The sequence below is a fragment of the Neopsephotus bourkii genome, unplaced genomic scaffold (assembly GCF_033783945.1).
Source record: "Neopsephotus bourkii isolate Nb327-2 ecotype Australia unplaced genomic scaffold, CSIRO-AGI_Nbou_v1 NB_1663, whole genome shotgun sequence".
Taxonomy (NCBI): Eukaryota; Metazoa; Chordata; class Aves; order Psittaciformes; family Psittacidae; genus Neopsephotus; species Neopsephotus bourkii.
In genome coordinates this window covers 3,349,107-3,493,285 of record NW_026902137.1, presented here as the reverse complement: position 1 = coordinate 3,493,285, position 144,179 = coordinate 3,349,107, and the positions used below count along the sequence as shown (strand labels likewise).

Here is a 144,179-nt window from a genome sequence, read left to right as displayed (position 1 = left end):
AGTGCGAGCCGTAACAAAGAAGCATGGATAAACTACATCCAAAACATGTCAACTTGGAAAGTTCTGGAAGACCTATTTTCCACTTATTTGCATGTGAACCCTTAATGATAAAACTTAAGCTCCACCAAAAAAAATTCCAGCATCTCACAGTTCAGACTGAGAGGCTGATTGGGCAAAACTGAGATGGACAGCTTTGAGGAGCTTCCATTTGATTTTTATCTACTTCCAGAGCAATATGGCTTCATGTTCTGTTTAATAATCCTTACAACAACGTGGGTTTTTTTCCCTGTGGTCTAAAAATGAATTTGCATTGAAATCATTTGACTTTTCAAACTTCTCAGATTTTTCATGGGAAAATAGCACCATCTGTAGGAGAAAGTGGACCCAATTTTGTGAAAACATGTTTTAGTTTCAAGCCATTAAGCAGAAGTTCCTACTTCCTAAGAGAGTAAATGTATTAATTGTCAAATAGGCTCATGCTTTATACACAAAGCAAGCCAAATGGACTTCTGCTGGTCTCAATGTCATTCCCATCTCACAATGAGAGAAGGTTCTAAGACAAAAACCTTGCTACTGTCATCACCTCTAACACAGTTCAGAGATGCAGTAGCTGTAGCCTACAAACCCCAAATCCTCTCGTGCAGATTCAACATTCATCTACAGCTGCAACTATAACCTTGCTGTTGTAAAGAAGGTGACAACATTCCATGCCTGACAGTAGCACTACTGCACATTTTTGGTACTTCCAACCTTCCTGTGCATCGCAAACAGAGAAGAAACTATTTGAAAAAAAGTTCCAGGAGTGAACTCTGAGTGGGGGCCTTGCAGATCACAGACTCACAAAACAGCCCAAGTTGAACTTTGAAAGATCATCTGGTCCAAGTTTTCATGGGAAAGGAAGCCTAGATGGGATTATCTTGCAGTGTTTCCTATTCCTCTCCAACTGTCACTAAAATGTTAACTTTGCTGCAAAATACCACCCATGGTGGATAACAGCATTCCTAACTTAACTCTCAGGATGTATTTTGTGTACTTTATGAGCACACACATTCAGTACAATTCACATACTTTCCTCTGTTCATAAAAGCACAGAATTCATACATGCCCTCAAAGAAAGGACAACATATGAACAGCTATTTACCAACTGTGCTAGAGTACTTTGCAAGGAGGTGACAGTGAATTCCATGCAGATCGCACACTAACGCTGTAGAAACACGGCACTGAGCTTGAGCTCTTAAGCACTGGTGAGACACATGTCTATTATTTTACATGTGTTCACACAGCTTCTGGCTCTGAAAGTAAAGCAGCTACTGTAACATAGAGTGCAGATCCACCATAAGTCTCTGTATACATCCATACAGAATAGATGTAAAACTGAATCAACAAACATAACCTCACATTCCTATGTAAGTATGAGACAAGCAGAGGAAATTGAATATTTTTAGTTATCAGCATTATCACACAGAGCAGGATATAGGGGCAGCCATCAATTGTACAACAGTCTGAAATGTCCTGTTACACAGGAGAAGTAACAAATTAGAGGCAGGAGGATAAGAACTGAAGTAATTCATAACTGCTGCAAAAGAGTTATTGGGTATCTGAATGTAGCCGACAAAAAAAGAAAGGGGGGGGGGAGATAAGAAGCATATAGAGACAAATCAATTCAAGCTTAATCCAGTGTTCACTGAAACAGTGAGTTGAGCCTTTAAGGTCCTGTACCACCATGAGGGCAAACTTCTATCAAGCTATTGTCAGAAATATTTTTCCATTATTGCTAGGAAAAAAGAATTAGCCCCTTCAGTAAAGTTCCCTAACTGCTGGCCAAAGTTAGGTCTAACATATGCATCCACTACAGCATGCATATGCACTAGAGAATTTAGCTGCTTGTTGTGAATGAGTAAGATGTTCAACAAAAGGAGCTGCATAAACATTTAAAAGATTATTAGTTCCATGTTCTTATTCAATCAGAAGATGAAACATCTCAATTGACAGGAATACATTAACAGTGATAGTAACTATTCTGTAAGCCATTTGCTCTCTAGAGAAGAAAAGAGCTCCCATTGCTAAATACTCCCTAGGAAAAAAGTCACCACTCTGGGACCTAGTCCTACTTCTACTCTCATCTTGCTGGGCAACACTGTAAAGTCATTAAAAGATTCTGTTTAAAATAAAAAGGAATTCTGTTGGCTTTGGAAACATTTATAGTTTATTTCATGCTGTTTGAAATGTTTATATATATACACCACACCTGATTTCCTAGCAAGAATGTCTTGCAATTGTTTGAAAGGCTTTCAGTATATATCGTGACACTGGTTGCTTTTAAATGTACAAGTAGAATTTCAATTAGCCTAATAATGGTTTCCTAGGAGAACAGAAGATTCACTCAGAGGCACTGCACAGAGCAGAACAGCAAGTCTTCAAGCTAATGGGTGCATGTAGGCATGCTTCTATCTTTCTTCATCACATAGTCAAAATAGTGTTATTTGCCCATGGACATTTCTTAATTTAGCCTTCACGTTACTCCACTTTCTATACTGACCTTTATTTCTTCATGGAAGTTAGACTGCGTCTGAATGCAAAATTTAAGGCCCATCCTTGTTCACAAAGCCTACAGAAAATCCTTGTGGGTTTTTATTTGTTTGTTTTTTTTAAACAGTAGCTGCAACACAGCTGCACAAACTGATAATTAAAGAGATATTTCCCTTGTTCAACTGCTATGTTTCATCAAATAACATTATAGTGCCATTTTTTTCATCCGGCCTTCAGGTGAGATGTGGGAGAGAGCAGCTATTATCAAAAAAACATCAGCTTATCCAACTTATGTAACTGCTGTTACATGTGATAACACAAAAAGATGACCCAGATGAACACATTAGACTGGCCACCCAGCTAAGGCGGCAGTCATATAGTCTTGGGGGGGGGGGGGGGGGGAATAAATAAAAAATCATCTAACATCCAAAGAGCATAAATAGCACGATTTGAAGAAGCATAGGCAATGTGTTTTACCCCAGTACTAGCTGCTATCTCAAGAAAAGAGAATTTCTGGAGAATACACCCATCTGGTAATTCAAAAGGTGAACACAGTTCTCCTCAGAACTACACCAGCTCCTCCCTGGAGTCAGAAGGGCCTGTGAAACCATTCTCTCCCAAATGCTGGTTTGGAAGTTACGGAACAAGATGTGAAGAGTCAAAGAAAAACCTCTAGGTTCCACTCCTTCTAAGATCCTACTGGGGGCTAGTCTCACATGAAATGCCATCCGGTTTCTTTGGGGCGTGGGGGGGCAGGAAGTGGGGGAAAGAGGTACTTAAAGCAGCAGCTGCAAACTCAAGTCTTGAACAAACTGAGGAAAAGCTCCAGTACAGCATCTATGCCAGGTGGCATTAGTTTCCATTGAGATCTGGGCATAAGGAAGATACATGCTGTTCTCATCAATGGAGCACAGGGAGTTGTATTTAGTAAAAGTTGTAGAATTGTTTGAACAGCCCAGGAGATATTAATCAAAGACTGATTTGTAGCATCTGCCATTCCCTCATCTGTCTTACATAACTGGCTTTGAAGATGGAGAGGGAGTTTGAGTCTCTGATATTACTTTCCATTTTATGGCATAACACCACCAGCTGTTGCTACCTTCTGGGCTAACACAGATGAGGTAAATCTCACCCATGTGGAGGCAACTAGCTAAACAGAGCCTCCACTTCATTTACATGCTCCTTCAAGTACACTGATATATTCCACAGGATGTCTGCTCCAGGATTAATTTCATTCAACAAGCTCTTTTCATATCTAATGACCTTCTTACACAAACAGTGAGAGTCCAGTAAGCTTTTTCATGTATTCAGAAATTTTCATGATACTTAAGATTATCAGGTTTTATTAAAACGTTTAAATAAAACAACGTTATGTTTATTGCACTCGATTTCCAGCTTCTCAATAGCCACAAAGGCTAGAAAGATAATTTAAAAGGTAAACTGAAATTTCTACCACATGAATTCAGGAGGTTAAGATATGAGCAGAACCTCAAGTATACAAGAAGTGTAGTGTAATAGTGACATCACCACAGTATGTTGATATCACCTTCATATTAAAGTAGAAAAATATAGCTGAGACTTGTCCATATCAGAACTTGTAACCAAGTCTGAATCCAGAAACTGGCACAGTCAGTTTTCTATAATGCTACACTTAATGTTCTGAAATGGTTCCACAGAATATAGCCAAAAATAACCAGTCAGTTGTGCCAATGGCCAAAGTAAATTACTGAAAACAAGAGCTGGCACTCGTGTTTGTGAGGCATCTAGGACAATACAATCCTAGGGGTTCCCAAACATTACTACAACATCAGTAAAAATTAACTTTTAAAATGCTTATGAAAAGTCAAGAGTGCAGACAACACACAGCTTTTTCATAGAAGAGGAGCTTACATTTATTCATGGAGGCTGCGTATATACAACTGTTCAGATTTAACAATGAAATATAAAGCAGCATCAGAAAGGCCAGGGGCAAAAGAGAATCAGTTTTAAAACTCAGTATGGTTTTAGGACCTATTTTAATTTTCATTAAGAACTCTCTGCTTCATTCCAGCACCACAGAGCAGATACATAAAAGTGAGAATTTTGTTCTTACTGCTTTCTCTCACATTCTTCTCAAACTCATCATTTGCAGCTCCCTGCAAATTGTACTCGATCAGAAAATTTCCAGTTTGTAGGGCAACTTCCCCTCACTCCAGTGAAAATTCATGACTGTTATGTTTTCCTCTAGCTTATCCCTGTGCAGACTACACTTAGCTGTGAACCTAGCCTCCTCACCAAAATGTGATGAGTAGGAATGGAATAAATGGGTCAGGTTTCAAGAGATGTCTAGCTTGCAGTGATATTTGAAGCTCAGGAATGTAAACTGGCAGACAAGCTGTCATGGGAGAAACACAGGAAGATCTCTTAGCATATTAAGTAAAAGTCTCCTTAACCACAACTCTTTCTGCTGTCTTCCCTTGCCTCACCTGCAGCTAAGGAGATACAGTGAATTACAATAACCTTCAGCAGTTTCATGACTGTAATTAAACTTCCAAGTTAGGTGACAAACTCAGAGTAAAAAGATTTCACTAAATTCCACTGAGCTTTGTGTAAGTGTATTACTTGGGCCTACTTAAGTGAATTTCAAGGCCTTACAGTTTTGTGCTGAGTCTGTAAAGTTCCTGCGTACATGCCTTTCGTGCAATATCAGATGGAAACTTAACTTCTCCAGTTGCATTTTAATTTTAGCCTGAGTCTATTGGAAACTACAAATGATAATAAAATTTGGTGGAAAAATACTGATGCAAAAGGAATTTACATAATACAGAAACTTAAGGCAACATTTGCACAAGTTCCTCTAAAGCTCAAATCCCAAGCATCACAGACCAACAGTCAGCATGTGTTGAGAAACACAAAATATTAATGACACTATGACAAGGCTTATATATTTCATCTTAGGAACAGGACTCCTACTGTTTGTGTTTATACTTGATTTCTAAAAAGTAAGAACACGCATCACAAATGTTGGAATTTCTCCTACTCTGATTTGACTTGGAAAGGCATGATACAAACTGATAGATGAATACCCAGAGACTGATTGTCCCACAGAGACATTTGCATCTTTCAAGACCTATCACACTTCATGGTATTGCACTGTGTAGCATAACAATGTGATGTGTCTGAATAACAAATCTCTGGGTTCCTGCTGAACGTATAAAGAAATAATAAACATACTTTGCCTTCCTTTTTCTTTGGTACATATTCTTGTGAGTGAAAATTATACGACACTGTCTGAAGTCAAAGGACTCACAAATAAGGCTTCTCTGCCAGCATTCAGATTACCAAGGATGCAAATGTTTCATTTGTCTCTGTTCAAACAATGCGGGCTGTTTTTATTTTTCAATGTTAACATAGACCTATTTCCCTGCAACTCTCTCACATCGCTCATCAGATGCATGCTCTACTGAGAAAACTCCCTTCTGATGTTTAATATTGATGTCTCTGCAGACTGCTTTCATTGCACCAATTGGAAAAGGAACAACAAAGCAACCCTCAAATTAGGAGTCTTAAAGTGTATGTAAAGGCAGTCTTGTGAAATGAGATATTGTAAATATAAGCAGAGTCCTCAGAATATCAGAAAATAGTAGATTATAAAGTATACAGGCACATATGTACACAGAACTGGAAACAAATTCAGAAATTGACAATATTGACCCATGCCAGTATTATTTCTTCAGTCCACAATCACTTGCTCCGTATGGCATTATGCCAATCAATGTGGGTGTCAAGCCAAACCTCTAAGCTCTACTTGCCTTCCAAGCCTGTCTTCAATAGGTTATCTGCCTAAAATATATTATATGGCATCATCCCAGCATCTTATGAGAGATTCATCTCTTAACTGAGCTACTTGCCTCCCCCCCCCAATTTTTGTTTTAAATGAGAACCAGAGAATCACCCAATTAATGTCCACAGAAAAATCACCAGGGAGGCTTCTTATTGCCATTGTAAGGGACAATTATTGTCATTATAGAGATAAGCGATCTATGTGAAAAGTCTAGATGTAACTGCAATACAGTTCCTTACTACTTCACAAGGAAATCCAAAGACTACATTTTCAAAAAGCAGCGTACAGTCAAACTGACTCTGTTTTATCTGGCCCAGTTTCTAATGGCTACAACCAGCCTTTATAAGCACTAGTAATTATACAAGTGATTTATTTTATGCAGTGGGAACAGGATTAAAGGCATTCAAACAAAATTGCAAAAGCAGTCAACATAAAATCTTTAAATTCTTATTTTTTACACCAACCACTGCTTTAAAGAATCACCAGTCTTCACCATCTGACACCACATTGTACATTAGGATTCTGTTACTATGCTCAAGTATTCTCTTCCAAAGAAAAATACACTGGTTGCAAAGAACGCTTTGGAAAAGACCCTAATCAGGAGGAGCATGTAAGTGTCAAGAATGTGCCATTTACAGTATCATCTATGATAATTTTCTAGTCATATGACCTTCATTAAAAATGTTTCTACCCAGTCAAGTGATTAAAGTGATGAAAGGTCATTTAGCACTTTCTATTCCTTGAAGGCACTCAGTCACACTTTATGCTGCAGAGTATTTGTCTTCTCTTAGAGCGTTTAGAACTACAGAGATGGCAACCAACATTGCCATGATGAGAGAGTTGTTCATTTGTCTTAAATCAATTACATTTTATTACTAACACCTTCTATTATCTGACACTCTTCATTTGCTTGTTGATTGCAGCAGAGGACAAATCTTATTCATATTAATGATGAAAGATTTCTTCAAAGGTATGGTCAGTCTGGCCCTCTTTATTCTTCCACTATCAGCTTACGTAAGCTGCGACAGGGCATTTCCAGTTATGGTACCTGTGGTTTAATATACTTTTACAAATATTGATTCAAACTAAGTTTATCTTGCACTTCTTGTTGGTGTCAATTCTCAAAGCTATTACAAACAATTTTAGACTATAGCTACTGTGCTGTTTAAAAGAAACCCTCATTTCCTATGACAGAAAAATAAAAGGCCCTGCTCAGCATGATTTCCCTGCCTATAGCTTCCTCAACTTCACACTGCAGACAGCCACTTTGAACATAACATAAGCCATCCAAATAATTTAGTCATTATGTCCAGATAAAACTTCAATATCAAATAGAGAACACTCTCTTCTTTCTAGACGTGCTCTTTTCTTTCCAGATTACAGAGAATAATTGCTGTCTGAGAGACTAAATTGAGACTAATTCTATCATATAGAATCATAGAATTAGAATTGGAAAGGATCTTAAGATCATCCAGTTCCAACTCCCCTGCTGTGGGCAGGGACACCTTACACTAAACCATGTCACCCAAGGCTCTGTCCAGCCTGGCCTTGAACACCGCCAGGGATGGCACATTCACAGCTTCCTTGGGCAACCCATTCCAGTGCCTCACCACCCTTACAGTAAAGAACTTCCTCCTTATATCCAATCTAAACTTCCCCTGTTTAAGTTTTAAATATATTTGAAACAAGATTTTTCCCTCAATCTTTCCTGGTTTAAAATTGACTTTTTTTTTTTTTTTTAAGATTACTTCTTATGCTTTAATTCTTGAATCATATATTACTTTAAAGCTAGATTAAGCTATTTACAGAAAGAGTGGTCTATATATGGGGCATAATCTTACCCACTTTAAACTCAGTTTTGCCAAGTCATTATTTCAATGGGTTTGTTAAGTAACTGGAGGTTTCTGGGACCGCAAGAGCTGGTGGTTATGTTTGCTCACTGACCTTTTCTTTTTCTGTACAAATTGTTCTATTCCTTGGAAAAAAATAATAAACAGATTACAAAAAAAAAAAAATCTAAATCCATGCTTGAGTACAAACAGTTTCTTAACAACCACCACCAACATATGCACACATACACTGACACAGAATCACAATCTCTCGGAAGTTTCCTACAATTTTAATGCAACCTCTCTTTATACGGGACACAGGTAGAGGAAAAGGAAAAAACATGCAAAGAAGTTCTGATGGTCAGAACACCCAACAATCATTATTGCCAGTATAAAAATACCTTCATGATTTCTATTTTTTACAGAACATTCAATTTTAACTTTCCTTTTTGAAGAATTAACAGCATTGAGCACAACAGCTTGCAGGCATTCACATGTCATGCTTGTAGGTTCCAAACAAGACAACTTAGAGTTACGTGGCAGCCACCTGTATTCTATGCAGTTTTTAACTCCATCTTTCTTAGCCTAGTCATCAAATGTGTACATTCCATACTTCGCTTGTACAATGTGAGTCATATTTTAAAACTAGGATATCCCTCAATAATGGATAAATTCTTTTCTCTGGACAGAATTCATTTCAGCTACACAGCAGAAAGTTACAGTTGATTCACACTACAAGATGCAGAAGATACTAATTTATCACCACAAAGTCTGATTGACTTCCATGGATGATAGAATGAAACAGAAAAATTCCAAGTTCTGTAATGTCTTCACTCCATAGCATCTATTTGGAAGTTGCTCACCAAAAGTTTAATCAAAAACAGGAGAGATCAAAATGGTAAGTGCCTATGAAGACAGTCCTGTGCAGTAATCAGCACCGCAACTGTTACTGTAACCAGAGTTGGTCACAGCTAGCTTGGTAGGGAATGGCTTTTGAGTGATCATTGCCTTTAAGGAAGAGGCACATTTTAACTCTTCCTACTGCCAGTGTCAACTGCTACCTAGCATTGGTCAGGAAAAGAAAACAAAATTAAAAAAAAAAATTTAAAAAGCTACAAAAATCCCTGAGCTTGCGATGCACTTGCAAGTTGGAATATTTTGGAGAGGTATAATGTACATGCCATTCAAGAGGTACCTAAAATGTTCACCTATAGTTAATAGCGCTGTGATAAGCACACGAAGAATACAGTTAGCATGATATGAACCCCGGAGTACCATGTTCAGCCATAATAGGGTTCCATGTGTTGAGAAAATTTTTTAGTTTTAAATGAATGGTATTAGTGCATGTCTTCCCACATATAGTAAAGCGTGTAAGTGCTTTGGAATCATCCAGTTTATTAACTGGCTCAAATCCTAGAGTATGTAATTTTCATTACTGCATTTCATGGTGATCTCCTTCAGCGAAGATTTTAAAGTGTTTTATAAGATGATCTTAAAAAGGAAAAAAAAATTAAACCTGCAAGCACAACAGAATCCCCCCTCCCAAAAAAAAAAAAAAACAACAAAACAAACAAACCACAAACCACCAAAACCAAACAAAAACCACAAACCACGTAGTTATTAAAAGAAAAATACCTATCAGAAAACTTGAAGGAAAAAATTAGGAAGGAAAAAACTCCTTCAAGTGAGGGGATTTTCATGTTTTCAGGGATTTTAATGTTTTCAGGTATTTACATCCTTTTCTACTTGTTGGCCGACTTGAGCTGCAACATTAAAAACTTTGGCAGAAGAGGGCAGTGCAAGAGAAATGTCACTTTTCTTATTACTGCTTGTACCCTGTGGGCCACACCTCACAAGCATGAAGATCCCATCCAGATGAAGTACTGTCACCATAGTCAGTGACAAAAAAGCCACATCACTCTTGCAAATGAAATTTGGCTGGAGTAGTAGCAAAGAACAGAATGCCAAGCATATTTTTGTTTGGCAAAATTAAAGGACGTTCTATCATTTCAGCTAGAACCCATATGTCATTCATACCAAGAGATATCAGTAACACATTTTCTTCTGAAGGAAGAACACAATGAACTGATTAATCAAACCTTAAAACTGCGAATAAAACTATTGCAGCCATTTGCTAAAATACAAAAGGGCATTAAGAAAACAGAGTCCTGCTGATATTTGCTATGGTTAATGCAATGATGTTTTCAGAAACCTAGCTTTACAGAAAATAAGCACCTTCTTTCTGGGACTTGAGTGCTTCTGAAGAAAGAAGTTTCTCAGCACTTTTCTCTGAGTCACTAAAAATTAACAGATTTATTTTGTTTGTATCTACTTGAATCAGGATAAGACTACTGAGATAAGTATGCTTGATCCTACACTGGCTCAAGTCTTTCCTTATAACTGTGCGCATCTCCAAGAATAAGTTTACTTTAAAATATATCCAAATAATGTAACAGTCTCAAAACAGGTCTGCATCATCAAGACAAGAGTGCTATAGAGATGAAAGAAGATGGAAGAAGGCAGACAAGGCAGGTGTACAGCCATAAGGTTTCACCTCTGTCATGTGATCAGAGTTCATATTTTATCAGGAAGCACTATGGTTTTTCTGCCCTTTTCATTGTAATTTCAATTTTTTTCACTATGTCACACAATATCTGTGCTAATTTCATTAGCAATCCTTCAATCTTCTTTCTCAGCAGTAGTAAGGGAAAGCTGAAGTGCTTAACAGCAACAAAAAGCATGGTGCTGCTAAAGCAAGTACTGGACGGATCACAGCCCACTACAGATTGATTTCATTTTATCACAATAGTTTTGTTTAGAAACAGAAAGAGGAGCCCTTCCATATCCTAGCAAGCACTTAGCTGTAGTGTTACTGCAACCTGCTGGATAGCTGTCATGATTAAGTACTGATACGGCCCTTGGACAGTACTTCCCTTAGAAGAGGGTCTTTCTTATACAGATACCTGCAAGAGCAGATAGAAGCAGAAGTAAAATGAGCCTATAATTCAGTCCACTCCGGTGCATGACTGAGGCATTTAACCAACAGTCTTGAGGACCTTTGCACAAGTAGTCATATCAGAGGTTTCAGTAGAAAGTCCAGGTGAGTGCTAAGGATTCCACTCCAAAATAAAGAAATTCAAATGAAGGCCCTTATTCCAAACAGTTAAAACAGTTAAGCATTTGCATGCCTGCTTCAATGAACAGTACAAGTGACTAAATGAGATTGCTAAACCTGAAATTATACATGAGCAGAACCTTCACAAGAGCTAACAAAAAAAGTAAAATTACCAAATTGGAAATGAAATGCTCAGTCATTTAAAAGACAAAAGGACAAAACACTAGTGGTCACTGGTTTTCTTTTAATTGCTGTTTCCTCAAAGCAATTAATGAACAGAACTCTGAGATCACATATAATGCTGTCTGGATAGAATTTCTGTTTCCACACCATACACACATGAAATTCAAAGTGAAAGACTGAAAAGCCTAATGCAGTGAAGATAGAAAATATCAAACTTTTCAAACCCTTCTTTCTGTGGCCTTTTCCTCACCCCAGTCTCTTATCACTTTTTTTTTTCCCTTAAAAGACATTATGTGTTAGGAGAGCAAAGCAGCCTGGGGAGGTGATATTTTACCATTGTCTGTGCCATTAATGCAGTTAAAAAATCCTCAGACTGGAAAAATCAGACAGATGCATCTTCCAGGTTCACATGTGCCAACTCCATCTGTTAAATCATTAACACACAGGCTTGGCAGATTCTGGAGAAAAACACATTTGTTTTCACTATAAAGAGGAAGAGTAAACTTTCTTTCTCTTCTTATAATTCTCCCCTCCCCCATAATTACTTTAATGTGAAAGACTGCATGAATGGATACAGATTAGCATGCTACTGAAAAAGGTTTTCATTTAATTGGGATACATGTGTGTTAAATTATACATCATAACCCAGGTTAGCTAAAGACATGGACAGTGGGATTGAGCGCACCCTCAGCAAGTTTGCTGACACCACCAAACTGTGTGGGACAGTCAACACAATGGAGGGAAGGAATGGGATCCAGAGGGACCTTACAGGCTTGAGAGGTGGGAACCTCATAATTTCAAGAAGACCAAGTGCAAGATCCTGCACTCGGGTTCAGGCAATCCCACACAAATACAGACTGGGTGGAGAATGGATTGAGAACAGCCCTGAGGAGGAGTTGGGGTGTTGGTTGATAGGAAGCTCATTATGACCCAGCAATATGCTCTTGCAGCAACCTTGTCTAGGGGAAGGTGTCCCTGTCCATGGCAGGGGAGTTGGTAGTGTCCTTAAAGATCATCTAATTCCAACCCAACTCATTCTATGAATCTTTAATCCCTTAAACCAAAGTTTATAGCTACATTAGGATGTTTCATCATTTGCCTTTTTATTGCATATAAATTGTTACAGCACCTAGTTAAACACTTATTTTCCTTACAGGAAAGAACATATTCAGCACATGTTTAAAGGTGCAGTTTATATAAGGAACAGCAAATCTGATCACAGAAAGCTAACAAGCATAAATAAAGTAATTGACAACAGCCTTTTCCCAAATTTCAAGAAAAAAAAAAATACCTTTTACTTTCAGGGTAAACAAAAGCAGCAAAATCCTAAATTCAACACCGATATCCTGTATTTTTCCAATATCAATACTAAATTGATTTATGCATTATTTTTTCCACTGCAGTCACTGTACAACCATTTTTCACTGTGGCAACATTACCTATAGAGCATATGTCTAAAAACTGAGCATTCTGAATGCAACTAAATATGTCTAAGTTCATTCTACATTGTAAGTAGGACAGTGTAAATAGTTTAGATCCCATGACCTCCCACAGCTACTATTAAAAAACAGATTGCTGCTGAATGCATTTCTTTCTGTATTCTACAGGGAAACAGAATTTCAGTCTCCAGACAGGGCTTTGTATTCTACTGAGGAACAGAATTTCATTCTCCAGGCAGGGGCTTATCACAAGAGTCTTCCAGACATTAATATTGAGAACATTCTACTTTTTTTCTTTAAAAGAAGTCTTTCACAGCACATCATTCCAAAAATGATCACAGACCAGACTACAGTTTCTCTCAGCATTAAGGTACAGAGCTAACAATAATTGCTAAAATCACCCTCGACTTTGCACAATGCAGAAGCATGACAGCATTTTTTGACATGTACATGGCCATTTCACATAGCCAGAAAGGGCCTTTTCGTTTCTTTGAGTAATGATAAATAAAATCATCATGATCTTGGAGGAAACCTCTTTGCACAAGACTACAGTTTGTCTGGACAATAAGGTTTAAAAGTACATAGTGAAGAAGTCATTATTTCTGTGAGCAACTATCTCCCTAATATGAGTATTTACCCATACATTAGCAGTGGATCCCTTCAAGCTTAGTAGAGAGATTTAGGCACAGCTGTAATGGTTAGAGGTGAAAACAGAAGATTTCTGGGACCCAACCTTGGAGATCCAAGTTGTGGCTAGCTGTGAGAAAAGGGCTTGGACATTTTTGCCATGAGAGGGAAAACATTTTCCTTAGGCACAGAGGAAATCACCTTTCAGTATCTGGGTCCAAAACAGTACAAAAATTTACTGCTTCCTCAGCATAAGACTTCTCTCTTGGAAGATCTCCCAGCACAGGGACAACTGACCCTTTTCCAAGGGAATTTAAAAATCATTGTTTCCAGTGCTTTCTTTTGGGAGATTAAACTGAGCCTGCTATACTCAACAACTTTTCCCCATAATGATTTACCTATTTTCAAAAGAAAGCTGCTCAAACTATGCCCCACTTCCAGACCAAAAGAAGAGGAATCAGTAGGTTTATTAGTGGATAGATGAAGAAACACTATTTCATAAGTGTGTACGTTGTGAAATTTAAATTTACTAAAGGTAATAAAAATCCCATCAGCCCAGCAGAAGAGGTTAAGGCGTACTGAAACAAACCAGATACCAGCTTGGCTTCTTGAAGCTACACTCTGGCTTAATCTGATGAGGAGGCGGTAAAGACAGACAACTCAATACAGCAGGATACAGGCAATTCCTACTCCTGCATCACACACACTGCTACATTTGGTTCCATGGTTTCTTTTTAGTAGTTCAGAGGCCCTCTGGAGGTTACATTGAAAATTTAGACAACAGACTACAGCTTTTTAATTCCATAGGATGAAACATCTCCTCTCACAGGCAGTTCCACAAACAGCAATATACAGCGTTAGATTTTGTCTTCTGCTGTCTGCAAAGGTTAGCTCAAGGCCAGAAGGCTGCTTAGTCATACATAAATCAAGCTGAACTCAAGCAGTATGGAGGTCTCATATAGGCACTCTCCCCAGGATAAATATTTGCTTGTTAAGGACTGTAGAAGTTTACTTGCTGCAGGTGATTATGTTTGCATTTTCTACATGGGGCTTTTTATGTGTGTACAATAAAAACATAGCAAAAGACTGGCTACCCAAATTTATATTGTAAAAAATACTGAAAATTATGGTAATTTAAAATAATGCTTTAGAGATTTAGAGGCTAGAGCAAGTGTTTTAATTTCATAAATTAAAATAAGCTCAATGACTTCTTACTAGAGAAATTACTCTCAATTAGTCTACCACATCTATGGTATTTTTAATTCCTATAAGAGGTGTATTTTTTAAAGAACTACTACATTCCCAAAAAATTAAAACAGGATAGATTAGGTGTTTGCCAAATGGCCAATGAGCATGTATCAACATGAGATTTGGACCCACTATAAGACTGCAGCCTAATGTCAAAACTAGACCCTTCCTGTCTGCACACAGCTTTCACAGCAGGGAAGCAATTTTATATCCTGCCCCAGAAACCAAGATGTGTTAACACAGTTGTGGGCATACCCAAACCTCTGTCCTTCAGACAACATTACTAGCTGACTCCATTTTTAATAAATTCCACAAAGAATGAAGCACTCTGCATAGATGCTTACTTTGCCACAATGCATTAACAGATCCAGAAACCCAAGCCTTCACCATTCTCAGCCAACAGCTCAGTAAATACAGTGTGTCATTCCAACTTAAACACTGCACACATTTCACTGCTTGAACACAGAATCAAGTTCACTGCAATAAATGACTCCTTGCTCTGCTGTTACATCAGTGTAACTCCATAGCTATCAGAGTGGGCTGGTAAGAAAGAAATACAGCCAGTATAAAATGCAGCTATTGTAGTTGTTAATAGAAAAACAGCATAAAATGCTCCTACAAATAACTGAGCTTTCCTCACACTTGCAATGTATTAATTGTATTCATAATACATAGACATGTATAGGAAAAGCATTATTATCAAGAGTCTTCAGATTCTTCTGAATGCCAAGATATTCTTTTAATACTTTCCTATTGGAAATGCTGAGTATACACCCAGTTGGTGGTTTACTTTCCAATTACAGTTTCCTAATTACTTTTGATTTAAATAACATCAGTAATTATAAGCATGCTTTGTTGATAGCTTAAAAATTATTTATTGAGAGGTCATTAAGAAAGAGAAAAACATTCCAATGTTTGCCATTTTCCACTTCTTACTACTTGTTTGGTTTGGGGTTCTTTGGAATTTTTTAATAACTATCTCCTTGTCTTGAGAGAAATAATTTAAGGAATTCTGAGAATTTTTATAGACTTCATTGACATAAGGGGAAAAAAAAAAAAAAAGGAAAATATTTAAAGAGAAGTATGTTCACATTTCTGTAGAAGTATTTACTATATATCCAGAAGTCCCTGTACTTTTTTCATTCCCATTTAAGCTGTACATGTCTGTTCAACCACACAAAGAAAAAAAAATAAATAAAATCACATAGACAAAAGATGAAGTAAATGTGACCAAGAGACAAATCTATATATCCAGAAGTCCCTGTATGTTTTTCATTCCCATTTAAGCTGTACATGTCTGTTCAACCACACAAAGAAAAAAAATAAATAAAATCACATAAGCAAAAGATGAAATAAATGTGACCAAGAGACAAATCTATTAACCATTATAAAGTGAACCCAGAGTGAGTGATACGTACTTTTATTGTCATTAATACACACTTAAGCCAACCTGCTACCAGAGTAGGTAAATTATTGTGTTCCTTGTTCCTTAAAAATGCAAAAGAATAATTTCATATTTGTCCATCTAGAGCACATCTCTATTAATATTTGAATACATGTCAAAACTTCACATTTACTAGTTCAAAAAAAAAAAAAAAGCATCAGTAGTTTGAAAAATTCAGCAGTAGGATTATATAAATTACACTTGAATTGGATTTTTATTCATTTTTAACTTCCAATAATATACTATTTCAACTCAGCAGTCGTATTTGGAAATTTTGTTTGACTTTTTTGTGGTTTCTTGCATTTTTACAGCTATTTCATATCATCATTTTCCCTTTAGCATTCTTAACAGCAAAGCAGAGAAATGAACAGCTACTTCACATAAAGATACCTGCTTTTACAAAAGAAAGGATATTCCACTGTACTATCTTCAAGTTCCAGTAAGTCATCACTACCTGCTATTTTGTGCATCAAGGCCCATAAAACAGACTTTAGCCTTGAAACCAAGATCTTGCTTTATGTGTTACATGACTGCAGCCTTCGTTCCTCTCAACAGCCATCACAAAAAGGCTGTGGGAACTGCAGTTCTTTCCAAAAAGGGGTTGGAATACTTCTTTGGAACTGGAAATTATTCTACCTTTTTTAAAATGCATGAACTACAGTCCCACTTTTCACTCCCATCCTCCTCCAAAAATTCCCTGAAAAATCTGATGGTATTTATTCTAACCGGTATCTTCACATAGATCTGATGATGAACTATGTTCTTCATCATCAACAGCTGTATTATTCTTGTATTTACACAGTCCTAGAAGATTCCTTAGAACCTTGGAAAATTGCAGAACCATTGCTTTGAGTCACAGTATCACAGAATGGTTAAACTTCACTGTTAAAGCTTTACTCAAGTAAGACTAAGCAAGTAAGGTACAACACAAGTGTACCAAGTAGAAAAATAAAACACAGGCGTATCATAGAACACAAAACAGAAAGTACTTTAAATATTAAAAAAAAAAAACTAACCCACAAACCAAAAACCCAAACACCCCCACCCAAAAAAAAAAAAAAAAAAAAAAAGACAAAAGCCTTATTGTAAGTATGTATTTTCTTGGAAGTATTTTAATGCATTTGCTGAGAGAATGCACAGGGAAATGTATCTGAAAGAGGCAGTAATTTCATCATGTTATGGTTGCAAATAGGGAAATCTGAACTAATAACAAATACTCTCCTAAAGTAGAGTACATTTAGATGCTGATATCCATCATTGCCTACGATCACCCTCAAGAGAATCAAAATTACATGGGACTAACAAAACATTCACTTGTTTTAAAATTTACAGGCGGCTCAGAGAAGTTTCACATGCATTTTACCTCAGAAACAATGTGCTACTTATTATTCCTAGTGATGGTATTTTATATAGCATTCCAGGATCAAAATGTAATTTCAACAATAACATTTTCTGACATTCTCCAAGGAAAAATTACTGGTTTCTTCCCTCTAAAAGGATTTCGATGGAATAACATCTGTGTTGAGATTATTGTGAATATGTTAAACTGACAGCAAGTCTCTAAGGGGCATTGCTCATTAATGTTTGTGCATAAAATTAAAACTTGAAATATATTTTTCAATCCATTTTGAATCATTTAAGCAATTCTCATGCAAAGAAACTATTCTGCTGCAATAATATATTTGCAGAGTAGGATATGAAAGCTATTAAAATGTCCTAGACCCCCTGCCTTTCACACAAAAGGAAAAAGGCACTCTTTCTGGTAGAAACATGCACCTGTATTGAAACAAATACTGTCAGACCATGAAGAGTTTAATTTCAGTTTATACAATGTAACAAAATTCAAAATTAGGTCTTTTTCCTTCATCTTTAATTCATCTTGTGCCTAGGTACTCCAGATTTATCATCAGGAGAATTCTGGTAACTGTTGCACATTGGCATTTACAAGGAATTTTCAGCCTGAGCAGGCTGTAAGGGGTGCCCCAGTCCCCTGATCTTTGACATTGCAATGAGGTGGCATTCTGCAAGGTCTCTGCAGCCAGAGCTGCGAAGCAGTGCTCAGAGACAATGCCGGTTAATGAAGAACTTTGATGAAAACTTGTCCTCCAACTTAAAAGTGACAAACCTCTCCATAGCAGTAGCAGAAACGTAATTGTTTGGAGAGCAGATACACTTCACAGGGTACAATACAAGTATATCCACCAGGTGTTATGTAAAGAAGTGTCTCATAAATCCTTAATTTGAACAAAAAGCAATGAATTCTCTCAAAACCAAATGAAACTCCAGGAATTATTGAATGGTATCTAAATTTGATTAAGATTGTTCATGCCCTCCAAGCACAGATATCTGCATAATGCTGTTGCTGTAAATGCCATTTTATGGAAAGAAAAAGAAAACATATTATTGTTGGGAAAACAGACATACCACTTGCTGTTCAAAAGTCACTGGACAATTACAGCCACACTAAGATGACAGTTCTAAGTTTTGCTACAATATGCAATGGTTCTATCTAGCCAGACCATTGAGTTCCTTTTGTAAATGGAAATTCAGGAACTCCAATTAACATACTCTGCATGTGACAGACTTTAGCAGGGGCTTTTGGAATGAAGCCAGTCTATAGTGTCAGTTGGACTTTGTTTACTTAAATCACAGCAATCATAACAAAGCAGTCTACCTTTCAGGCTGCCTATATCTGAAATATTATTTAAAAACATTAGCAAAAGACACTAAAGTTACATTTACAATATCCTCTATTAGACTTCCACACCTAATATTACAAACCACAGAGCAGCAAGCACAGAACTGCCAGTACTAATTAATATTTTTTTTTGGCAAGCATTTTCAATGCAGGAGCCTAAGCAGATACACAATTGGCTGTGTAAACGCCTCAGCAAACAGCTTCATTTTCAGAGGTTCGAATTGCTGACATTGGAGGGGAACAAGCTCAGTGTAGCTGGAAAAATATTGAAGCTGCTTTGTGAGTTTTTAGATGTGAAGATGGCAGTGGTTAGAGTGTGAAGTGCAGGCCTTCACAAAGCAAACCAGAGAGCATGGACTGATGTAAGCCACTGTGGGTTTCCTTACGAACATCAGCATTCTCCCCTCCCTCACTGCTATTATCTCCCATCAGTGCAGTGCATTTGTTCTGCTTCTCCAGCCATCAAACAACCTGGTCAGAGCCCTGACAGTTGCCTCTACGGAGCTGCCAGACATCCTGCAAAAGCTGTAGCACAACAGGAACATATAAGACTTACTGGTCACATACGAGTTTGCAACACAGCTCTGGGACAATTCCCTAAATCACTAGCATGTGCTATTCATGGCACATGTATTACATTGCACTGTCTGAACCTCTCTGATAGAATACAGCATTTACAAACATCTATCCCAGCAGGACACACAGATCTAGAAGCTGCTGGCCCCCTGTGCTGTAGCTGTTCCTATGAAGAAACAATCACTATAATGCTTGTATCCACAAGAAGATATATTTCTGTTAGACCAGATCTTTACAGGGGCTAGTGTGCTGCAAAAGCATTTAGAAAACAAGTATACAATTCAAAACTTGATTTAGCGACAAATACTTCTCATCTTGGAAGCTTTTAGCTCCCAAAGTTGAAAAACACTCATACTTTTTTATTTGCATTGGTGTTTTCCCATTGACTATGGCAGCTACTACAATTCAAGATACAGTACAGTTATAATGTGGGGTAAGGACAGAACTGGATGAAGAGTCTCCCAAGCACTTCTATGCTGCTACACACCTAAGTCTACCAAAAGCCAAGACAGTCCTTAGCCAAAACATGTCTAGGACCTCCTCTAAGCCCAGCCAAGATTAGATGCTCAGGGACTGTCCCACCCAACCACAGCATTATGTGATGCAGTGGCCAAGCCAGCCCTGCCTTCACTTACCTTCTATATATACAGGGCAGTAAAATAGCAATAGTTTTTTTTTATATCACTCTGTACTTCTCATAGACTATTCTCACTTATCTTTGGTGGCTGGGTGTGTGTATGTATGTGCAAATGTCCAATCTGAACAACACAGGGCTCTTCCTGAAGAGATAAAGGATTTAGATCCAACTGTCATTCTGTGATGAAGAATATAAAATAACAACTTATTGCCTAAGAACTAGAAAATATAAAAAACACTAAAAATTCTCGTTACAACAAAAAATAAGCTTTTCCTTTAGCTTTCCTACCCATTCTCTGATGAAAGGCAGAAAATTCTGGTTTCCAATTGACAACAGCATTGAGTGCAATAAACCTGCATAGTTGATAGCGTAATGCCAGAATCTAGGACAGGATCTAGGTCTGGCCTTGTAACTAAAAATTACAGATTGCTAAAAACTAGAGATGCTCATAAACAGCACTTACAAATACTTACACAGAGCCAAAAGAGAACAGATTTTTTTTCCTTTCAAGTAACTTCAGAGATTATCACACAGAAAGCTATTGTGTGCTAATATGGACATTTTTCTCCACAAATAAGCAATATAAAAAGCCTTAACATTTTCAGATCAAGGTAGACACGAGAGATTTCCAGAAACCAAAAATTAACTGAAACCTTGAAGACCATGAATGACCCTAACAAAAGCATCATTGCATGATACAAAGTCTTTTGCAGCAGTAGAGGTTTAAAATATCCGCCTATCCTGGGTTGTTCACTTCAGCTCACGCATCACCTTTTCCTGTCTCCATTCTGTCTGCTGTCTTGATCGCAGAAGCACAACTGCTTCTGGAGTGTTCTGTGAAACAGATTAAATCAGTGAGCTGACTTTCTCTTTCTGCAGAGTCTATTTAAGTCACTTTGGTTCTCTGACTTATTTTGCAGAGACACCTGTACTTGTGTCAGCACAACATCCTAAGTTTGTAGCTTTGTAAACACTAGGACTTTGCATTATCTTCCAGAAGTGCCCTCTGCCAAACCCTCATGCACTGCTCTGCCATGTGCTGGTAGAGGCATTTGTACAACTATACATAAAACTGTATTTAGGTTAAAGCAGCTTGTTTTCCACAGGGTTAGTTTTAATCTCTATCAGTACCTTAGCCTCCATCTGAACATAGCACTGCAAGCACTTCTACTATCTGCTGGGAGAAGGGAGTACAAGGTCTGTGAAAAATCAAGACTGAAACCACTTCCCCAGTGGCAGGGTGATGTCCTGTGCAAGTGAAAGGATATCTGAAACTCAAGATACTAATCTGCAGCTCTCAAGATGTAAACAGGTTGTAAATTCCTGAAAACCAGTTGTGAGTTCTTGAAGAACAGCCACTTGATCAACAGCAGCGCTGCTGAGCATATATATTGGTTATTGAATAATTGGATAATTCCTAATTGGAAGAGGACGGGAAGTACTGACGTTTCAGCGTTTATGGCCATATCCAGGTTAGGATTTACCCATCTTAGAAGACCTGAAGCATCAAGTGTTTAAACTTGATTCTGTTTAAACATGTGTCTTGAGTGATGTAGTATCTACTTCAATATTTGTCATGTGATGACAAATGCTGGTGTAGGTAAGCTACAAGATCCAGACTTTCAGCAAATGACTTCTGAATCAAAATGGACCTCTATTACCAAGTCATTCAATATAGTTATTAGCTCATTAAAATCCTATTTCACTTTTTCTCAGAGTGAAAGTGCAATTCTAATATTGTCCTATGCTCATAAGAGCCTAATAAGACCTACAACTAAATACTGATTTACTGCATCCTACAACTAACTGCTCATTTACTGTGTTATCTTAACTGAAAAATAATTCAGTTAAGGACAAAAAAGAGAAAGACTGAACATTATAAAGCACTATTTTCACAATGTTAGTGTAAGAAGTTTCATTCTCTCGACACATACTAAATCCTGACACATACTAAACTATGGATTTCACTGTTTTCATTAATGAACTTCTTTCTTTTTTTTTCCCACAGAAAGCATCAGGGCTGTAGTAAGAGGACTCCTGATACAAGTGTGACTAAGCGGCAGGAGTTAATTAAGTAGGACAATGAGTAAGCAGTTCTGGGTGTGAGAGGAGACCCAGCTGATTTAATTGCCAGTCTAATTATCAATTACAGCATCAAGAAATGGCATGTGAGTGAAATATTTTATCTGTTGATAGTTTAATGATGTTGAGAGACCCAGAAGCATAGCATTAATGGCTATTTTGAGACTAGAGGAGTTTTTTCTCCTTACTCAAATAGAAGTCCTTAGCACTTTAAAAGTGACTAATAAATGTATATACAGCCTTCTCCTACTCAAATATTTAAGGTCTTTAGATCCTTTGCTCTATAAAAAATACAAATAAAAAGCTAGCAATTAAGCATTCCAACACACCACCTATAAAACACTCAGCTTAGGTCAAAACCTTTCTGCATTTATTTTATAATAAGGATAATAACTGTCCAGTGGTGTGAAAGAGTCACATTAACTATTTACAGTGTGTTTGCACAAGCCAGTTTCCAGACAAAAAGAAAGGAAAGGGTCAGGGAACTATTTAAACCCATAAGGGCAAAGAGCCAGCTGGCTACATTGATTGTTGGAATGTTTTATAAAGCAACTGCAAGAAAATAGAATAACAAAAAGAAAAAATAAAGAAAAGATGGAGAGCCAAAAATATTAATATATTGGAACACAGACAACTTACTACAAACTCTTAAGTATTTTTGGGGTTCTCACATGTAACCCATGAAGTATGTTGAGGTCTTTCCCAGAACTTCTAATATTAGCATGGAGTTGATGAAGGACAACATCTGCCAGAAAAAGGAGATCACAAAGACTCTGTATGTCACAATACTGATGGTATTTCCCACTACAATTACCAAAAGGTAATTTTGGTGTATACTGAGAGAAACTAGGGAGTGGAGATAGGAGGGTAAAAAAGTAGGGAACAGAAACAAACACCCGCCATAGCACATGGGGTCTGAGCTTTGGACATCTTAACAAGCAGATCCCTACAAAGATAAAAATTCATCATCCTTCAACCATTTCTCATGTCCATTACAAACAATTAAATACACTACTAGTTTTCGGCTGTAGCACTGGCCCTTGTCCAGGTTTAAAAAAAGACTCCTAACAACTCAGTATCCCAAAAGGTGTCCAAATACTTGCTTTCTGCTAAGGGGAGCCTGGCTAATCCAAGTAAGTTGTGGAGTTTAGACATCTCTCCCTCGAAACACAGCTAACTCCTCAAGCAAGGTACCAGCTTTTCATCTGCTTACTCACTGAATCGTAAGATCAGCTGGGTTGGAAAAGACCTTTAACATCATCCAGTCCAACCACTCCCCAGTTCTGCCGAGGCCACCACTAACGGGTGTCACTGCGGACCTCATCTACACATTTGTGAGCCCTTGCAGAGACGATGACTCCAAACGCGGTTTCCTACTGAAAACCATTTTGAAACCAAGCACACCACAGAGAGCATTGACTGATTTCCTACGGGACACCAGAAAACCCTGAGGGGCGGGTTCAGTCGCTCACCTGAGAGCCGCGGCTCCGGGCCGACACCGCGTCAAACGGCAGGGGCAGCTGGGGTAAACCATAGCCTCAGAGCATCAACGGCCCTTCCCGCCCTTTTGCAACGGCCGCCGGCACGAGCACTGCCCCCTGCTGCGTCGCCCAGCAATGCCCGAGCCGCAGAGCCCGGCCAGGCCCCTCCCCGCCGCGGGTATGGCGCAGAGCCGCAGCCACCTGGCGAAGTCGTGCAACATGGTAGAGCAGGACAACTGCTGGTAATGGGGCTCCGCTCCCCTCCCGCCCGGGGGAGATGCCGCTGTCGGGGGGACGGAGGCTGAGGGAATTTGCACACACTTGGCGTGTGCCCGTCCGCACAGTGCGTGTGCTCACCCGGAGTATGCCAGGTGCACAACGCCCGGGGGTTTAGCCCCCTGAATGGCGTAGCCCGGGTTGAACCGGCGAAGCAAGTGATGGCCGCGGGCTTGCAGTGCTTCCCGGCGGGTGAGGAGGGACAGCGGGGCTGGCAAGGGGCCCTTCATCGGTCAGTAAACCGAGAGGATGTATGGAGGGGCGTTGGGACTCCGTGTGTCACAGTGCGTTTGACCTCCTCCACTTCCCAACAGGAACATAATTTGCAAGTGCTTTCACACCTACTGTTTAATTTCCTTGTTACCTCCAAGTCAGAAAGTTGTTAACTCATGCATAGACTTGATGATTTTGAGGGAAAGGTCTCAAGCTTCATGCTAAAGTGCTGTGCCTTGCGACAGTAGTAGCTGGGTTTGCGTTTTTCCTTTTAGTTTAATGGAAGTTTTCAAAGTAATTTAAATATTTCTCTGTTTCAGGAAAAAATACATTGAAACTGAACTAGAGGCTGCAAAAACATGGTCTCATAAATGGGGATTCTTGAAAACACCTCTTGACGAGGTAAAAATGAACGGCCTACAAGAAACATGTGAAATTGCACACAAATTGACATAGACGTAAATTATGACAGCACAAAAGACTAGGAAAGTACTGAGTGTGCTTTACTAAGCCAAGTTCCAAGGTAACAAATGCACTGCTTTTAAGATGGGTTCAAAGTCTCACTTTTCCTCTGAATAAAATAGGTAATTTATATGCTGTGCGTATTCTGGTATATTTCTCTTGAGAAGCATGACTTTCAATAGTGTTAACGAGGACTAGATGCACACTGACAGGAAAATATTTCCCCTTTGTCTATCCATATGGTAGCTTAAAAGTCTAAGGGAGAAGGTTCTAGCTAATGAAATTTTCAGTGGGGGAATTTACAAGAAAATACTTGGAGAGATGTCTATTCTCAGTGCTGTTTAGATACTAGAATATAGTAGCACATAATGTACGTTTGGAATCCCAGTATTTCATTGCTAAGGAACAGGGTTCATGCAGCCCCTGAGTAGTTATAAATGTGTTTTCCATGGTGCTAGAAGTACTTAATCTGTCCTAGGAGTGTTTGAAAATTCCTATAGGCATCCAGGTTAACACCTTGGAAAACTTTGGTCCTCTAGGCTTCAACATCCATCATGCACATCTCCTTTGCACAGGCTGAAAAGCTGACAAACTACGCATTGTTGCTGTTGGTGAACATGTATATTTATCATTTGTCAATCTTTGTTTTGTGGTCATACAAGATACATGCCAAAATACATTTCTAGCCCTTTTGGGGCAGTGATGTGGTTAAGAGAGTTGGAATCACTCAGCAATATTTAGCCTTTCATCTGAAATTCAGAATTATATCACTTTCTGAAACAAAAATAAATAAATATTATTATTCCAAAGCACTACAATAAGTAGCCCTGTTTTACATGGAAAGAACAGGAACTTGAGATGCAACAGTGAGGAGAATGGTGTCAATATCTCATATTACAGCATATTTCAAAAGTCAGAGTCCAACATTTAACATTGATGTTTTGGTTTTAGTTGATTCACGATAAGGAAGAAAACACAAGCCCCAAGATAGAGCTTCCAGAACATCTGCAGGTTCGACCTGTGACGCCTGTGGAGAAATACATTAAGGTTAGAAAATTAGATTTTAAAATTGCCATGCAGCAATATCTGTCTTAAGAAACCACACAAGCTCTAAAATCAGTTGTCTTGTAGAGGTGGGCCTTTAACTAAAGGTCAAAGTAAATTGTATTTGCAATTCGAGCAATGCCTTAAAAGCATTCATTTAAGACAAAGAATTGCCCTTTGGATATGGCTGTCAGTTCACAGAGCTTTCACTGTACATAAATCACTGTATATAATCATCTTTCTGTAAAGCACCTCCCCCATGCACTCCATCTAGTATCAGAACAGTGCAGCTCAGTGCAGAATGGTGGTCACAGAGCTGTTTATGGCTGCTGACAAGTCATTGCTCAGATACATACATCTGTATTACTTCAAGTCTTACCAAAACCTAACTCAGTGTTAACTATTGGTTAAGATGCAGCCATTTTTCTGGTTTTAAGACAGTCTTCTTTCTGTCAGAGATAATGCCACTGTCCTCTTTAGTAGCAAAAATTAGTAAGAAGCCAGTTCTAATGGGCCAGTTAATAACTATCTGATTTTATATTATGTGAGTTATATTCGCATACTCAGAATCTGAAAGTTGTCAAACAGCTGGAAATGAGAGTGGAATGTGACTGATGGTTTGACTTATAAGGTGTCAGAATCACCAGTGAATAGTGTAACTACACAGGCAGCTAAATCAGTGACACTGGGAGAGGACCATATTCATAAAAGGAGAAGCAGAATATGCTAACAAAAAGGAATGCTAGTCCACTTAGAGTAGATTAAGGAAACAAAAGAGATTGGAAATTCCTACTTGCTGAACGAGCTTTCTTTCAAAGGATTCCAAGGGTGGGGAAATAAAGCGAGGAAGTAGTAAAAGCTTTCACTGAGATTAAATTGAAACAAAAGAGTTAGTGCTGAGCGTGGCAGAGAAATTAAATAGCAGCATTTCTGCCATTAATGCTACTTGTTCTTCAGTTTTGTCCCAAGACTCCAATTTCAGTCAAGTTTACCTCTGCTTCAGCACAGTGAGGGTGTATGTGTGTTAGCAAATCATGCAGACAGCTATCAGCTGCTGAAGTATCATGCATAGACTAGTGCATACTGAAACAAGGATCATGGTTTCCATCTCACCTCAGAGTCTTTATTTGCTAAGGAAGATAAAGATTACTTGTGATTTAGGTCCCCCGTACATATTCAGAGAGAAGTTTTCTAAGTCCTTATACAGAACTATGTATCTCTTCACACATATACCTTCATGGTAAGAGTCATCGTATCTGTTCTTCTCTCTAGGTTAGATTAATAATTACTTCTTCATAGTCCTTTCCCCCAGACTGCAAGTGGGACATGGTTTCCTTCATTATCCTGCTCAGTGGGTGGCACTTTTGGCCATAAAAATAATATTTTCAGAGGAACTGCTCCACCTAAATATCATAAACATTTTCTAATCTTGGCCAAAGAACAAAGTGAAGCAACTCTGGCAAGAGAACTGAAACATTGTTCTCTTGCTGTGTATTTCTTTAAGTCCCCAGATGCTAAAATGATATAACGTGCCCAATTGAGATGATTCAGCCAAAGTAAGCGCAGCAGCCGGTGAACAGTCTGTTGGCTTTTGTTTTGTTTCCTTTTTAGCTAGATTAGTTGCAGATTAACTTGATGCTTACCCATTCTTTAAAGTAGAAATGAGGTGGAATGAATAAGTAGTTCTTGATGCAAAAGGCAGCTTGGTCAGTAGTATCTTTAGCATTTGGCCACAAAACTATTATTCTGTCTCTGCATTGCTACCAGATACATTACAGGAAGTATAAAATGCTATTTCTCCCATAGAAGTTAACTAGTTTTAAAGTATTATTATTATTTAAGGAAAAAACTTAAAGCTGAAGATAGGATGCTTCTAATAACATAAAGCCAGTAAAGCCTGTAGAAAGGTATGGAATAATACTTAAGTACGCTAACATACAATACTAAAAAATATTTTGTTTTGATTTCCCGTTAAACATGCCAGTTTAGGCACTAAAAAGGCTGTTTTTTTAGAAGGGTGGTAAATGAAAGTTAGTTCATTGGAATTTGGCAGGTTTACTCCTCTCTTTGCCTTGCTATAGAAGGGAACCGAAATTATTCTAACGACTTTCTAAATTATAAACTATCATGTATTATATATCAAACTTGCTTGCAACTGGGCTATCTTTCAAAGTTCTTACTTCCTAACACTAATGTCAGTGTGTGCTCAGGATATTAATTCAGCAAGTTGCATTTAAAAGCACTATTTTTCATAAGTTTTCATTTCCACCCACACTACAGTACAAAAGAGGATGTTGCATGAGAGAAACTACCACCAAAAACCCTTTTAATCATTGAATTCTACATGTTACTTTTATTTCAGGTGCTTCCATCTCCTCCAGTACCTAAGACTACCCAGCGGTTTATTGGTTGGAGATCAGCCGTTCCAGAGTTGCAACTTGAACGTGGTTTTCAAATCCAAAGCTGCAAAGGTTCCTTTTTCAAGGATCTGAAGTGGCCACATGAGCCCTCTGACTGACATTAATGAAATAACAGCTAGGCACACAGATCCATTTGCATCCCTAAGGAAACATTCCAGGGTAGACTGTTGGACTGTTAAACACTTATGCTCTAAAAAATCCACACTGATTTTGGTAAAGCGTGAACATTTTAATGTAGCATTTTACTTGTTAGAGCTGTGGCATCCAAGCTGTTAACAATGCTTTAGGTTTACTTTGAAGTAACAGTGAATAAACTCCTATAAAGATCACAGAGCATGTACTACTTTTATTAGTATTAGCATTAAAATTAGAATTTTAAATATTTACTGGAAGTCTTAAAAAAAATAATCTTAGTTTGTAATGACAAAGCACATTTTTATACTTGTTTCTTCATGAAAACCTCCATTCAGAGTCAGTTTCACAGCAGCTGTTTCAAACGTAAATACTGACTGCCATGTTCCTGACAATCCTATCCTACTGCTCATTCCCAGTTCATCACTTACCAGCACTGGAATCAGTGTTTGGAATTAGTTTTTGGTCAGCACTCTGAACTGGCCCACTACTGAGTTGCTAAAGTGCCTGTGCTAGCACAAAGACATCAGAAAGAAAGAGAATGAGAAGGGGCAGGGAAAAATAGTAGACATGGCTTAAATTGGCTCAGGCTGCCATGGAACTGCATCCTTGCATTTGGAAGGCAGCTTTTCTCATTAAAAACCAAAATGCAACAAACAATTGAACACACCTGCAAAAAATAATTAGAGTTCATCACAGTGTATCCACTGCAGCTAGAAAAGAACAGACAAATCAGAAGTATGGTTAATTCGTAATTATTAAATTCATTGTCTTTTGTGTTGTGTGTGCCTTACTGGTACGCTGTGTAATTGCACATGTAAGTATTGAGTAGTTTTCAGTGCAGCTGCTGATTGCTATCAATAAAGTACACAAAGGCCACAATGACACCAAGTTACTTTCAAAAATCAGTTTTGATACCAGAATAGGCTCTGTTCAATTAGTTGATCAGAATGCAAATGTGTTACAGAGTATTTATGTTGCTCCAGTTTTGTCTGTATCAATATCTATACCAACCAGGACTCAGAAACAGTAGGGGGTTGCACTGGCAGTTACTGGTGTAGCTCAGTGCTGTGAAGCTCAGCCTTGCACTGCATGACCTACCTGAAGATTTGCCAGGACTTGTGGAAATTCAGGAGAATCATTTAGTTGCGGCAGCAACTGTTTGCAGGATGTAGTTCCTACTGGCTAGCATGTTTAAACTAGAAGAATGTTTAAACAAGGAACAACCTCCAAGAAGGCAACACAGGCAGCTCCTTGTACCTCTGTATTACTTAAAGAGGAAAGACTTTCCTCTTTAATCCTGCTGCAAGGTCTCCTTTATGTTCTGCAGCTAACATTTATTTCTTGAGTCAGCAGTAAGTCCTTGGCTTTCATAGCAGTAGGTCAGCAGCTAGTGTTTGTTCTTCCCTTCTTCCCAAGAAATGACTCACAATGATCAACATCCCGCCTTTTTTCTTTTTTTATTTTACATTAAGTTCCAAATACCCACAAAATAATATTTTACTTTTTCCATATTCTTTACAAATAATGGAGAAGTGACTCATATCCTTTGGAAAGCTTACCCAAGAATAAGAATACATAGCAGAAGTAACTTCAGACACTTTACTTAAAAAACAAAATAAAGAACAACTTGGAATCAGAGTCTGGAAATTTAAGCTAAATTGCAGTTTAGCTACCAACTATAACATGTATAAACTGTTCTTTGAACAAGCAACATAATTGTAAGAACAATATTTTAAATCAGTGTGCTTGCTTCTCATTGCTAGCTTTGTATATCTATTCATTTTAATCAGAGGCTTCAGTTTATTTTAAGGTCACATATAGATCCTCTGATTCTTGTCTGATTTATATAAACAGGTATTGTAAAAGTTACTGTGTGATTTAGTAGCAGCAAAATTACATGAATTTAGGCCAAATGAAAGGGGAGCTTCAAGACCACTATTTTTTAAAACCTGTCATATTAAAGAACCAGAGCTGGCACCTAATAGCCAGTAGATGTTTGTGTGAAGTGAAATCCAAATCCATATGAGCCATGGCTAGATTCTGAAAACCAAAAGATGTTTTGTCCAGCATCTACAGTTGAACATTTCTGAATCTTATTCCCAATGTCTGAGTACTAACAGTAAGGGCTTTCAATTATGCTGCCCATCATTACCATTACAGCCTATTGGGATGTATAAGGAATATCATCTAAAATTTAAACTCATTCTTCTAGTGTAAATTTGTCAGCTGTTAATTAAGCCATGTATTTGGGGTTTGGGTGTGCAAGAATATACGACCCTACTTCTTTCCCCAACACTTTTAGCTTGACCCCTTATACCTGAAAAAATTGTGTGGAGTTGTGGATTTGTAGCTGGGACAGGACTGCCCAGTGAACTGCCCCACTCGTGAATCCAAAAGGCCAAATACAAAACTATTAAATCACCTTGTACTGTTTCAAACATTACATATAATTTGTGGAAGTTAACCTATTTATTGGAGCCAAGTTGGGCACAGGAATGTCACTGCACACTGTAAAATACCACACCATCGCCAAGGTCAGGACAGTGTTAGTAAACTCAATGCACGCACCAGCAAAACACTTCAAAACACAATTAAATCACTTCAAAAATGCAGCAAAAATCAACATAATTTTAGCTCTATATTCAAGTCTTAGATCTGCACTTCTGTGCAAGTCAGAGCAGAATGGGCCATTTCTAAACATACATTAAAAGATATGCAGTTTACTTTTTACCAAAACCTGAAAGCAAGATGCAATTGTATTTAGATGTCTTCTAAGCTTCAACTTAAATTTCATTTGGTGTAGTTTGACAGAGCTTTCTGTGGTCTAACCTTCACGTTACCAACGTGGTCTGAATGGAAATCCCTTCCTAGCTGACTCCCAGTTTTTCAGAACACCGAAGCCATCTTATCTTCTGACAGTTGTTTTCACATAAACTAGTCCTTTGGTAACAGGCTCATTTTAAAGAACTACGGATGGTGCTTTCTGAACTGCATAGGCAAAAAATGTACTGTATTGGATACACAGTCACCACAGCAAGACATGAAAATAGGTCCACCAGGCATCTTTTGTCACCATGCATGTGTGCCTGTGTATACTTACTTGGATGTGTGATGAAATAAGAGTAGAGACTTCTACAACGGCTGTATTCAAATTGAACTATGAAATCAGAATTGTCTTTCTCACAAGCACTTGCTTTATAAACAACAAAATTGGGTGACAAAAACCTGGTGCATTTTCCTTCACAATGTGTTCTTTTCTGTGCTGTTAGAACTGGCACAGAACTGGCCCTTGCTATTTATAATTTCATTAATGTAAGATATTTTACCAGGAGCTCAGAGCTGAAAATGCATTTTGCATCTGAGAATAAAGGGTTTTTTTTATTAGATAATAGTGAAATGGTGATGCCGAATTAGTAGCAGTGCTGAAATTGCAGTCAACATACAAGGGGTTCTATAGGTTTTGAAAGAAGCAAAATGAAAAGCAACCACAGCATGTGCATAGCCAATTGATCCAGCTACTGTGAAAGCAGGCCACTTCGAGAATAAAGCTAATCACTATTCTGCATGAGACATTTCTACAGCTTCATGCTGCGCCTATCCTAATGGATACCTACTGCAGTCCTAACTTCATGCAAAAATTACTGCCTCCAGTTCCTGCTATTGGCTACTCTGTTAGCCTGAAGTTACCTTAATTCTAAACTAAAATAATTGCTTACAAAACAGGAGATATATTATTTTTCCTTTTCAAGGACCTAAGGCTCCACATTCCCACACATCATTTCCTCCTTTAGTGAAGGATTCTTTGTTGCTTCTTCCACATTCTACAAAGTGCCAAAGCAACAAACACTAGTCTAACATAGTCACTGGCAAGCAGAGCAGAAATCTCTACTCCCATGTGAAGCCCAACCCAGATCACTTCTTGCATGAGGCTTCTAAATGTGTTGTATTTAGCTCCCCTTGAAACCGTAAGTGTCAGTGTAGCAAGACCGATAAGGCCCACTCACAGACCATTACCTTCTTCCTGACTCCTGTGGTTTTCACATCCCATCAAATTGTTATTTAACTAGTTGAAAGCATGTCAAACCACTTCATAGGACCATAGTGTAATAAATTTAACTGTACTGGAAAATGATACCATTGTGCTGTGAAACTGATGAGGTTGCCAGTGCCCCTTCAGTCTACTCTGTCACACGTAAGACCAGCAGTATGGAGAAATAAATTCAAAACAAAATTGGAAACTTCGTGAATACAGCACCAATCTGGTTTGTACTGCACCAGTGAAACAGAATACTGGAAAGGGTCATTGTTTCTGTCAGATGAATTGGAGGTAATTTTGACCTTAGGGTTTCAGGCTGCTCTCGCATGTCTCAGGATTTGTTTTGTTGCACAGAGAACAGTTCAAACATATTGAAGTAATGCTCTTTCCTATATACCTCAGTGATGGATTTATTTCCACAAGGGCTTCTAACTGGAAAATCTCTGATATAACCTGAAAAGTACTGCAGGGCAGGTTTTCATCTCCATGCAGAAAGATGCAGTGTTGCCACCTTTGAAGTAAGACACACTAATGAGTCTGAACACCGGGTTTTACAGGCTCTGACAGAGGATGAAATGTCCAAAACCATCCCAGGACAGCAGTAAGCCACTGGACATCTAGCACACATGTCTTCTGATAGAGAAATTGGAGGTTGTGTTCATGAAGAGGGTTCTGAAGCATCTGCATTTTCTCTGCACCATCAACAAACTGCCATGGCTTCAGATGGGCAACATGCAGTGCTGTAGCTTATGGACAATATGTCAGCATCTATGTCAGCATCAGGGAGCTAGTTCACCGGATATTCAGAGAAGGATGAGATGAGCTCAGACCATCCAGTTAGTGTAAAAGCAAACACAGCAGCTTAATAGAATTCCTTATAATATAAGCAAATGGAATTATATTTACCATAACATGCAAGATTCTAGCTGGACACGAGGCAGTGTATTTTCCAGAACATCATTATGCCTGATCTCCAGTGTAAGATTTTCCCAGCATTTAATGCTTTAGTTATTCTTAAATCAGTCCATTGATCTCAAAAGTAACATACAGAGCTTCAGTAAACCTTCTAGAAGTAAAAAAAACACATTCACTGTGTGTTTAGCAACAGCACAGGAAATTATAGATCAAAGGCTGGTTGTTACTTCTTGGTGCCTTTTTTTTTTTTCCTCTTTAAGAGATGAGAGCATATGAAAACTTGGAGTTTAGAATAAGCAACGTTCCTGTTGTTTGGAAATGCATAAGAGAGGTTACATTTTATGGAAGAGATGTGCTAGGAATAATATGTCAAAATATCTTTTTTAGACAGTATCTCTAAGGATAATGACCTGTCATATCTTGTATATCATTTAAGTTTATTACTCCTGACTTGTGTCAATAACAAAAAGCTGAGCATTTTAATGATAGCTAAGAAAAAGGTAATCATGTTCCACACAAGTGGCACATCCAAGTTTTTGCTTCATTTCTCAATTTAAAATGATCCATAATAAATAAATTTCTAATTCTAGTTTAAAAATAATCAGCATAAAGATATTATATTATTAGGTATTGTGTAAGCTAATGCTGCCACAGCAGAGGGATAGAACAGAAGATTGATCAAGATACCTTCCAGTGCTACTTTCATATGTCTCTCTAAGACCTAAAAGATAGCAGCATCACAGGGTCCTCTATATATTCCCCAGGCGTTTTCAATGTCTCACTGCAAACCACACCTGAAGCCTATCTAAAGCCCTATAGCACCCAAACCCTTAAATACTTGGATGCCCATTCAAATTTCAGATCAAACACAGGTAAAACTGTTTACTAAACCAAAGCTGCTAAAGCTTGCTCTGAATTCACTCAAGGAACATTAAATCTGTCACCATTCAATACCCATTGCACACTAATTCCAATAATGATGCAAGCTGCTGGTTTAGGGATTTTCAAGTTTGTATTTATTCATTTAATTGTTTCAGAATGGAGAGACAGAATTACATCAGTAAATCTGGAGCCCGAGAAATAAACTAGTAATGGAGATGCAGGTTTACCACTTTTAATGTGGGGCAGCTCACTAGGTCTCTATTCCAAGCTCTGTTGTTCTTTCTCATGTGATAACCTTATACATCCTCTTTTAGGTGAGGGGCATGCTGCAGTTACACAGTTCTGTTGGAATTTCAAAGCGATTAATCAGCACAATGTGTTTTTCTCAAGGTAAATCACACCCTGTGGTCACAGGTTGCCCAAGTTTGAATTTGTCCTTTCCCCTCATGTTTCGCCCACCCCATGCTTTATCTGCTTCAGTAAAGAAATGAAATAAACTGAAGATTCTCTAAAGATTGAAATAAACTGAGAACTTCAAAGCACAAAAAGAGATGCAATGAGGAAGAAATAAACAAAAGAAAGGACCCTTCATTCCTACCCCTGTCCTTTTCAGTTAAGTGGCTCCACTGACACCAGCTTCACTGAGAGCAGCTGTTTGCAAGATCACCAGTACCAGTACCAGCCTGGGATTAAACTGGTGGCTGGGTAGGGCTCCTGTTAAACTACATTTTTAACATCTCCAATAACAGCATTATTTATCCTTTTAATACAGGGAGTTTAGAAGTGGCCATTTTCTCTCTCTGCCTCCTTTACAAAGCCTCTTTATTCGATTCATTTTTCTGTCTGCTTTCCAGAATGATCATTGTTGTAGAGAACAGCCTCGCACCCAAACAAGGCATGGCAGCCTTCACCCCCGCACCCCGCACACACACACTTCTGTCTCTTGCTTTTTCCCAGCGATGCCTCCAGGCTGCCGTGTGACACCCAGCTAATCTGTCCTGCTGAGAGCTCCAGCCTGACCTAAACCTGACAATGCCTTCTCACTTCTGCCAGCCTGAAAGCAGCCCCCCCTCCTCCTCCTGAAGTGAGAGACGGTTAATGCTTTTATTCCTCACCGGGGAGCAAGATGAACCCAGCTACGCTAGTGAATCTCCTTTGCTTGCTGACATGCGTCAGACACAACATTCTCATCCTTAAAAGCTGGAGCAAAAACAAAAACAAAGCAAGAGCCCAAAAAACCCCAGTGAGCTACAGTCCCTGTCTGGAAAAAGTAAACAGCCATTATGCTCTTCCTGCCAGAGCACAGTCATGTCCTTTGTTTAAATGGATGCTATAGTAATTTCTTGTGCTCCCCATCATGTGCATTACAGCTTCCATCTTAGCGTCATATTTGCTTAATGAACAAACCCCACGTATTTAAAGTCTCTCCACACAAGTCAAGGTACAGCTGACAGGCTGGAAAGAGTGCAGAGGGCCACTCTCCACTGGCCGTCGTCTGTCCCCCACCTCATTTCCTTCCAGGCTATAGTCACAGGCAAAGTTAGGAGTTGTCTTTGGCAACACATCCTTAGGAGCAACAAAACACTCCTTGCTTAAGCACAAGTACTGAGACATGAGGCTGGCTGTGCTGCCTCTGCTGCAGGAGAATGGGGGTCCATGAACACCGGAGCTGCTGAGTCAGGGGCTGGGAGAGGGAGAACTCTAGCACCCGCAGCTCTTCCCTTGCAGCACAAAGCACTGGGAGGTGGGACCTGAAGCTTGAAGGAAAACTCACTTCAGCCTACACTGCTGGGGTGTTTGAGCCACACAGGGTAAAGGGAGCACAGTGCAGTACAAACTAAACAGTAACTTGGCTCTCAAGGAGCACTGATGATGCTTTTTACCTCCTACAAGCTGTCTCCTTAATAATTTGAGCTCCTTATCTCAAATAAGAAAAGCTTCCCCAGCTCTCATTATAGTTCTGGCCAAAACAGGCTTTTCAATACATTTATTTGTCCTTCTATTTGTTTAATGTAGGAGCCCTGAGGAAATGAGAGTTTTAATGTGATAGCCCCTAACAATGGACAGCACAAGACAAACTCCTTCACCTTGGGTCACTACTATTTAACTTGTGAGGGAACAGCCTTTCATACTCAGCAAATCACAGTTAAAATGTCCCTCCTAAATTTGTGTGGTGGGACTTAAAAGATTCAAGAAGGAGAAAAGATTGCCTAAATCTGCTTTTAATTCTCCTTTCAGGATCAAGTGAAGGAACCTCTCCTGATGACTACAGACTTCCCTATAAAATTACTGCTTTATTATGCATAATTCAATTCCATCAACTGCTTTTCTTTATTGTCCCTTCTAATTATACACACATACTTGTAGTTTATTGGAATATAGAACCCATGCCCAAAGAACTGCACAGAAGTACTTTGTAAGGAGAATGGAAATACCAGTGAGGCCAATGAGGAATTTCTTTACTCCTTTGTCTCATTCTGGATTTGGAGGCATTTGTACAGGTTTACAAACTACCTCCGAGTTCTGTCTGAATCTCTCTTTGATTGTTACCCAGTCATTAATTAGCTGTACTCCCAAATGTATCACAGCACCTTCAATTGGGTTTTATAGCTGACAAACAAAGCCAGATGCACAAAAGTTTTAGTGCTTCTAACAGCCTACTGAGGACAATACTGTAACTCAATTTGTTGCTGCATCCTGGCTCAGGGATACCAAGGTCAGTGATGCTTGATATTTCACATGGATTAATTTGAAACTTTTCTGATCATGATTCAGGACTGGAGTCAGGTTCAGACCTTTAAATTATATGCAACAGGATGCTTGCTTTCTCCAGAGAGCTGCAGAGGGAGTTTGGGCAATAAGGTCTTACCTTTCGACTTCAACAGCAGTTGTCTGAACTCAGTCAGTGTGGATAACCCCATGAAGGCAGGAGGCCAGGGCTGCACAGGAAGGCAGCATGTTCAACTTGTTCCTCCTGAGCCCACATTTACAGTGCTGACCACTTCAAGAACACCCTTCCCTTCAAGAACATCTGCGTGGAACAAAACAAAGCAAAAAACTTCAAATGTATTTTTTTGCACATATCGAATTCCGTATGGAATGTAATTCATCTCATCTGTACATCACATCTGCAAGTGTCAAGATAGCACACAGTCCAAAGGCGTTTATGTACAGGAGAGATGGAATGCCTGCAATTGTCTCCCAGAGGAGAGACTCGACAGACCACTGGAATGGATGGTTTGTTTGTGGTATTGATTTGTTAATTTGTTACATGCTAATCATTAATCAGCATCTGAGGCATGACAATACAAGAGGTCAGACAATCAGCCATGCAGTTTGTTACGCACTGGCCTGCAGAACTCACAGAGCATGAGCAGGCAGATGAACTGAATTTCCTTCAAGCCCAGAAAGAACTTTAGTTTCATAAACTAAATGCCAGCACTGTTTTGCACTCCTTGGGTTGAGGTCGGCCACAAAAGCACTCCTGACTAGATTAGGGAGAGCTTGCCTCACGTCCCTAAGGTCAGAATTTGGCTAAACATATGCAGAACGTGTTTGGCTCATTACACATGTGCATATTAAATCAGCAGCAAGGGAACAGAAAGACAGTATATGGTAAAGATACTGGAATTGGACTTCAAAGATCAGGATGCAATTCCACAGACTCCCAGGGTGACTCTGGCCACAACAGTCACTCTCCCCTGCATCACTTCCCATCTGTAAAAAAGCAATATAACCATCCCTCATTTTTTACTTCATCCATCTTTACAATTTAGACTCAGGAGTTCTTTGTAGTGGTGTCTCTCAAAATACATCCAGCTCCCAGCACAAAATGTCCTCCTCAGAACAGCCTCATAGAAATGCATCCAAAAAGAAAAGAAAACCCAACCAGCCTTATAAAATAGCCACTGATGAGATGAGACCACCAGCACAACAATGCAGGGAACAGCTGTAATCTGTGGGAGGATTATCTCCTTGCCATAAATGCCATCTATTTTTCAAGACGCGAGTTATTCCCTTTCATAGCACAGTGAACTCAGTATCTGCAGACAACTTGCCTCCCAACCAGTGCGTTTTTCAAAGATGCCCAGGAGCATGTGATATTAAATAGAAGATGCCACATCTTAATGACAAGTATTAGTACTAGCCTGCTTGACTAACATAATTTGCTTCTTCATTGGATATTTTATTCCAGATGAGCTGCTTTTCATCCATCCATATTTTCCAGGGCAAAAAAATATGCATTCTGACGTGCAATGCTAATGTGCCCTCTGCAGTCACCTCTTACCTCTAACTTTTCATTCTCGCCTCCTATTCTCTTCAGTGCATGCAGTGAGGTCTAGCAGCAGCTATTGGTCAAGACTCACACACTGGATACCTGCCAAGGCTTTTGGGGCTGTTTAGCACAGACAGAAGGTCCATTCCTAGGACACACACATCTAAATTTAGCACTAAACTGGTGGGGAAAAAAGAGAAAAATATGTAAAATGTCACTTTCTGACAAGCAGAAAATTAGAATTCATTCCCCTAAGAATTAAACGGACTTTTCTGCTTCCAGTCACTAACTATGACAAGGTTAACATTTTTCACTCTAATGACTAAGGACATTACGTGTGCATGTGAATAAGAAATAAAATTACTAGAGGGTATTAGCTAAGTGTGTGACAACAGCCTAAGCTGACAACAGAACTCCAGGGATGCAGATTCTAACAGTGCCCATTTGCTGTGGAGAAACAATGGGTAACAGAAACATGGGGTACCAGTACATGAGGTTCTAATAATGATGTGTGAAAGATGACAACATAAGAAATCACAGGAAGAGTTACATCTCTGGATGGGGTTAGGGCACATCTCTAAGTGCATCCAGCACGCTATCAGTATTCCAGGCAGGGACACTGAACTGGGCAGCATATTAACTAGACTCCACAAAAGCCCAAGGACTCTCTGGAAAGGAAGAATTCCACATCCATCTTTCATTTCCCCAAAGATTCTTTCACCACTGCCCCCTCCCCATTCATGACTCAATTCTGATAAGGATTAGGGTACAGCATCAAGTCACCATTTGTGACTTGCACTAGATTCTGTCTTTCCCAGTTCAGTTCTCCCTGTAGCTCCTCACTGCCTTACTCAACTATGGCAAACATAACACCTGCAGCTATGGTTTCTAAGACAGCAGTGGATTTCCATCCAGTATAGCACTGAGCAGGGAGGACTCAAAGAAAGGAGAAGCCTATGTGTTATTAATACGCCCTAGGTATTGATATACTGGAAATTATCAACTAATGGCAATCTTTCTGGACATCAATGAAACTGGGTCAGTAAAAGCTAAGACAGGAAGATTGTATCTTCAAATATCTATTTTGTTCTGTGAAAAGAGTAAAAATGATGTTTAGAGACATGGGTCACATTTGAGAAAGCACTTTTAAACAGTGATGGTTAACATGTATCTAACAGAATGAAGAAAGCTGCAAGGACATCAACTGACTTCAATGCAGAGAGCTCTCCTTTTGTTATTTCTGCCTTTCATTGGGTTTCAAAAGCTACTTGGCCACAACTGAAGAAAATCTAAAGCTTACAATTGAGGGGACAGATGAAACACTTGAAATTAAAATAGCCATTGGAACTAAAAAGAAGGAAAGAAAACCAGAAGAGAACAAGCACTTTCAAAACCATGGAATCTACCTCTGGATTAGCCAACTGGAAAGATTCATCAGTTTCTCTCTGCTTTACTGTGGCCCAGCAGGGTGCTCACTAGTCCAAAACAATACAGGGTTTTATTTTCCTACTCTAAAGTCAGTGTGATGAACTATTAGTTACAAATAACCCAGTTACAGTCCATGTTTCCTCTAACATCAAAAGCTGGATCTCATCCATTCATCTGCTAGTAACAGATGCATTGCATCTTACAGCCTCTGAAGGCTTTTTGCTTGGTCAACCAACCATGAGAGGATCCTTGTGTGTCTTTATAGCAATAGAGAAGGGCTCACCCTGTCCCTCTCTTGCCAGCATAGCTACATTCCCTCTATCTACCCCTTTGCTTTGTTTGCTCCCAGAAAGAGGGACAACTATATTTGGAGATCCTCAAAGAGAAAGATCATTTCAAACCCAGCTCTTGTTTACAAGCCAGTTCAGGGACTGGCAGTGCTGAACAGGAACCTCTTTAGCTGGACCAGCCATCTCTCACCATGCAGTGAGCACTCCTGTAGAGCTGAGCTGTGCAGGAGAAGCATCAAGACAACTTTCACCTTAGACACAACTTCCCCAGTGCTGCATGCCCTGCTCTGTATGCCACACTGCGCTCACTGTGACTGGAGTCTGGTTACTTTTGGTCCTCCCTGGCCTCATTACCTCACAGTTCCTTGCAATAAACTGCATAAGCCACTTACCTGCTGTAATCCCTCTGAATGAGTTTGGTTTGTTCCTCCATCCCCTACCCTCCTGCCCCTACAACTTCCTCAGCCTTATTCTATGTCATCAGCATATTTACAGCACTTTCAAAATTACATTCTGCTCAAGGTCACTGCTCTGAATTCACCTCCCCTCCCCCCCAGCACATCAGCGCTTTAACTCCCATCTGATTTATTTATACTGTTTATTATCAGAGACCAATTCAATCAATACAAGCTGGAATTCAAACACACACGCACACATCTGAATTATACATACAAACACTCATCACGAGCTAGAATACAACTGCTATAGCCCAGATCATTCCTCTAACATATGGCCAGCTTATAGGTAAGGAGGCTCACAGCACTGAATTTTTATACCTTGACTTCTGCTTGACCCCAGTGGTTGTTTGGTTACTGGAAACCAAAGGAATTGGAATAGCATCACAAATTCCACGGAAGAGGCTTGGCAAGGGATCACTGCATTTCTTATCCCAAGCCAGTAAGACCATATTTTAAGATGGGCTCTTCTGAGTTAACAGTTCCTTTATTAGCTTCTGTACACACAGGAATTACAGCAGAACACCATCAAACCATAGCAGACAGTCATGTCAAGCAAACATTGCAAACAGAACAGTATACGGAGAACTGGACCTTGAAGGAAAACCAAAGCACTAACCTTAATTGCAGCCTAGGTTAGGCATTAAACCAACCAAAACAGGATGCTGGAAGCACAGTAGAAAGTGAGTAACTTTTGGCTTCCCTCTGCAAACCACTCTCCTTTCTAAATGTTAATGGTCAGCAGGATCCTCAGACATGGTTCACAACCAACTTCTGTTTGTCTTTGAACACAGTTGGTGGTTACAACTCAAGGAACACTGTAAAGTCACAAAAGGAAGGCAGAGAGAGCATGCCTGCATGGGTTCTGGTACAGACAGAGATCATGCTATAGACCCAGGCAGAGTATGCACACCAGACTGCAGTCTTCTTTCTGATTAATGAGAAAATTCCAGAGTGGTGCATGAAGTTTGGGAAAGAAGAGCGCACGCTATTCCGTACAGAAGTGTTTTGTATCTGCTTAGTTAGCTTCAATGCTGACAGAAGCCTATCGTGCCAAGTAAAATGCAATGCAGTGTCCACCATCATCAATTTGGGGGTCTCCAGGACTAGGCAGCAGATCCCTGCATACCTATTACTTTCATAATCGTAATCCCCAGCTGATCTGCAGTTCTTTCAATTTCTCTGTCCTTTACTACCTCCTTATTGCACTTCATTCTCCATCCTCTCCCTAGCATAGAGCATTCACAACCACATCACCCTCTCCTCCAATCACTCTTTCTGAAAAGTTGTTTCTATTTCTCATTACTGAGACAACATCTTCATCACACCAGAGCTGCACTGGTTCATACTGGACACAGGCACAGCTGTGGTGTCAGGGATTAAATCACAGCCACACTGAGCTCTCCTGGACTCTGATAGTGTTGAACTTCACGCCTGCATCTTCCCTGGGCTACAGTTATGTGAGTTCCAGGAGTCTCTCTGAAATTTTGTTTTAATATTTCACCATTTATGCCCAGAGAATATTTTGGCTTCTCTATCAATACATTTCTGCTTGGAAACTCCCAGTTTGAATGCTGATTGTGTTTTGCATAAATTAACTAAATTGCAGCCTTCTGTTTCATTCGTACTTTTTGTCTGCTTCTTTCATGAACAATGTCAGGGAGATTGCAAGCTGACTACAATTCTCTTTCCTAAGCAAGAGGAAAACAACATCTAAGAGCCCAATCAGTACAAGTTTCCTGATGTCTGTTGGGTTTTGTAAGCTACATTGTACTCTGGCATTTAACAATTTTTGTACATTTGCTTCACTTTAAGGAATGAATGTAATGATTGCCACAGTGCTCTGCACTACTGCTGTCTATTGATAAATATGGAACAGGTATAACAACAAGCTTGCTCTTTTCTTCCATTCAAAAATTCACTGAGCTAACAAGCTATTTGTGCAACTCCAAAGTAATGACAGGTCCTTGCTCTTGAGTTTCAGAACTCTGTTTCCCTAGGGACTTATACTGGAGGCTGCATTTCACAAGTAAGAGAAGACCAACAGTGATGTTGGGCTTACAGGAGTGTTGATAAAACACATGAGCACAAAACTCTGTTCAGGTGTTGCCTGAGTCTAGAGGGACCCATAGTCCCACAGCTATGGAAGTTCCACCAATAAATGGCACATTTTAAAAGAAATGACCTCTGTCCTCATTGAGAGAAGCTTCTAACACCTAAGAAGTTTCCAGGCTATGAACTGAGAGCAGAGGGAGAGGTTTGTCTGCTGCCTTTGGGTGCACAGCTCTTGTGTGCTACACAGGGAGACATCATTCACCTGGGGCCCTTGGAATATGAAGCAGAAAATGCTGAAAAGTAATGCTGCAACACAGACTCCACTGTACTTTACTCCTTTATAGGCACATCCATTCACCACAAGGCACATCCTTGCAGCACCTCACTTTGGGCAGCAGCACCAAACCTTCCTCTTCTGCAGCATCCACATGGGAGGACCTCGGCAAGACAAAGCAAGCATCAGCAAGTGTAGCTCAGGTGAGATCAGACATTTCTAGAGAAAGGGGAAATGTTTGGGGAACATTTCACTACTGTTTGAAGGTACAAAAGGTGACAGTTCAGAGACATCCACAGCTCTCCCTGGCTACAGTGACTGTTTCTAAAGGGCAGCAGTCATGGTTTCAGGCTTGCCGAGCCTTGTTCTTAGGACTCTGGGGAGCAACAGCCAGCACAACGGCTGCGAGCAATACTGGAGTCTGCCCAGGCAAGGGAAGGGAAGGAGGTGGTGATAATGATAAAAGCCTGTGATTAATTGTTCCTGTGCTTGTCATCTTTGCTTAAGCTACTGCCATTTGCATCCAGGGGAACCACAGTCCTTCCAAGAGAGTCGTTCTGGATTTCTTAATATTAGGAGACAGTTGTGACGTTTGTTCTGCCCTGGGCATAATTAGACTTAAGGCATTTTAGTGCCTTTTCTTCTCCATAATGATCTCCCTGTTTCTTTATACGAGGAACCCAAAGTTCATTAACAAGTCCGTGCTCCCGGAGAGCTGTGCTGTTCTCTGAGAAGAGAAAGTAATGGCTGCAATGCAAAATAGACAAATCTTTGCCTTGCCTGTGTTTCCTTTCTTTGGAAAGGTTGTTATTACAGCTTCTCTTCTAAAAACACCACATCAGTGCAATAGAGAAACAACATTTGCAGGGATACCTGACACTATGAAAGACAGAAATCAAGTTCTCAAGACCCTGTATGAAGCAACAACCAAGCTGAGCATGGATTTCAGGAATCCAGAGCCCCTCTCTCTCCAACAAACACACTCCTGAACCCTGCATTGCAGTCTGCTCTCTCCCCTGATGTTTATATCTGGTGCACACTACAGCAGAGCTGCTTACTTTCAGACAGGCAATATGATCTGCTTTGTCTACATCTGATTTTTATTCTTCAGAATTAACACTCTAAGTAACAAATACGACATTGCAACATACAGAATCAGCATCCAGCAATGCTGCCATGCAGTCCAAACAGTTCTCCAGAACTCACACAATAAATAGCGCACACTGTTGCAGAGCTCGTCTCACCCAGACATAAATTCTCTTCTGATCTGCCTCAGCACAATTTTGGATTGGTGCACACCAATCCATTTCCAAACTGCAACACATCAGTGACCACCGTTCTGTCTTCCTAAAGGATGAGGCTCCAGCTTCCAGAAAAGAAACTTGGTATTTGTCCCACACTACAGTCACATAGCACTTGATCACCCCAAAGCCCTTTCAGTTTACAAAGAAAGCTTAAGTAAGGGGATATTTTTGTTAGATCACTCTAGAGAATAAATTCGTGTTTCTCATCTCAGTCCTCATTCCTAGTGCTCAGCACAGTGTGTAGTCTGGCATCAGGAACATCCAAGGAAGGTGCAAGCCCTGCTTTCAGACCAGGCATCTACCCAGCCCTCCACCTGAATAAGGCAGACAAGTGCTTGGGGGGTGCAGCTGCATTTTTCAAGCATTCCAGGTTAGTATTTTAACTTCACTAACATGGAAACTTGGCTTAGGGACTTACTTCCAGGAGCTGAGGATTGTGAGCACAGAGAAACAATTCCTGAGCAGACTAAACTGCCTGAGCTAGGCAACCCCATGTCTGGATACCTGCCATATCACACTTACTGTGCTTACCCTGAACAACACTCCACATCTCTGCCTGGGACCATCTGCTTAGAAACGTACATGGGAACATAATTCAGATCCCCTGATTTTTTCCTGGAATGCAGGGCACCTCTGCTTGGGTACTACAGCACCCAGCTCTGCAGCTCTTCCCACTGAACTGGGCCATTGTGACTTGCCTCCATTCACACAGTGCACAGTCAAGCTGGGATCAGAGCACTCAAATCACTCCTTGTCCACACCATTAGCCACAGTCTCTCCCTTAAGAAATTATAAACTAAAGGTATCTCAAGTTTGCAGCCAGCATCTTTCTGATCCTTGTTTCACCTACTCAGACAATGTTGCACAACAGGACACTTGATTTCTATTGTGTTCTGGCTATGGCTACTCCCAGGCGCTGATCTGGAACACAAACTGCAGTTCTGAGGCCAAAATTCACTAATAATCTGGATATTTATGTAGCAAGTTTATGTATCAGTTAAAGAAAATGCTCTGACACAAGGAAACAAGAACAAAAAGTTTTGTTATTTGTTGAGTCTCCCAGCTATGCACAGGGCTTTGCAAGGAAAAAGGCAGTGGTCCAAGTTCCCAGGAATGCTCGGTTCCCACTGAGAACCACCTCTTCCGCAGTTAATTTGGAAGCTCAATGCCAAACTCCTTGGAAAGGTGTCCCTTTAAGCAAAACAATGGAAACTGCTCAAGATAGAGTCCTTAATAAGTCCTCAGAAAACAGACCAGGAGCTGTTTCCTTCTACTGTTCATAGAGGCATAAAGAGACCATAAGTAGCATTTTTATCTTTAAAGCATCTAAGGAACCTGAGATACTAAGAAACTTTGGAAGCAGATGGGCAAGTCCCTTCATCTCATCGCTGGCTTCAGGAAACCCCAACCTTAAAAGCCCTGAGGCTTAAAATGTTTGAGACACTAAGCAAGCACTGGGCAATTGTAATTAGGCACTTACACGCACATCAACCCTGCCTGCACTCTTCCACAGCAGACAAACTGCCCTACTTACAAAATAACCCTTAACTGATCTGCCAGAGGCAATAGAGCCAGTCAGGGCCAGAACTGGATTAAAGATCTAGGGATTTCCAGTCCTCTGAAATACCCATTAAACTGTATCACCCTGGTCTATTGCCAACTATTAGGAAATTACCCAAGCAAGGAGCATTCCAAAGAGCACTTGCAGATAAGCTCAAGCTCTGCTACAAGCCATATTAACTAAATGGATGGTTTGGCTGGGGAACAATGTTATAAATACTTAAGCTACAAATTAAAAGCATGTTTGAGAGCTGTGCTGTCAAGTTAGTTGTCATTTTAGCTGCAGCATCACCAGTACATGAGCTTATTTCATAACTAAAACCTCCAAATCCCACACAGTGACCTATATTTGAAGTGTGGGTCTCTGGGAAAGTTACTGACTGTCCCTTGAAATTTTCCAGAAGCAAGTGAGTCCATATGTACTTCAGGACAGGGGATCAGGCACCCCCTGCAAGGCTGGATTCCCAGTGCTGGAGGGTGGCACAGCACTAGGGGATGTCCTCCTCCCCTAGTAGGGAACCATGGGTTGTTCTGTTACCAGGTCCACAGGCAGGCAAGGCTCACCCCAGTTTGTCCCTCGCTGACCCAGCCAAGGAGTAGCTCAGTGCAGTCACACAGCCGTGATGACAGAGGTGAAAGGCTCTCCTTCCTAGCAGGGTCTGAGAATGCAAATCCACACCTGCAACAAACGACACGCAGTGTGAGCGTGACAAGGCATACGAAAGGCGATAATGCCACCTACGGGCCACAAGGCACAATTATTTTCTGAAGGCAGATGCGGTTTGTTTCAGTCACATCTAATCAGCGGAATTAACAAACCTGTCTAGTGAATAAATGCTCCTGCCTTCAGCTCACACTCTGCCGTTAAATATTCTTTGTTCCATTCAGGCACATTGCCACTGTTTCTGCACTGGGAGCTCTCTCTAGGAGGGGACAGTGTCCTTCAACAGGGACAAACTGAGGAGGCTCAAAAACCTCGACTGAAGAGAGCATGGCCAGACAAGGTGAGATTTCCTTCTCAGCACTCACTTTCAACAATAAAAAAGAATCATCAACAAATGCCCTTTCATTCAGGACAATGGAGCAACCTCAGCTGACCCGAAGGCCTATCCATTGTGCAAATGCCAATTTCTGGGGAAAGGGCTTATTTATTGGTAAAGCAACAAAAAAACCTAAATGTCAGAGCCCACAGAACTAGTGCTTACAACTCCTCCTGTGTTTCTACAGCCAATAAAGCACTGCAGAGGCCTGATAAAAGAATTTCTAGATAATGAGAAAAATAGGACTAAATGAAGGAGACTTAAAACAGGGAAGTAAAAAGATTCAGAACCCTGGTTTTCCAATATTAATTTCTGCTACACCAAAAGTTGAAGAAACACTTAACAGTGCTTTGTGTTGCCAAGTCTATACCAGAACTAATGTGCTGAATACATTTCTACCCTGAAATATGTGAGGCCATTTGGGTATTATTCTGTGGGCTGGGTAAGCAGGAAAGTGGAATGCTCACAGCAGGCATAGCCAGAGAAGAATTGTGCTATCTGGGAATATTACTGTATCTCAGGAAAAACTTGGCAGTTTCAACTTGACCTCCGTGGCTGACAACAAACTGTGCCTCAGCAGCCTGGTGTGCTGCCTATTCCTTCTTCTGCTCTGGTCCCAGTAACTGCATATGGCATGGTGCCTGCAAAGTCTTCTGTAGCTCCTAGATAGGTTGGCTGCAGAATAAACACAATTTTTGTAGTCTCTTTCAAAAGAGCAGTCTGATTCACTTTAGGTATCAAAGTCTCATATCTGTTCTTACAGGATGCTTGCAGACTGCATAAATCATTCCAAGACCAGCTAAATAATACCTGCTTGTGTCTTATTCTTGATTCTCTTCTATCTAAAGATATCTATTCATAGCCATCCCTTGGGGGGAACATTAACTTCGGTTTTATTTTTGTACATAGTTAGTAAACACCACAAAACCTAGATATCTTCACAATCCTTGTCCTTCTGTTAAATTTGCTGGAAACTGACCTGAGCTTTTGGTGAAGAGGACAAAGACAGCATTGGACAAATAAGCCCAGGTTCCTTAGGAGGCATAGACTTTGGGCCTCAACTCAAACCCATGCTGCCTCAGTATCACATTCCTTCCCAGGAAGAGATTTTTCTGCTAAATAAACCCAAACACATTAGTTCTAAAGTGTTGTAGAGAGGCCTCTTGGGAACAATTTTCAGGTGCCTCATGCTGCTGTTCTTCCCGAGAAACCATTTCTGTGTTGGGCTGTGCGTTCTGCAGTGCACTGTGGTTTTCTCATCTAGTAAATGGAGGCACATTATTAGAACAGCTGTGTGGTTTATTTCTTAAAAAGAAGGTTTTTTTCATTTGAGAATCAACAGTGTCAACAAGCTTCCTGCAGGGGCTCTTATGCCAATGCACCTTTCATTTCAAAGGACACCATCTGTCTTTGCAGCACATCCTTCTGTTTCCTGCTCTATACCAAGTAGGAAGAACCTTTAATAAACAAGGAATTCAAAACATGGGAGAAAACCAAACGAAAGCAAACAATTTGCCCAGTAGTAAAACACAAGCCATTTGCAGCATGAGGCAGAACAGCAGCTTACCAGTGAACTGCAACACTACACAATAGTTAACGGCAAGAAGCAAAGAACCCTGTCCCATCCATTTGCAGGGGTTAGGGAAACACAGGGGAACAGAATGCAATTAGCCAGGTTGGAATTTGGCCAGGGCAGTGGAGATTATAGTTCTTTATGAAAGATTCCAAACAATATTTCATGAACACATCTGTTCAGGCCTGGAGGTTTACACTACAATTCAGAGTACCTTGTGCTGCTGCTGAGACAGTATTTCAGGCCTAAATCAAGAAAGCAGCATGCCCCTATCAGAGCACCACAGAAACTATTCGTTCTATAAAAATCAGAGCTTTCTTACTCAAACTTAGGATCCCACACTCAAGACTGTCTGTAAACTAGCACCAGATAAAGCGGGATGAGACAGGGAACGTCCCCGATTCTTGATTTTGGTAGTCATGTATCAAGTTCCATTCTTGCTCTCGAGTCAGTACAGCCAGAGGAGGATGGACTGTGGGAGATTCTACCTCTGATTAACAGACAAGTAAGTCACTCAGCCTCCACAGAATCCCCAACAACAGACAATTTCAACCTTCTAATGGTGTTCTACGATGACCAAGAAAAAGGCCTTGTTTACATACAGGGAAAAGCAACTTGATAAAGTACACTCAAATCAGTGCTACAGAAAGTTATGAAACAGTAAAAAGAACTGGCACTCCAAGTATATGTGCTGTTTACTAGCAACAGCAAAAGTCTTACTCCTAAATTGAACAAACTGCGCAGTGATTGAGGCCTCAGGTAACCAGCCCCCTCAAAATTACCATTTTCATTATGAACTGTTGCCAGTAAAAGTAATCTACAATGGCAAATCTCTTCCATCATAGACTTCTCCACCGTTTGCTCTAAAGTCTTCCTTTGTAAGTATACTTAGATAGGAACAGCCTTTTAGCTTTTCCACATACAGTCAGTACCCCACCCATTCACAGAAGTAACAGAATCAACCTTTAGTCTCTCCTGCAGCAGCTGCCTTGAGATGCTTCCAGCTGTCTCCTCACCAGATGTGCACTGTAATTGTTCCACCAGGGACAGTATCATTGCCCTTAAACATCAACATCTGGCAGATCTATTGTAGGGACTTAAAAGATAAAAGCAAGTCAACATATCCTCATAGAAGACAGACCAGCTTAAAAAAAGCTACATGGTGACTGAACTCTTTCACCTGCACTGGTATTCTCTGACTCTGTCCTAATGCACAACAGAAACCTTGGGTGCTGTGATTGACTGGTGAGCAGCTACAGAAGGATTTTTGTTCCTGCCCACCTTTAGATTTTCACTTTGATGACAAGCTTAGTGGGAAGACATAGAAATAGAGAACCAAAGTAGTTAAGTAAAAACCCAAAGCTGCCTGTATTTTACATTCCTGTTTGCTTTGTTAAAATCTAGATATTGACATATATGTTTAGTCTAATGTGTAATAAATAGATCATATGGCTGTTTCATGTTTCCAGTTTACTGCTCAGGGGTCTTGTGCCCCTCACTCAAGGCATGTGGTGGCTTTACCAGGGCACGCTGAAACTATATTCTCCTCACTGTTGCATCAGCTATAGTCTTGTAGAGAAAGAGAAGGGAGGTCAGGTATTCTTCTGCAGCAGCTGGCAGAAGTGCTAGAGCACACGATGGAGCTGCCAGTCAGTGTCTGAAAAAAGGCAACTGCAGCAGCAGAACATATAGAAGACTCCTGAAATTAGAAACAAAGCCTATCAGCCAAGTGTTAATCATTCACATAATCCCCCCACCCTTCTCTAGGCCTAACAACTACAGAGTTTGTTACTGCAGGATGCCCAAGAGCAACACCACACCAAAATAAAGTCCAAAATGTCCTTCCAGACTAAAGTTTGGAAAGGTAAGGATTCTGGATGAAGATCTGGATGTCAGTCTCAAGCAGCACACACATTTTCTTCATTTAATAAAGACTTGTTTAGAGTTTCAGTTCTGACAAAATTTTAGCTGCAAAGCACTTCTGGCATGTTCTCCTCAAGGAGAAAGTGCAGGAGAAGCTACTTCAAATCTCTGAACATCTAATGGATTGGTTACTACACAGCATTATGAAATCCACACTCAGCCCTGGTTTGACAGATGACAGCATTTATGCCAGGGGATGTTTCATTACTCAAAAGAGCACAATCACATTTCATCTAGACAAAAGTAATTTACCACACATTGGTTTATAAAACAGTCACAGGATTTATTGAGATAAATACAAACAGAAAGTTACATAGATTCCCTATTCCAACAAATGAACAACACTTCCAGAGTGTCTCCACTTAACTGGACTCTAAACAACACTGTGTACAGACACAACTGCCACTGGGGCAGTCATCCTGACTGATGCCAAGTGCATATCACGCACAAGATAACAGTGAGGCTGAGTTCTAAGCAACATGACTAACATGCTTTGGATTACAAGTGCTTGATAATTTCCTACAGCATCCAAGCAATATTGCCCCACCAGCATTATCATGTTCCTTAGCTAGAAATGTTTAAAACTGAGATTCTAACAGCTGATATGAAAGTGGTTCAACTACCTAACTTTTCTCCTTCTGGCTTTTAAAATACTTATATTTGTATAATTTAAACAACCCAGAGAACTGTATGCAAATACGCTGCTTTATTCATCATTGCGTCCAGTGGTCTAGTACAAGATGTAAAGTGCAGCCCTTAAGACATGCTGAATCATTTGGTTTAGTTCTAAACTAGAAAAGAGACAAACCTTGTAGAGGGTAAACCTGTTTAATAGGCCTGCATATTGTATATCAAAAACCCCTCACCCCCAAACTACAATGACCCCATTAGAGCATGCAACTGTAGAGTTTTAACAGAGTTTTTAAATACTCTACTGAAATCATATTTAAGCCAGACGTGATTTCTGGAGCCAGAGAGGTACCAAAATACTGTTAAAACTAAAGAACTTCGTTTAGTCTTTTAGTGAACTCTTACAGCTGGTGGCTTACTGTTTACACATACTCTAATTAAAACCTCTTAGTGAACACTAAGGAAACATGCTAACACAGATGGAAGCTTGTGTTTTCCAGTGGATTATTGCAAGAAAAAGGTAACTATTTAAGAATATCTGACAAACAGAAATCTGGGTTAGGTTAATGTTCAAAGGATTTAATTTATATACAGTACATTTCAAACATACTTACATATACACACACTGAAAAAAAAATTGGTTCAGTGCTGAGAAATTTAATGAACTTATAATAAAAACCAGAAGTAAAACCTTGTCAGAAAGGCCTTAGAAAAGTTGAACTGTTAGAAAATACCAGTATAATGCCAGCATTAGAAAAGATATTAGAACTAGGAAAAAAAACTAACTTGAGAGGTCTTTTTGTTAAGAAATTGCAATCATAAAAAGTCTGTACTGAAGAAGCATTTACTTTAAATTATAAAAAACCTGTAAAAAATGAAATGTAGAACCTTGCAGAGTTTACCAAGTTTATACTGTTGCTATACCAGCAGTGGTAACTTCTGCCTGCCGCTTCCAAAAAGCATTTTGTGGTCTCACGAGAAAACGATTTGTTACAAATACTGTACATATTATAATACAAGACTAGTTAAACCTATACAAAACTGAGCCCTCCAAAAACACAGAACCCAGCTGAGGAACCCATTTGCTGTAACTGCGGACAAGCCAGATTTAAACTAGAACAAAAGAGAAAATAGTAATTTCTGTAAAAACCTTCACCTGTGTGAACTACTTACTAGTATAAGGAGTATATTTACTACTCATACTAAAGGGAAGTATTTACACAGGTATGACTATAATAAAGTGTCATGTTCAGAGAAAATAACTTATTACATGAAACCACTCTTTAGTATTTAACCATTTCTGAACAGGACAAAACTCCAATCTCAGAAAATAAGACTTGCTTTTTTTCAGGCCCCACATTATCTGGAACACAACAGAAATCAGGATCAACCAAAAAGTATCAGTTTATAATTTTCCAACTGGCAGAAGCTATTCAATTTCAGTAACAGAACTTGGTTCTACCTGTATATTCTTTCTTCTGAAACACCTACTTAAACACACTGGAAAAGTCTTAAGATTACAGACCTCTGAAACCTTCATTTATTATTTGCCCCAAACCTTGCCATACAATCAAGTCATAGAGCAAATTGCGTCACCACCTTTCCCCTGAACATTTGTTAGCTGGGGTTTTTCACAATTTAGAGTTCCTTCTTAGGAATACAGTAGTGACCAGTTTGGCAATTGAACACTGGATCAGTTAAAAGGTGGGGTTTGGGTTTTTTTTCAAATGAGGTGTATGTAAAACAAACAACAAAATCCTGCAAGATTCTGTCATACTCTTCTACAGATACAGCACATGCACTGAATCCCTTAGATGAGCTGGACTTTGCCGAGGCAGAATGAGTGACTTTCAGTTTGGGAAATGTACAGTCTACCTACCACTAGGAGAGCCAGCAGTGAGGAAAACAGAAATGTTAACACCTGTAAGGGTACAGCTCAGAAATCACAAATTAATAGAAATTAATAGAAAAGTCACAATATACAAATAATCTTGAGCTCTCTGTGCTTTGAAAAATGTCACAGTAAGTAAAAATGAACCATGCCTTAATTCTAGCAGAATAAAGTGAAATTACTTTGGAGCTCTTTTCCACTGATACAGAACTAAGTTCTTCATTGCTTTTTGATAAAATTCCAAACTATTCACATATATACACTTTTTTCAGTTAAAATGCAATACTTGAAACAATACAAAAACTACAATGAAAGTGAGGGGAGTATCTTCATGTAGGCTTGCTATAAAACAGGTTTGAAGATTTAGAAACCATTTTGATCTTATAGTAGACTGCTCTACTACTATAAATGCTTTGTTAAAAATGAAATACAAATTTCAATTACACTGAAACACTGAGAATGGTGTAGGACTTACATGAAATGCTTAACTGCAGGTGAGATCAGTTATCACCCACATTTACAAAGGAACAAAAGACCAAAAGGAAGTACTCATGCACATGAAACAAAAACACGGCCTTAAATGAAACACAGGCATGAAATGAGACCCTAACAGTTTTAATACAACCTTTTCAGGTCAAGTAGGTAACAACAACTTTCTTATTTGTCCACATTATTCATACTAACTGTGAACATAAGGTGAATAACCATTGTGCTGTTCAGTGTTTACTGCAGAACACCACATTAGTTTGGTTTGTCAATGGTAGTATTGTCCATGTTACCCTGTTTTAGTTTTATGGTGGCAAAGAAGGACACATCTTGATCTCTGTCAGACTGCAGGGCTAAAATGGTCTCTTCTGCAGCTTCTAGATGAGGATTGCCAACGCTTTTAAAATAAGCTAGAAAGAGAGAAGAAATAATTTTTATCAAAGCCCGAAGAATAAACCCTAGAGCATAAGAAATACAGAGGATGCCAAAAAAATCTGGGGTAGCTCATCCAATATATAGGCTCCTTAGAAAAACTACAGGAAGCTAAGGAAGGCAACAGAGAAATATGCTGCTTCTTACCTTATTAGGTACTTAAGCATTTCTAAGAGAAATTATTTTTGCTGAGCCCTAAATCAAAGCCAAAATGTATCGACAAGTAAAAGCAAGCTCAGGAAGCTGCTGCTGTACAGCAGCTACAAAACACTCTGCAATACTTTACTCTGAAAGAAAGATAGGAGGAGATCCCTGTGCATGTTCCTTTGAATAATCTGAGATCAGATGATTTTGTTGCTGTTTTTAAAGAACTGCAGTACAGAAAACTGTAGCAGCAAATGATTACGGTATTTCCTGGCTTAAGACTAAAATGACAAAGCAAACCATTTCAGAAAAAGGTGTACAATTCACCTGAAGGACCCCAAATGCAACTACTGCATTGACATAAAGGTTTGAAATACATCACAATAATCTAATGTTACATTTAAGTATTTGCCAAACGCATGCTGGACGCCAAACCCAACCCTCACCAGTAGCTGCAGCACTTCTGGTTCTAAAGAAGGCCATAACTGCCCTCTAGAGGATGAAAAGCAGTTCTTTGATTATCGATGCCAATTTCTGGCCCTTTAAGGATGGTAAATATTCTAACACAGAAACACCACAGTATGCATTCCTAAAACTAAGTTTCAATGCAGTATCCCAGCTTATGTGTAATCCCATTTTCAGTAATAACCGAACCAAACAGCCTTTTAAACCAACTGATAACAAACTGCAGTGGCAGAAAAGCCAGCACTTGTTAGATTTTAGCTCTTAGAAAGGACACTGATGACCACACCTTTCTCCAGTAAGGTCTGCCTTAGAGCCTTGGCCAGCAGAACCCTTACATTTGGCACCGGATCTGAAGCAAGACTTAACAGACTGGGGAGTAAGTGTTCAACAAACTGGTCGACAGGCATACATTCTTCTTCTACTACGGCCTACAAGATAAACACAGAACAGAAGCAAGCAAGATTTATGTTAATAACACACTATTTGCCATTCCTTCCTATGCTATCCTTAATTTGGTCTGGTTATTAAACAAATACACTAAGTTGGCAAAGCAAGTACAACCTTTGAAATACTATTACGAAAACATGTCTTACTGTTCTGAAGTTCATCTGAAGATGACCCAACAAGAGTAGCTATTTTTCTGTGAACTGTATTTTAGGAAATACAGTTCTCTTGCCTGTATCACCCTTTAGCCTTTCAACACTAAATCCTTACTCCTCATTGCTCCCAAAGTAAGCATTTTTGGTTTGAAGGTGGGTAAGTGGCAATAAGGAGGGAAGTAGTTCTGGCATCCAGCACTCACAGGTAGTTTGAAGAGCACTTGTGAACCTTTACCCCAGTATATCAAATTATTACAAAATGCATCTTTGTTTAGGACTTAATTCTTAGACTTTGGTACTGCAATCCCAGAAACTACAAAGATCAGCTATTTCAGCTGGAGGCACAAACCAAAGCAAGGACCACAGTTTCTAACTGCATAGCCACATACTAGTACTGAGACCAGACCAACTCTACCACCATTTTCTATGAACTAAGAGTCACAGAACCCAAAAGAATGACAGAAAAACTTGAGTACAAATTGTCCACATTGCTGAAAAACCCTAAACTGGCTCCAAATTAGGAACATACATAGAAACACAGAACATTCCAACCTGACAAATGAAGGCAAAAGCTTGTCTTCCAACCCACTTGGAGCAGTGGCGAAACCGCACCACGAGTTCATTAATGAAATTTAATCCCAGGGCATTTGCATTGTTTGCATAGAACTTCTGTAGTATTGCCACAACCTGGGAAGCAGGGGAGGGGGAGGATTAAAACAGAGATGAGACTTTAGTTGTAGCCTTTAAAGGTTAATAAAAAAACCCATTATTTCATCCTACAGAGGGATACCAAAACCTGTAGCCAGTACAATCAGCTGCACCTGCAGGACTTTATGAATACTGTGCTTATTCTGAAGAAAACAAAGTATAAGCTTTAAAAAAAAAAGCTGTTTGTTCAAGTGAAACAAGAAAACACTAAAAAGAACTTAAAACAACCATTAAAATAATGCCCCTTTCCATGGCACCATCAAGAAAGTAAGACTGAAGGAATCTTTCTCCTCATTCAGGAATCTATGGGATGATGGCATTATTATGAAGTTCATAACAAATTAAATTAACTTTGAGGGAAGATCAGCAATTTTTTTTTTTCTTCCAGAACTGGGGCAGAAATCTCCCAAATGTTCTATATCCTGGTTTTCATCCAGCTGCTAAAATCATTTGTAATTCAAATGCAACAAAAAAATATTTCAATATTTGTGCAAGTCTGACAATTCAAAATACTTTAGAAAGTTTTCACTTTTGCCCATACTGCTTACTTTGTCTATTAAAACATCTCTATCTGCCCTCCTTGTCTGAGAGAAGACAGTGATTTCAAGTATCCCTCTCAAATATCCTCATCTCCTGTCAGGAAGTGAATTAAGTCCCTACCAGTCTGAAAGAGATCCACCGGACTTCTGAAACTTTATCGGAGCAGAGAGTTAGTGCAATATGTCTTAAGTAGTCATAGACATCATTGGGATTATAGAGCTCCAGTATCAGGATCAGCTGCCTGGAACACAAAGAAAGTGGTTAACTCTAGTAAATGCAACACCAACCTGCTCTCATTACACCACCTATTAAACACAGGGAAGGATCATTTGGAGCCTCAAAAATGCCACAGTTACTACAAAGCACTTCAACAGTCTGCTCTTCTCTTTACTTCCTAAAAGGTGCACACACCTATTGAGTTATATGCTTTAATCCCTCAATGAGTCCAGAGAAACTTCCAAAGTACGTGCACCAATTAATCAAAATTATCCCCAATACTAACAAAAGCTACAAACAGAATACAATGCAACTTCAGACCACTATTCTTGCAAAGCAAAAATGAAAGGTTTACTTTGCTGTAGAAATCTACAGTTCAGGAAACAGTTTGTATCTTTAAACTGCACAGAACTCACTCCAGCCACATCACTGCCATGTTACCAGCAGTCTGCACAAATCAACTACAAAGCAACAGCTCTCCACTAGATGTCAGGGAACTGCTGTACAACACTCCTGCAGCACGGGACAGAGTGAGATTTTGTTGTGTCAAACTGCAAAGTGATGGCAAAACCTCAACAGCCCAAACAAAGAAATGAGACAAACATGAAGGTCAGATTTTGCTTGCAAATTATGCCTACGAACATACTTTGAGTGCTTCAGACATCGACAGGGCTTATAGACAACAACTGTAGGATGTTACTTTATCTCCATTATATGCAGTCATGTGGAAACACTGAATTAATAAACTACTTTTAAGAGCTTTCTTTCATACACATAAGAAAGACTTTTCACATAACATTCCATTTACTGTTACAAGGCAGTCTAGAACTAAATAAGATCTGAAATCTCACTGAAGAGTAATTACCTATCAGATTGTCGTATTTCATGAGCTGCAAGTGAACCAGCTCTCCATTTTAGTGTAATTGTAGACATTTAAGTTTGTCACACTTGACTGCCACATAACTTGCCAAACCCCCCCAAACAGCAATAAAAAACTCCCAACAGATTAAATAAAGGGCTGTAAACCTTTAAATCTTAATTAGGATGTGTTAGCATATGAATGTAATTACCTATTTTCAGATCAGTAATATAAATTAAAAATCAGAAGTTAACCAAATTACATACTCTGCCAGCTCATAACGAAACCTCCAGTTCCTGCTGTTATCAGTCACCACAAATTCTTGAAGTTGATAAAGATATTCTCGCCTTTTGTCTGCATGAAGTAACTAAAAGAAAAACATTACTAGCATAAAACTGGTAAACTTTTGTACCTGCAGTTCTCTGCTGTATTACACCATTCACACCTATGTGCATTTTCCTACTTGAAAGCAAGCGATTACCGACAAGATGCTTGCTGAAAACCATGCACGATCAGCTGAGTGCCTGGACACACAGAACTACCATCCAAAAGAGTCCTGACTTCTGCAAGGATAACAAGTACCATCTCTGGGCATAAAACCAAGCAACCAAGCGCTAAGGATTTATGTCTATTATGCAGCAACTCCCAGCCCCAAACACAAATTACTAACGGTCCAACTTTCCAGCTCAGCTGCACAAAATACTAATTCCTTCACAGGAATTAGTAACAGCTAATTGTGTTAGTAAACAGAAGCATTTACAAGCACATTTACAAAGTCTTCCCAATCCTGATATTTTGTTGGGATATGAGACAGAAGAGACATGAGAAACCTTAAAGCCACAGACACACACACAAAACAGCAGTAGCGTACAAAACTAAACTAGATATTGGTTCCTGGACATCTCATTAAAAATGCTCTCTATATAACAGAAAAAAATTATCTTGAGAAATTAGATTACACTTTCCTACCTTCAGGAAGTCATATAGATGTTTAAGGACACCAATACGCACTTCATCCAGATCTTTCAAGAATCCATTGAAAATTGGCACCAGGTCAGCAGCTGTTAGCTGATCCCCCAGGATAACTGCTAGTTCATGTATGGAGAAAGCTAGTGTCCGACGTACCTTCCACTGCAAACAGCATAAGAAGTGAAATCGATTAGGCACCAGAACTAGAGTAAATAAGCTTTTGAACTACACCTGTGTGAACACAGAGAGCAGAAGAAACAGGGCTAGTTACACAGCAGTAGAAAATCATGAAGTCTGACTTAAATGTCACATTTTTAGTACGTATTTAAACCCTCAAGTATATAACTAACTGAACAAACAAGATACAAAGGGTTCCGATTTATCATTTTTTTTTTACCTGTACATCTGAGGCCAGTGTCTCATATGTATCTTTCAGGCAGTGCCAGTTCTGCCTGCCCAGTGTCAAGGCCACTCCTGGAAGACTATATGCACAGTGTTTGGCTATTTCAGTATCAACAGTCTGGGCTCGAGCTGGGTCAGTCATTGACAAGTACTGGTCTAATAAAGGCTGAGGTATGATATCCTACAGAGAAAGAAAGAAACGCACATTTTAAGAACAGAAAGAGAATACACTTGTTGCTACAGTATTCTCTTGCTACCAACCAGCTGGCAGCAAAACCCAGAGTGGCAAGACCCACACTTTTTTGGGCCAGCTTTACAATGTGACTCCTCATGATCCTCTCACTAGGATATAGCAGTCAACAGTGAACAGTAATTATTACTGTATTAACATGTTGCATCAAACCAACTGAAAATACCCTTTTTGCAGAAGACGAACAGCAAGTCCAGTGACAAAACAGTATTGTTACTGCCCACCTTGGCTGCACAGATTGCATCTCTGCACCAAAAAAGCATCAGAATTTTTCTTGCTTTCCAGTTTAAAACAGGATTTTGCTCAAGTGCCCAGAGCATTCCTTCATGTTCTGCAACTGATCAATTGCAAAAGGTATCACTGTATTAAGCATTACATGAACTGTATCCAGTACTCCAACAAAGCAGTCTATTTTAACCACCTGTAATTTTGACTTGTCATCATCCAGTGGCAAATTACTTTCTTGCTCTTTCTTTAAAAATACACTGGTTCCTCTGTGTTGTTCCTCCGAGTTCTGTAAAGAGACACAGTAGCTAATGAAATTACAATTACTGCCAGTTAGGGTATTTCAAAGCATCACACTACAGAACAATGCAATTCAGATACACAACAGCCTTTTACAGACAAAGCCTCACTCAGTGTGCTTATACAAGTGCAGAAAGAGTTGTACACTAAGGAAAACACTACTAAGGCCATAGCAGCAGCAAGGGGAACAGTAGTCAGATTTACTTCTAAAAAACCCCCATCTAATTCAATACAATAAACGCAACAGTCATACAGATTTAGGTTACTCTCACTATACTCTTAACTATATTTTATTCTTGGCATGCATTTAAGTTATATTAAGACATTCTAGCAGTTGCTCCAAGTCAGTCTTTCTTCAGGAAAGAAACTTTACTTGTTTTTGATACTTCTGGAAACCCCCAAGCCTATGAAGCTATATATACACCTCTCTCCAAATATTAACATGGAACTTCAAAGTAATTAAAGGTTTAAAGCTTCTAAAACACACAGAAGTTCAAGAAGTTCACACACCATTTTACATTTCTGTTTCTAAACAAGAGCTTTTCCTTATTTTTCATTATTAGCTCCAGCAACATAAAATACTGTGCAAACAATTCTTTTTACTCCCATCTCTACATTATAATCAAGAAGTAGTACACAGGAACTGTTTATGTGTCACCACCTGATTCAGCCTCCTGTCTGGTGATAAAAGACTAATTTTAGATTCATTACAGGAAGAGGTGAGACTATTTTCTACATTTCATCCAAAAAAAAAAAACAAAAAAACCACAAAACACCCCCAAACCCCAAACTACCTACAAAACTACTGTAAAACTTTCACTCTTGAGTAATCTGTGTGCAAACAGGCATAATAACCCTCAATAGCTTTTCTTTCTCTTTAATTAAGGTAGCATATGACACTTCTGGACTCGTAATATTCAAAGGCTTTAGATCAGAAGCAGATCAGTTATGCCAGGGACTACATGAATACACGCACTACTAAAGCAGGTAAGAATTAATTTCAGACATGGAACACAACGCATACTTACTGTGCTTTTCAGTACACAGGTGGTAGACTGGTCACTGATGTTATCCTGGGAGGCACAGGATGGAAGAGTGTCCTCTTCTACCTGGCTGCAGGTAGCATCTGAAACAGTTGTTTCATCTGAAACAGGTTTGTTCTGGAGTTTGCCACTGCTTTCCTTCATTTTTTTGGTCTCATAGTCACCAACAGAATCAAACTGAGCAGCTCTGAGAGCAGCAGACAGCACTTGGACCTGAGCTGTATAAAGCAAAAGAAGCCTCTATACTCTCTTCTGCACTTAAAAGCATTCAACTTGTACTTAGTTAATCTAGAAATGATGTATTAGCAAACATTTGCTCTTAGAAACAAGAGGCCCATTTTTCTTCCACAAAACCAGCACAAATAAAGAGCAATGATTTGGAGGCACTAACAATTTCAGTAGAACCATTCTACCAGTTGCTACTACTGAAAGGTATGTCCAGTAATCCCCTGTAATGAGGCATCACAGCATTCTGGCTCTCCTCCCATTCTTCATACTGTCAAACTTTAATACAAGTTCTTCTGTTCTACTCTTTAATTGATTCAGCTGCTTGGAAAAGGCATCAATATGCATTTAAACATTTCTGAGAAAAACTTTATGCAGAGGAGAGAATTAGTGAAACCACCTCTGAATCATTTTTTTTGCAGAAGTAGATATAAAACAAAAGGTCAGGTTTACCACTATCACCAATGTTAGGACAAACTGTATTTGCACATAGCTGCACAAGCCTATGACAAGTACAGCTTTAAGAGGAAACACCTGAGCATGCTTTAAAGATAAAGAGTACCAGATGAATTCAGCTGATAACAGGCAGCTCTGTCCCTAAAACCACAGTACTTGGTTACAGTACTTAAAGATGGTTTCAACAAATTTCAACAAGCTCTTTTCCCTTTTGCAGTTAGATAGAATTTATTTCTCATATGAACAGGAGATAGGAACACTTCCCCACCTGTTCTAAAAAGAACTCAGGTCTTGTGAAAGAAGGCCGTTGCTTAACTTTCTACTGTAATTACTGCCAATTAAAATGCAGTCAAAGGCTTTGTAAAGGCTAGGAGAAAACATGCTCAGAGGAAACAGTTTTTGCTGTTAAGAGTCTCACCTTGAACATCTGGATCATCTATATGCTCTTGTAAGCTTTCTAGAACTTTTTTTATTTCACTACTAGCAACACAGTTACTACATGGCACTGAACAACTATCTTTATGCGTTTCAGTCTTGAACTGAAGCAACTCCAGATCCTGACTTATATCAGGCAGAGGAGGGCGCCAGTATAGAAAAGTATTAAATACGTCCTCAGCAGACTGTAGCCTTGAGTTCATTCCAGGAAAACTGCTGTCCTTAGTGACTTCTACGACACCAGCAGCAACTCTGTCACCCTGAGACAACTGAGACCCATCTTCTCTGGGATTGGTACAACAATATGAACTTTCCTCCTGTGTATCTTTATTTAGGTTCTCAACAGAGAGCTTTGTATGAACTTCAGCTGAAGTCTCTTCAGTCGATGATTCTGGTTTGATTTCCATTGGTTGTTCTGAACTGGTAACAGACACACAGAGTTATCCAAATAAAACTGAAATATATTCTCTAACAAGTTTTCAGTGAAATACTTCATAAACCCCAGTGTCAACTACTTAAGTTTATTTTCCTTGCAAGAAGATGGAATTGTTTACAATTGTGCTTTACTTCACCAATTTTCCCTTTACCCTTCTGTGAAGCCAAAGTGAGTTTTTCAATGAAATGGTTATACTCAGGTGGACACATACATGTCCTCACCCTTCATACCTTTTCTAGAACTATATTCTCAAATTGAGGTTTTTAGCCATGAAAAGCAACAAAAATAATTATCTTTTTCTCTTCCACTACACCACACCATCTTTCCTTCCCATGATTTTACCTGGACAATGTAGCATTTGTACTGGAGGACATTAAAGTTTTATTGTTGCTTGGCTGACAGGAATTGGAATTCACATCTTGCATTGATTGTTGGATACTCAGTGTCCCATCTTCTTGAATGTAAAGACCAGCGCTCGAAGGGTTTGCAAAGGTAGAAATAAATGGGCCAAGAGACTGAAAAGCAGCCTGACGAACCTGTGATAGTATAAAGACAACAATCGGGATTCATGCAATTCCCACAGACTTAGTGCTGGAAAACAAAAATTTGGTTCCTTTATTTACTAAGAACCAATTGGTTCATACTAAATCAAATAACCAATTACCAAGTAAGTGACATCTAAGCAAAGAGTGTTAGAATACTAAGCATTACCTACAGTCACAGAAACATTTTAGGGGTTAATAAGTTTGACGGACATCACTGTCGACTTCAAGATGTTTAACACAAGCAACGTTCTCAGAAAAGTGCTTACACTTACAGAAAAAACTGTTGATATAAATTTTACGTAGTGAGAGGAAAAGTAAGATACTATCTCAGAGAAGAGATCAGACTTCAGTAGATTAGACTCTAGTCTCAGTAAATCTGGAGAACCTTACAGCACACTCCTGAATTGCCCATTAATAGGCAAGATCTACCTAGGAACATGCATTAGCTATAGTGAGTGACTTACCCATCTGCAACTGTCACTGATAAGACTGATAAACAGTGGGGATAGTTTGCTTCTGCGAACTTCTGGGGATGTGGTATAAGACACTGCCATAAAGCATTCAGCACAAGCTTTTCTCATTCCCCAAACACTATCAGAACAGAGTTCAAAGAATTTGGGAATCTGCCAAAAAATAAGCAAAACCAATAATTAAAAGCTAAACAGACTGCAGCAACTTACTATCAAGTCATTTTTTTGGAAACTCTAGACAATGACAACTCAAGAGAAAATAAAGTGAAAGATAGAAGAAATAAGGACAGGTTAAAAGTATAGATTAACTAAGAAAACAGACAAACTATCTGTCTCCCATTTACTTCATCAGGATTTTAAGCATAACTATATGCACTAGGAATTGCATATTTAGCCATTCCCAGTTTTGCTATAATTGCAACCAAAGCTTTAGCCAAATCAATTAAAAAATGCATGTACACTGATTAATTTACAGAGAAAATAATACAAGAACTCATCACCAAATCTTTTGAATTGAGAAATTCAAGTCTTGTCAATTGATTTTGATTTCTACGTACCAGCAGTCTTTCTGTGGCTTCTTGCCCAACTGCATTACAAATGTCACCAAAATTAGCTGCACAAATCTAAGAAATTAAAAAAGTCATTAACAACATTCTGGCTCTTTCAAGTGCATTAGTTTTATTATCAGCTTCACCATGCATTATTCATCCCATGTAACAACTGCATATATTTGACTATTCAAATTTCAGCCATGTAACTACATCCTGTAATATTAACTCATCCTGAACAAAGACTCATTAGAGCAAGCTTCCGTAAGCCACATGCCCTTGAAATCAATAGCAATAAAGGTTTCTGCATGAAGAATATTACCTAATTCAGAAATCACTAAAAGGGACAATAAGCCTACTGGAAAGTTTAAATTACTTTGAATAGCAGCTGTCAAAACCAAAGCAGACTGAACATGATACGAAGGTCAGGACTTACATGTACTGACAGAAATATCTTTGCTATGGCTGTGACTGGCTTAAGTACTTTGCTGAAGCAAAGTTTAATCAAGGTCTCAAGTTAGTGCCATTTACGGTACATTACAAATGCTATAATTAAGGCAAAATGGACATCCCCTCATGCTGGAAAAATATGCTGCCAAAATCTGAACTCAATTAAGATAGGGCTGTGTTAATATAGGATTTATTCATTCTTTTTTAGAAAACCATAATGCAGCTCAAATTCCAGCAAACACAACTTGTTAAGGACCAAGCTGCAGCTCTGCATGACCTTTAAGTCTACTAAATACTTTAAGACCTCTTATGCCACAGATTTCCTTTTGTACTTGACCATGAACTAAAGTAAACCTTACACCTTGAGGATTTCTCCTTTCAGTAATACCTGATTATTTATTTATTTATTTTAAGGAAGGATGTCTCAAATATCTGTTACTTTTGAACTTCTGGTTTTGCAATAAGATGGTGGAGATCAGGTAATTTGTTTGCATCCCATAAACAAGCATGGTGGCTTAAAGAAAAAAAGGTTATGCAAAACTATTAAATGTACAAGATCAGTTTAACTGCTACACCAAAGCTATTCACCAAGGGCTGTTACCTGTTTCTTTACTAAATGAGAGAAACCATAACCATGTAAACAAAACTGCTCTTCCAGACGCTGTCAAAGTTCATCAGCTAAAGTTATGACTAAATTATTCAGGAAGCTATTTGAACAGCAACATACAAATTCATTTTTAAGTGGTTTAGGGTTGAAAACACACCAACCTTTCGGACTTGAAACAATTTCCCATCACTGCACAGTTCACAGAAACGAGGAAGCAGCAGGTGCTCAACTGTGGTTCTGCTCAACATTGAAGCCATTTTACAGATTATCTAGAAATCAAGAGGGGAATATGTGTAAGGAAAAGAAAAGTATAAAGCTTGTAAGCACAGCCAAATATTTCTCCTAAAAATTACCTCCAAAACAGCGACTACCATCAAATACGTTTAACTGCTACTCATTATTCATACTGTTATACACCTGTTTGATAGGAAGCACAACTATATCTTTAATTTAAAATTATTCTGTGCCTGATGAGCGTAACATTTCTGCATGTAATTCATTGTCCTTTTTATCCAGTTAAATACTTCCAATAAAAACAGTTTCAAGGTGTTTTACAATGTGGCAGACACTGGTATTTTGTACAGAGAAGACAAAAGTTCCATTGCACTAGCCAGTACACAAAATCATAATCTTTAAGCATATTAGAAATATCTCAAGCTTAAGCATGCAAATAAGCTCCTTGGCTTTATCAGGACCAGTCTGATACTTAAAAACGAGCACAGTCCCAGCTCTTTATATGCTTGTACAACACGATAAAATACAAGTTCGCCATGCAACACAAGAGAAAGTGGAGCGTACAATAAATTTATTATATATGGGAGCTAATGCACTCCTTACAGAAATGATCCTCAGAAATTTTAGGAGTTCCCATCACAGCAGAACTAAAGTTAGTAACATGCCCATTAATTTAGCTTTCTCTGAGGAACTGTCAATTTCAACTCCCATTACAAACTGTTTCTGCTGTGAAAATCAAGTGCTTTGGATTGCATGTTCCCTGTCAGCTCCCACTTTCTGGGATAACTTGCTGCAATTCTTACACTTGCAAAAGTAAAAAGGAAGGAGGCCCTATGCACCTTTCTACTCAACTGCTCTGCCTGTAGCATGAGGAATTTAACACAGAAGTGTTATCAGATTAACAGTACTCATATTTAGTCTTTCTACTTTCACAAAAATAAGCTTTATTCCTAGAAAGGTTTGCCTTTGAAATAGAATGCCTAAGAAGAACTAAGGAAGACACCATTTAAGGACTTTCCAACAAATCTTCAAGCTCTTAAAAAGCATCTGGTGCTCAGATGTCAGCCTGGAAAATTGCCTAAGCAATACCCAGCTCCCAAATAAGGAAGAGGAAAATGTAGCTGGTATAACTGATTTACAGGTCAAGTGTCAGATACCCATGATGAAATGTAATTACACACCAGCACTTTTCTGTGGAGTCAAGTGATTTCTTGAAAGTGAAAAGGGCTTGTTTTTCATAAATGCCTATGAATTAAGATCAGGCCATCACTTCAACTTTTGCTCTACCAAGTTGCACAGTAGTGTTTTAAACGTAAAGAAACTGTTTGAGAACATAATCTTAAGAAATTTAACAAGGCTGCCAAGAACCAACTGCATTTTAAAGCTATTTGGTGCTCAACACTACGAACGACTAAGAAACCTACATATTCAAGGCCTAGCAGCTTCATGCACTTCAGGTTAAACTGTATCACAACAGCAGGCTCTCAATTCTCAACAGAACAACTAACTAACAGGGAAAGAATAAAACAAAAATAGGAATGGTATAAAAAGTTTAAGTTCAATGATTCATGTAAAGCTCTCAGGACACTAAGACTGCAAGTACAATTTTTGTTTTCTGTGATTTATCCTCTTGATTATCTCACACAGTTGTTATATTCTGGGAGTTTTATAATAGCATTGCTAAAAGACAGAACAAATGTCACCAAAAAAGAAGGCACAGCTACAGGTTGGGCAGAGAAGAGATTCAGAGCAGCCCTGTGGAGAGGGACTTGGGGGTGCTGACAGAGGAGAAAATGAACATAAACCAGCAGTGTGAGCTTGCAGCCCAGAAAGCCAACCGTACCCTGAGCTGCATCAAATGGAGCGTGACCAGCAGGTCAAAGGAGGTGATCCTGCTCCTCTGCTCTCATCAGACCTCACTCGGAGTATTGTGTGCAGTTCTGGTGTCCTCAACATAAAAAGGACATGGAACTGTTGGAACAAGTCCACAGGAGGCCACAAGGATGATCAGGGGACTGGAGCACCTCCCATATGAAGACAGGTTGAGAAAGTTGGGGCTGTTCAGCCTGGAGAAGAGAAGGCTGCGTGGAGACCTCATAGCAGCCTTCCAGTATCTGAAGGGGGCCTATAAGGATGCTGGGGAGGGACGCTTCATTAGGGACTGTAGTGAGAGAAGGGGTGATGGGTTCAAACTGAAACAGAGGAAGTTTACACTGGATATAAGGAGGAAGTTCTTTAAGGGTGGTGAGGCACTGGAATGGGTTGCCCAGGGAAGTTGTGAATGCTCCATCCCTGGCAGTGTTCAAGGGCAGGTTGGACAAAGCCTTGGGTGACACGGTTTAGTGTGAGGTGTCCCTGCCCATGGCAGGGGGCTGGAACTAAAGGATTTCAAGGTCCTTTCTAACCCTAACTATTCTATGATTCTATGTGACCAAAGAAAGAAAAAAAAAGTAAAAGATGTAAGATTTCTTCCAAATTTACTTACATTAACAGCTTCCACCTTGTACTCATCATCACTGTCAGGAGCAGAGAGGTCCAACAGAATTGGACACACCTTATTTTCAATGTCACTCTGAGCAACGAGATCTTGTTCTAGCAGTATAAGCAGTGCTTCTTGACCTGCCTTTCTAACCTATTAACATGAGCAGACAAACATACATCACTATGAATACACTGATGCAAACCACGAGAAGCACATTTTCAATGAACACACAGATACAAGTTAAAAGAAATAAACCACAAACAGAAAATGCTCAGTATTTACTTCATATGGAATTAGTAATAAATGCTACAGTTTAATATAATCATTAGGTGACATTTCACCAAATTCTGAGGAGAATCCAAAAAGACAAAGACAGGACTTTAAGTCATGCCTCCTGTAACAGACTGCATCAATATGCTGCTAGGCAAATCCTGTAAGTTTCCCCATTATCTGCTCTAGAACAACCCCTCAGACCAACCCAGCAGAGTGTGCTGAAACCAAAACACAAAGCTTTACATAAAAGCTGGGCACCAATCAACATGGAATTTCCTATTATCTCTTCCTCATGCTTTAAAATCACTGAGCCACACTGATTTTTTCCAACAACTGAACTCATGCGGTCTGGTTTTCCTACCTGATTGTTAACATCTGTGAGATATCTCACTACTATGGGCATAAGGTATTCAAAAAACGCTGTTGGGAATTTTGGTCGATTTTCTTGCAGAAAAATGGCAATAGGAGGTATTTGTTCCATCAGCTCTGTGCGTACAGTCGGCTCTAGTAATAAAAAGAAAGTCAAAACAACACCAGTAAGTGTGAAATTAAGATCAAGTGTCTTAAGAAGAAAATGTAGCCTTTTTTTGTCTAATGCTTTCATAGCAGAGGAAAATTAAAATATTCAAAGAAATATCACCACTGAGACTGTCTGTTCTTAAAGGAAAACTGAGTAAAATAGAACAGGCTTACATACATCACACTCCAGAAACTTGGGATCCCAAATAAATCAAAAAAAGTGAGAGCACTAGCTAGAAAACCCAATCACCATGAATGTATGCACATGATGTATTAAAAACACACAACTGTACTGGACTACATACACCACACATTCAGGTGTAATTAATTCATTGAAAAATATTACTTTGGGCCCTGTACTAAGTAAGAGCCTTCATTTACACAGCCACCATGCAGAATGCTTCAAAACAGAAGGAAAAAAAATATGGACAGATACTGCTGTGAGATGATTTAGTTTCTTCTTTCAAAAAAGAAAAAGTTATTGCCATCTGTATTTCAGCTAATGTAAAATAAGATGATGATAATAATAACAACAACTTTCAAACCTGCATCTTCAGAGAGCCTGACCACTATTTCCATTACAGTCAGGAAGTCTTCTTCATTACTACTGAAATCTCGAAAGACATCCAAAAGACCTCTGGCAATAATCTGCCTGTGAAGGTAACAACATATTGTTTTAATATCCTGCCAATGACACATGGATGTGATGTGACAGGAACTTATCAAATGCAAATGGCACCACAAAGACAACCAGGCTTTTCTATGAGCTTTCAGACATACCAATTACAAAGTTTCCCCATGTCCCAACATAAAGATAGAATCGGGAGATCTTATTCAGATAACCAAGAATGAAAACCTCTTTTTATGGAAATGCTACACAGAAGTTATTGAAACAAATAATATTAGGCATGCACTTAGTATCACTACTTCTGTTGTTCTCCTATCAGTCAGTTATCAAGTTTACCTGTTAAATATGTTATCACTGAAGGCATATTTTTCTAGACGAGCCAGTGGAGTTAAGTTGTCCTGGCCAGGAATATCCAAGAATGCAGTTATCCTCATGCTGTCACAGTCTGGTCCATAGTCTTCGAACCCAACTTGAAAGACAAGAAGAGTAACCAAAATACAATAAAAATAAATCCAAGAGTCATCAAGAGATGTAAAATACATTACACTGATAATTATTTCTTTTTAGAACTATTCTTCAAAGGCAAAGTATCTGCACAGCAGTGGAAGCAGCCTACAAAATATATAATCTTAGGTGGTTGTACTTAACCAAGTCAAGAACAACACTTCCACATAGACCTGCAAGTTCAAGCTTTGAAATTTAATTCATTTCAGCTGTTAAAATCTTTAGCTTTTAACACTTTACTTCATAATCTGAATGGAATAAACACATGCACCATATTAATAAGGCTCAGCTGCCAAAACCACAATGCCACAAACTGACCAACACATTCAAAAGGAAAGTCCTATTAAAAGAAACTGAAATGTTAAACAATGACAAAAAATCCCAAAATGCATTGCTTTAAAATAGCAAATCCGTGGGTCTGTTTCAAAGTTCCTGGGATACATTTTTCTCACTGTAGTTACTAGGTCCCATGTATCTAAATTAGACTGGTTGCTTTGGGAAAAACATCAGCTTTGCCTTACTTGTGAATATTCTGGGAGCTGTCTACTGCAGACCCACCAACTACAAACTTCCCATGTAAGCTTACTCTTTTGGAAGAGGAAAAAAAAAAAATCTTCTTCGTATTTGCAGCTTCAGATTTGATAATGAACTCTGGCTTTAAACTACATTACCATTCATTGTAAAACACTTTTTATATAAAATGACATCTCTGTTGCTGAGAGGTACCTGGCTTCAGCTTTTTCCTACAGAAAAATTTCCTATTTCACATATAAAACTCTGCTTTCCAATTACTTAGCATGAGCCAAAAAAGTCTCAGAAACACAGCTTATTTAAAGAAGAAATCACCTGAACACATTTACAGCAAAATGTTATACCTGGATAAAGCAGACTAGTTTAAGCAAGCACAGTCTCCAAGGACTACACTGGATTAAAAGACTACAACAATTCTCAATTCTGCTGTTCTTGCAGACATGCTCTGAACAACAAGTTCAAAAGGATGCAAACAGAAGGAAACTGTGGGATTAGAATAAACATTCACATTTCAATTTTTCACATAGATGCTACAAGTGAACCCACAGCTACAGCATCAGAAACATGCCAATTATTCATGGCTTTTTATAATTGCTACAGATTGTACTGGCCCCCTTATTTACATTCAGATGGTCATTATTATTTCTAGTGATTACTCTTTAGATAGTTTTCTGTCAGATTCAAAACATTTATCTCCACAAGCGTATATAATTTTATCACACAGATTTGTCTGGAAGTGATTTGTCCACATGCTCTAGGGCAAGCTTTCCCATCAAGCACAGTATCTAAAGATATGTCTAGCATTTGCTGCTTCCAAGGAAGCCTAATATATCACTGAAAGCAGTTATACAGTGTACACAGGAGTGTGAATTTCCTCTTTGAGGTTGCCACAAATTCTCCATATCCAAACCCAACGCTGACCATCCTTCTATCAATGCAACTGTAACATGTATATGCATTTTTGAAAATCCATGCAAATTAGACACACTTTAACTAGCTGATTTTTGAGGCCAGCCATGTGTTATACATAACCATTTATTAGGACTAATAAAAATAAATATACTTGCCATTAACTTTCTTTAGTGCCCACCTGTTCTTGAATTAAGAAGCAGGTTTAAAACTGCAGACTCTTACAAGTCCACTTCAAATATTTCAGACTTCTTACCAATTCAAACAACAGTGAAGTAAATTCTGACTACAATGCTACACCTGAGACTAATTTCATAAACACAACAAATATGCTTTCATTTACCGGAGTGGTTCTATTACTCACTTACATTAGCTAAGCACACACCAGTGTTCTTGGACCAGAGGGAAAACAGAACAACTATTTATGCTCAGAATCAGAAGAGTTAAAATACCTGACTTTTTTTTCCACACACTCTCATACACATAAGCAACAGTCATGGCAGAATCCGTTTTGTACTCTCTCAAGAATTTTATCTTTCCATGCACAAAATAAGCAGCCATAGGTACTTACAAACGTCAGAATACACTGGAGTACTAGAAAGTAAATTATAGAAATAATGAACCAGTACATCTTATCTAACATTCTTTCACAGTTAAATCAAACATCCAGTATTTTTGCTTCTAACATCAAATGAGCAAGCTTGAAACCTGTCCACCTATAAATGAGAATAAAAGTGACAGTATTCATAGCTGAGCTGGAGTTCACCTTGCTTTAGTTTGACCTACACTCAAAAGCTGCTTAAATCTTGTGACCATGTAGGTGTTCTTACAGGCTCTAACCGTGCAATTCAACACCATTATCATTACCCACTTTTCACTATACAAAACAGCAAATACTAGTGCAGAGTACAATGATTTTATGAACTCAAGGAGGCTATTTTCTCTCCCACTGTTTCTAGAAGGAACAGCAATTTTTAAAATAAGTTTCTTTCTTGTACAGAGGGTGTAGTTATGTTAGTTTTTTTTGCAAGTGACCCAATGTCTCACAAAAGGTGAGTTTCAAACTGTATTCACTTCATTTAGGCAGATTTTAGTACTGCTTTTGCCTATATTCAGATGAATCTACCAGGCTTTCCACTTGTTACAATGGAACTGATCTTCAATGTGCATTATACTGTTTTACCAGTTTAGTTAAGAAAGTAAAAATCCAGTTCCAGTGATTTATTTCACTGAGATTTTCCTAAAAGGCATCATGAACTCTTTACTGAACTGGTCACCAGATTAGCACAACAGTATTCCAGCCTAGATGGGATATCCGAGTTCTGCTGTAACACAGTAGAAGACAGCTTTCAATACCATAACTCTTAACTACATTGTCAAAATAATGAACTTAATCAAAGACTATCTTTAAGTCATAAAATAAGATTTCAATAGTGTTCTAAAATGTACATTTATAGTGCTCATCGTGAAACTGATAGTTTCTTTTACACAAACTTTAAGTGACCCATGTAAAAAGTTTACCCCTTATGGCAAAGTTTTCTTCATCTGAATGTTATTAGCTTAATGACTTGAACTAGTTTTACCTACTAACACTAAATTTCTCAATCAACTTACCACACAAATGATTACTAATATAGAACAAACACTTAGGTCAGCATGATAGTCACCCCTGGTTCAAGGCCAACACATAACAGAACACCACAGGAAGGTTGCATTTATTTCCACTGCTTGCATTTTACTCAGCAAACAGAATTAAAGTGACACACTAGTTGTGGTTAGGGATTCTTACTACAGAGAGAGAAAAAATGGAGAGGTCACTTGGAGCCATTCACAAAGACTCAATCAATTAACATTGTTGATCATTAGCACTATCAAGAGCTTTGCTTGGGATGTTGTTTGTTTTTGTGGTTTGGGGGGTTTTTTGTTTTGGGGTTTTGTGTTTCTGTTGTGGGTTTTTTTACTTAGGGCAGAGGGGAAAGATTTTCAACTCTTAAGGGACTACAGCAACAACTGCTGCAGTTCTACTACTAGAGAACTCACTGCAAAATAGGATTTAAATCAGCATAAACACATTGAAATGTATAAGTTGCTGACCTCACTTCAATTCTGTTAAACACACACTTTTTTGTCATCTAAAGTGATGACTACTTACAAACTGCTTACAGCAGTAAGCAAATGTAAGAAATAACCTACAGCACCTCTTTTTAAGCATTTTTTAGTGCTAAATCCCTGTGTGTTAAATTAGTTTACTTCAACTACTACTGTACACTTAACGGTTTTTAATTTCTAGATTTTCAAACATATAACTGCATTAAAGGACACATTTTACATAGTTTTAAATTCATTAAGACCCACACAGTTTATCTGTATAAGAAAAATGCTTACTGTATTTTCAAATACACAAAAACACAAAGTGACTCAAGAACTCTTATGTACACAATCTCATTGTTTACACAGCACTTACATCCCAGAAGATCCCAAACTTCTCTTTCTGAAACTTAATCAAAATACAAAGAACACTTTTTTCCTGCTACCAACTAATGAAATGCAGAAACCTTAAAGATTGAAAGCAACAACACATAAGAGCAGCAACTAAAAATCCCACAGGACAACCTGGCTGCTGAGCCAATATCCCTGCGCATCCTTCCAGTGGAATACTTTGGATCTCACTTGCATTTTAACACTTCCCCTGATGTTCTTGAATACCCCCGCTTTTCCTAAAACAGCCTATTCATGCTAGATTGGGGCAACCCATCTGTTACGCGTTTTCAAGTACTATTAAATAATAATAGTCTTGCGGTAAACAGTCTCTCACAAGAAACAAAACCGAGTATCAGCTTAAGTTTTACTTAATAGAAAAGCCCATCCAGCATCCAGAGCACCAACGAAACAACCTCAAACAGACAGCTGCTTTCTGAAGCAGTACAAATCCACAGAATTATTAGTTAAAGATTCATTTCCTTCAGTCACAGCTCTTGCCATGCTGTCTGACAGGTGGTCAGCTCCACTCCTGTAACACAACTCTGAGCTACACCGGCTTAATGTAGCACCTATGACTTTAACTAAAACCAGAGACGTGTTAGCCAACCGAGGGGACGGTTTTCTTTTATTCCCGCTTCCGAGGTGCGCACGCCCCCCCGCCCCAACAGGGTTCTGACGAGCGCCTGTGCCACAAAGATGCGGGAACTGCAAACCTCACGGCGTCCTCAGCAGCCTCTACAGCAGTTAGAAGTCTCACCCGTTCGAGCCACCACAGCTGAGAAATCCCTCAACTGCTCTAGGCTCATTTCCACTGACAACAATAACGGAGCTAACCTCAACCACGGCCGGCCGGAGCGTTTTCCTTCCCCTTTCCTTCCTCTGCACCGAATCCAGCACTTCAGCGGCCATACGAGGCAAAGAGACTAGTTTCTCAGAAAGCCGGGCGACAACTGCCCCCCAAAACCCCGCTTCAAGAGACCGACCACCCACCCATCCTCCAGCGCTCGAAGCGCCAGGTGAGGCGAGAGCCTGCAGCCGAGGAAAGGAGCGAGCCCGCTTCCCGTCAGCACTGCGCTGCTACGGGCACACTCATGCACTCCGAACTCTTAAACCTTAGTACCCTGTAAGCCCGCACCAGAATAAACAGCCTCAAAAATCCTCCCCTCACCCTAACCTGAATAAAAACACGGAGAGGGAAAGAGGGCGACGGAAGGACCCCGGGATGAGAGAACGGGAGAGGGCCTAAAGAGCATAAAAATAAAAAACAGTTACTCACAATCATCTAAGTCATCCTGCAAATCCACAAAATACAAAGGGACCCCTACAAACAGAAACAGAAGAGAGATACCGGGGTGTTGATTTCAGAGGACTACGGCAAGGACGGCGGCAGCCTGGGGCGAAGCGCCTCAGCACCCCCCGCCGGCCAGCCCCACTTACCAGCCATCTTGGAATGGACATGGGCGAGGAAGAGGAGGGGAGAGGGAGGGCAAAAGGAGGAGCCGTCAGTACTTCCTGCCTGCGGGTCAACCCCCGCGTAGCCGGAACGCGACCGCTTTAACCCACAGCCGCAGCGAGGGAGCGAATCACCCCTCAGTACCCGGCCTCGCCTCCTCACAGCGAGGAAAAGCGCGGCGGCGACGGGCGGGGGCGCGGTCAGGTGACGCCGGCGGGCCATCCAAGATGGCGTCGGGTCCGCGCAGCTCTGCGGAGGCAGGTTGGCTGGTAACCACGGCGTGAGGGAGGCGGGGGGCTGCCCCCGCGGGCCTCGGCGGAACGCGCGCCCCGGCAAGGGCTATGATCGCTCTGGGCTGTGTCTTCGGCGCTTGTTAAAGGCACGATTTGCGCGGCCATGGCTCTGAGGGAGCTGAAAGTTTGCCTTCTGGGGGTAAGTGCTGTGTGGCCGGCTGTCCGCGGGACGGTGGCAGGGAGGGGGTCTGCTGAGGGGCTGGCTTAGAAAGCTTTCTGTAGTGGTGGAGAGTTTCTGTGTAAGCCTGGAGAGGCTCTGAGTGGGAGTTCTTCCCCTGGGTGAAGGGTGGGCCTCGCTCCCGCTGGAGCTGCCGGCGCGCCCCGGCTCTGAGGCCGCGTCCCGCTGAGGAGAGCGGGCGGCCGGAAGGGCCTTCCCCTGCACAGGGTAGGCGTTCTCCTGGGGTAAACATCGCTCCTTTTTTTCCATTTTTTGCTTTATAAAAGAGGAGAGAGGGAGCAGCGGCACCCAGTGTGTGCTTTCCTCTTCCCTGTAAGCTGTTTCAGGCTTAGAATTCACAAAATAAATAAATAAAGGTACCCGAAATCAAACTCGAGGGGGAGGGGCCTGAACTTTTTTTCTTAAACAGCGTATGTAGGCTTTGGAAGTGTCTGAAGCGTTGCAGGTGGTGGAAGAAGGAGACATTAAACAAACTGAGGTAGACGTTCAGAAGAAGTTAAGGCTATAAAGCTGTGTTGTTGGTTTGGTCTGAGGGCTTCACTGGAGAGCCTCACGTTGAATAGGTGGAGCTGTCCCCACCTGTATCTAAATCTTGAGTTGTACATGCTAGCAGACTTGTTTTCTGCTTCTAAATAGCCACACTGCTCTTCGGGGGTGGAAATCGAGTGTTTCTGTTATCCTTTTGTTACGAAGGCATTTAAGTTAACTACGAGCCACTGTTCACATTCACCTAACCTGAGAAACCTTTGCTCATGTAAGAAGAGGAGAATAAGCACGCAGGAAAACTGGTCGTTGAACTCCTATAGTCAGGAGCTGCGTCAGTGTTCCTAGATAATAAGCTTTAATGTGAGAGGAAAGTAGCTTGAAAAGATAAACACAGCCATGCATACTGTACCCAAATTTACCACAACATTTGGAAGATTCAAGAAAATGCGTGAGTAGTGTAAAATTTTATTTTCAATTAAGCAGGTTCTCAGAGTTTTTTCTCTTTAAATTTTAATGAGTCTTGAAATGTAAAGCAAAACGTTTGTCTTCACTTGTCATAATTAAATGACCATTTAAAATGTCCAGCTGCTATTGAGAGCAGTCTTGCTGCTAGTAGTTGCGTTCTTTTACTCCCAAAGGTGCCTTTCAACCATGAAGTCAGTGGTGCAAATACATACATGACCCAGAATTTTCGTGTTGCGTTTCCTCTTTTACCATTCATAGCTCTGTGGAATTCCATTAGATACATGTTTCAGGTGTGTCACAGAAGAAATTTCAAGTCTTTCATTAAGCAGGGTGGGACAGCATTAGTCAGAAGTTGAAATGTGTGTGTCACTCTTGTATAACTTCGTGTGCTCCATGGGCTTGAAAAAATAGAATGCCATACTCAGTTGCTGTCTATTTTACTAACAGCCATAGATGGTTTTTCCCTGTTCTTGTTCAAATGCAATCTGTGCTAGCTTTGGAAGAAACAGAAGTTTGAATAAATGATAATAAGCATGAGTGCAGATTTTACGGTCCTTCATAAAAATATCTTAACAATTTTGTATAGAAAGCTAACTTATCAGAGAATTGTCATTTCTACTGAATTGTTGTAATATCTGAAGTATTTCAGAATAAAACTTCTCGGAGATTCGCTGTGGGAACATATGATTCATGTACAGTGTACTGCAAGATCTGAGGACAAAAAGAAACATCTGGTTATAGTAACTAATGTCTCTTTCAACTCTTTATGTTCTTTTTTTAGGATACAGGTGTGGGCAAGTCAAGTATTGTGTGGAGATTTGTAGAAGATAGCTTTGATCCCAACATCAACCCAACAATAGGGTAAGAAACTAAGTACAAGTGATTTATTTAAGACTAAAACCAAATTGTACAAATATATGTTTGTACCTCCTGAATAGATCACTTGATTCTCTGTTGTGGCAGTTAAATGTGGTAATAAACGTGACTGCAGCCCTCATTAGCTCATGAGCTACCTTAGGAAACGTAAAAGTATATGCAGCACTCTTATAACTCCATTTTCATGTGTGAGATCTGGACCTATTTTGTATTCTTAATCTAAGACAGCAAAATTGTGCTGGAGATCCTGGGTTCTGAATAAATGATGCTTCTGTTAAAGGAATAATGTGCTTTTCTCATTCACTACTCTTAAGTTTTGAAGGCTATTATGTGACTACATGCTTTTATTTTTTAAGGTTTGTTTTTTTTTGCTCCTCCCTCCAGTGTAGCACCTATCTGGAGGCAGGAACAAAAAGGGATCACAGGCACATGTCTTCCCAGGGGAATGTCTGTAGCAGATACTGTGTAGTAACTTAAGGTGCTGTTAGAAGATGCTAGCTATTGTGCTAATGAAGCTAATGTGCAGAAGAGAATTTGTCTTCATGAGTTTAATGACAGCACTGGGATTAGTATACTTCTTGAAGTGACAGACTTAAAGTATGTCTCTTAGCCGTCTTAACATAATCATTCATTGGCCTGAGGATTTGACATGTTGGTAGTTTGCTGCAGTAGTATAAATGAACCAAAACTTGTCTAAATGGCAGGGATGCAGTCCCAAAATTTTAAGCAAATTAATTTTGAAACTTTCTAGACCTTGTTTTAGGAGGTGGGAAGAACAAACTAAGGATTAGAGGAGTTCTGATCATCCTAAAACTAAGGCTGAGGGACTTTCTGTTTACTCCTGTGGTTTTGAGTTCATGAGATACAATCTTGTTTCCTGTCCCTTTTTCATTCCTCTTAGTGTTATTTGAGCAGTCGCACTTTATCGTGAATGTTCATCATTCAGGTTCAAATACAGGCAGCTGTAGAAATCCCGTCAGAATTCTGCAACTTTTGTCTCCTCAGGATGCTGAGGATGTACTCTGCTTTGCCTGACCAGCATATATCTGGTACATGCCTGATCAGCATATATAAGGCACTGCAGAATATCTAGTCTTTCATTATAGCATCAAAAGGAATTATGAATGAGTATAAAACTAATTCAGGTGCATCTTGTTCAAGTATTTATAGTGCTTACTTAACTGGTAGAAGCAGCTGGAAAACTTAGTAGGGATAATGCCCATTTTCTTACTAGAAGCAGTTGAGTATAGCTATAAATTTGGGGGGGGGTTGTTGACCCAAAAGTAGTTTGTCTTTAAGCTGGTTTTCTTGTTGTTGTTGTTTTTTTTGCTGTTGTTTTTTGTTGGTGGTGGTTTGGGGTTTTTTTTTTGACATCTGTCATAATGAAAGCTTCGTTTGTCAAAGAATTTCAGGAAGTGTTTAACCTCTGTTGTCGGCTACCGTTTAGTTGTGATGTGAATTAGAGCAACACAGCTGTTCAGTTCAAATTGACTATATAGGAATGTTTTGGTTTATAGAACCAAGTAAGGTAATTTCAGAGATAATCTGTGATTTAGGGAGTTGTTTCCATGTTGGCTAGAGAATTCAGAATTGGTGCTTAATTTGTAGCAGTCTTAAGGAAGTGGAAGTCTTTTTGTGGTTTGCAACAGATACTCCTATCACTTTATTTCTTGTTACTCTGCTAAAATACGTAATCTAATTAACTGTATTAACATTGAAATGTATTGCAGTTAGATTCTTCTTGGTGATGCTGCAACCTTTTATTTGGCCTCTTAAAAGAATAATAAGCTTTGGAGACTGAGATGCTATTTGGCAAACTATCTGAGCTTGAGGAATGGAGAGGAGGTTACCTCTTAGTGCTGAAAGCATTGTATAATTGCTCCCTTTGCTTTTTAAAAATGTAGATAGCTGTTCTGTCCTCCTACAACACAGAAACATATCCAAAGACTCCAGTTGTAGTAACTACAGAAGTGTCACAAGCAGCATTAAAATCTGTGCCCTGGTGGTACTTAAGATCCAAGAATGAAGTTTGGAGTCGGGTATTTCGTGGTGTTGATCATGCTGGGAGACTCTTGCTCTCTGAATCTACAAGCAAACTTTGTGTACTATAGGAAGCTCCAGCATGGGCAACCACCTGCATTCTGTACAGAATTGGCGGTAGAACAAGTTTGGGAACCTTCAGTATTGTCAAGTGACAGGAAATAAGCATGCAAAGGGTATTGAGGTTCATAATGTAGGATCTCCTATGCTTAAAATTATCATGGCATCTATAGTTCTTATTCAACAAGGATTTGAATTCAGTGTGTGGCTTCTATAGTAAAAAATGTGCCTACAGGTAACAGAGCAAAGAGCTCCCACTTGTAAAAGATTAGGTCTCAGAATTCCTGTTCATGTGGAAAACACAGTGATTCATGTAAAGTAGATCAAGTAAAACACAAGTAATTTCCAATGTTTTTCAATATGTTACTGTAAAACAGCTAGAAGTTGGGTGGGGGCAGCTGGAGCACAGGAATAAGTGAGAGTGTGCACTTCTGAAGTGCATAAACCTCTGCAAACAGAAGCATATAAGAACAGGTTTGAGGAGCTGTGTAAAGTGCAGAAAACAAGCAACTTGCTCATTATTGACTTTTCTCTCCTTAACATCTACCTATAGTGATATGAATCTTCTTTATCTTATTCCCAAGTATGGACTTGCCAGCATTTATCTGAATGTTAGGACAGAGATAGAAAAAGCTGATACAAAGGGGAAAGATTGATCTCTTTCCCTCTGGAAGTTTCTGGTACATGCTTAAGTGAGTTGCTGTGGTGATTCCTCCATTTAGGAAGAGTGCTGTTAAAAAGGCTGACCTTCCTGATTTATTATTTTTTTTTTTGGCTATACATCCTTCAATTTTATCAAAAGCTTATGAACAATAAAAGCTTAAAATTTGAAATTGTGTTCCTTCTGTTTTCTTAGTTTAATTTCATTCTATGCGGCCCTTTGCCTTATTAACTTCAGCCTTTATGTATGAAAATCTGTATCGGTTTTGTGTGTATGTGAGTGAGAAGCACTTTTATTGGGACGCAGACCTTTTTGAAAGTTCATGGTGGTGATGTTCTAAGAGCCTGATTATATTCTGAAAAGCATAAGCTGTTATTTTTTTTCCAGAGCCTCATTTATGACCAAGACTGTACAGTATCAAAATGAGCTACATAAATTCCTAATTTGGGATACAGCTGGACAGGAGCGGGTGAGTAGAATCAATATCTGTGCTTATAGTTCTGGCTAGAGATTGGGTTGCTTTTCAGCCCTGCCCTTGAAAGTCACAATGTGATCTGGTTTTATGAACATGTCCTAGAATGTTTGCTTCTAGGCAGGTTTCTGCCTGTAAATATGGTTTTATTTTTCATTTTTGGTATGGTTAAAGGACAGGGTTAAGGGTGATTACCTAAGAGGAGTATATAAAAACAAAAGATTGGATTTAGCTTCACTAAGAGTGCCATGTCAAAAGAAAATGGGGTGGAGAGGGAGCCAGCAGCTGTCTCTAGCACCTTTTCTAGTTGAGTTTTAAACATTCAGCTGCAGTTACTTTGCAGCCAGTGCCTCTGGCAGCATGAGAATCGAAGTGAAACGAATAATTGTGTTTCATCATATGAGTAAGGCCCCACTTCTGGGAAAATTTACAACTGCTAACATGTTGTTAGCTTCAGTGTTTGGGTTATTAATGTGAGTAAGGTACGGGCTTCGGCTTTAAAAAGCAACGTTTCAAGCAGTGTTATAGGTAATAACTGATGTATTATAGTTTTCTCTCAAATCTGATAATGTTAGAAGCTATGTCAAGAAATCTATTTTGATGTTTTGATCTCTGCAGCATATGTAGTTCTGAGGGGAGGCAACAAAAGCTTTCAAGAAAATGACTAGTCAAATGAAATCCATTCATTAATTTGCATGATTTTCACTTAGAATTTAAAAGGAAGACTTTGCTAGTGAACTTGCTTGATTATGGATTCCTAGTAACAGTGGTAGAAATCATAGTAGCTGTATTAAGAATGCTGTCTTGCAGATTCTTGACTGGTAACTATTGGCAATTATCAGTCACTTGTGATGAGCTTATTTAGGATGAGTGAACTGTAATAGATACCAGAGCTGTCCCCCATAAGCGCCAGTTTGATCAGGTGGGTTATTATTTCAGGATAATAGCTGGAAAATGCAGCTGTACTATTTATCAGGATTGGTTGTAGAAAGTAACTGAAGTATATTTGTACTGCATTTCAGTGTCCTAGATTTTGAATGACAGTTTATTTCCATCCAGCAGCACTATATAAAGCAAATTTATGTTGCCAGGGATGTGTCCCAGGGATATGTCCAGTAGTATCCATGTTACTGGAAATACCCAAGTCCTTCCATTACCAGTACTCACTCAGCATTTCTGTGAATAGTTTGTCTTAAGTGAACATCTTAGCCCATTTGGAAATGTTAATGCTGGCATGTGAGTGTACTGAGAGGTAGAATACAACTTCTGAGAGGCTGATAGTCTTAAACTGAAAGCTTTATGAACATGCCTGCCACAACTTGGCAAGAAACTTCCAATGCATATTAGCGTTCCATCCTGTTCACTTTAGCTGTGTTTGCAAGCCATGGGAGAACACTGTAATTTGGATTCAGCTCACTATAATCAGAGTAAGCATCTCTGCACATGACCATCATGTTCCTTGTATTTGTTTTTAGACTTTGAATGATGCCTCTTTAATTTCCTTCTGTACAAGTTGTGTGGTATCTTTCTTGAAATAAAACCAGGAAAGATGCCTTACTTGGTCTCTGACCTGTGAGCTGTGATGTCTGTGAAGCTTATGTTCCACACCTGAGAAAAGTCACTGTGAGGCCACAAAATAGCCAGGGAAACCAGTGAAATGGGAGCAAGAATATTTACTTAGAATTATGTCAGTATCTTCATAGATGTTTCTTTCTTCAGAAGAGAGCAGCACTGTCACTTGCTGCTAGTCACAGATGGTCTGTATACATGCCTTTCCCTGGAATCCGTAGCAGAGTTACATCCAACAATGAATTATGGAAGGGATTTCCTCCATGATATCTGGAATACTGTAAATGTCCACACCATTCTTGGAACTAAAATGTCTCTGCTGAGCTGTGATACTTAATGCACAGAATTTGTAGTTTGGCTTCTTGAGGACCATTTGCTGTTTTCCACTTCAAAAGCCCAGGAGTGAATAAGTTCCATGCTGCACTGGGCAATCCCATGTTCTAAATGACTTCAGGGAGTAGTGGGCCTGCTTCACTCCAGAGGTGGGAATGTGCACTAACTCACTTCACACAGCTCGTTGCACAGCCTTATTTCTTCTCTCATTTCTTCTACACAGTATATATGGTTGATAGGTGATGACTTGTAGCAGATCACTTACAGCAGTCAAGTTTTTTGCCTTCTTATTTTAGGATTTTGAGTTTCTCTAGATAATTGTGTCTTAGTAATTCTGTCAAAACACAAATTGGAGGCTGGAGGGTAAGCTGAAGTGTCTGGAAAAATAGCAAAAGGAAAATTCAGTGTTTCTTGATGACATCTGTTTTGTTAATGTGTTTTATCTGCTGGCTGCCCTTAGGTGGAAAAAAGTATCTAAGTGTTAGCAGTCAGGAAATGAGAGTAATACAAAATCAGCAAGTGAAAGTTGGTTTATTCCCAATGTAAATAGTCAAATAATCAAAAAGCCAGGTTGCAACCAGTCCAAGTGGTGGTTTACCAAATACGTTTCCCTTTACATTTTAGTACTTGGGAGGAAGAGAGGGATTATGTCCCAACATGATCTGAATCCCTGCCTGTGTCTCCCTTTCCCACTATTAAATATTTTTATATTCTGAACTTTGTGTTCAAAATCCTGTTTTCAAAACAGAATTTGAAAGCCAAATGTAAATGCTCTGGAATTCTGCTTTATAGCAAGATTTTTATGATTTATAGTAGTGCTCTCAGTTGAACTGTACTAAGCAAAAGCAAATTGGTATTTTATTAGAATTGAATAAGCTTTTATGAAAAACTGAATTCTAGGCATGATTCTTACCGTGAGTAATAAGATGCACAAAAGCACTAAATCACATATGCTTACACAAAAGGGGTACATGCAATTTGTACTTTAAATGAGAGTTTTGTTTGCTAGATTAGTTGTCTGTTTCTTTTTAAGTTCCAGAATACCATACTGTTTTTAAGAATGCTTGAGTTTTGATGCAATTTAATTGTATGCTTTATCACTTTCTTCAGTCCTGGATTCATAGCGCTGCCCATGCAAAGGCACAGGCTTGGTTTCTATTCTGCAAATGCACTACCAGCCAAATATACCTGCCCTAGATCTAATTTTGAATATTACAATAGAATTACAGTAGCCTTTTGCTATCTAGCATGTTCCTTAAAGCTCTGTTTGCAACAGGTCACATGGCTGTGGGCTTTTGCAGTTTTCAGTTTTAAACATGTTTCTAACTTGTGGAGGGGAAGCCCTGAAGCTGTAAATTAAATTACAAAGAAGGAAACCAACATTTCTGGCATTGAAGGGTGCCATGACTGATCCATGGGGCTAGAGGTTGACACCAACTTCTGAATGCTTCAGAGCAGCAGTAACATATGCTAGATTTCTTGAAATTACTTGTCCAAAAGCGTGAATGTCTTGGAGGAAGAGGGTAGTTCAATTTTGACCGATTTCACCTTGTCTGGTATTTAAAGTTGAGCATATATCCTGTCTGTGCATATAATCTGCAATATTTTAAATGAGAGATTCTAATCTAGTCAAAGTAAGGTCAAGTTTGGCTTCCTGCTTTCTCTCAGTAAGTGTGCTGCTGATCCCGAAGCCATTTATTGGTTGGCCTTTGTAAAACAGTACTTGAATGGAAGTAATGTATATTGTTGCACAGCATCTCTGTAATTGTAAAGAAAAGTTTTCCACTAATGTGGACTTTAAAGCTAGTTCTCACTTCCTCATAATATAATAATAATGAGATCATGGAGATCAGTAGAAGATCAGATTCATAATGTCTGGTGTCTTTCTTCCAGTTTCGTGCTTTAGCCCCAATGTATTACAGAGGGTCAGCAGCAGCCATTATAGTGTATGACATCACAAAGGAGGTAAGAAATGTGATGTTTTCCCAGCATTACTATTTTATGTGGGGTGTGAGGGTGTCATGGGCCAGTTCTGACTCTTTAATTCCTTCTTTTTCTTTATTTTCTTTTTTCTTTTCAACACATCAGGAAACTTTCTCAACATTAAAGAACTGGGTTAAAGAGCTTCGACAACATGGACCTCCGAACATTGTTGTAGCTATTGCAGGAAATAAGTGTGATCTTAATGATGTAAGGTAAATAGCTTGGTAACTTGGAGATTTTCACTTAAGCTCATAGTGCTAAATATTTTAACATTTCAGATCAGGTGAAAGGTATAGAGCAATCCAAGCTGTTTTGCACTAGCATTGTAGTTTCACAAGTGGTCTGAGCTGTTTCTGCTGTCAGAAGACTTGGTTAGTCTGGCTTGCACAGTCTTGCCCACTTCCTCCCAGTGTTGGTGTGAGTATGTGTGTGATGGTGTAGTGAATCAGGCTATAAAGTAGGTCCAGATTAAAACCAACCGTTTTTAAAAAGGAAAACTCATCCAAGTATATTTATGTTTCTCACACCATGAACACTTGCTGGCATAACAGAGGTGGGATAGCAGGGTTAGGAATGAGCAGTTTACAGTGAGACAGGATTACCTTTCTAGAGGCAGTGCCAAGTTACACAAGTCTAAACTCCCTGTGAAACTACAGCGTAATACAAGCTGTTTATCTCACTTTATAAGAAGTACCCCTGTCAGTCTGTAGCACCTCATTTTGTTAGGAAAACATCAAGCCTGTTGGAAAGCATTGTGTAGGCTTTTCTAACTTGCTTGTTCAGGTGCCTTCCTTCCCTGCTTCAATATTGGGGTGGAATTGGCTTGTAGCTGAAATAGTTGTAGGGAGTGGGAAAAGTTCTTGAGAAACTTTATGAACAGCCATAGTTTCAAGAAGGCATGTACTAAAAACAAAAGAAGCCCTTTTTTATTGATGTCTGGGTTGAGTAAGCCAAAATTCAGAAAGAAGGTATGTGCAAACTTCTTGGGTTTAGATTTTATTGGAAAAGGTACCACAGCTCTTGTCTCAAAGGAGACAGATGGTTATGTGTTTAAAGAATCACTGCAAAGTTAGTTTTTAGTATAATTTTACAAATTGTTAATATATAGGAGTTATCTAGGGAGCTCTAATAACTTTTGTTAGAAGTAGCATGTCTCTTGAAAGAACTGACGAAATAAAATTAATTAGAAGGCAAATACAAAGCATGTAGGTAGTATTTGTCTCAAATGTTTATTTCTTGGTGCTTAGTTGACATAAATTATGCTAACATTGTTATTCAAGCTGATGAGCAAGATTCCTTGTACTTCAGCCAGAGGCAGTATTTGAGTCAATGATCTAAAGTCTGTGCTTTTGATACCCTGTAGTCCCTTGTTACTGAAAGCAGCCTATGTTTTCTAGAAATTGTATGTAAGGTGATACAACATATAGTCCAATCTTCTCTCTACATATCAGGCTTTGTTTTTCATGTTATTTAAGGAAACGTTACCAGCTTGTCTACCTTAAGGGTGTAGAGTAACTTTTTCACTTCTTGACTCTTTCGTCAGTCTAAATATATTCCTGTTTATAGTTATATTTTCATGCTACATGTAAAGTAAATGCTATATGAATGATCTGTGCAGTGTTGCGAGATACATATTTTTGTAAACAGCTGTAGGAAATCCACTGGGTTAGTGGAATTAATGCCTTAGTATCTTTTCAGTACATCTAAAACTGTGTGTGTCAAGATTGAAAACACCCTGTAATGACTGATTGCAGACCTACACTTAAAGCACTCAAGAAACAAACTCCACTGTAATGCTGTCAGATGGATTAAGGCATTGTTTAGTTTATGATTGTGCTTCAGTGATGCTCATACCTCAAGACAGGGAGGCGGCATAGAGTAATGGATGAGCATTAACTTCAGGGTGAGGGAGGGCTGTGGTGCCAGACAGGTAAAATACAAAATACTCATTAGTGAGACAGTTGAAAGCTTAATCTGTCCCTAAAGATTTTTGACTAATGGTGGGTTTTTGCATTCACAGTTTTTTCTTTGCTTTGTTTTTTGCAGAGAAGTCATGGAAAAAGATGCTAAAGACTATGCAGATTCCATTCATGCAATATTTGTAGAGACAAGTGCGAAAAATGCAATTAACATTAATGAACTCTTTATAGAAATTAGTAAGTATTGAAACAGTTAATACACTTCTGAAAGAAGTTCAAGTAGAAATTTGATTACTTCTTGTGGTATTCAGGTGAGAGTATACTGGCTTGAATTTGTGACAGTTGGGCATGAATACAAACTGCAAAATGAGCTGTATAAATTTTTGCTGTCTAGTGACCTCTGAATAGTCCTTTTAGAGTTTTTAAACTTACTGTGATGTTGCTGGATAAATAGCAGGGCACTCATGTCAAGTCAGTGTCATCTTATTATATCTGTTACTGAATGCTTCAATTAGTGCTTCCAAGGTTATGGAAGAGAAAGGAAATAGTGTGGAGGTGATCCAGACTTTATACAGCTGAGGAAAGGAATGAAGTTCTCACTCTTAGTGTTTGTATTTGTGCATTTTCAAAAATAGAAGAATTCTTCAAGGCTAGATTACTGCATGGGAAATAGCAACTATTGTGTGTAGATTTTCCACATGTATTTCTGTGATACCTGGAGGTTTTTAATCTTAAGTTGCAAACCTTTTCTGATTCCTTCATGGAGCGAACAACAGTAAGTTTTCTTGTGTGAATACAAAGCAGACAGTATTCCAAACTGAATTCTGTTCAAGATTATTTGCAGGATGTTTCAGGCAGTAGCACGAATGTATAAAAATAGTTCTTGTAAGCAGTTGAATATATTGAAGCTGATGTAAAAAGTATGTGCTGTAGAGTAGCTTTCTGATGTACTGACTCAATAGCTGCTCTCTAAAATTGATCTTGAATAAATTATGGAAAAAGTATCATAAATCCTCCTCAGAAAAGAATACTTAACCAAGAATAGTCGATTTTAATGACTGATTAGATGACTAAAGCAGCTGCCTTTACAAGCACTTCTGTGCTAAACCCAGTGCAGGTGATGTACTGTAGAAATACAGGTCAAGATGGTAGCTCTTAATGAAGATATTCCAGATGGTATTGCATCCTGCAGAGTATATTCTCTGGGTAGTTTTACAGCTTAGCTCTCAAAGGCTGGCTTGGCCTGAAGTGTAAACACTGCAAAATTAGCTTAAAACCGCCTTTGCTCTTCTGTGGAACCATACCTCTTGCAAACATAGCATAGACTGTTAACGGCCATCCTCCTTTTATGCAGGAATGTTGTCACTAATGATGTATGACTAATCCAAAACATACACTGAATGCTTAGAATTAGTTTCACGTGTAATGTTTGCTGTAATTTTTTTTTTTCCTGCCTCTTGTAGGTCGCAGAATTCCATCAACTGACACCAACCCCCCGTCTAGTGGTAAGGGCTTCAAACTTAGAAGACAGCCATCGGTGACAAAGCGCAGCTGCTGTTGACTGATCCCTTAGAAAATCAAACTTGTCTATACAGTAGGTGGTCTTGGAAGTTAATAGTTCACGTTGGGTTTATATTATCAGTCTTAGATCTTTATCTGCTGGTGTTAATACACACAAGGTCCCACAAAAATGGACCAGCTCATCTGACATCTGTACACTCGCAGAAGAGACTGCAATCGTAATGTCAGCCTGTTTACTTACAAAAAGTGTAGTATCTCTTGCATTCAAAGTGAATCCATCATCACTTTTTTGGCCTTGCTTGACGGGAAGGTGACTATATGGATGGTAGTACTGAAATGTTTAATAGTTTTGTAACCAAGATTTTAGGGTGGTTTTGTGTTTTCGTAAAAAGGGAAATGAGCACTTTTGTGGGACTTAAGGGCGGGAAGAGTCTGGAAGTTAGAAGTCACTTCTTCCTTTTCTTCAGTGAGCCTTATTTTAGCTAAGTAGCTAAACTGTAGCTAACCCAAAGTACGATGGGACAGTTGATGAGAGGTGGCTACAGAATAAGCAACTGAAGACAAACAATAGGCAAATCAGTCCATCCAGTCCCCAAATCCCATTTGCACTTTTTATTTAAAGATGATATGCATCAAGGGTGGGGACACAAGCAACAGCTCTTAAACCACAGACAATCTTTCTTTCATGCTGACTTTAATCACTTTAAGGCAAACTGATGTGTTTGTAGGCTTCTTTTTGTTCCTACAAGTTTTTTAATAGTAAGATGTTGGTTGAAGAAAACCTGGTTGTAGTTCTGACTAAATTAAGTGGTTACTAACTAAAGCCAGGTGCTGTAAACAGATGCTGTCAGTGGTTCAGGTAAGACCTAAAAGTTCTTGGGGAAAGCTTTTAATTGCTTGGCATGTGTAAAGTGTTCATATTATATTTATGAGACCAGTGTCTAAAGTATTATAAATTATGTAAGAAAAAAAAAGAGGAAAAAAAATGCAATCTTATACACTCCTTCCATTCCATACCAATGGATAAACTCCCGGGGTATCTCCATCAGGTGGTTTTTCCTGCATTCTATGTATTGCCACTGCGACTTCATCTAGAGGCAGACTGAAATTCTTTCAATCACATTTGAAAGGGCCAATAGGGAATGCTGTTGGTGTAGCATGTGGACTGTCTGTTGAAGAAGTTTTCGTCTGCTTTGCACCTAGTCTTTCTTGTTTGGGGCACAAAAATACAAATAGGAAGTAACCTTAAGACCATGTGGTAATGTAGATCATTACCTCTTGGTTCCTGGGCTTTCTCATCTGTGAGAGTTTTTAGCAGATCAGTGTTTAGTTTATTCTCTATTGGGTTTAGTATTGGTATTAGTTTCAGTTAAACTGTAGGTTGACCGTACCCCTTTGTACTATTTTATTTATTTTTACTTTTTGTTTCCTACCAGAACTAGTGAGGAACTTTATACTCTTGAAGAAAAAGAGCTTAATAGACTTGAGTAGATACTAAAATACACTGTTTAGCTTTAGTATCAAAATGAGGTCATGTTGATGATGCTTATTCTTTGTTTGTAATCTGGTATTCTATCTCAAGTATTTTCTCTGAAGGAAATACAGAAAAGTTGGTAAGAAATGAAAGGATTTGTACTTCAGATTAGTTTGTATTAGTGAGAATTACTATTTTGCTGTGGAATAGATCTACAGGTGAACTATTACAGTGAAATTTTGAATGGGTCAGTATGTTTTAATGAAACTTGGTGACTACATTTTATCATGCCTTCTACCTACCTGGCGATGTCATTGTGCCTTCTTTGCCACAGTTGTACAGGCTATGTGCTTACAGAGAGCCCAAGAAGTAGATCTTCATCAAATGAAGGCTGTTTGAAGCTCCTTAACAAAGCATCTCATAGTAGAGATAGGTTTGTGTTTGGTGTTTAGCCTGATGTATATTTTTATTCGGTCACTCAAAGCAAGTAAATTATTAACAGAAAACTTCAATACTCCTACAAAATGCCTGATGGAAATAAAGAACAGAATAAACTTGCTTTGGGTCATATTTTTAATTCTAAAAAGGCAGGTTAGTAATTCAGTGTTAGCATTTTCACAGTGGCAGTCACAGAAATCCCTGATTTCTTTGCAATGTCTAAATCCTTAGTCAAAGATTAAATCCTGGTAAATTTCTTAAAAATAAATTGTGTGGTTATCTAATTCAGCAAGGTTTTAAAAACATTTTATGTTCACAGTGCTTCAGAAGTCTATTTTATATGAAGATACCAGGTGCTTTAGTATCTTAACCGCAATACAGAAATTTCTGTTTTTATTCAAGTTGGTTAGTAATAAATCTGGAAATTCTTGACCTTGGAAGGGTGGTAGCAGTAGAAGCAAAGTCTCAGTTACTGGGAATATCTTTCTTGTAGATTGGTAGAAAAATGAATTTCAGATTTTATAATTTATTATTGCCTGTTAGCATGTGGTAGAAATGGATTTTCATCTGTTTTTCAGTGAGGTAACAAAAACTGCTTAACAGTATCCATCCAAGATTTATTAACTTGAAAGCAAAATTTTGGACACTAGGCAAGACTGAGAGCTAGGCTAGTACTGAGGTTATTGTAGTTCTCCAGTCAAAGGAGATCCATATATCTTAGCAAATCCTTAACAACTGCTTTCTGATCTATACTATTTGCTATACACCAAAATTAGACTTCAAAAAACAAAGAAAGCAAAAAACCACCTCAAAACAACAATCTGTCTCTTCTCAAAAGTAGCTAAGTCTTACTGCCTCCCTACTCCTTTTGTCTTGTTACCAGTCTGAGTGGAATGCCAGTGTACTTCATATGCTTTTTGCAGTTCTGATCTTGAATTACTGCAGTTAATGAAAACACAGAAATAGCCAGTGTTTCAGATTGTCCAGACTACAAACACAGAAGTGAGGCTGCTTTTTAATGCATGCCTATTTCAAATGACAGACTGTTGATGTAAGTTCTCTTGAGCCAAGATAACTGTTTATTGATCAGTTGGCCCTAGCTGAAAGCTGGAATGCAATCTTCCCTGGATGAGATGCACATGTTCATTGTTTCATTTCTGTTGGAGAAAAATGGTTACTTCTGTATTAATAATTTGTTAGGCCATCTGCTTTCATCTGGCACTAGGCATGCTGAAATTGATGGTATCTTGTCTTAACATCACTTCTCTCTTTGGAGATATGTTGGCCTTTGAGTGCTTGGAGTGCTGATTATTAACCATTCCAGCTAAATTTTTAATAACTTTTTTTTTTCTGTTAAGAAGTTATTGAAAAAGCTCAGGACTGATGCTTTCTTCCACTATGCCTTTCTGTTTAATGAATGGATTTTATCATAGAGACTAGACTTCCAGATACTCTTAAAGAGAATTAATTGATTGCTGCAAAACAAGTTTGGAAGGGTGAGGTATCATGAATGTAAAAATGTAGTGCAGTGCATGTCGTGTCATTGATACAGAGCATTTTTTAACTGAAAAGGTATGACTGTTTCCGCTTCTAAACACACAAATTCCTTCCCATGAAAGTTATAAATTTGTACAAAATACCATTTGATAAATACTTAGTTCTTAAGATTTGGAGCAACTTAAATATGCTCCCCAAGTTTTGGAGCATGTCTTCATCCAGCCCTCTAAATTGCAAGTGTCTGAGCTGGCTTGCCAGGCTCCTAATCTGTGCTGTTGGTAGTTTTGTAGTGTATTTTACATACATGCTGAAAACTGGTATTCTAAAATGCTTAAGTAGCTGAAATCTGGAAGCTTATGTTTAATAACAGAAGCATCTAGTGGTCAAACTACTGAAAATTGCTATAGGTGCTTTGAGAAGTTCTAAACCAATTCTAACTTTAGCTGTTGCCAAGAAGGTAGAGACTTTGTTACTAGATCCATGTTGAAACAAAACAAATCACTGCACTTCAAATCCCTTACTGACATCAGTGAGACCTTTCCTTTAAGTGCTATAGGATCAGACAGCTAACAGTTTAGAGGGGTGTTTTATGCAGACCTGGGTCTTTGATATGTTGGTGTGCGTAATACCAGTTTAATGCTACCAGCTTGCTCAAGAAAGATTATGTACATACTTGAGAATAAAAGGAGAGGAGGCAATGTCTGCTTACTGATTTGAAAGTCATATCCTCTAACCTGGTTGAGAGGTGTCTATATTTGTGGTTAAAGCATCATTTTAATTATAAAAAAATAATTCAGGCTGAATATCTTGAATGGTTTAAAAGTTGGCCTCAGTAAGATTTTTCTTACAATGTTAATCCTAAATTATTTATTAACGTTAGTGTCAAGTTCCAGCATGACATATTGAGTGTTAGTTGGAAAAGGAAGCCTTAGCAGTGATGTCTGAATGACTTGTGAAACAGTCTAGTGTTTATTGAGGATGGTGTAGTCTGTTTATGGTATGCTACGTCAGCAATCTGCAAAGACTGTCTTGGGAGCTGGTGAATTACAGGACAGAAGCTGTTTGAGCTGTGTAGCTATGCACTCTGTAGTTCACTTATAAGCAGCAATAGCTACCTAGAAGTAGAAAAAAAATCATCTCGAATATGAGGGGAACCTGAATAATTCACTGACTTAAAACTTCTACACTGCCTGTTCATTTTCTAAAAAGCTTCATGTATCTCTAACACTTTAAACCTCTAAAAAAGAAGCTCTTCATGTTTGAGAGAAGGACAAACTTTCTTCACATTTTTAGCAGGAAGTCATTTTAAAGCAACATAAGACTTTGTTGCCACAAGTCAGTTACTTGAAGCAGGGGAATTATGTGCTTGGAATTAAGCATCTTAAAAATCCTCACAAAATTCTCTAAAGAAAACTAGTGCCAAAATGCATTTCCCTAAAATTACTAGATCTTCTGACAACAACGTTTTCTGAAAAAATCCCTTCTGTTATTTTGGGGGTCTCAAAAGCTTGAATGCAAACCCTTTCCTGGTCAGCTAGAATCCAAAATGCATGACTTGAAAAAATCAAGCAAGCATTACTAAATTTTATCCATGAAGTGTCACAGATAACAAATCTGTCAAGAGATATAAGACTAAACTGAAATGCAAGAGTACTGATGGGCTTAGTCTCTGGCATGCCAAAATGATCCTAGGGTCAGCTTTTTCCTCCTTCCCATTTCCTCCCCATCCGTCTCAAGTCTGAATTTTGAACATGGTGTTCAGAGTGTACATGCTACAAACAGCTACTTAGAAATACTTAGAGAAGTTCTAGTGGCTTAGAGTTATTTGGCGCTTCCTATTTTATGTGGAAAAATCAAGGCAGTAGGATGATTTGTTCCCCCCCCACCCCCCACCCCCCAACTGGGACAGTGTTTGCTGAAACTGTTCTCATTCTAGAATAAAGATTTCTTAGAAGAAAAAAATCTGCTGTTCCCATTACCTCCTCCTGCAAGTTGGGGTTCTGCAATTTTTACTGAAACACTAACAGTGAGCTTTATTCAAGGAGCTAGTTACCTTTGTAAAGGTATTCTTCCTTTAAGAAGGTTGGGTTTTTCTTTGCTTAATTTCTGTTAATGTTTTCACATATGTGTTATTGAACAAACCAACTGCTACTTCTTTTTCAAATGTTGAAGGTTACAGACCACTTTGTCATGCTCTTCGTCTGTGCGAGTGTGATACTCCATCCAGTTGTTGCACTTGGATATGCTGTAACTCTGACACCTAGATGGATTTTACTGCTACTATCTTGCCTCACTTTTACTCATGTTACAGTATGTATTTCCTATTAAATCCATTATGTTTTCTTGACAGTTTGTTCTTTGTTTCCTTATGAGATTTAGCCAAGAATAGGTGGGGAATGTCCTTTTCCCCTCAAAGGTTCTAAGTATCTGTCACAGTGGCAAATAGTTGTGAACAAAATGGTAATTCATTAGTACAGCCTTATGAAACTGTTATGAAGACATAACAGCTTAGACATGTACCATACTGTATTATACCACATAACAAAGGCTTTAAAAGCACATTCACTTGGGGAAGCAAGTTATTATAAGGCTCTAGTGACATGACAGATTCTTCTGTATTTTAACTTCCTTTTTTACATACTTCCTATTTCTGAATATTGTATATCCAACATTGAAATTGTGACAGTGAATTGATTTAAGATACAAATGTATCGTGTTTTTGCAGCAGGAGTTGGAACTGGATGGTCTTAAGGTCCTTTCCAACCCTAACCATTACATGATTCTGTGATTTCTGGCAATCTTTCCCCTTGTGCTCCCCACACCCAGTACCATGAAGAAATAAAGAAGTTCTTTAGGTTTCTTCTAAATGAGAAACTTTTGCATTTGTGCATTCAGGGCACAAAAATAACCTGATGTGCATATAGCTCTTGCAGTGTAGTAAATGTTTGCCTGTAAAATTAAGCTTGAAGGTTAACCTTTGTATCAGCAATTCTTGTCCCTCATAAGAATGTTCTGCCTTTTCATTAAAGGATTGGCTTAACCTGTTAACAAAGGTTGAAAGGTCTGTGCCTTCTTATTATAGTATCACTCGTAAAACAAACTTAAGCCGCTCGAAGTTACAGAGCATTTGCAGCTCTGTAAACTGCACAAATTTACAACCATCGCTTCACTGCATGAAATGTAGTCAGATTACTAGTGATGAAATATTGTAGTGATGAATTCCCAAGCTTATGAATGTTTTGAGACATTTTTTAGTCTTCTCTTGGGCTGGTCCTGAGAGTGTGTACAGGTTTGTCTGTATTGTTGGTTTGTAGATGCTAATGAGGAAAAGCAGGCTTTTGTTTTCTCCTTTTTGTTTTGAATTGTTACATTCCCACGTAGTGGATAGAATGCAAATAAGGAGGTATTGATTTGGCATAATGTAAACAGCCTTTTCAGCCTAAGCATTCATAATAAACTTTTATAGTGTAATAACATGCTAAATCACTACCAGTCTGATGTATTGTGCAAAAAAAAAAGGTGTAAACATTTTATTAATAAAAGGCTTTGTTTATAAATGTGCTGGCTTTGCTTATAAATGCTTCCAAAATCCTCAACATCTCAATAGCAATAGAACTATGGAGAGGAATGTAAGCAATACCATGGCAGAAGTGAATTTAAGTAGTAGTTTGAATAGGTTTTTTTCCAAAAGTGGTGACTGCTGGTCATTCAGAAACCGAGGCTTTTCCCTGCTTTATGTATACACAGACAAAGGCAGAAGACAAACTTGTACAAAGAAGGGATGGGGGAAAACATCAGAGAGAATGCAGCTTTTGTGTAATGCTTCCTTTCTTTGCAGCATGATGTCTGAGAAACTGCAGGCCACACACCACAGCAAGGTCTGACAAATTCTGCCAGGATCAAGTTATTTAATACGTTGCTTTTACCTTAGACTGCATGAAACATAAAATTTGTGACTGCTTAGGCCAGGTTTCTGTCAATCAAAACTGCAGAGCGCTTTTAATATCTGCATAGTGGTTTTGGAGCCTGTCATGCTGGGAAGGGATCCTTTATTTGTTAATACAGCCAGCTGGTTGGTAACTTGATTTTTTGTTTTTTAAAGCACTGCTTTGGTGGTTGTGTAGGGCACAAAACTATGGAGCTGGGTGTAGTTATCTCACTTGTCTTTTGTGAGGCTGAAAAGGTATAGTTTTCTTGTTTTGGGGTATGATGCAAGTTTAACATGTTCAGTTAATAGCAGCCTTCAAAAGCATAAATAAACAAAGTCCTGTTTCTGGTACTGCTGTTTCACCTGAAAACATTGGCTACAAGTGTCTGCTGAGCCACTGTCTGGAGCTCATATGCAGGAAACATCCTGTCATTCTTTTAAGAGACCTGGAATAACTTAAAATTATTGCTCAGTACCTGCTTAGATGTGCGTAAACGGCTTTTGAAGAGCATCAAATGTATTTGTATAAGGGGGTAAGAATATTAAGCAGAGTATAAGAAAGGTAAATACAAGGGATGTGCTAGAATAGAGATAAACATTTAAGTGTGTTTGCATAGGGAATCTAGATAGCCAAATGTAAACCACCTAATTTGCACACAAACAATGAGAATGTTTTCTTTGGATAAAGTCTTTCATAGCTTTTCAGGTAAAAGTTTTGTAACAGGTTAAACTGTTTTTAATACTGGAACAGTTTTAAAGCTTTCAGGTGTTCTTAATAGTTGCCCTGTAGTGTTCATCTCTCTTTTCTTCTGTTAATCAAACCCTGACCTGGGCAACAAGTTGTCCTCTGGTCTTGCTAATAAAGTGAGGATGGGTTTTTCTATGTAATGAGAATGTAGTATTGCAGGTGGCCTTCATGCTTGCCTATTTCAGTGAATCTGATCTGCACAATGTTAAATGTACGCACATTATTTACATATAACAAACCTGACAACCTGCTTTCATTGCTTCATAAATTTCCAACTTAAACAATGCTGTGCTTTATAAAAACTTCAGTCTGGATCAAAGTGTGGGCGAGTCCTTCGCATCCAAGCAGGTAGGTTCAGAACTGCCAGCTGTGGTAAGCTGATACAACTTGGCAAACCCTTTAAGATGTGGATCATCAAACACTTTGTACTTTCAGAAGTAGAACCTGGAAGGGTCTGAGTAGCACACTGAGCAGTTGTTTACTTCAGGGTTTTTTATTATGTATGACTGTATGTTGTATAAAGTTTCCTCTGCTGTATTCCTCACTGTTAGTTTCCAATTAACTTGCAGATTCATATAACACTTGTCTTTGCTACTAATTGCTGGAGTAAGAATGCCTAGCTCAGTGAGAGAATCTGTTTAGAAAATAACCCAAAGAGATCAGGTGAAAGAAGATAACCTTTCCAGAGTATCAGCCAAAGACAGCTCTACTCCAAAGTGTAAGTGAAATTAGTTCTCTTCTGATTTTGAGATCTACTAAAATGTCACATCATCTGTAGCTTATGCTATAATTTAAACTCCCACAAGTAGCAAAAATCAGAAGCCAAGGGCTTCTAAGTAACTAAGAAAAGTAGACTAGCAGAGACCTGGAAAAGAAAATGCGCTTCTTCACAACCCTGTGTGACCATCTTTTCTTGAGCAGAGAAGGAATTTGAGGAAGAACAACACAGTATTAGAGTATTGCCATACATTGCTGAGGCTTCTAAAAATTAGCCCTAATGTCTCATCTAGGAGTTGGCAGGTTTCACATGTGTTGTGCAAAACCAAGAGCTATACTAAAGGTGTATGTGGATTTGTTTTGGTTTGGCATCGAATGAAAGAACAAAACCAAAAGATGAACTGTGGTTGGAGGTGGTTAAGCAGAAGAGCTGGAAAATGGGGGATATCATGGACAAGAGCAGCTGAAATGTTGAGATGTGGTGTGAAGGATGCAGATGGGCTTGAACACTGAATGTCTTCATCCACTTTAGTGCTGTTTTAACATCTACATCAGCCATTTGCTGTTGCCTTTATCATCAGTAACCCTCTTTTTAGGAATTAAGATCTTTTTTAGCTACCTTGTACGTTGGGTTTTTTTGCAATTATGAAGTAAAACATTCATAATACAAAAAAAAATTACATGAGGTTGAGGCACAGTGCACCACACTGGTTGTATTGGTGTGATAGAATGAGTTTTCCCAGTGTTCTACCATGTTTTTATTCACCTCACCTGTTTGCTAATCAGCCCTGATTAGGACTTGCTGGACCTAAACTGTGTACTTTGGGTTGCTGTGCTTTGAAAGCCAACTGATGTTGATACACTTGCTTTTTATCTCTGCAAATGTAATCTCTTCCCAAAGTCCTCTATGTCTGAAGTTGCCTAACGCATACTTTTTGGTGTGTATCAGTTACCAGGTTTTTAGGCTAGTGTGTTCCTGTTGATAAGGGCATCTCACGCTCCTGTTCGATTGTTACTCCCTGCTGACTTTGACTGTTACAGCAGTGCTTTATATGTTCTGAGGAACTTCTAGAATGTTTAAAGAACTGAGGTGATCCAGGAAGGAAGTGTACTACTGTTGGGAGTACTGTGTCCAGTCCTGGTGTCCTCAACATAAAAAGGACATGGAACTGTTGGAACAAGTCCAGAGGAGGGCCATGAGGATGATCAGGGGCTGGAGCACCTCCCATATGAAGACAGGCTGAGAAAGTTGGGGCTGTTCAGCCTGGAGAAGAGAAGGCTGCGTGGAGACCTCATAGCAGCCTTCCAGTATCTGAAGGGGGCCTATAGGGATGCTGGGGAAGGACTCTTCATTAGGGACTGTAGTGACAGGACAAGGGGTAACGGGTTTAAACTTAAACAGGGGAAGTTTAGATTGGATATAAGGAGGAAGTTCTTTACTGTCAGGGTGGTGAGGCACTGGAATGGGTTGCCCAGGGAAGTTGTGAATGCTCCATCCCTGGTGGTGGTCAAGGACAGGTTGGACAGGGCCTTGGGTGGCACGGTTTAGTGTGAGGTGGCCCTGCACGTGGTAGGGGGGTTGGAACTTGATCTTAAAGTCCTTTCCAACCCTAACTATTCTATGATTCTATTGTAACTACACTGGCCTAAGGCTATCACTAAAGCAGTGCTTCAGTTACACCAACCTGTAGATTTAAAAAATATTTGGAGTAAAATAAAGAAAACCAACACCCCCCCCCCCCCAAAAGCACACTCCCCAAAACCCCAAACCTTTGGTTACACTTTACGTAAGGGGCGTGGTGTCTTAAACTCCCTGAGGCGACCTCACATTGCTTTTATTTAATATAATCTTCCCTGAGCCCTGACGGCAGTTACCGGGATTTCTGCGTGCCTCTAGTGCCCCGTTCTCCGCCCGGGCAGCCGCGCCGCGGTGCCCGCAGTATGTCATTTCCCGGGAGCTCCCCGCGCTGGCTGCGTGTCCCCCTAGTCCCCTCCACAGGGGCCCGGCTCCGCGGTGAACCACGAGGCGAAACAGTCCTCGGTGTAGGGACTGGAGGCCTGACATAACAGGCTGCTAGTGGGCAATACGGCATTCATTACCGGTCGTGATTTCCAGCGATGATTGAGCTCCGTTAATAGTATTAATTAGACCGGTTTCAGGTAGCTGGAGCCTGACGAGCACCCCAACGCCAGCTCTGCAGCCCGCTCGGCCCCGGCGCTGCCGGCAGCTGGGCGGGCGGAGGCGGGGCGGGCGGGCGGCAGACGTCAGCCGCAGCCTCTCTCTGGGTCCCTCCGTGCTGCATCATCCCGCCTCCCGCCCTCTGCCTGCGTCCGTGCTTGGGCACTGTCCGCGCCGGCAGCCGCCGCCGCCCTCCCTGGCCTGTCCCTGAGCCGCCGCCCGCAGCACCTCTGCTTTCACCGCTCCCGGGCCACTCGGTGGGGCTGAATAAACCAGCCGGGCGCGGCCCCCCCTCCCGCCTGCTTTCCCTCCTCTTCTCCCTCCCCCTTTCCTTCCCCTCCCTCCCAGTCCCTTCCTCTCTCCGCCTGGTGCCGCCACCGCCGAGGAGGAGGAACATGGCGAAAGCGGAGCAGGTCCTCAGCCTCGAACCACAGCACGAGCTCAAATTCAAAGGTACGAGACGGCGATCGCCGCCATCACCTTCCGCCTCCCCGCGCTGGGCCGGCGGCGCGGCCGCTCTGAGGCCCCGCTCCAGCGGCAGCCATTTTCCGGGGGCTGGGGCTAGGTACCAGCCGCTAAAATGTCCTTCAGCGCCGTGGCCGCCGCCCCCCACCCTGCCGGGCCTCTCCCGCCTGCCGTGGGGCGGGGAGGTGCTTTAGCGGGCGCCGGGCCTTTCTCCGGGCCTGGCCCCGCAGCGGCTGCGCCGCCCGCCCCCACCCGTGCTGCAGGGCCGAGGCGGCCTGAGGGAACGCGGGGGGGGGGGGCGGCCGCGGGGCAGCGAGCTCCTCAAGAGCCTGTTTCTTGCCCGGGGTTGCTTCACCGCACCGCGGCAGAGGCTTTGCTGTGCCCGCCGGGCGTGAGCCAGGGGCTGCGGTGGGCAGCGCCCGAGCCCCGCGGGGCCGTCCGGATGCGGGGAATGCCCGAGGCGGCGGGAGTAGCCCCCGGGCTCCGCAGAGCTGCGGTGGCAGGGGAAGGGCTTGATGCCTCAGCTGGTGCCAAGGCAGCGCTCGTCGGCTCCGAGACACCCTCCCCCCCACCCCGGCCCTGGAGCTGTCAGGGAGCCGAAGCGTGGGGCACCGGAGCGGTGTGTGCGGCTCCGCGGGCTTTGCAGAAACTACGGGGCCGCTGGGCAGCCGTTCGTGGCTCTTTCACGTTACTGCTGTTAGAATTCGAGAAGCCAGTTAGATAAATTAATTGTAGGTACTCTGTGCAAAAAGCCATAATTTCTTTAAATAAAAATCTTGAATGGGTTTGGATTTTTGCTAACGTTGAAATTCCTGCCTTGCAGCCTGATGCCACTACTGTAATACAATATTCTTGGATTACAAATAAGCATTCAGCAGGTTTATTTATGCTACAAGAGTCAGAGGTGACTTACAGCTTCATTTGACTATCTGGCAAATAGGCTTAAAAAAAGAAGTGATTTATTTACTGGCTTCTTGTAAAAATGCTTTTTTAAGCAGCTTTCATGGGCATTTTCAAATGTAGGGGATTTTTTTAGCTGGTTTTATTAGTAAATATATTGCAGGTAATATAAGGTGGGCTTATCAAGAAGCGCGGTAATAAACGCTGGGTGGAATGAATGTGTCTTTGCTGTAAGCTGAAGTATTTGCATGTTGTTATGGCAGCATCATCAAACATGCTTAAGAAGGAAACTATTGCTGTTTTAACATTCTTTATGTTGAGTATGATTAGGAGAAAATCAGCTCTTGTTCTGAATAATATTGCAGTCAACAAGTGAATCCACCCTCAGGTGGGCAAAAGGTGGGGACTTGATTGGCACTGGCTCGCTAAGGAGATAGAGTTGTGAATCAGGGTTTGGTTGGTGGTTTTCAATTCATCACAGGTAGTTATAAACCAAGCTAAACTTTGGTTTTTGCTGAAATAAAGATTGCCTGTCAGACTGCTAGCCTTCCAGTTGAGGTTCTGGGCTGAATAATCAGTAGCTGTTGAAGTTAAATCAGCCAACCATATAGATTTTGGTTGCCAGATCTTTAGCCAGCAACATATACTCCGTATAATGTAAAATGTTACTTGACTAACTGTAGCTATTAAATGGTTTGATTTAAAAGTATGCTTAAATATTAATGTTCAAACAGACTTAATGCTACGGGTAGCATTCATGTGCCTTGGCAATATGTTCTAATAGTCCTTTCTAACAAGTAGTGCTGACCACTCTCCTTCATTCAGGAAAGGCCAATTTGAAATATTCATGAAGTAAATTTTGCTCGAAGCATTTCTTGTTCTGCTGGTTTTGTGATGACATATTACCTGGTAGTGTGGCAGTAATGATTTTCTCACCTTTGTAAATAGTAGCTTTTATTTCCAAAGCGTTGCTTTGCGCAGTACAAGTAGATACAAACTGGCAGAAGTCAGTAGTGCTGCTCACTGGTAGGCCTGTGCTTTCTCATTGGTGTGTCCTGGAAGATCTGATGCTTAGCGTAGGGCAGGGATGTCAGTGAGTGGGACTGTAAACCAGCTTTCACAAACGCTGGAAATGGGTAAAGGTCATAGTCAAAATGCAGGTAGAAAAAGCAGAAAACTATTCCGATGCTGTTAAAATGCTCTGTATAGCTCTTAAGTATAAAATCTAGTGGGAGGTATGATATTTGCAAAATGACAAGAGGAAATAAGATACCCCAGTGAGGATTCGTTCTGTCCTAGTCACTATGCACTTGCAACCATCTCTCTCTTAGCCGGTACTTTTCACTTGTAAAGGATGAAGTTCAGAAAGGTCAGATGCAAAGTCCTGCACTGGGGTCTTGTCAATCCCAAGCACAAATCCAGGCTGAGCGGAGAGTCGACTGAAAGCAGCCCTGGGGAAAAGGACTTGGGGTGTTGGTTGATAGGAAGCCCAGTATGACCTGTCAGTGTGCACTTGAGCCCATAACCCCCTGTCTGCTGGGCTGCATCCCCAGAGCATGAGCATGAGATTAGACATAAGGAAGAAATTCTTCCTTGTGAAGGTGCTGAGGTGCTGGCACAGGTTGCCCAGAGAAGCTGTGGCTGCCCCATCCCTGACAGTGTTTAAAGGCCAGGTTGGATAGGGCTTGGAGCAACCTGCTGTAGTGGAAGGTGTCCCTGCCCGTGCAGGGGGTTAGAAATAGACAAGCTTTAGTCCCTTTCAAGCCAAATTGTTGTATGATTAAAGACCTTTTTTTAAGAAGCTTTTGCAGGTTTGCAGTGAATTTTCTAAATTCCTTTGGCACTCTGCTTTAAAATACTGTGTGTGTGATTTGTTTGTCAAAATATCAAAGGAGTTTTTCATGCTAGAATTTTTTTCATGGCATGTGAACATGAGCAGGGGTTGTCTTTCCTCCCCACCTCGCAGCTCCTACACCATAACGCACATGATCCAAAATAGCATCAGCATGTGCTGTACTGAGATGCAGCTGTGGATAGTGGGAGGCAGGACACCATGATGTGGCCGGAGGTGCCTATTTCCTTGCTCTTGTCTTTGATGCCATGTGAAATAGGAGCTTTGCTTTCTTGCCAGTGATTTTCTCCTCTTTGTGGTTGTGGACTTGCAGCCTAGGTGAGAAAACATCGAACTAAAGGTTTGCTGCTTGCTGATAATGAATAGTGAAAAAAAAATTGTTACACATGACATTTCCATTTGTTTCCTTTTTAAAAAAAATAAATCTGGGAAATAACATGCAAAAATCTGCCAAGAATTAATTAGATTATGCTATTTGAAGCTGTGACTTTATGAGTTGCTAGCTTTAAACTTAGACAAGGATGTAATTCTGTTCCCTTTTGCCAGTTGCTTTTTGACACAGCTGGTAATTACAGTGCCACACTTGTGCTTTTGGGTGCTGCCTCAAGTATCTCACAGGGTGGCTTCCCAGTGAGGCTGATCGTATCAGTGTAATGTGCCTGTGTGGAATAGATACTGTTTGTTTCATGTCAGCAAGCAAAAATTTGTTAGAATGCAATTTATTTTAGGTGTTTGAAATGCTGCTGCATTCTTTGCAGATGCACAGTGTCAAGGGAATTGTGTTTAGCTGGGGACACACTCAAAAACTGAGGTAGCAAGCACCCTTTTTAGAGATTTGCTACAGGTTAGGATGGACATATGACTCAGCACTCTGTTGCAGTGCTCCCCAAGTGGCAAAGAGCAGTACTGTCAAACGCAGGATGAATTCCTCAGAAAACTGTGGAAGTTGCTGCCAGTTGGAAATGTTATTTCCTGTTCCCAGTATGAGATTTGGCACCTGCACGTATGCAACGTGTCACTGTGTAACTCTGCCTTATCCAAAGGGCACAATAATAAGCCAGAACAACCAATACTCTCCAGTCCTAATAGTACTGATTCAGACCTGGCCTGAGGCCTAGCAGCGTTGTTTCCAAGCCATCACCTGTCACTGGCTCAAGTGAATCCCCTGGGTACATCAGAGCTGTCATCCGAAGGTGCTGTCGACACCTATAGATGTGCTCAGTCTATGATTGTATCTGCAGTGCTGTGAGGGAAGTATTTAGTGTTTAGCCACAGCCCTGTGCAGCTTGTGTAACCTGCATCACTGTGGTGAGGTGGCTGCCGCTCCCTAATAAGATTGTTTGTGCTCCTTAAGGGAAGTCTGTGTAGACTACAGAGATCTGTCACTGCAGTGTAGGTGTGCAAAACCCGCTGTATCTGACATGAATGACCAGTGCTTACCAGGTACCAGGCTAAGGCTCTTCAATCCAGAAGTTCAGTAATGTTTGGGATGCAAGATTAGTCTTTACTGTACCTGCAGCTGTTAGGTCTCAGAAGAGAGGTTAAGGACTTAACTGGACATTGTGACTATGTAGTTACATCTCTGTCCCTGTCATCATCTGTCTCTAATGAGCAGAGCACTCCTGCACTGAAGGTATTTGGAGGGATTTCACTCTGTGCTTGTTCTGTTCTATCAGTAAGATTTTCTGGTTACTGATGCTGGAACAGGCTGTGTTTAAGAACGTAAAATGCTGATGGTGTGTGAGAAGTTGCCTGTTTAGTATAATTTATATGCATTTTTAAGCTGAACATTTACATGCCATTTTCTTTAAACTATCTGCAGCATAATGGCAGCTAGTGCTAGGGTTTCTTTACTTTTTGAAGGCTGCTGTGTCAATGTACTTTTCTGCTGGAAAATGTACCAGTGCAGGCTTCCCTTTGACTAGCTTGATTACTAGTATAATCATTGTTACTGCATTAAATATGTAAACCTTCACATGTCTCTACATATTTGAATTTGATTATTAAATTATACACGCAAAAAGAGGACATAGGATTTAAATAATAGGCAGGCTTCTTAAATCTAAACAAATCTGAAGTATGTAGTCCAGCTATCAACCAAAATTAGTCGTTTTTTGGTGACACTTAAATATTTGCAGTTTATGTTGTGCTTACTATTCTTGCAGTTTAGTTAAATCAATAGCCTACCTAATTTGCTGCATCTCACTGAATTACTCTTATCTCACGTGCACCATTAGTTTTATAATTATATCATTACTTTGCGTAGACTTTAAACTTTAGTTTAAAAGAGCAGTGTTCAGAGGAAAAGACCTGGAGATAAATGGCATATCTCATCTTTTAAAAGGTGGAATAAATTGAAGGTGGTGCTTTTTTTGAGCTTCCGTAACCTGCTGGTGTCCTGTACACTAGACATGTGACACCACCAGCCCCACTGGGAAAGGGGGGAATTGTATGTGTGGGGCTAATGGAAATTTGAGATTTTGAGTAGGCTGGTTAGAGAGCCAAATAACCATTATTTGAGCAGCAGTCAAGGAGGTTTAGCTGCATTTTCTATTAAATTAATGTTTTTAGGTCTCCCAGGACTATTTCAAAACAATCTCCCAATTTGCGTGAAGGCTTTGGCCAATTTGATTTATGGGTTAAGGGCTTTTGAACAATTTTGTACTGCACAGACTTCAAGAATTGCAGTTAGAAGTAACAAGCATTAGTATGATCAAAGTATTACTATTGCAGGGAAAGTCCCCATGCAGTGATAAAATCAGCATGGGCAACTGTTACTTAGCAGTTCCTTCTTAGTTTTGTGGGATTCTGGTTTTAATATGATTAACTGTATGCCTTTATTGTAGAGGATGGGACATACACATGTTTAACTCTCCATTTCTTGGGAATCTCAGATTTGTGCACTAATTTTCAGCTCACTTTGAGTTGTGGAACCAACCATGGGTGCATGAAGAAGTTCGTCAAGTTGGTTATTTAAAGCCCGTCAGGGTGGTGGATTGCCAGTCTGCTTTGGTTGATGGAATGTGTCCTCTATTCATTGCTTCAGAAAATATATCAGAATGGGATTGAAACAAATGATACTGAAAATGCGTATGTAAACATAAGGTAATGGGTGGTTGCCTTAACTCCTAGGAGTATGGCTATCATGTCAAAGACATGGGTAATGTATCAGAGTGGGTGGAGGTTCACATGGATGCTTAGCACTAAATTATATTTACCAGCTGCTCCCCTGCATGTCATGTACAATGTCTTATGACCTGTGAAAGAGGAATATGGAACAGAAATTTGCACAGGAGTTTTCTGATCGTTTCTTTTCACTGGAAATGAAACTGCCTTTTTACCCTCACTTCACAGGTCTTCTAAATTGAAAATTTATCAGTAGTCATGCAGTGCTTTGTTTCTCTTAAAATAGGTTAGCAACCTTTGAATACAAGGCTGCATTTTGTTTAATTGCACTCTAATTCAGAATTAGGATTGTCAAAATGAGAGTACAGTCCTTAAATAGATTGTCAAATCTGTTTTGAAACTCAACTGGAAAAAAGGCATCATCACCATAGTGAATGATCCAACTCTGTGAGCTCAGGTCAGCCTACATCTATGAACAAATACCCAGTTTTAAAAGAAGCTTAATTTCTTGTGTGCACCCAGCTCTGGAAGCTATTGATGACATCAAATTAATTTTGAATGCAGAGAGCATCTACATAGATTACAATGCAATTTTTGTAGACAACTTGGTGACTGAGGGTTTGTCTTTTCTTACTTTAGAATGCCTCTAACCAGTTTTCTACCTACCCGGAGACAATGCAGGAAATCAAATGACCCTTACTAATTCTGCCTGCATCTTGCAGTGACACTCGTTTGCTATTATCTTGTTACCATATTGGTCTTATGTTTGTTCCCTGCTGAGAACAGCTAATAAGTACTGAATGCAAATGCAGTTCATAGTTGGTACAATAACAGCCTTTTTACTTTTTCTGTCAGTGTAGTTAGTTGGCTTAGAAAGCTTTATTGATGGTGTTTGCAACAGTTTTGTTTGTGGTAACAGCTGTTATTTCAGACTGAAATTTCATCATTTCATCTTTGTAGGGAATGTGATCTTCAACATTACTATCCTGCTGCTGCAAGCTGGTTTGTTCTTTTTTTTACTCCCAAGTAAATCCTCACTGATTTAAGTGAGAATCTGGTCCTCTCTGAGTAAGGGACTTGACAATTCCAACCACAAGTAACATTGAAGCCTTCTTTAGTTGTCTTCCTATGTGATGACCAGAGGCAGAAAGGAGTAACGCTGTTTTACGTAGATATATTTAAATACCATTTTATCTAAACTAGGAGACAGACTTATGCCAAGTCTCTCTCTTTGTCATTTGACCCAGTATTTATTCAATATATAAATCATTTCATACCTGCTTTGTAGACGTGAGATGTCCTTAGAGGCATATAGGATATGTTCTGAGATGTCTGGGATGTTGTTGAATTTAAAACTTGGCCTGCTAGGCAACCTTTCATAAAGAGGGATTTTTGCCATCAGTATGGAACAGCTGTCACAATCTTGCTGTCATTGAATATGTATGCAAAGTGAATCACCCTTTCCATGTTTAATTCAGTGCAGGATTAAAATGCACATGGATTGAAGTGATTGAGTGTTTACACTCACTAGCAAGACAATCCAGACTGCGAGTTGACCAAGTCTGTCCTTTCTGTTTTATAGCTGTTCTGGAAATTGCTTACTTCAACTGTAATTCTTCTGGCCTCAAGAACATTAGAACAAATTGGGCACTGCTGCTGTCTGCAGTACTCTATCCCACATTGTTATAAATACTATATGAAAATGATCTCTAAACTACTTCAGTGTTAGTTCTCTAAGCTGTCAGCAAAGTCCCTCATACCATGGTGCTATGGATTAAAGATTTCATGGTTCTAAATTTAATCCTGTTTTCTTGGTTGCTTTCCATGAGGGGTGGAAAAAATAAAGAAGGGGGAGGTGTGCCTGGTGATCCATTTACTTATGTGCAAATTATAAAGTTGTGTAGGTGTGGGGTTCACTGTGGAGCCAAACTTGTGTTTTTTGCAAACAATTTGCAAGACGTAATTGAAGTTAGCTGTGCTTGTAGAAGGCATGTCAAATGAATGTGTAATTCTTTACATTTAAATCAGTTGCACTTTTTTGTTTTTCCCATGCCTGTTCCTTTTCATCTGACCAGTTGCTTCATCCTTAGTGGTGCTTCTAATGTTTCTCACAAGCAGGAGCTGAGCTTCCTGTGTGCAGTTTCATGTTTGGACTGCCACTGTTGCCTGTTTATATTTGCAATTGCTGCTTCTTGTGATATGTGAATTAACAATATATTTTTGCATCTTCTCCAGATATTTGCATGCATAATTTCCTCCACTTTGCAGTGTCTCCTCTTCTGGCCTTCCTACATTTTTACCAGATTAGGAGCAAAGTTGTAATGGCAGTAAGGTTTTCTTTGGGTTAATTTTGTGTAGTTGTTTTTACAGTGTGCTGATTGGTGTTATGTGGTAGTGCAGATAATGCTTATAGAAGTTTATGTTTGGAAGAATGCAACTTCACTATTTCTGATTTGGTTTTGGTTTGGTGGTTTTGTTTTTTAACTTTGATCCTGAAAGCACAGTTAATAGACTAGGTTTTAAGTGGCTCCCTAAAAATGTGTCTTGCTAAATTCAGGATTCTTTCCTTATTTGTAGCTGTAATTATCATCTCGCTGCCTATGTAACCTTGGGTTTTTTTTTTAACTTACTCAAAAAGCAGCTGCTCACTGTGCATCCCAAAAAATCTCTAATTTAGCTTGTTTCTCCTGATATTTGCAATTTGTGCATAGTTTTGCGACTTGCTCAGTTACCATTTGAGTTGCCCATCATATTTGTCTATTTGAAGAATGTATATGAGCGTAAAACTAGAGTAGTTGCTCCTTTACTACCATTTTAGTGTGCATTTGAAATGGAGATTAGTGATGAAATCTGTCCGGGAAAAATTACTTCACAAGAAATACAAAAAGTGTAGTTTGGGATTACGATTAAAATCGCAACGCTTCTTCCAGGGAGATAACTTTACTTTGACTTCAGTTTGTAGCACTGTTTTTACTGGAGAAGCTTGCACATCAGGCCACTATCATTTTTCACTGCTACATCCTCACTTCTCTCTGGGGACCTATGCTTTATCTCAGTTTCCTTTCAATACCCACCCAGCAACCCCCATCAATCACAGACCGGTTTGTGTTGGAAGGGACCTTAAAGCTCATGCAGTTCCAAGCCTCATCCAGCCTGACCTTGAACACTGCCAGGGATGGGGCAGCCACAGCTTCTCTGGGCAACCTGTGCCAGCGCCTCACTACTCTCACTGAGAAGACCTTCTTCCTAATGTCTGATCTGAATCTCCCGTCTGTCAGTTTAAAGCCATTCCCCCTTGTTCTGTCCTTACATGCTCCTGTAAAAAGTCCCTTTCTGGATTTCTTATCAGCCTTTTTAGGCACTGGAGCTGCTCTAAGGTCTCCCCAGAGCCTTCTCTTCTCCAGGCTGAACAAGGCCAGCTCTCTCAGCCTGTCTCCAGAGCAGAGCTGCTCCAGCCCTTAAAACATCTCCATGGCCTTCTCTGGACTTATTCCAACAGGTCCACATCCTTCTTATCAATGAGGTTTCTAGCCATGTAGAATAAGTAGGTTTCTTACGATAAGTAGATCTTGCTATGGCATGCTTTTTGAAAGAGACGTAGCTACTATTCCACTATCAAAAAAGTATACACTGTTTTCTGATTTGTTTTCATACATGGAGAGAGTTGATACATGTGATATTTGTGAGTGGAATGAGTAAAGTAATAGGATATGTTTGTCATTCAGTTCTAAAAGGATATGAAAGCACAGCTGAAACAGATATACACCTCTAAAAGCTATCCAAGTCTTCTATCAGTCTCTTGTTTATGCATTTGTGTACAGAAATCTCTTTAAATTTCGGATGTAGAGAAAATATTTCATGTGCAATTTTGCTGCTGAAGATGGCTGTAAGCAATGTTTGGGTGCAATAAAACTGGCGAGATCAGTTGGAAAAAGCAAATGACACTGGTACCAAAATTATTTGAAGGACATACTTCTCCATTTATCTTGGCAAGATTATGTTTGGCCTTTCAGTTCTTACAACTGTGAAATCAAACTATTAATGATTTTCTGAGGAATAAAAGGTGACAAGAATTACATAGTAACAGAAACCCTGAAAATGGCCTTCAGTCTTGTCTTTGGTTTGGGATTTTCCTTTGGTTTTTATTTTGCCCCCATCAAACATGAGGCATGCTCTGGGAAAAATGGTTTGTGCCAAAATGGGCCAGAGAAAGACACTGATTGATCCACCCAAATGGAATAATTCACTGCCAGCCTTGCTCCAACTTTGGCATCTGGATCATGTAATTTTGCTGGGTTTCTAAATATTCTTTTTCTCTTGGATCATTTTATTGATTACATACTTATTTAAAAAATTACTCCATTGCACCAGCTGTTGCATGGGGAGGGATTTGAATGGCACTTCTGTTTTTGTTTGATGCAGTAGAAGTGGAAATGACCACTTCCCTCCCATCGCTTTACTTCCAAGGGCTCTTTTGGGTGAGTATAGTGGTGGTAGGAGTAAAGAAATTGATGCCACAGGGATGGGGTTTTCTAGCTATATCCATGTAAAATCTGAGCTGAGACTGAAAAGTTTGTGAGGGGTGTATGCAAGGATTAAGAGCAGCCTAAGTTTTTTCTTAAAAATAATTGCCAAATCTGGGGGTCTTGGGTCCTTTCAGTGAGTTATTTGTGAAGTCAGATGTTCGTGCAACACAGGCACTTCGTGTTTCTCATCCTTTGACTTCTTTGATTTCAAAAGTTGTGGATGCTCACTTAATTATGAGTATTTCCAGAGCCAAATGATGATGATTAAAACCTGGCATACAGTACTTTTTAAAACACTAATCTTCACAAGATGCTCTGTAATTAGATAAGTATTCTTCTGACTTCACATAGAAGAAAACCGTAAGGGTCCAAACCTGCTTCTGTTTTGGAGTTGCTGCTGACTCTTAAGGCTCTTAATAGGAGAAGGTGGAGCCCTTAAGTGATTTGTCTAAAGACAAGTAAGATGGTGGGAGAGTTTGATAGGGTGTTGGGTGTTCTTGATTCACAGGCACCTGGCTGACAGCTCAAGATGTCTTGCTTGACATTTCAGCTTTTTTTATTTTAGTGTTTACCTTCAAAGGTCATCAATTTACAACTTTAAAAAGCATACAATAAGACAGATCCTACACCTGGTATTGAGCCTTCCTGCTCATCGCTACTGTTTTTATTTTTACTACCTCTGTTAATGATAGAAACCTTCAAAAATAAAATGGGAGAGACTGTGGAAATAAAATGAAGTCAGTTGTTACTCTCAGAGGTACTTCCCACTGTGGGAGCAGGAGTCATTGTGTGATGGGGAAGGGAGCCTGAAATAACACACCTGGCCACTGCCCTCCACATTCACACATGCAGGGTCAGTGTGGTTCTTCCACTGCATGAATTATTGTTCCATGTGGACATCTGCTAGGTAGGGCATCTCAACATGAAGGATTTGGGCTCTAGAGAATAGCCACAATTTAAGTTTTCCCTACGCTTCTTTCCACCATTTCTCTTACTAAAGATTCCTTGGTTACCTTTCTTTGTCTGACTACTATACCTGGTGATTAATGGCTTTCATCTGATGCCCCAATGGGGTTAAATCATGGTGAAATACATCTTTCTTCTATTGTCGCATTACACTGCTTTCCATAAAAGTACAAGAGGGGTTGTCTCACTAGAAGCTCTGCCTCTGTTTCTGTCTGTTTCCAGTTACTTTGCTTTTGACTATGTGTCTGTGGTGCCGAGTTAGAGTGGCAAAAGTTGTGTAGGGAAAAATGATGGAAGTGCATCTAGAACATTCTGGGAATACGTTGATGAGAATTTATTCTTTGTCTTGTTGATCAACAGTTGCCAGTTTAACATGACTACGATTGTAGAAGTGCTCCTGCTGTGTGATTGCTATGAAAAGCACCAGTTCACTAATTTTTTATGTGGGATGCTTGACTTTAAACAGACGAGAATCTGCATTAGATTTAAGTATGAAAAAATGGGCATGTGCCGTCATTATTTTTTAACAACTGTGCCAACACTACACGTGTGACTGCAGTGTGTATGCCTGGATGTGCTAGCTTTAACCTATTAAGTACGAGACCTTGTTGCCTTACGTTGGCAGAATGCTGTGCAGAAAGATGCAGCTTTCCTGATGCCAGTGTCTTGAGTCCTGCTTGGTCTGGCTGAAAACTGATTCTCCTTTTTCTCTTCCCCACTGCTCCTTCCCTCGCTCCCTGTCTTGTAAGTGGGTTTATTTTCAGCCCAAACAGCTCCCTGGCTCAGCTCAGCGCACGTAGATGAACACTGCAGCTAGCACAAGCAATTGGTGGAAATGAGAAGTCAGATCACCTCCCCTTTCAGCAGCAAGAAGGACTAGCGCAGAATAAAGCAACCCTGGGACTGTCCCACCTAATGTGTGTAGTTAATTATAAACTTGTAGTAATATTTGCATATACAAACCTGCAGAGGACTGTGCTTCTTTGGTTTGAATGCTCCTGCCCAAGCCTTTTCCATCGAAGGTTTACCTCTGCTGATATTTGCACTAACTTCTTTGCTATGCTGAGGAGAGCTACAGCAGTGTTCTTGCTGCACATGTGTATGAGGATTGTTTATTTGCCAAGCTAAAATGCAGAGTTTTTGTTCAGGTGAGAAACTGTATTAAGATTCAGTTGTGATATATGTGTGTAATATGATTTCTGTGAGTAGTGAGTGGCAGGAGACTTACAGCAAGTACTGTGCTGATCAAAGTTATCTGCCTGGGTTTGCTGGTACAATTACGGGCAATTTTTATTGCAGTGAGAGTTATATAAAATTTAAATAGAGTTGACATCATGTTCGTGTGACCTAATTCCCAGGCTTTTGTATTACTAAAATGATCCAGGATATTATAATGCAGTACACTGCAGAATGACACTCTTAGGAGATTGATACAGCACTGGTGTTTGAATAGGAAATGGAGCGTGGCAAATTTTGCGATAATGCTGGGATCTTCAAATGTGAAGGGCTGTGTGCCTGAGTGGAAAGCCACAGCTGTGGTTCGAAACTAGGCCGGCTGATGTTTCCTTATCTTCAAGTAGTACTGCTAGTTTGTGTATCACTGGATGTCCAGTTTGCATTAACACAAGCTAACTTTATTCAAACTGGCAAGAAAAAAATCGTCAAACCCTTGTGGAATATTCCAAACTTTCAACTCCAAATTCAATTTACTACATTCTTCCTTCTGGACAGCTTGCTCCCATGACAGCCCCATGTCAGATGATGCATGTACACACTCTGAGGTTCCCATAACTTTGTCCTTGGGATGACACCAGTGGCATTTTTCTCATGATCTTTTAAACACAAAGGAGAAAAATAGTTCCTTTTGTGTGTGTGTATGTGTGAAATGTCATTTGGAAAGCATCCTGGTTTAATATAAGTTTCACTTATCTAGAAATATTAAGAGCAATCAAAATTACAGTATTTTGAATATTATGAAATAAATGTGCTTGAGTGCAGTTTCTGTTCAGGTACACAGTAAGTCAGTCTCCACTGCAGAGTCAGCTAAGAATCACAGAATAGTTAGGGTTGGAAAGGACCTTAAGATCATCAAGTCCCAACCCCCCTGCCATGGGCAGGGACACCTCACACAAAACCATGCTACCCAAGGCTCTGTCCCGCCTGGCCTTGAACACCGCCAGGGATGGAGCATTCGCAACCTCCATGGGCAACCCATTCCAGTGCCTCACCACCCTTAAAGAGCTTCCTCCTTATATCCAGTCTAAACTTCCCCTGTTTAAGTTTTAACCCATTACCCCTTGTCCTACCACTACAGTCCCTAATGAAGAGTCCATCCCCAGCATCCCTATAGGCCCCCTTCAGATACTGGAATGAGGTCTCCATGCAGCCTTCTCTTCTCCAGGCTGAACAGCCCCAACTTTCTCAACCTGTCTTCATACAGGAGGTGCTCCAGTCCCCTGATCATCCTCATGGCCTCCTCTGGACTTGTTCCAACAGTTCCATGTCCTTTTTATGTTGAGGACACCAGAACTGTACACAATACTCCAAGTGAGGTCCCACAAGAGCAGAGTAGAGGGGCAGGATCACCTCCTTTGACCTGCTGGTCGTGCTTCTTTTCATGCAGCCCAGGATACGGTTGGCTTTCTTGCTGCTTTTGTCCAAGAACCACCCAGATGCACCAATCTGAGTGACTGTATGTGTGCTTACAGCCCACCTTGGGAATACAGGCATTATCCAGGTGGTGTGTGTACTTGTATATGTAGTCCTTCCACTTGCAGTGAGGACAGAGGCAATGGAAGGAAGTGTAGAGCATTTTACCTTACTGAACCTGTGGGTATGATTCCACAAGTCCTAATGCCTTGCATTGAAAAATGAAGCTCCAGGGTAGGTGTGTCTCTCATATAACTGTAAATACCCAAGCCAACCTTACCTGCAGTGCTTAAATTCAGATGTAGAGAGCAAGGGTGTAACTCCAGTGCAGAATTAACTTGTATTTATACTGGGATCAGTTTGCCCACATACTCCAGCCTCCCCCAGAAATGTCAGACCTAGGCTATAGTACTCTAACAGCAGGCTATCAGGGTTTCATTTCAACCTGAGTTAGCAGTTTGTGGGCTTCACTCTTGAAAAGACAGGCCAGCCAACCTGATAATATTTCACTGCCATGCCCTAATTACCATGGGTAATGCTCTGTTGTCTATTTCTTTTTTTACACACTTCAGAACACCTAAAATGGCACTTTAATCCTGCATTTGTCTGCTCTGTTTTGCTTTGCTACAGTATTTGAACAGCAGTGCCCTAAGGCACATGCCTGCACACAGGTTTGCTGAAAGTGGACATCAGCCTTCTAGTACAGTTGTGCTGGTTCATCTGTAAATTCTGTAATTTGGGGAAAATGGAACTAAAACCGTTTAAAGTTTAGTGGACAGAAAAAGTCAAGCAGACAAGAAGAAATGAATTTGATCTGCTGAAAGGTTTTGCTGCCAAGTGTTTTGGTATGGTCTGTGTTAGCACTAAGCAACTCCGTTCGGAAATTGTTTTACACGCAGAATTGTTGTTTTACCATTACAAACAGCAGCTCTGTGCTGGGGCGCACAAATCCTGTGCGAATTCATGGATCAGCCAAGTAAAAACGTGGTATTTCCCACAGGAAATCTATCCCAGCATGCAGACTAGTGAAGCTCTACTGAGGATGCAGCTGTGTATGTTGGGCTTTGTAGAGGCCACTCTCCCTCTGTGCTGGAATAGCTCAAGCTGTGATTTTTTAGTAAAGGCACCTCCTTCATGTTTAGGCATGGAGTAATTTTTTCTGAAATGTTCTTCCATTAGAGCTGTCTTGAAGATCTGCCACTGTCTTTACACACCTGAATGTTTGCTATCTTTTTCTGCTGGTGTGGCTTGTTCAAGTTCTCTAATGGCTCATGGCTGTTCTGCCCAATGTTTTCCATTAGGCTCAGAAGCCTGTGCATGCAGAACACAGAGAAAGCATGACACCTGTTTCATTCTCTTTTGCTCCCAGTGTTTCACCAGGCACAGGTTTAGTGAAGTCTTTGTCATAGGATATGAAAAATTTATTGCTTCAGGTTTTTTTTTTTGCAACCAGATTTCATTGTAAATGCAGAGCTGGCCTGGTTGGAGCTCAGGCAGAAATGATGCTCCATTGTTGTCTGGTTGGGTTTTTGTGTGTGTGTGTGTGTGTGTGTGTGTGTGTGTGTGTGTGAGACTGGTTTGGATTTTTTGCCCTTCTAGTTATTTAAATTAGATGAAGGATAAAGGTTGCAGGACTGCAGTACTTGCACAGCTGTATTAAATATTATCTTAGGAAATAAGTTTGTGTGATAGGTTTGTAGAAAAGGACGTGAACTTAAATTATATTAAGCCAACCATGCTGCAGGAGAAGGATGGTGGAGTGCTGCCTGCTAGTGTTACATCATTGTCATCATTTGCCCTTTTTGATTTTTAGGGCTATCATTTCTGCAAGGAAAGGTTCAATACTTTTTTTGACCAATTTGCTTTTTTACTCCTGAGCATAGCTGAAGATATTTTATTCAAGCATCAGATTAATTACTTTTGTGCAGAAGACAGTTGATCAAAATGTGCTTGTATGTCTTTTAATTTTACTTCTCTACCATCTGAGCACGCAGTGTTGTGTGTTACCTGTCTGATTGGTCAGGGTCTTACAAAGAATCAGTAACTCACCTTTCCTCTAACCTGAGGGGGTTTGGCAGTTTCACCTAGGTAGTGAGGGTGTGAGAAACTGATTTGCCTGCGCTTGGTATCGCAGAACTTGATAATGGTTTGGTTCTGGCTTTTCTAACATGGAAATCTTTGCCAGTGCTCTCAGCATCCAAGAATTTTCCAATTTCCACATGGTCATTTCCTGCCTTGGGTGAGGTGGGATATTTTATGAAGGTTTTATTTAAAAATTAAAAACAAAGACTTGGTAGGCAAAGGGGGTGGGTGCCCCCTGAATGCTGATGTGGCTGGTTTTGGTGTGGCGTTTCTGAATACCTGGTGAAATCCTGCTTGTGTGGAGGCACAGCTTGCATGCAGATGAATCTGTAGTAGCCGCTTTGTTACCATTCCCTTTTTAGTTCATGTACTCTGGTGTACTCCCCTATTTTTCACTTCTAACGTATACGGTATCTCTGTAAGCCTGGTTTTACTGATAGTCAGTAGTTAGAACAGAGTAACTGTGATGCAGCAGAGAATTTGGCATCGTTGGAATGCTGTGTTGGAACAATGTATAAATGATTTCCCCTTTTTGTTTTGCTGCTAATGATCAGCCGGAGCAGTTGCGTTGGACATGCTGTGTGTGAGAATGCTGAGGCCTTGCTGCACCCGCAGCTTTGAGTGCATGATTATCTGTACGTGCCGTAGATGGAAATTGAACATCTAATTACTTTGTAAGATTTGTGAACCGAGACTTTGAGCCTGCTTAGCCTCTGCTTGGAGAGTCCTTTCTGTGTGATTTCAAGTCTGTTTTTGTTCTCCTCAGGTCCTTTCACAGATGTTGTCACTACAAACCTGAAACTCGGCAATCCTACAGACAGAAATGTGTGCTTCAAAGTTAAGACCACAGCACCACGTAGATACTGTGTAAGGCCTAACAGTGGAATTATTGATGCAGGAACATCAATTAATGTTTCTGGTAAGCCATTCAAGCAGATTTTTGGTGATCAAAAATAGCTTCTTCTAATCAGTTATTTCTTGGAATGCTTCGCCATTTGAAAGTGTTATTGAATGCTTGTAAAAGCAACAGTTTGTGATTCCATCTAGAAGCAGCCTTTCGTATATCCTTACTTCCCTTATTCCTGGTCTAGCAGTAGCCTTGGTTTTATATCTTGTTTTGGAGGGGAAAAAAGGGAGAAATACATAAATTACTTCTGTAGTTTATTAACAGCCTTAGTCAGCCTATTCTGTCCAGTACTGCTGCAGCCCTGCCCTCCCTGTGGGATTATTTTTGTACAGTTAGTTTGTTGCCAGCTTAACTTTCTGAACCAGCTCCCTGCATGGTCAAACAAATATTTGGATGAGTATGTCCAAGGAAGTATCAAACCCAGTGGGCTGCAGACACACCAGTCAAGACTGATGTTGACTGTTGTTGAGCTGCCTAATGTAACCAATAATGAAAACATTTCCTTTCAAACCATGCTTGTGTTGTGTTCCTTGAAGATGCAGTGTGCTTTGGTGTTAGAAATGTCAAGTGACTAAATCTTTGTGGTTCCATAGGAAAAACTAATGTTTTTCTGAGTCAGTAGCTCTTGACTTGCATAAGTTTGGGTAATGGAAAAGCTAGGAGTGGTTTACTTTCAAAGCATAAAGAGATGAGTATTTCTCACAGACAGAATGTCTGTATATTATTAACTTGCTGGTGATAAATGCCTCAAAAGAATATTTTCTCAATGACTTCTTCAGTCCATGTTATCGCTAAAAAACCTGTCAAAGCATGCAGCAATGGCATGCTGCATGAATGAAGTCTGACTCTTCTTAGTTAAGAAAATTATTTCTGTAAAATACATTCAGATTTGTTTTACTGTTTACTACATTTTAATATTCTTCTGGTAAGAAAAATTTGTTACAGGTAGGTTTTACAGTTTGCTGCTAGTCTCTTACCAACCTTTTCTAGCCTGGAATAAAAAAATTGGGGAGCTAAAACTACTGCTTGAAAAGTAATGAAAATGTAAAAATCAAGATTTTAGTTTTTTACTTAAAATGTAAAATATTTAAACACTTCACCCTTGAAGAGCTTGCTTCAACAAAATAAAAATTGATCCCAAATATACTTTGCACTGTAACAGTAAGTCTCTAATCCTAATGTAAGTCTTGTGCATGCCTGCATTGGCTCACTCATTGATCTGTTGTCTTTGGGATTTCTACTGTGTCAGTTGAATGTGCATATGATTGCAGAATTGTGCTCTGCTTGCAGATAATCTCTGGGGAATGTCACAGTGAGGAGATAACCAGTGCAGTGTGGTAGCTACAGGTGGGGCAGGCAAAGCGTTTCTGCTTCAGGAGAAGGCTAGCATGTATCCAGTAAGCTCTGAAGTGCCTAGTACGTAAATGAGAAAGCTCTCCAGAGAGAAATTTTGATCTTTAAAACTCAGGACAGCTCCCCACTAAAGCTGTCTGTCATCTCTACTAGCTGCAGGCAAGCATATTAAATGTGTAGAAATCAATGAAGTGATAATGAAAATTAGCATGGTTCCTAGCTACAAATTATCTTCATGCTATAAAGATGTGGATTCTTTTAATCTTCCAAATGAATTTTCAAAATTAAAAGCTCACTTCCTTTGCAGGCACATACCATGCTTTTTTGATCTCAACATCGAGTGTTTTCTTAAACTCCTGCTTGCAATGACCCTTCACTCTGCCTTGAGCAGAATATAGCATAGTAGATTGTGGTATGAACCATCTTTTGTTATGCTACCAGCATGCCTGGATCTTACTTGCTTTTCCAACTCAGCTCTTCCTAGCTGCATACCAGATAGAATATGGATCTAGTCCAAGACTTGACTTAAAGTATCCTGTTATGAGAGATAACTGTGCTAACCGTAAGCTATGCTTTGCTCTTGCTGACATAGCTTTGAAAAATTCCCCTTTTCTGATAACTTCATTTAGAGTGATTTATGATTCAGTTAGTTTTGCAATGGCTATGGTATATTTAATCAGAAGTTCAGATTTGGGTTCAACATATTTTCATGCTGATAAAAAGTAAGTAATAATAACACTCCTAAATTGCTAATCCTTATATTAACATTATATTTTAAAACGCAGGTAGTACACATTCATTATTTTTTAGGTAATATATTAAGGTAAATTTATAGGTAGATGTGTTACAGATTTCTGGGGTTATAAATGTTTATTCTTAATTTACTAAAACATTCTAAACTGAAGCTGTTTTTATCTTCTGCTGTGGTTGAACTTGTCTTTCAAAAAGCTATATACCTTGCACTCCTGGTGGCTCCTTTAAGCCACACTCTGGACTTAATTTTGGACTTGAAGGTGGCAGTGTCTTTGGTTCTGATTAGCAGAAGAGATCTTTTGGATAGGTGGGATCAAAGATGGGACTTTCATTAACTTAAAGAACAGATTCTTTTCCAGATTCACAGAAAAGGGTGAGATGTGTTTAACCTTTGCATTGGAGTAATCTTGCTTAAGAACAGAGGGCTGATTTTGCAGTTAAGTGGAAAATAAATGGAAGTTGTTTCTTTGCCTCTAAGTTGGTTATTTTTCAGTCATGTAATTCAAGTCTTGCACAAGGTATAAATACAGGACTTGAATTCCTCCAAACCTTGTAAATACTACTTATGAGAAATTATTAGAGTATAGTTTATTCAGTAGTTAGTTCCAGACACTTTTAACTGGGCTGTATATACTATATGCAGCCTGCCCTCTTGAGAATTGCTGCTAGCTTCTAACAGAGCCGCTTGGTAACACTGTGTTGGTACTGCACATTGTCTCTTGAAAAATCGGTGCCTAAGTATAATAGCATGAAGCTCTGGAACAATTTCTTAGTTTCACAGAATATTACTGACTGAAGCTGAGTTTGGGGCAGCCCTATCTTCCTTGCATTGTAGTAACCAGTTACCTTTGTTGCACTGCTGTGAAACTGTATCTGTGCTATTTTGATGTAGGTATATGAGAGAATATTCTGCCTTAACACAGAGGCAGGAGTTGGAATGTTATTCCACTTTGTTTTGTACTAGTATGGTGGTTCATTAAAAACATACAGAATGCTAGAAAAGCTTGCTTTATTCTGGTAGAGTCTCAAATACTGGCTTCTTGCACAGCTCTTCCTAACTATCAGGATTTAAGGCCCTGTCAGCCTGCACTGCTTGCTGCAGTGGCAGGTTTGTAGCCCGTGTTTTCACCTATTATGTAAAGGCATTTAATTTTAACAGCTGAGTTTATGTAACTATTGGGAAGTGTATGTCTGTGCTGTCATCTGATTTCATTGCATTTGCTGTGAAATACTCTGAAGAGTATCTGCACACATTCCATTTTTGTTAAATGTCTTATTTCCACAGAGATATCTGATTTTGTGGTTTCCGGGAGGTTGAAGTCTGAATAAAAGGCATGAATGGATTACAGAGGAAAAGTGAAAAAATATAAGCCTATACTGATGAGTCTGCAGATATAGGTGTTTAACAGGAGGAGAGAGGAAGTACAGATGGTACCATCTGTGCACACTGTCCCACTGAAGACAACAGTGTGAACATGCTTCCAAAAAATGGGGAGAAGCTGACATTAGCCTTAGGTTGCTGTCAGATATCCTTGGAGGGGAGTTTTTAGTGTTTTGTAAACTTGCCTGTTTTTGGAAAGGCAGTTTGTTGCCTTCAGGAGGGTGCTTCTGCAGCTGCTCTTCTCTGTGGTCACAACGGGTCTGCTCCTTTCTCTAAGACACCAATCGTGTCCCATCCACTGCTGCAGCCCCTGACTCTCCCAGGGCAATGCTGATGCTGCTCCCTGTTCCCCTGGGCCTCCCAGGACTACGTAGTGCCTGCCAAGGTTTGGTTTTGTCTGCTTTCTTTAGAAGAATTTATCTTGATATTCACAGATTTGACATATTTTTGTATGATTGAAATATTTACAGAAAGAGCTATGTAAACATGGAACAAATGTGGAATGGTGCAGTGGATTCTGCCTGTTTCTGTAGAGATGAGTGTCCTTCACTCACCTCTAGCAGAGCTGATCGAATTGCACCGTTGATCTTGAGGCTTTCTCCTGTAGCTTGTTGGGGTATTTTATGTAAAGGTGACCTGAATGTGGTAGATTTGATCTATCCAGACCATAAAGAATTTCAGGCAGTGCCATTTGGCAAAATTATCAGTAAAGCTAGAAAAGAAAAATAGATTCATAGGCTAGTGAATGGGCTACTTAAGAGTAAGTAAACAGTGATGTGGTGGATGGAAATAGCAGGAAGTTACTAGTGATGTTTCTTGAGAATGATTCCTAGTACTAATCTTGCTTAATGCGTTTATAAGCAGTTCTGGCACAAAGAGTACACTAAAAACCCTGATCATGATGTGAAGTTGGGAAGCTGAAGATGCACTGGAGAACTGGGTGTCCTTGAAGGCTACAGTAAGAGGAACAAAGATGAGTTTCGTCAGAGAAACTGCAGAATCATGCACTTGGAGAATAAAATACTCCTGCTGTAATTGCAAGCTTGTTAAATGAAGGGAGCTGGCCAGGGTGACCAGAATGCTGACATAATGAGGCAGATGTAGTATGTGCAAACAGGCTGGGTAATGGAAGAGAGAAGAGAGTATGAATGCTCTTGTCCAAGGCACTAGTAAGATTTCCTGAATGTGTCATGGGAGTAGCTCATACAGAGGAGTTGAAGCCAGGACAGGTGCAGGGAATGAATGGGGAGCCTTGCCCGGAAAGGACCCACTGAGCCTGGCTTGCTTAGTTTACCAGAAGGCCAAGAGTTACTGTGATTGATGTCTTGGAGTGTACCAGAAGTGCATGACTATTCCCCTTCCTTGATATTTAAGCAGAAGGGCAGTATTGGTCTAGGACCAAGTAAACAGGCCATTAATAATTTTAGATGGAAACTAGAGGAAGGTTGCTGACGATCTGAGCAGGGAGACCTTTCTGCTCCTTCTACTTGTGGAAGGAAGTGCCAGATCCTAGCAGGCGTTATGGGTAGAGTTTAACCTCCTTCCATGTTCCTTGCTTCAGATTCCCACTGTTCCTTGAGAAAGCAGGTTTGCTGTAGGAAACCAGAAGAGTTTAATGCTTTTGACATTGTTATTAGCATTGCTAGTAACTGTCCTAGAAAAAGGAAAGAGCGTATTAGGTGGTCACTGCCTCGCCTTTGCTATCCACAAAGCCCTGTGTAAAATACCAGGGGTGTAGCAGCAATTTGTGAGAAAACTGTTCTCCATTTCTTTGGAAACACTTCAGCACAGGATGTACATATCATCAGTCCTTTGTGTTTGAATTTTGACAACGCCAAATGGGGTAACAAGTATAACCTGTGTTACTCCTCATTGCATTGGGGTCTCAATGACTTTACAGTCTTTGCTTGTGGTAGAATACTTCTGGTGCTTTAGCTGGAGGGTGATGAGTTTAAGAAAGTGGTTGAAATACACACGCCTGCCTGAGGGATGCTGGTGCTAGCAAACTTGAAGTTCATGTTAATTGTTTTGTTTCTCAGAACTCTGGGTTCTGATGAAAGCTGGTCAGAAATCTTTAAGATGAGATGACTGATTTGAATAAGGCATTTTAAAGGAAACATACACTTCCCACACAGTTCTTGTGTAAGTTATGCAATTTCTAGTCAAAACAACGGAGCCACAATCACAGTAGCCAATTCTTCAGCAATTAGGACAGTTACATGGAATTGATCTTTCATCGAAACCCCCAACAGTGTGTGAATAAATGTTGAAATGGTTTGGCTTCCTCTTGAACAAAGTACTTATTTTTGAGCTTCCCATCTGGCTTATAAGACATTCGCTGCATAATTTGTGTCAATGTGACTTTCATGTATTGATCTAAAAATACAAGTACTAACAACATTTGTACTGTCAAGCCCTCTCTAGCTGCTTGCTCTTATGATTCAGTGAATGGAATTTAGAGCAGCGACTGGTGTTTGAGAATGGCTTTAGCACTACCACTTGGGAAATAAGTGTTTTCAAATGAGCTTCTAGTTGCACTCAGCAAAGCAAACTGATCTAACTGCAGACCTAGAGAAGTTCCATAACAGTGGATAGTTTCAACTACTCAGTTGGATTTTACACATTATGTGGGCTTGGAATAAGTTAGGTGTCTACGACAGGGGTGGAAAACTTACACTGCTGCTTTTCAGTGAGGTATCACGCAGTTTTGAGATGTATGTGCTTTCACAGTGTGATCACTTCTGTTTGGAAAAACAATTTTAAAAGCAGCCTGTTAATTTGCAAACATTTTCTTTTTGGACTAGTGTTTAATTACTGAAGGGTGAGTTTAAAACGTATAATAATTCCTGAAGGACCTCATCTGAGAGAATTTGCTGCCTTCCATCTTGTGGGGCTTTAAAAGTCACGAGGTTGTTGATAGCCACAGATTGTGTGCATAATAAAGGTGGCACGTCCATAACATATTCTGCTCATTGAAGGAAGCAAATTGGTTTGACTTGCCTTCATCAGCAGTAAATGGGATCTTTTGGAAATTGCTTTTATATGACAAACCCCTGCAATTAGTGCATGTGAATTTGGGCACATAATGTCAATGACAGTAATCCTAATTCTTGAGCTGCTTCTCTTCTTAGTGATTGAATTGAGGGACTGAAGTAGCTCATGGGTAGTGAAAAGTGAATTTTAAACCTGGCCACCATTTTTTCTGTTAGCAGTAATTGCAGTATATGCAAGTTCATTTTAAACTTGAGGGCGTGGTAGCTTTTTGCAATATCTAATAATGAAATGTATGTGTATGACATACGTAATTATGCCTCGTCAAGTTACTTTAACATGTTAGTTCTTTACTCAAAAAAGATGAGACATAGAAATTCCAAACATTATATAAATAAATTAATATATGATATACCTTACTATATACTATGTTATGTGCTATATAAATAAATTACATTTAAAAAAAACACACACGCCCCTTAAACCTCTCTGCCCCTGAACACAGTCATTTTCTCCATAAGCAAATGCTGGAATGTTTGTGATTTTTCAAATGGAGAGAAATAGATTTCTTGCATGCCTTTCAGAGGCTAAGTTTATATAGCATTTGACCATAAACTTCCAGCTTTAAATTGGTAACAAACTTTCAGCAACTTATTTTTGGAAGAGAAATATTTGCACTTGATAAAACAAATACCATGAGACTCTTAAACTCTGTAGAGGAAATTTCCATCCTGAGACTTGAACCTCAAGGTTTCAAATGTTTGAGGTTGACCCTGTAGTCTTTCTCAGGAACCATCAGCAATACAATGTGTACAGCTATTTAAAATGCCAGCTTGTTACTTCTGCCCCAAGGAGGAAGGAAAAAAGATGTTTTCTTGGAGGATATTTCCCTCTGTCCCAGAAGATATGTAAATTACCCTATTTACTATGAATTACTATTATTATCTTGCCATAGTTTGTATATGAAATACTGTAGCATGATCAGCACTTCCAAAATTCTCAGACAAAAATGTAGATGCTCTGAAGTCTGTTTCTCTTATCTCTTGAAATTTGGTTTCAAAGTGGGGTTCCCAATCTCAGTGGCTGTTTTCGTCATAATGTACATACAACATGAAACCATTTGAATGTTTGTATTTCTCAAATCTGGTAATTGTATCACTAGTGCATGTCTGCATCAGGGTAATGTTAAGATAATGTATTTTTGGGCTTTTCTTGCAGTGATGCTACAGCCTTTTGACTATGACCCTAATGAGAAAAGTAAACACAAGTTTATGGTTCAGTCTATGTTTGCTCCAGCTGATACTTCAGATATGGAAGCAGTAGTAAGTATTGAAATGAATTAAAATAGATTTATTTACAATTGTGTAATTGTATAAGACCTGTCATTGTGTTGCGTAAGGGCTGTTGTCAGTCCACACTGGAATGATCCTTGAAAGCTTTGCCAGATTTCTATCTCTGCCTTGCAAGGTGTTTTCTGTTTATTTTGAGCTCCAGGAATCTTGCACTGAAAGAGCTGGTATCTGTAGTTGCTTCTTTAAGGCAGTGCTGTCAGTAATAAGATACCAAGCCATGAAAATAAAAATATTAAGCAGTTGTATTTTTTCCAAGATACTATTTTTTTAGCAAGGACAACTTGAACTATGTATTCTAAGAATATGTAGAATATATTCTAAGTCTGTGGCATGTTTTTATGTTTATGCCTCTACTCTCAGACTTGAGTCTCCCCTTGAGCAGCCTCTTTTTCCAGGAGGATGATCTACAAGTATTGTTTTTTTCTTTATCTCTACCTGTGTTTATTATGGCTTAGGTAAATGGAAGGCCCTCACAGATTTTGTCCTGTGGATTACAAATGAGAGTAACAGAGGCATGTAGGTACTGAAGCAAGGAAGAGCAAAAGATGTAGAAATAAGGTGTCAGGCTACATTAAGACAACTTGGAAAGGAACAAATCAGTATGTCAATTGATGGCTTTTCCTGTAACAGCAAAATTTGCTACTGCAAGGAGGCTTTCTTTGTTGGCTTGAGAGAATACTCAGTAGCTAGTGAGGACACAATAAAAAAGAAAAGGCCATTGCTGTAAGGTGTGTTGTGTGTGTTTGTATGTATGTGTATTACTTTAAAAAGCCAACCTCACAAACCTGAGAGTACCTATGGCTTTTTTACAGTAGTCTTTACAATGTGTATCATCTTTGGAATAGCTTTTTAAAGCTGCGGCACTCAGCAGGGTTAAGCATTTCCTTTCTGAAAGAGATTTATGGAATTATACTTGTTTAATGGCCTCAAAATAAGATCCAGTGGGAAAAACAGCAATAGTAATAAAATGTCTGCACCACTAGAAAGATAAGCCAGATTGCCTTTCTTTCTAAGCCTTTTAATTTTTATGAGTTACTTTATACCAAGAAAATGTTCCTCTGCTAGCAAAGAACATATTTTAGGACCTAGGTGGCCCTTCCAGTTTTCCAGAGCTCTATAGACCAATATGATGTCTTTGCCTGTAACACTTCATCAGCTGTTAGCTTTGTTACCACTCTCCATGGCTCTTCCTATTCTGGATAAACAGATGAGACAAATTACTGGAGTACTATAAAGCTTTCAACACTTCACAGGCAGCCAAGGAGCTCGAAATACAGCTCTGACTTCAGCCACAGAAGATCTGAAGTACAATTCTGCTATTTAGGATGAGTCAAATACTTGCTCAGGTTCCACAGGGGTTAGCCATAATTTGACACCTACTTGAGATATGCTGAGCAATACCATGCTACCAGAAGTATGGTCAAAGTGAAAAGAAGCATGTGAGAAATCCAAGATGTAAATGTGGATGCTTCTTGCTGTGTATCACTACTATTAAACAGTCTTTTCAGTTCAGGGTTATAGCAGATACTGAGCAAAGATTTATAACTGTTAATCCCTATTAAAAATATTGAAAGGGAACTCGTTTATGGTAGACTCCCTAATTGAAGGGGAGAGAAGGATGAGAGGGGAAACTATCTCTTTTTATATGTAGCACATCTGTTATTGTTTAGACATCGATCCTGAAAAATAAGGAGGTGGAAAACAGGGAGCAGAACAGCCCTTTAGTTCATACCAGTCAGGAAGAAAACCTCATGTGGAATTTGAAAAGCAGAAACTGCTGAACAAAGACTTCAGAACTAACAGTGTTTAAGGGTTTTGTTACTTTCCCTTACTTTAATGCACCCCTCCTTTTTTCTTTTTTCTTTCCCCCTAAATCAGGACCATAGCTCCCCCTATCTATGCTCATTACTCTTACACAATTCCCAGTTCTCATAAATTACCTGTGGGTTTTTTTCTGACTACTTAGAATCTGTTTCCTTCATAGTATCTGGTCTTTCTTTGATACCACTCAGTTACATGTTTGGTTTAATTTTTCATCATCTAATGGTAACATGATAGATACGTGTGGGCCTTTTGTAAGATGATGATATTTATGTCACACTGCATTTTTCATCTGCCTTTATACTAATACGTTTAATATTAAATTAATAATAAATTATTCTAGTGGAAAGAAGCAAAACCAGAAGAACTCATGGATTCGAAACTTAGGTGTGTGTTTGAGCTACCAGCGGAAAATGATAAGCCTGTGAGTATTTCTAACTGCATATTGAGTGCTTTAACATAATACCACAATAAATCATGTAAAATGGCATGTTTATACAGACAGCTATATAAGCAAAAGACAGAACCCTCTGTTTCACTGCCTGGATGGCATCATCTTTTGAAAACGCAATATAAACTATTTAAAAATCTTAGTGATGCTTAATGTAAGGAGCAGCTAATTTGAACAATGCATGTACAACACTAGCACAAATAAGTTTTTGAGGTGATCTGTTTTCATTTAGTGAAATACTGCAGGATAAAGAATATTCTTTTACAAATTGAAAGATTGTGATTGATGGTCAGAAAGCTGAGAGTTTATCCTGAAGCAGGTGTAACTGTCAGCAGTATTAATTTTCCTGTCCAGCACTCCCTTTTGCTTCCTTGGTACAACACTGATTTTAGCAAGTAGATTGGTAGAAAGCTAGTAAGGAAGACATAACTGCAGTTAGGGGTTATGTTGCAATTAGCAGCTATAATATTGCAGGATCCTTTTTTGTTAGGTTAATGAACACATTAATTTTTAATGGCAGTATGTAGTGTCAAATGTAGAACTGGTAATGGACTGAATACGCTGAGAAATGTTTCCTAGTAGGTAGGTGCTGAAGGCACAGTTGTTCACCTCGAACTGGGCAGCTTTTAATTCCGATTGTGCATTGTTATAATGTCATTAAGATGGAGAGGTGACAGACAGATCTGGGGAGAGAATAGAAAGGGAACCACAGCACAGCAGGAGGGTAGCTCCTGGCAATCCCTGGTTCCTGAGGGAGCTGCTTTTGTTTGTGTCTGGGGAGGGGAAAGGTGAGGAGAGCACTCATACTCCACAAGCAGACCATGAGCAAGTAAGCTCCCACTCGCATTGTATGACGTGGCCTAAGGATATTTCCTTTTCTATGTATGCAGGGACTGAAAAGTCAAGTTCATTCTGACTGCACTTACTGCTGCTGATCTGGTGGTTTTTGTGAAACAGAAATGGGAAGTAAAGGTTACAGAAAGAAAAAATGTTGTTTATTTCTTTTGATACAGGCACGTGTCAGGTGTGCAAAGAAAATTTTACATGATTCTCCTCCTAAATACCAGGTGTGTGGTGTGGTGTTAACAACTAACCAAAAATCACTCTATCCTTTTTTAACAGCATGACATAGAAATAAATAAAATTGTATCCACAACTGCAACAAAGACAGATTCCTCTGTAATGTCTAAATCAATAAGTTCTTCTTTGGATGACACTGAAGTTAAGAAAATAATGGAAGACTATAAGAGGCTTCAAGTAGAAGTTCAGAGGTTACGGGAGGAGAATAAACAGTTTAAGGTAAAGATACTTCTTTATTTTTTTCCAGATTTACCCTTTTCCTGAAAAAGAAGCTTCCAACTTAAAGGTTTGGTTCCCTGACCTTGGCATGATATTCTAATATTCTAATATAAATTAAAAGATGATTTAGGTTTTTCCTCTATAAACTGAAAGTGTTGAAATAAATGCTTCTTTGAAAGGGGCATCCAAGTCATGCAGTTAAGAGAAACTGACTGGATAGAAAACTAATTAATTCCTTCTCTTCTGTTTCTTTTTCCACCTGTTTTCCTCAATCTGAAGCAGGCATTCAGAGCTGGATTTGGCCCTGTTCTCTCAAACTTATGGGAGCTTGAGGGCACTGTTGTGCAAATACTGTTTTAGTAATTGCACCTACAATACATCTATAATACAGTACAGTTAAAATGACCAAAGTGAGACAGATTAATAGGAAATATGCTTCCTATCAAATCCAACGCATTTCTCTGAAATCAAGTAAATGAGAAGCCTTTAACGCCATGCTGAGAATCTCTTTTTACAGCAGTTTCATTTGTGGTAAATGCCTAGATCACAGATAACAGCATCAGTGAAAATTTGGAATTTGTGCCTATTGGAGCTCAGTGAAGGGAACTCTGTTCTGGCAGCATTGATGCTGCTTGGCTTGGCTGATGCGTAAAGAAATTCTTTCAACTTGCGTAAACCAGTTTTGTTCTGCACATAGAATTAACAGTGTATATGGCTGAGACACGACCTTCTTCTTGTATTCTTGCCCCTTTAAATTCAAAAGTGAGAAACACTGACATACTCTGAGCCTTTAGAATTTCACTTATCTGACAATTTTTAAGGCTGCAATAACTTTTATTATAGTTTTATTATTTTTTATGTATAGACTTGAGGCTTTTGCTTCCGTATCTTATGCTTTTGCACTATAATACTGTACCACATAAAGTCTAACACTAGTACTTTGGCTGTATACAAGTTTGGTCACAAAAGTCTGATTTTGCTGTCTCCTAACATGCTCTCTGTGTGTGTAATGGAGTGTGCTAACACAGCTGTGCTGCACAACATCTTGTGTTATGATGTTGTTTTATCTGTTGTCTCATATATCTTTAAATTGAGAGAGCTGTCAAACTCATACCAAGAATATATCCTAATTACTGCCATTAGTTTCATGTCAAAATGTCAGCATTAATATGTTGGGGGAAATAGATTGCCCTTCAAATGCTGATAAAATTCGCTTGTGACATCTAACTAGGCAAATGATGAACATAATTGGCTTAAAGTTGAGTTTTTTTCCACAATCAATTTTAGTTATACTGAAAAGCCTTTTCCCCAGCAGTTCTGTATTTGATTACAGAGCAAGAAAAGCACCTTCATGTCATTCGCTCCATCACTGCTTTTGAAGATCTGGAGCTCTGCGGATTTTGGACAAGGCTTCCTCATTGCTTCCCCTGTTACCTTAGTCAACAGGAGAAAAATTCCAAGAGCATGTGGATTTTGCTCTGCTAATCAAGTAGATACAGAATTCTTTTCACTACCCTTTCCTTCTCAGGATTGAAGAAAAGAGAGTTCTAAATTAGCTGTAAATTAGCTTTCACCTGTTTTATTATGGCCACCTGAAATAAATATGATGAGGGAGAATATTTAAAGCTGTCTTTCAGTAGAAATAATCAATATCTCTTCCATCAGGAAGAAGATGGACTGCGGATGAGGAAGGCACCTCAGACAAACAACCCAATATCTGCTTCTGCAGCTGCAGTCAAGGACGAAGGGTTCAGCTCCAGACTACTTGCTTTGGTGGTTTTGTTCTTTGTCTTTGGTGTAATTATAGGAAAAATAGCCTTGTAGAGGCAGCATGCTGGAAATTGTAAATTGGTTTGATGGTTCTGCCATATCATTGGATTAAATTTATTCATAACAATGTTTAAAAAAAACTTAATGTATGACATCTCACAGGTCTTGCCTTTAAATTACCCCTGCACAAATACTATGTAACGTAATCTAGAAAGTTTCAAATGTACAGTGAGTGGATGAATGAAAGAGATTGTGCTTCAGTGATGAAGGGGGGAGAAAATCACGATTTAACACTACAATGGAATATTGTATATGTCATTTTAAACATTCTTAGACCCTGGTATATGTTGCTGGATGACCTCTTTTTAAAAAAAAAATAAAAAAAATAAGAAAAAATAAAAAAAGGAAAAATAGAAAAAACTCTTCCTCCACTGCCGGAGCTGGCCCTATTGGATGTTTGGAGGTGGGTTAGGCAGGAGGTGTTGATAAACTTCTGTAAAATACGTTAATCCACCATTCTGCTCATAAATTTTAACAGTTTCTGTCAGTGTCTTCAACTCTGTGCAAGTTACCAGTTTCTTGGCACTTGAATCTTGAGAAACTGAAAAGAATTGTATGTGGCAATGCTGAGTGTGCTAGGCATCATTAAGAGGCATATAATGACTGGTATGACGCTCATTTGGAATAAAGGCCAATGCCTTGTTCTCATAAAGGGACCAAGCTACATTGCTGTTGGTTCATTTAGTTGAATGAAAATGTTATTCAGAGATGTTTAATGCATATTTAACTTATTTAATGTATTTCATCTCATGTTTCCTTATTGTCACAAAATTGACTAATACTATATGGTATGAAAAAGTACCTGTTTAAAGCCAGTGACTAGAACTAAAAATTTGCTGCTGTAGTGGTGCGAGATTCTTCTGCCTCCTGGTGTTTTGGGCACTACACCATTGTTGGGAGTTCTGATTATCTGAGCATTGGAGAAACAGTGGTCGAGAAACTGGTTTTGTATGTAAATAAGCCTAGGGGGACAAAAACTATTAGTAGTAAATTAGTCCTATGCCGTAAAAGACCAATCCTGTTTGACTATGTAGCATCTTAAAAAAAAAAAAAAAAAGGAAAAAAAGAAAAGAAAAATTAAATAAAGCCCCCAAATTAATGTTTCCTTTGTTACTCTTGTCATGTTCTCACAGCTTTAGGGGGGGGAGGAAACAGTATTCTCTGTCAACTTAGTTCATGGCATAAGGAAAGCCTTGTTTGAGGATGATTTATTTTTCTTTCCAGCCTAATCTTAAAATCCATCCAAACCACCCCATCCTGAGCCTGATACACATAAACGCTGGTCAGAGTAACCATCCTGACTGCTGAGGTACAAGGTAAAAGGTAACATCCCATTTTTCAGTTTAGCTGGGTTCAGTAGTTTAGTAACATGTTGAAAGTAAGGTTAAGGTAATCTTGTGCTAAGCATACTTTTACTGCAAAATACATACGCTTAATGTGTTGTAACACGTTGAACTTCAGTGGATGACAGCTCTTGAGCAGGTAAAATCCTGTATATGCTTAGGTTAGGTCCAAAAACTTGTCAGTGACAAGTTTTAGTAGCATCTTTCATGGTTTAAGGTAGGTCTTTTAAAAGCAACTTCTTTCATTCCTTCATTATTCCAGTTTTCCTGGGAAAGCTGTTTGGGCTGCAGCCTGTCTGCCACACTCGTTGACCTTTATATTTGTTCCACTTGTGTCTCAAGGGTTTCCTGCTGTGCAAGTGCAAAGAAGTGACATTTTATGTGATGTTTAATAAGAAAATAGGAGGAAAATAATCTTCCTGGTGTGTTCAGCCTATGAACAAAACTCTGGCAGTACCTCCAGAAGGTTCAGCTGAAATGAGAGGGGTATCTTCAGCATTTCGAAATGCAAGTGCCTTGTCTGCTCAGGATGGAAGTGACAAAGCTATTCAAGTATGCCTGTAAAGGGCAGAGGAGATGGGAGATGAGCTGGAAAGAACGAGGCAGAGAGTTCAGTTTGACAAATTGGGCACAACTGATCAAGAAAAAGATGCTTTCTGGGCAGTAGAAGCTAAAGAGAACTCTTACATGAAACACTTTAAGAGAACCTTTTCAGAAAGACAAGGTTGTAAGTGATGTTGCAAAATTAGTTTTCATGGCTTTGATGAATGTATTTGAGAGAACCCGAACCTAAGGGCGTCGGAGCTGTGCAGTATTTTTGAAGAGGCTATTGTAAATATCTTGGTATCACTGAAATGTGTTATCAGAAAAGCTGAATTCCTAACTTGCTTTACACAGAAAGATATTGACTCCTTTGAGAGCCCTTTGTTCTGCTGCAAAACAGCCTCAGAAGAGTTTGGGGTTTTGAAAAAAAGGCTGTCTGCAGGGTAAAGGGGGAGGATTGAAGCTTGGAACTGCTCTCTTGTGAGTATATCTGTAATAATGTTGCAGGGCAATTTTACACACACTGTTAGCTACCACAGTGGACTTGGCTGGCACAGGCAGCTCCCAGCTGAAGGGGAAAGCCAGCAGAATGTCCATTTTCCTTCCAGTGTTCAGTACTCACTTAGTGATCTGTGGCAACTTGGAACTTTAAATCATTTGTGAGCAAGTCATCCCTGTTTTTTGCACTCCAGGGTTATAGAGAGGTCTCAGAAAACACTCTGATGCTTTGGTAGATGCCTTACAAATGTGTGATCAAGGAGACCAACAAACAGAGGACTGTAGTTAAGGATCTGTTGGCAACAGCTGTAGCCTGCAGTTGGGCTGACCCCTGCTATCAGTCCTAAACAAAGCTCCTAAATTAACTGCTCATCTTTTGGAACTTAACAAAATTCTGAGGTCTTTCCTCACCATTTCTGACACAGCTGACCAGCCAGTAGCACTGAATTGTTAGGGTAATGCTTTTGCTAAGCTTAAAATGACTGATGAGTGGAATCCTTAGTACGTATCTGGTCAACCAGATACTTCTTTCATACACAGCAGAAAGAAGATGTTTTTTCTTGTGAGGTTACTAGAAAGGGAGTCCGTAGATAGATTACAGACCAGATTGGATGGATGTTCTAAACCCACCTGGATCTTTTGTAAGTTGTTCCTTACACAGTGACCCCAGAGCAAATGTTTTCATGAAGTATTCACAGAAAGTGAATTATTCTGGGGGCACTGTGTATCTTCAGAAGTTATGCATGAAACATAGAATTTCTAAATAAGATTGTCTGGTGTCCTTGCACAACACCAGATATTAGAAAACTGTAACTGATACATAATAGTACAAATCAATATATTCCTTAATCTAATTATTGTCCTTACTCTTATTTTAAGATGCTCAGTTACATATACATGTATGATTAATTTTTGTAGGAACTGGTAGAGGCTGCTTAGGTAGTCTTCATTTTGTGGAGCTGTGTACTCTTGTCTGCACTCTCTGGCCAAATCTGGAGTAAATAGATACCTAACATGTCTTGAAGCCTCATATTGGGAAATGAATGCAGAATGATTTCTACTATTTTTATGTAGTTATCCACATCTTAAAGCAAATATTCCATGCATGACTGATCATAACTATTGCTCTGCATTGGCACTTGTCAGCTGTAACTGCACAACTGCAACAGTTGCATATGTCAGCCAAGCACCCAGCTTCAAGTTAGCATTGAATAGCCTTAGGGGTTGAAGAGCAAGATGATGCCAGGTGTGTCACATTGAGAGGGACTGATGTACCAGAATGCAATTTTCTAAAACTACAGGATTGTAATAGCTTGGTGGTAGTATTCCATGTCCCAAAATGTCTTTTTTTTGTCCTGAAATGCTGTGAATGGGATAAAGTTGGAACCTGATTTTGCAAATGGCTGTAGTTTCTTCTCACCAGTAACCTATGCAGTTTTTATTCACTGCACATGTAAAATTGCACTTCTAATTGTAATCTTGATTTAGCAGTCGGTGTATTTACATGGTGTGTATTTGCATACACACAAAAATGGATTGTTAATGTCTTGAGATACTTGATGTTGCAGTTGCCTAATGAAAGAAAACTCTCATCCCTTTTCTTTAGCAAATGTGTATGATGTTTTCATCTCTTCATCATAACACTTCCTTAATTCTCGGGCACAGCGGTGACTTAACTGTAGTATTCTACGTTTTTGCAACTATACTTCTCTTGCTCTACATGATGTCCTGAAATGCCATATCCTGAGTTCTGTTTTCTATATAAAGTAACTGAGAAACAGCCACAACCAAAAATCCCTCTGTTTGAAATTAAAGAACATGTGAAACAAGCGTGCTGAACTTCATGTTTGTTGTGGCTGTGTTACAGCTGCAATAGTGCTTCACAGCAGCGCTGGAGCAGCATGGGGTGGGAGAGCTGCTTTTTCATTGTTTGAAAATGGGTTAGATCCATTACCCAAATCCTCAAGTGAGCAAGCTGAGAAGGGACAGGTGGTGAGTGAATTTCAGTTACATACTTGAGATTTTTTTTTTTGGAGCCAGAAACAGTAATATAAAAACGAAGAAAGTAGGCTCTAGAGGAGTGAGATTAGTGCAGTGCTGTATGTGAGAGCTGCTATTCTTTGTAATCAGTTACATACCTACAAATTAATTTACTAATTAGAAAATACTCGTGTAAACCAGTGTTTAGGCATTTTACAAAGAAAAGCAAGTACTGAGCAAAGCTGGTTGTCTGTAGAGTGAAACCTAGCAGTTCTTTGGATACATGTCATAAAAGGATGACAGTGGGATGCAATGCTGGTGTAAATCATCTGTTACTGTTAGATAAATAGTGGGATTTATTGTTCAAGCAGGGCAGTGCCGATCCTTTGACCATGTCCAATTAAGATTTCTTTATGTTATGCTGACAGCCTCGTGTATACTGAATCACTTTGTCTAATGGGTCAGTGCAAAAGTGACATTACTCATTGTGCTGTTATTAACTTCTGTTTTGATAAGCTTCACAAGACAAAGTAATTGTGTGTTTCCACTACTCGTATTTGCTTAACTATAAAATGTGTTTGTTTTATTAATGGGTTGATTTATTTTTTTTTTACTGGATAAATGTAGATTATTTTTTAAAATAATACAAGTACGAGCCAGGAATCTCTTTACTGTGTGACTCTCCACTGAGCGGACACTTGTGCCCTTCCACATGCCCATGTGCCTGTCATTTACTCCACCGGTTCTGGGGCATATTTGCTTTCACAGAACTGCTTTCACATTTGTTTCTTGAAGAGTAAATCTTTTGAAAACTTCCATAAACTTCCACGTAGATCTTTTTGCCTCCCAGTCCAGGCCTGAGTTTGTCCTGAAGCTTCTGCATGAGTGAGAACTGCAGCAAGGACCACTGAGTCTGTGAGCACAGAAACAAGTCAGCTTTTCCTTGAAGCAAGCTTGAACTTTGGATCTTTCCTCCTATGATCTGTCACTAGAAAATGGCCTTTTCCAGATGGCAAAACAAAAGAAGTTAAGAAAACAAATGAATTAAGAAGAATTAATTGAAGCCGCATATTACAAGTTGACATTATACATCTGGCATTTCTGTTTATGTTTCTGCATCGGTACATTTCATTCTTTTTTAATAAGTTCCTAATTTTGTGATTTCTCTTTCCAACATCTTGAAGTGCCTATGAAGAACTGAGGCACAGCCTGTAATATTGTTCCCAGTTTAGCTGTACTTCATTTTTTTTTAATCAAATCTTTTTCTTCAGTGGATAAACTCACAAGATTAGAAAAGCCTCTTGAATTCCCTCATGTTTGAGTTGGCAAAGTTCCCACACGCAATTATCCACACACAGCTACTTTTAAAAGACCTTTATGAAGCCTGCACAAAGTCAAGCACTCAGAAGTTAGGAAATGGCAAAACCAAGTTTGTGCACTGTTAATTTGGCCACTTTTTGTGAGTACGAGGCAGTATCTGATCAAGCCTTCAGTGCTGGGTCAAGGAGTGAGCTAAGGCTGCCCAGAAGTTGTCTAAAACTGTCCTGCTTTGCATGCCTAAGTTCTCTCAAGATACATATAATTAGGTTTTTAAAAGCTGAACTGTTGAACTTAAAAAATGGCATCATGGTATTAGGTGTAACCCACGTGTGTGTCAGGATGGAATCCTTTATGTCCTGCTTGTGGACATCCATTCTTGACCCGAGCATCTGATGTAGTAACTCTGAGCTGAAGCAGCAGTATTAGCTTTCACGTTTCACTGGGAGGCCACACACAAGTGTGACTGGAGCCAAGAATTTTTGCTTCACTTCTGAGCCCAAAACAGTGTTTCTGTGAAGGCTGCAGACTGTCCTGCCTAATTCCTTTCCTGATCTATCCTGCCTGAGCTGTCAAATCTCACTCCATTCCCTCCCTCAGCCATTTGGTTTAATCCAAGTCATCCTTTTTCTATCCCTGCTCCTTGGCAAAGAAACTGATGTTCAGATGAGCGTCACTGAATAGGTTCTCTGCTGCCTATTTACTTTCCATCCCAGTCTCTTTGTTCCATTGCCCTTCCAGCCCTGCCTGTCCTGGACTCCTGGCCAGTGGGAGCGCTGGGTGGCTGCACCCAGGCTGGTTTCCAGCCCAGGAAACCACTCACCTTCCTGCTTCCTCTATGACAAATCTGTTCCTTCTTCCTCTTCACTCTGTGTAGAGTTTGAAGCAATGAAGTCTTGTCAGCCATCTCCTTTCTGTCTCCTTTCTGCTGTTCCAATGCAGGATATTTATAGTAAATAACAGGCTCGTATTCAGTGTGGATTGCTTATCAAATGAAGCACTAGCTCAATGCTGTTAATATATCCAAAAATGATTTAATTTGTGTGTATGTATGTGTTTAGTTTAAGAATTATTTAGGAAATCTAGAATGCAAAATACATTCTAAGGTGATTTAAATGGTGGGGATGAAGGTGGCTATCCCATAGTCAGGACTAATGTTCATTGTCTGTGTCCCAGACCTGTTTTTCTAATGCAGTGTTAGACATGAAACATGAAGCTATTTGGATTTGTTCTTGTTTATGTCAGATACAGGTAAACAAATTGAGAACTAGGAGTTGGAATCCTGATGGTTGAGTGAAGTATACAGCCATGCAGGCTGCTGACAGTGTAACTGGTACTTCAGAAGTCCATAGATGAGCAAATTTCGTATCAAATCTGGTAGTGAAGAAATTAGATGGAAAACTGAACTGGATTTGGCAGTTTTTGAAGAGAAAGGTATTAAAGGGCCAAAAATCCAGTAATTTTGCCATCAAGAAGGAGGAGAGCTTTGGCTAACTGCCTACCCCGTTTCAGTCGTGAAATGAAGGAAAAATTTAAATGTAAATTCATAGAAAACAAGAAAAAGGGAAGCAAACAGCAATCAACTCAAAATGAGTTACGTTAAAAATTAACAAGGAAAGCAACAGCCAAAGGAAAAGAAAACTATGGAGTGCTTGAGAGGCAGATAAAGAGCCAAAGTTCAGAGGAAATCTTTGTGGTAGGATAAAGACCATTGCTAGAGGCAGGTGATGCTAGTGCTAGTGATGATTTTAAGAGAACTGGAAAAGTTATTTCATTAGCAATGTTCAGTATTAAAAATGAACACATTTAAGTTCAGTGGGTGTAGAAACCTTGTATCAGTATCTCCTAAGGGCAGTCTGTGACCTGCTGGTGGAGAGGAATGCATAGGGGACAGGATGGTCCAGGCAGAGTTTTCGGCCAGCTTGGCACCCAGGGAAGAGATGAAGAAGGAGATGGGGTGAATGAAGGAGCACAGTGTAAGTCATCTGATTCTTTGTTTTTCAGCTTTCTTTTGGATTAGAGTGAACTGAGTGCATTCCCCCCTGTCAAAGCTTGGTGTTCTCTGACAATCACATTTCAAAAGTGGACACTCAAGGAGAGCCATAATGCAATGGGGATGCTCACAGAAGGGTTCTGCTGGGACCCAACATGATTCAGTGGTTTCAGATCACTGCTGAAAACATACAGAATCCCTCCTGATAAAATGTTAACATGACAAAAATACCCATACCCAGGCTCAGAGTAAGAGCTTCACACCTGTTCCAGCGCAGTCCCAGGGTGAAAGACTAATGAGTAAGAATGTGTTCTTGTCTTTAATTACTGTTAGCAGTAAGTGCTTATACTTGTGTATGTCTCAGCTGTGAGGGTTGGGAATTTTGGATGCAATTTGGGTATTTACATTTTAAAAGAGAAGTTGAGTAATTGGAATGGATGCAAAACAACAAAAAAAGAGATTCAGAAATGACTGGTGGAGTGTGAAAATGCCTTACAGAGGCTGAGAGAGAACTCAGATGGCTGAGTTTAGCTACCAGAATTGAGAATGTCTTGATTACAGTGCACAAGTACCTTCACAGGGAGAAACTACTGAACACTGCAGCTCTCTGATCTTAAAAAGAGCAACACAACACCAAGCACTGACTGGCAGTGGGAGCCAGGCGAATTCCAATTGGAAAAAGGCACAAATTCTTAAAGAGAGAATAACTGTGTAATTTAGGAATGTTTCTTCAAAAAACTGTGAATGGAACAATAAAAGTTATGATATTTATGCAAATAGCTTTTTCATGGCTTTTTTTACTTTCAGAAGTATACTTAAGCATGGGAGGGAACAGGACAAAGAGGCTCCTGATGAGGCTTTCATAGGAGATTCATCAGCAGAGCCCACCCGTGGTGCAGAACTGTGCATGAGCATCTGGAGCCAGCTGCGGGAGGAGGTGGGACCGTTCTCAAGTGCTTGCTGCATACGTTGCATAAGTATGAGGTTGTCTTGTCATTTCTAACATCATGTTAATCCCATAACCACCCTGAAAGGATCTGTGGTCTTGGAGGAGTTTTTTACACCATGTGGTATCTGAACACTTGCTTTGTAAATGAAAAACAAAGTATATGCACACAAATCTCATTCTTGAGGGTAAATAGAGGGCAGGAATTGCCTTCCCGCTCTTCCACCCACCCTCCAAAGACAGCAGAAGCCATGTTCTTGCCATGGACATCTTTCAGTTCTGCAGGAACGTGTATCCTTGCTGACTGGAGTCACAGGAACCTTTGCTCCAGGCTGCAGCATGTGCCTGCTCTGGCATGGTGATGGGAAGCTGCTTTGCTGAAGAGAAAGTCCTGCCACACATATGGTTTATGGAGATACACGCCTGTGCTGCCCCCACCATGCCCCAGCTTACAGCATCTCAACAGGGACATCCCAAAGGAGATGTCACATTCTCCAAGATGCACTTCCACTTCAAACATTTACCCATGGATCTCCACATGGTAGCAGGCAACAAAACCCAACAACTCTTAGAAGCAGGGAGGTGTTTCAGCTGCTGAACTAACCCCTGGAGAAGTCTCCTCCTCCACTAATAGTAGAAGGAACCAAGGCGAGGTAGTCAAGCTTGGCCTTTGTGTTTCACCTTAAAAGTAATGTGCATGATTAATACTTGATCATGCCAGGAACATGCTGACAACGTTTATGTCACAATTGTATGCATTTAATAAGCATCTCATTTGAATTATTAGTTAATGTACAAATCCCTCAAAAGTATTTTTTGTGTTATAAACCCCATAATTTATCTAAGTATACAAGCTTCAAATTCATACATACAGCATTAAGAAGGTAGCTATTGCATAGTTGGTTTAACAAAATACCCTTTGTGAGTAAGATACAGGCTTATTTGGAAAGGATTTAGCTACTGGGAGGAGGGCTTCTCCACATAAGTTATATGCTTCTTAGCTGCAGCAGACAGGGATTTTAATTTCTTAGTTTGTCCTTGTCAGTAGAAATCAGTTGGCCCCGACTATGCTGTCTTGACTCGAGTATCTGCTCAGCCCATCGCTCACTAGAGGCAGACTTATAAAGCATCTCTACAGGAATGAGGCTGGAAGTGACATTTTGATTGAAAGGAGAGCTGGATTAACAACTGCTATGCCAGTAGACTTGCTAAAAGGGAGACAGTAAAATACATGGCCTGATGAGACTTGCAAGTGAGCTTCTGCTCTACTTGGAACGTGGCGAGTGGAGTCACAATGGACAGGCAGTGATAGGGGGCAGTGCCCAGGTACCGAAGCACAGGCCAGGATAATGCAGCAAGGATGCAGTGTCTGCAGCTGGGTAATGCTGAAGGTTGGAGTGTTCTCCATTTACTGTGTCTTCTTAAGTGACCAGGGTCAGACATAACACTCTGCTGATGTCATGCTCTGCCAGGGCTGCCTTCTGTGAGTGGAAGATTGTGTATCGCATCTTTGTGTGTGTGTACATGCACACGAGAACTGCAGAAGATGTCTGCAAACTGAGAAAGGCATGATTAACTCCACCCTTATCAAGAACCCTTGCTGACTGCTTTATCTATTGCTGCCTGACTCTGCAGATTAAATTTGCAAGAGCAGCAATAAGGAGTATGATGGGAGGGAACTTAAAGTCAGAGAAACTCTGCAGCCGATGCTTTGGATGTTTGAATTACATCTGAATCAAGCTCTTGATTAAATCTTAGCAATGTCGAAAGCTCAAAGCAGTAATTGTAATTGATGTTGCTTCCCCCCCCCCCCCCATATTGCTAAATTATCTATTGCAATGTGCAGCGCATCCATGTCACTACATTAAAATTGTAGGCAAAGAGGGGAGATGAGGCAATAAAGCCACAGGACAAACAGCATGTAGTCAGGCGTTTCTGCTTGGCTTCACTCACTGCTGCTGGTTGTTTTTAAAGAGTTTCCAAATCGGAAAAGAACTGCTTCCAGATGTGCTCGTTTGAAGGATATAAAAATCACACTAGCACCAAGACTATCTGAATTCTGTGCTGTACCTCAACAGGTAACTAGTCCCATCTTAAAAACAGAAGTGCTATAAACAATAAAAAGGCCACAGGCAAAGGTTTTAGTGCTTCGTTCCCATTAGCATCCTTTTTTCCCAGGTATTTTAGACTAACATAGTTAGATAATTCCTCTGGTGCTCCAGCGCACTGAATCAGAGGTGCCTGATAGGAGGTGGGCCGCTTGTCCGGGCGGTCAGGACTGGAGCCGTCCGTGGGCCTCTCGCCGATGTACAGCAGGCTGCGCTCCTTTGCGTCTTGCTCTGTTTTGAACAGTTCATACTCTGTGTGGGGCAGCCTGATGCCCAAAGCCAGGCACCCGTTTGTGGGTGTTATATCCTGCTCCACCCCAGTGCTCCAGGAGCCAGCCAGCCCACAGCTTCCAGGTTCGGAGGAGTTCAGCATCGTCACCGTCACCTGGTCCATTGGCGTCACCCGAGCCTGGGTGACTTTAAAAGCCAGCTCTGTGCCACCTCGCACTTTGGAGGAGGGGATGCCTTGTGTGTAATGCCCAGATGCATAGATGGTGAAAGTCGGCTGTTTGCAGAGTGGGTCAGAGTAGTGGTAGTAGTAACCTTCCCAAGTGTGGTTGTTACCGTGGAAGATGAAGTACCTGGTCAGGAACAGCACCGCAGGTCTCACCTCGCAGTGGGTGCTCACCCAGCTGCCGCTGAGCTGCATCGGCAGCTGCGCTGTCATGGGCAGTATGGGTGGGTGATGCTCATCCGCTCTGTAGATGATCCCACAGGCAGGGCAAGGATGCACATGGTGCTGTACACACAAAAAAGACAAACTGGTGAGCAAAAAGCCCTTTCAGGGTATTTACAAGGTTCAAAGTCCCCTCTTCCACTCCAGGGTGTTCAACAGCAGTGAACCTGGCCCAAGACATCCAAGCAGATTAAATGTGATAAAGCACTGCTCTGGCTCTTTGCTATTCTGGTCCACTGGGAAGGACAGCAAGGTCTGTGCCCTGAGGCTGTGCTCTGCCCTGGGAAGGGCTGCTGAGGACAGGCTGCAGGGAGGAGAGCAGGGTGAGGACAGAGCTGCTGTGAGGGTGGGGAAAGCTCCCTCCAGCCAACCAGGCTGGTCTCCACTGCAGGCTGCTGCCCTTTCCATGGCGAGGGCATGGGTGCTGGGACACGTTGGCTACACCCACCGTGCTCCTGCACTGCTTCAGCAAACAATGCAGCCTTTTTGGTGATCCAAACGGTGAAACCCTACCACTGGGAAGCTGCTGTGGCCGTGCTGCATTGCACTGATGGCCTCTCTGGGACAGCCAACAGCACAGTGCTCCCGTTAGCAGCAGAGAGGCGAGGGCTTTGCCAAGCGCCACAGCAGTGGGCACTGCACCTGAGAGAGAAGGAAAGGACCTACAATAAAACAAGGACCTGACCTTTGCTGCTTCGTGCAGAGGTCTGAGTCAGACCAGCCCTGCAGCTCATCCAGTGCCAGGAGGGGGGCTTGTGTGGCTTGGAATCTTTTCTTATACTTCATCTAGCACAACTGATTTATTTCTAAGTAGCCAGGGTTTGACCATTCTGCCGTTTCCCAGAACACGAGCTGATCTTTACTGAGCTGTCGTACGCAGCAAGGTTAAATAACTCAGTAGTTAACTGCAGGGTGGGTAATTTACATGCAAGTTGATTGGAGTCTACTGTAATTTAGTCATTTTCAGCTTGCTTTACTGCTACTGTCACGTTAATGAGTGCTGACAGTACACAGTACATTATGGCTAAATAATCCCAGAAGTTGGCAAATATATATGCTCTGCTTGGGCAGGAAATTCTTTGATAATGAAAGGTAATTTGGGGAGAATGGGTTTCTTTAAAGCAGATATAAATTTAAGGGAAAAAAAGCGATATTTTCATAAAGAGGGTTAAAAAATAATTCCTACCATAGCTGTGCAACTCTCCCCCACAGGCCAATGGCTGCTGGCTCAGAGAAAAGGGAAAAGAGGAAGAAAAATCCTGTGCCCAACAGAATTATCACCACAGACATGGAGTCAAAACTCTGCCTTGCTCAGGCCAGTGGTGTGAAGTTATTTCTAATATATGGCAGCTTCTAATTATCGCCAAGTGGTGACCTCATGTGCTGGTCCATTGGAGAGCTGTTAGCTGATTCATTACAGCGCTCTGCTCAGAGAGTGCGTTGCAGGATCTTTAGGGCTGCTTTTAAATTAACTTTTAAAAGTGTTTATGTTTACCATCTGGCTTTGCTCAGATATATGGTTCTGGCCCAAGATAACACAAGTTTAACCAGTTTGAGAATGTTGCTTTCAAGGGGAGGGGGCTGCTGCTCTGTGGTTTTCAGAGTTCACTTGGTGGAGTTTGAGGTGTGGGGAAATGCTGCCCCCAAAATAGCGTTTTTCAGCTAATTCAATCCTATCTGGTGAAGTTCAGAGAGGTTTCTTCAGCCCATCTCACTGCTCAGTCATTTCTGAATTGAGTAGCTATGATTCAGATGGAGACGTGCTTGTCTGGAAAGCAACTAACCTGGTGCCAAGTAAAATACAAAAGAAAATATAAAATCGAAACAAGATATAAAATATATATATAAAATATAAAACCAGGTCTCCTGCTCAGTCTTACTTATGTCAAAACGAGTAGGAGCACCCAGGCAGCACCTTGGGGCTCCGCATCTCCAGCCCCACACCTCCTCACCCAGTGCCTTGGATGGAAGTGAGCTGACTGCAGGCAGGTGGCATTTTAACTGCGAAGGACATAACAAATGCTTCACCGTGAACCGATGGGGGACCCCATGAAGGCATCACCCTTACCATGGCGCTCTGCAGAGGTCGCTGGTAACCGGTGGGTCGGTAGTGGAGCCTCTCCTGCCACTCCGTGTGAATGTCCCCCAGGTACAGCTCCTCCACCAGCCGGCTCCCGCTCTGCTGCGGCTGCAGCAAGGGCTGGTAATGCTGCTCCACGCGCACCAGGCTGAGCTCATGCATGGCAAAGCCCAAGGCAGCCGTGCAGTCGCGCTCGGTCTTGGCGCTCAGCAGTTCATAGAGGGCTCCGGGAGCCCAAGTGCGCCCTGGGGGCAGGAACCCACTGCAGCCCTCGCCAGAGGTCTGGTTGATCCAGGAGGCCACCTCCCGCATGGCTTTCTGGCTGTGGAAGACGATGCCGACTTTGTGGAGGTGGTAATCGGCCTCGGTGGCCCCACGGGTGATCCAGGAGGCCTGGCGCAGCCGGAGCTTGCCCTTGATGACCAGTGAGTAGGAGGGGTCGCGGCAGGAGGGGTCCCAGTAGTAGAACTGGTAAGCCTTGAAGAGGCGGTTGGCGTAGAAGAGGTAGGATCGGGTGAGGAACTCGGGCCCCGGCCGCACCTCACACCTGGGCAGGAAGGCAGAGCTGAGCCCCTGCAGCACATGGGGGGTGTATGCAGGGCGAAATCCCTCCCCAGGGCACCCGCATGCGGGAGGAGAGGGGGGAACAGGGGTCTCCCACAGCTGCTGCCCACCCTTGGCTGATTTTAAGGCATCTGCTTCCAAAACGCAACAGCGCCAGGTGGAGAATCTTGCTTTGTGCCACACCTCGGGGGGCACACGAGGGTCGGGGGGATGTCGGAGCTGCCCTGCCCGATCGAGCCGGGTGTGCTTACCAAGCTGCACCTAATGAAGGAGGGAGGCAGGAGGCTCTATGGGCCGCGGGGGGGCCTCGGGCCTCCCTCCGGCGTGGGGCGGGCGCTGGCGAGGGGCAGAAGGGCACAGCCGTGCCTGTTACTGCTCAGCCCCTTGCTTGCAGCCGGTGGGGCCGGGCTGGTGCGGAGGGGCCGGCCCGGGGGTGCCTTACCCGGTGGAGACCCAGCGGCCCTCCAGGCGGGGCGGCAGCCGCGCCGCGATCCTGGCGCCGTCCTGCAGGTGGCGGAGCTGCTGCCGGCACCGCGGCTCCCAGCGCAGCGGCGGCTCCGCGCCCGCGCAAGCTGCGGAGGGAGGAGAGAGCGTCAGCATCAGCACCGCGGGGCTGCAGGGCCCGCAGGCACAAGTGCAGCAGGTACAGGTACAGGTACCCAGGTGCAGAATGAAACCCCAAACGCTGAGCTAAGCAGCGAGCTCTTGGTTAAGGGTACAGCGTCTTTAATTCTACTGCTTTCCAACTGAAATGTCATCTGAATCTAACTACTTTTCAGAGTTAATCTTCCAATGAAACCGAGTGCTCTTTGAGCATGTTCTCTCTCTCGCTATTGTTGAAGCAGTAACCGAAACAGGGAATTACAGCATGGGAACATCAGACTCGCCTGTCGCCCGCCATAAGGACAGTAATTCTGTCACTTACCTCATTTCCCATAACAACGGATGTTATTGGCTTAGGGAATGTGTGAAC

At 40.1% G+C, this 144,179-nt stretch overlaps 5 protein-coding genes across 8 annotated transcripts in view; 3 read left to right on the top strand and 2 right to left on the bottom strand.

Moving 5' to 3' along the window:
* Positions 1–23,883: 23,883 nt before the first annotated feature.
* On the top strand, positions 23,884–28,457 carry CIMIP1 (ciliary microtubule inner protein 1). Its single transcript, XM_061375605.1, has 4 exons — positions 23,884–23,953; positions 24,521–24,602; positions 25,614–25,709; positions 28,069–28,457. Exons 1-4 carry the CDS (start codon positions 23,892–23,894, stop codon positions 28,222–28,224), a joined length of 396 nt encoding a protein of 131 aa, XP_061231589.1. The 5' UTR covers positions 23,884–23,891; the 3' UTR covers positions 28,225–28,457.
* Positions 28,458–50,534: 22,077 nt separating this feature from the next.
* On the bottom strand, positions 50,535–74,856 carry LOC133224263 (serine/threonine-protein phosphatase 4 regulatory subunit 1-like). 3 transcript variants are annotated; one of them, XM_061375654.1, is made up of 20 exons: positions 74,602–74,856; positions 74,441–74,485; positions 69,076–69,208; positions 68,657–68,763; positions 67,954–68,096; positions 67,323–67,469; positions 64,765–64,872; positions 63,556–63,621; positions 62,993–63,151; positions 62,326–62,519; positions 61,531–61,967; positions 60,417–60,649; positions 59,285–59,377; positions 58,609–58,794; positions 58,212–58,373; positions 57,509–57,609; positions 56,288–56,408; positions 55,472–55,606; positions 54,607–54,748; positions 50,535–53,689 (listed from the first exon to the last, which is right to left on the bottom strand). In XM_061375654.1, exons 1-20 carry the CDS (start codon positions 74,837–74,839, stop codon positions 53,535–53,537), a joined length of 3,105 nt encoding a protein of 1,034 aa, XP_061231638.1. In that variant the 5' UTR covers positions 74,840–74,856; the 3' UTR covers positions 50,535–53,534. The 3 variants fall into 3 exon arrangements, with proteins under 3 accessions (XP_061231638.1, XP_061231640.1, XP_061231639.1); XM_061375656.1 differs by having other exon boundaries at positions 54,656–54,748; XM_061375655.1 differs by lacking the exon at positions 74,441–74,485.
* Positions 74,857–74,896: 40 nt separating this feature from the next.
* On the top strand, positions 74,897–115,922 carry RAB22A (RAB22A, member RAS oncogene family). The gene is made up of 8 exons (XM_061375659.1): positions 74,897–75,049; positions 76,821–76,900; positions 80,064–80,145; positions 83,944–84,015; positions 84,139–84,245; positions 86,080–86,189; positions 87,416–87,546; positions 115,787–115,922. Exons 1-7 carry the CDS (start codon positions 75,014–75,016, stop codon positions 87,511–87,513), a joined length of 585 nt encoding a protein of 194 aa, XP_061231643.1. The 5' UTR covers positions 74,897–75,013; the 3' UTR covers positions 87,514–87,546; positions 115,787–115,922.
* On the top strand, positions 98,633–133,372 carry VAPB (VAMP associated protein B and C). Of its 2 annotated transcripts, XM_061375658.1 has the most exons (7): positions 98,633–98,907; positions 115,787–115,939; positions 123,624–123,727; positions 125,922–126,002; positions 127,043–127,096; positions 127,357–127,395; positions 128,994–133,372. In XM_061375658.1, the coding sequence occupies exons 1-7, from the start codon at positions 98,850–98,852 to the stop codon at positions 129,150–129,152; spliced, it is 648 nt and encodes a 215-aa protein (XP_061231642.1). In that variant the 5' UTR covers positions 98,633–98,849; the 3' UTR covers positions 129,153–133,372. The 2 variants fall into 2 exon arrangements, with proteins under 2 accessions (XP_061231642.1, XP_061231641.1); XM_061375657.1 differs by lacking the exons at positions 127,043–127,096; positions 127,357–127,395 and adding an exon at positions 127,152–127,328 and having other exon boundaries at positions 98,638–98,907.
* A 6,212-nt stretch (positions 133,373–139,584) lies between these two features.
* The window catches only part of APCDD1L (APC down-regulated 1 like), a 16,841-nt gene continuing 12,246 nt past the window's right edge, over positions 139,585–144,179 (bottom strand). Inside the window, exons 2-4 of the mRNA XM_061375345.1 lie at positions 143,649–143,778; positions 142,631–143,189; positions 139,585–140,625 (exon numbers count right to left, since the gene is read on the bottom strand). Of these exons, the coding sequence (XP_061231329.1) occupies positions 139,861–140,625; positions 142,631–143,189; positions 143,649–143,778 (1,454 nt within the window). The 3' untranslated portion in view covers positions 139,585–139,860. The remainder of the gene's footprint in view (positions 140,626–142,630; positions 143,190–143,648; positions 143,779–144,179) is intronic.

What these genes read in the sequence shown, in the direction of transcription:
- LOC133224263 (XM_061375654.1), bottom strand. Translation starts at nt 74,839, where the DNA reads ATGGCCCGCCGGCGTCACCTGACCGCGCCCCCGCCCGTCGCCGCCGCG. An exon ending in GCAGGATGACTTAGATGATT is followed by an intron (nt 69,209 to 74,440) that starts GTGAGTAACTGT and finishes TTGTCTTTCAAG; the next exon opens with TTGGGTTCGAAGACTATGGA. An exon ending in CAGGCTCTCTGAAGATGCAG is followed by an intron (nt 68,097 to 68,656) that starts GTTTGAAAGTTG and finishes TTTTATTACTAG; the next exon opens with AGCCGACTGTACGCACAGAG.
- RAB22A (XM_061375659.1), top strand. Translation starts at nt 75,014, where the DNA reads ATGGCTCTGAGGGAGCTGAAAGTTTGCCTTCTGGGG. An exon ending in AACATCAACCCAACAATAGG is followed by an intron (nt 76,901 to 80,063) that starts GTAAGAAACTAA and finishes TTTTTTTTCCAG; the next exon opens with AGCCTCATTTATGACCAAGA. An exon ending in TGAACTCTTTATAGAAATTA is followed by an intron (nt 86,190 to 87,415) that starts GTAAGTATTGAA and finishes TGCCTCTTGTAG; the next exon opens with GTCGCAGAATTCCATCAACT.
- CIMIP1 (XM_061375605.1), top strand. Translation starts at nt 23,892, where the DNA reads ATGGCGCAGAGCCGCAGCCACCTGGCGAAGTCGTGCAACATGGTAGAG. An exon ending in GTAGAGCAGGACAACTGCTG is followed by an intron (nt 23,954 to 24,520) that starts GTAATGGGGCTC and finishes TCTCTGTTTCAG; the next exon opens with GAAAAAATACATTGAAACTG. An exon ending in TGAAAACACCTCTTGACGAG is followed by an intron (nt 24,603 to 25,613) that starts GTAAAAATGAAC and finishes TTTTGGTTTTAG; the next exon opens with TTGATTCACGATAAGGAAGA.
- VAPB (XM_061375657.1), top strand. Translation starts at nt 98,850, where the DNA reads ATGGCGAAAGCGGAGCAGGTCCTCAGCCTCGAACCACAGCACGAGCTC. An exon ending in CTTCAGATATGGAAGCAGTA is followed by an intron (nt 123,728 to 125,921) that starts GTAAGTATTGAA and finishes AAATTATTCTAG; the next exon opens with TGGAAAGAAGCAAAACCAGA. An exon ending in CAGCGGAAAATGATAAGCCT is followed by an intron (nt 126,003 to 127,151) that starts GTGAGTATTTCT and finishes CTTTTTTAACAG; the next exon opens with CATGACATAGAAATAAATAA.